Source organism: Salvelinus alpinus, chromosome 30, assembly GCF_045679555.1.
Source record: "Salvelinus alpinus chromosome 30, SLU_Salpinus.1, whole genome shotgun sequence".
NCBI lineage: Eukaryota > Metazoa > Chordata > Actinopteri > Salmoniformes > Salmonidae > Salvelinus > Salvelinus alpinus.
This window is the reverse complement of record NC_092115.1, coordinates 39,805,911-39,950,089: the sequence shown is the minus strand read 5'-3', so window position 1 is coordinate 39,950,089 and position 144,179 is coordinate 39,805,911. Positions and strand designations below refer to the sequence as shown.

Sequence of the window (144,179 nt, the reverse complement as noted above, 5' to 3'; positions counted from 1 at the left end):
TCATGACTGCACGGCCAGGCACGACTCCAACACCATTAAATTTGCTGATGACACAACAGTGGTAGGTCTGAACAACGACGAGACCGCCTATAAGGAGGATGTCAGAGACCTGGCTGTGTGGTGCCAGGACAACAACCTCTCCCTCAACGTGATCAAGACAAAGGAGATGATTGTGGACTACAGGAAAAGGAGGGCCGAGCACGCACTCATTCTCATTGACGGGGCTGTAGTGGAGCAGGTTGAGAGATTCAAGTTCCTTGGTGTCCACATCACCAACAAACTAACATGGTCCAAGCACACCAAGACGGTCGTGAAGAGGGCACGACAAAACCTATTCCCCCTCAGGAGACTGAAAAGATTTGGCATGGGTCCTTAGATCCTCAAAAGGTTCTACAGCTGCACCATCGAGAGCATCCTGACTGGTTGCATCACTGCCTTGTATGGAAAAAAAGCCTTGTCTGGAAATCATTTTTGCAGGTCTCCTGTAAACCCAGATTCTGGTTAAGATTGTAAATTGACTTATTCAATCTTCCGCCCAAATGCAGGGTTCCAACGTTGGAGGTGTGGGGTTCAGTTGGAGGGGTGGCATTGGTGCACTGATCTTGGATTTATGTACCATATGTCAGCAGCAAATTCAAGGATGACTAGAGGTATTTTTTGTGTAGTTGAAGGTGAGTATCATTGTGCATGCTGCCAATCAGTAAGTGAATATGCTCTCTACCAAGAGGTCTGCTTGTCCTGTTTTGCAGGATGTTTGTACAGGCAGCGCAAACCCGATTTTGGGATTTCTGGTATATCATCAAAATCAATCAATCGCAGCACGTTTCTGGACTCATTCAGCATTTTTTTTTACCTGATTAAGTACAATAACATTGGAAATAAATGTTGAAAGTTATTTATATTCCCAAAACGTAAAATTGAATCTGGTTGTACATGCTTTCGAATTTAACATAACTAAAAAAACATATGTGAAAAGGGAGATATTTTTTACCTCACCTGGTTAGAGGACAACTTGCAGAAGACAGTCAACTACATTTCAGTGTTGGATTTTGATACGGGGGTCGTCAAAAGAAAAAAGCAACACTGTTGGGGGGGCCAAATTTCTTTTGCAGAATTTGGCCCGCGGGGTCACCAGTTGGGGAACCCTGCTATACATAGTTGGTTAGATGAGAATAAGTAGAAGGCTTCTATCTATATTTTGGAATGGCGGATGTTGATTTCAGGAGGCTGCCATCATGGAAATGGAATAAAGAAAATATCAAACGTATCATGACACACCATAGGATATCAACAGCGTCAACGGTTGGCTGCTATTTAAGTGATCGTTTGAAATCAGGTTGTAGAGTCGTGGCCAAAAGTTTTGAGAATGACAAATATTAATTTTCACAAAGTCTGCTGCCTCAGTTTGTATGATGGCAATTTGCATATACTGAATGTTATGAAGAGTGATCAGATGACTTGCAATTAATTGCAAAGTCCCTCTTTGCCATGCAAAGGAACTGAATCCCCAAAAACATTTCCACTGCATTTCAGCCCTGCCACAAAAGGACCAGCTGACATCATGTCAGTGATTATCTCGTTAACACAGGTGTGAGTGTTGATGAGGACAAGGCTGGAGATCACTCTGTCATGCTGATTGAGTTCGAATAACAGACTGGAAGCTTCAAAAAGGAGGGTGGTGCTTGGAATCATTGTTCTTCCTCTGTCAACCATGGTTACCTGCAAGGAAACACGTGCTGTCATCATTGCTTTGCACAAACAGGGCTTCACAGGCAAGGATATTGCTGCCAGTAAGATTGCACCTAAATCAATAATTTATCGGATCATCAAGAACTTCAAGGAGAGCGGTTCAATTGTTGTGAAGAAGGCTTCAGGGTGCCCAAGAAAGTCCAGCAAGCGCCAGAACCGTCTCCTAAAGTTGATTCAGCTGCGGGATCGGGGCACCACCAGTACAGAGCTTGCTCAGGAATGGTAGCAGGCAGGTGTGAGTGCATCTGCATGCACAGTGAGATGAAGACTTTTGGAGGATGGCCTGGTGTCAAGAAGGGCAGCAAAGAAGCCACTTTTCTCCAGGAAAAACATCAGGGACAGACTGATATTCTGCAAAAGGTAAGGGATTAGATGGCTGAGGACTGGGGTAAAGTCATTTTCTCTGATGAATGCCCTTTCTGATTGTTTGGGGCCTCCGGAAAAAAGCTTGTCCAGAGAAGACAAGGTGAGCGCTACCATCAGTCCTGTGTCATGCCAACAGTAAAGCATCCTGAGACCATTCATGTGTGGGGTTGCTTCTCAGCCAAGGGAGTGGGCTCACTCACAATTTTGCCTAAGAACACAGCCATGAATAAAAAATGGTAGCAACACATCCTCCGAGAGCAACTTCTCCCAACCATCCAGGAACAGTTTGGTGACGAACAATGCCTTTTCCAGCATGATGGAGTACCTTGCCATAAGGCAAAAGTGATAACTAAGTGGCTTGGGGAACAAAACATCGATATTTTGGGTCCATGGCCAGGAAACTTCCAAGATCTTAATCCCATTGAGAACTTGTGGCCAATCCTCAAGAGGCGGGTGGACAAACAAAACCACACAAATTCTGACAAACTCCAAGCATTGATTATGCAAGAATGGGCTGCCATCAATCAGGATGGGGCCCAGAAGTTAATTGACAGCATGCCAGGGCGGATTGCAGAGGTCTTGAAAAAGAAGGGTCAACACTGCAAATGTTGACTCTTTGCATCAACTTCATGTAATTGTCAATAAAAGCCTTTGACACTTATGAAATGCTTGTAATTATACTTCAGTATTCCATAGTAACATCTGACAAAAATATCTAAAGACACTGAAGCAGCAAACTGTGGAAATTAATATTTGTGTCATTCTCAACTTTTGGCTACGACTGTATGTGCTGTTGAAGCTAACAACTCAAAAAACACATGGAAACTAGAAATATTGTTTACATCACTCGTTAGAGGACAACCTGGTATCCTAGGAATCAATTTTGAGGAGTTGGCCAGGTAACTTTGGTCAACTCTGAGTTCAGTTCGAGATAACCAGTCATGTGAATGTGGCTCACCTGTTAAGTCAGGTAAATTTTTATGGCAACGAATCCTTCAGAACTAACCTGCTCCGGGGAAGGCTAACTCCATTTATCCTGAATGACGTGTGTGATAGTGATGGGTCGTTCGCGAACGAGTCGGCTTGTAGGTGAACGTTGGGAGCCGGCTCGCATATCAGAAGAGCCAAATCTATTTATAAAAAAAATAAAAAATAAAGATAAGAATAATCAAAAGATTGAAATGAATAGAATTAACTAATTCAAAGAACGTAAAAAATAAATAAAATAATATAGGCTTAAATGCTCAAGCGCACACACATTCGTTCTGACTGTCTGCTCAGACTAACAGTCTTTCCTGTTGTTCCTGTCAATCAGACACGCAGTGTCAACCAATGAACCAAAGATGCGTGAGGGAGGCCCGAGCCAACTCACACAGTCACGCACTTAGCAGCGGAGAAGAGAGAGGAAGGACAGCTGCGAAAACAACAGCTGGAAAATGAGTCAGAAGCACAGTAGCATTTGGATGCATTTTAATAATGTAGACTATGTTAGCGCACATTGTAGAATTTGCCAAAACAAAATATCATATAAAGCCGGTTCTACGCACAACCTACACCGGCATATGTGAACTGTGAGTTCAGCGACAGACACACCTGCGAGAACTTGGCAGAGGAACTGTTGAGTGGCCAGAGAATGGCAAGTAGATGGAAAAGTGGTATGTTGTGTTAGCGACAATGCAGCTAACATAACCAAAGCCATAAAAAAAATTAAATGGACCCATCATCCATATTTTGCCCACACAATCAACCTGACTGTAAGAGATGCTCTGAAGGTGATGAAGCCCACTGTGGACAAAGTGAAAGCAGCTGTGGAATATTTCCACAGGAGCACAGTAGGTGCTGAAAAACTACAGTCTACACAACGCCAGATGGGGATGCCTGAGCTGAGTCCTAAACAAGACTGCACTATAAAGTGGAATTCAACATTTTATATGTTGAAGTGGTTTCTTGAGTCAAATGATGCCATCGTCTCTACCCTGGCCATTGTCAATGCACGTGATGATGCTCTGACCCAAGAGGATTGGGAGGTGGTGGAGGAGGTGTGCAGTCCTGGAACCCTTTGAGCAGGTCACTATAGAGATCAGTGGAGAGAGGTACAGTCAGCAGTTATGACTACATAATTATTTAATCCAGAATTATATATGCATATGAGCAGTAGATGAGAATGTAGTGTCAGTAGACAAAACATGAACCTGAACTAATAAGTTGCTGTTCTCTATTTTCAGCTATGTGACAGCCTCAAAAATGCTACTCCTGTGTAAGGGTCTGCAGCGAATCAGAGCCAGCCGCCAGAGAAAAGCAAATGTAACCACAGGACACGTGACAGAGGGGTGACAGAAAAGAGGGACCAGTTTAATGTTTTAAGTGGGACGCTGCAGTTTTGCACATTGTTATTTATTTTTCTTTGATATGGTGCAATATTCTATTATGTTCAGATTGTATTCGTTTTGAATTGTTACATTTATATGCACTTTGTTTATATACATTAAAAAGTGATACTTTAAATGCAAATGTTTAATAGCATTATGTTTCATAACAAACCAATGCATTTTTAAATACATTGTGGTTCAGGTAGAGTATGATTTCATTTAATAATTTAATTAGAATTGTTGTAACACCAATCATAGTCAAACTACCGCAAACTGTGACTTGAAAAAATACAAAACATATATTTTTTAAAGAGCCGTTTGGGAGCCAAAAGAGACGGCTCTTTTTGGTGAGCTGAGCCGAACGAGCCGGCTCACCGAAAAGAGCCGGAATGCCCATCACTTATTAGTGTCTGAGCTGCCAGTTGAGGACCAATGAAATCAGATTCATTCCATTCATTTGAGGAAGAAGATTGATAAATATTTTATTAATCAATGTTTTTTGTGTAAAAAAATGTATAATTTTAAAGTACCTATCACATTATCATGTAAAGACAGAATGCATTTCAAACTTCACGCACAGTAGAACGTTTGTATGACATACAATTATTATTCTGATAATCATTTTATCGATAAGAGTGGGGGGAAAAGGTGCGCATGCATTGATAAGCACACCAAAGACGGCATTAACGATAAGTAATAAAATAAAGGTGGCACTTGTAAAAGCATATTTCGCGCCGTAGATAACTTTTTATCATGTTTTGATTTCGGTAAAAAATGAAAATATGGCACAGATTTGCACATGGATTAATGTTTCGGCATTGTCACAATGAAGAGTTCGACTAGCCATGTGCACAGGGACGGCCCTCCCATTCGGCAAGATTAGGTCTTCACCTATGGCGGCACGTGAATTTGAGGCTGCATTTTGACAATTGGCTGCCGCCCTCTAGCGCCCCTGATCCGCTACTACACCACCCGCGGCACCCCAGCCACCAGCTCATAGCTTTGCTACAGTTCCCGCCCCCACCCCATTCCCACTTCTCCCGAAGTTCACTCCCACTGTCCTTGGTAGCTATGGTGATGTGTGTGTTTATATGGGATTATCCAATTGTGAAACATTAATCAAAATGAATCTGCCAAATATATATATATATTTTTTTTTACGTTTGTGAGTTACGACGATGATTAGTGATTAAGGCAGTAGCCTAACCTAGCCTGTTAACGTTAGCTAGCTACTACTAGTGGATATAATTTTAGCTAAAAGTCATCTATAGAGATTTGAAACTATTTGCTACGATGTCTAAGAGACAAAAACTATCAGGAAGCGATTTTTTTTTTTCAAACAATGAGAAAAGAGTCACAATCTTTAAACCAAAGAGATTCGCTGGTGAAATGTATAAGTGTGCAGCAATGTCCATCAGCCGGTGTGGAGAATGACACGCTTACGTGGACAGGCCATTCATTCGCCGCGAACGACGAGCCCCTGTTCGCTGATTCTAGCAGCGAAGAGGGCAAAGCGGAGGAGTCCGAGCCATGCACTTCCACCGATGATGACAGCTCTCTGTCCTGACAAGAACAGGTGGTCGCACCAGGCCTAGCCACACCAGGCCTAGCCACACTTCTGACCCACTGGAATTGTGATACAGTGAAATAATCTGTCTGTCAACAATTGTTGGAAAAATTGTGTCATGCACAAAGTAGATGACCTAACTGACTTGCCAAAACTATAGTTTGTCAACAAGAAATGTGTGGAGTGGTTGAAAAACGAGTTTTAATGACTCCAACCTAAGTTTATGTAAACTTCCGACTTCAACTGTACATACCCCAACCAGAAGCCATGGATTACAGGCAACATTCACATTGAGCTAAAGGAGCGGGACTCTAACCCAGAAGCTTATAAGAAATCCCGCTATGCCCTCCGACGAACCATCAAACAGGCAAAGCATCAATACAGGACTAAGATCGAATCGTACTACACCGGCTCCAAAACTCGTTGGATGTGGCAGGGCTTGCAAACTATTACAGACCACAATGGGAAGCACAGCAGAGAGCTTCCCAGTGACACGAGCCTAACAGACGAGCTAAATCACTTCTATGCTCGCTTCGAAGCAAGTAACACTGAAACATGCATGAGAGCATCAGCTGTTCCAGACGACTGTGTGATCACGCTCTCCGCAGCCAATGTGAGTAAGAAATTTAAACAGGTCAACATTTCCAAGGCCGCTGGGCCAGACGGATTACCAGGACGTGTACTCCGAGCATGTGCTGACCAACTGGCAAGTGTCGTCACTGACATTTTCAACCTCTCCCTGACTGAGTATGTAATACCAACATGTTTCAAGCAGACCACCATAGTCCCTGTGCCCAAGAACACTAAGGTAACCTGCCTAAATGATTACCGACCCGTAGCACTCAAGTCTGTAGCCATGAAATGCTTTGAAAGGCTGGTCATGGCTCACATCGACACCATTATCCCAGAAACCCTAGACCTACTCCAATTTTAAATACCGTCCCAACAGATCCACAGATGAGGCAATCTCTATTGCACTCCACACTTCCCTTTCCCACCTGGACAAAAGGAACACCTATGTGAGAATGCTATTCATTGACTACAGCTCAGCGTTCAACACCATACTGCCCTCAAAGCTCATCACTAAGCTAAGGACCCTGGGACTAAACACTTCCCTCTGCAACTGGATCCTGGCCTTCCTGACGGGCCGCCCCCAGGTGGTAAGGGTAGGCAGCGACACATCCGCCACGCTGATCCTCAACACTGGGGCCCCTCAGGGGTGCGTGCTCAGTCCCCTCCTGTACTCCCTGTTCACTCATGACTGCACGGCCAGGCACGACTCCAACACCATTAAATTTGCTGATGACACAACAGTGGTAGGTCTGAACAACGACGAGACCGCCTATAAGGAGGATGTCAGAGACCTGGCTGTGTGGTGCCAGGACAACAACCTCTCCCTCAACGTGATCAAGACAAAGGAGATGATTGTGGACTACAGGAAAAGGAGGGCCGAGCACGCACTCATTCTCATTGACGGGGCTGTAGTGGAGCAGGTTGAGAGATTCAAGTTCCTTGGTGTCCACATCACCAACAAACTAACATGGTCCAAGCACATCAAGACGGTCGTGAAGAGGGCACGACAAAACCTATTCCCCCTCAGGAGACTGAAAAGATTTGGCATGGGTCCTTAGATCCTCAAAAGGTTCTACAGCTGCACCATCGAGAGCATCCTGACTGGTTGCATCACTGCCTTGTATGGAAAAAAAGCCTTGTCTGGAAATCATTTTTGCAGGTCTCCTGTAAACCCAGATTCTGGTTAAGATTGTAAATTGACTTATTCAATCTTCCGCCCAAATGCAGGGTTCCAACGTTGGAGGTGTGGGGTTCAGTTGGAGGGGTGGCATTGGTGCACTGATCTTGGATTTATGTACCATATGTCAGCAGCAAATTCAAGGATGACTAGAGGTATTTTTTGTGTAGTTGAAGGTGAGTATCATTGTGCATGCTGCCAATCAGTAAGTGAATATGCTCTCTACCAAGAGGTCTGCTTGTCCTGTTTTGCAGGATGTTTGTACAGGCAGCGCAAACACGATTTTGGGATTTCTGGTATATCATCAAAATCAATCAATCGCAGCACGTTTCTGGACTCATTCAGCATTTTTTTTTACCTGATTAAGTACAATAACATTGGAAATAAATGTTGAAAGTTATTTATATTCCCAAAACGTAAAATTGAATCTGGTTGTACATGCTTTCGAATTTAACATAACTAAAAAAACATATGTGAAAAGGGAGATATTTTTTACCTCACCTGGTTAGAGGACAACTTGCAGAAGACAGTCAACTACATTTCAGTGTTGGATTTTGATACGGGGGTCGTCAAAAGAAAAAAGCAACACTGTTGGGGGGGCCAAATTTCTTTTGCAGAATTTGGCCCGCGGGGTCACCAGTTGGGGAACCCTGCTATACATAGTTGGTTAGATGAGAATAAGTAGAAGGCTTCTATCTATATTTTGGAATGGCGGATGTTGATTTCAGGAGGCTGCCATCATGGAAATGGAATAAAGAAAATATCAAACGTATCATGACACACCATAGGATATCAACAGCGTCAACGGTTGGCTGCTATTTAAGTGATCGTTTGAAATCAGGTTGTAGAGTCGTGGCCAAAAGTTTTGAGAATGACAAATATTAATTTTCACAAAGTCTGCTGCCTCAGTTTGTATGATGGCAATTTGCATATACTGAATGTTATGAAGAGTGATCAGATGACTTGCAATTAATTGCAAAGTCCCTCTTTGCCATGCAAAGGAACTGAATCCCCAAAAACATTTCCACTGCATTTCAGCCCTGCCACAAAAGGACCAGCTGACATCATGTCAGTGATTATCTCGTTAACACAGGTGTGAGTGTTGATGAGGACAAGGCTGGAGATCACTCTGTCATGCTGATTGAGTTCGAATAACAGACTGGAAGCTTCAAAAAGGAGGGTGGTGCTTGGAATCATTGTTCTTCCTCTGTCAACCATGGTTACCTGCAAGGAAACACGTGCTGTCATCATTGCTTTGCACAAACAGGGCTTCACAGGCAAGGATATTGCTGCCAGTAAGATTGCACCTAAATCAATAATTTATCGGATCATCAAGAACTTCAAGGAGAGCGGTTCAATTGTTGTGAAGAAGGCTTCAGGGTGCCCAAGAAAGTCCAGCAAGCGCCAGAACCGTCTCCTAAAGTTGATTCAGCTGCGGGATCGGGGCACCACCAGTACAGAGCTTGCTCAGGAATGGTAGCAGGCAGGTGTGAGTGCATCTGCATGCACAGTGAGATGAAGACTTTTGGAGGATGGCCTGGTGTCAAGAAGGGCAGCAAAGAAGCCACTTTTCTCCAGGAAAAACATCAGGGACAGACTGATATTCTGCAAAAGGTAAGGGATTAGATGGCTGAGGACTGGGGTAAAGTCATTTTCTCTGATGAATGCCCTTTCTGATTGTTTGGGGCCTCCGGAAAAAAGCTTGTCCAGAGAAGACAAGGTGAGCGCTACCATCAGTCCTGTGTCATGCCAACAGTAAAGCATCCTGAGACCATTCATGTGTGGGGTTGCTTCTCAGCCAAGGGAGTGGGCTCACTCACAATTTTGCCTAAGAACACAGCCATGAATAAAAAATGGTAGCAACACATCCTCCGAGAGCAACTTCTCCCAACCATCCAGGAACAGTTTGGTGACGAACAATGCCTTTTCCAGCATGATGGAGTACCTTGCCATAAGGCAAAAGTGATAACTAAGTGGCTTGGGGAACAAAACATCGATATTTTGGGTCCATGGCCAGGAAACTTCCAAGATCTTAATCCCATTGAGAACTTGTGGCCAATCCTCAAGAGGCGGGTGGACAAACAAAACCACACAAATTCTGACAAACTCCAAGCATTGATTATGCAAGAATGGGCTGCCATCAATCAGGATGGGGCCCAGAAGTTAATTGACAGCATGCCAGGGCGGATTGCAGAGGTCTTGAAAAAGAAGGGTCAACACTGCAAATGTTGACTCTTTGCATCAACTTCATGTAATTGTCAATAAAAGCCTTTGACACTTATGAAATGCTTGTAATTATACTTCAGTATTCCATAGTAACATCTGACAAAAATATCTAAAGACACTGAAGCAGCAAACTGTGGAAATTAATATTTGTGTCATTCTCAACTTTTGGCTACGACTGTATGTGCTGTTGAAGCTAACAACTCAAAAAACACATGGAAACTAGAAATATTGTTTACATCACTCGTTAGAGGACAACCTGGTATCCTAGGAATCAATTTTGAGGAGTTGGCCAGGTAACTTTGGTCAACTCTGAGTTCAGTTCGAGATAACCAGTCATGTGAATGTGGCTCACCTGTTAAGTCAGGTAAATTTTTATGGCAACGAATCCTTCAGAACTAACCTGCTCCGGGGAAGGCTAACTCCATTTATCCTGAATGACGTGTGTGATAGTGATGGGTCGTTCGCGAACGAGTCGGCTTGTAGGTGAACGTTGGGAGCCGGCTCGCATATCAGAAGAGCCAAATCTATTTATAAAAAAAATAAAAAATAAAGATAAGAATAATCAAAAGATTGAAATGAATAGAATTAACTAATTCAAAGAACGTAAAAAATAAATAAAATAATATAGGCTTAAATGCTCAAGCGCACACACATTCGTTCTGACTGTCTGCTCAGACTAACAGTCTTTCCTGTTGTTCCTGTCAATCAGACACGCAGTGTCAACCAATGAACCAAAGATGCGTGAGGGAGGCCCGAGCCAACTCACACAGTCACGCACTTAGCAGCGGAGAAGAGAGAGGAAGGACAGCTGCGAAAACAACAGCTGGAAAATGAGTCAGAAGCACAGTAGCATTTGGATGCATTTTAATAATGTAGACTATGTTAGCGCACATTGTAGAATTTGCCAAAACAAAATATCATATAAAGCCGGTTCTACGCACAACCTACACCGGCATATGTGAACTGTGAGTTCAGCGACAGACACACCTGCGAGAACTTGGCAGAGGAACTGTTGAGTGGCCAGAGAATGGCAAGTAGATGGAAAAGTGGTATGTTGTGTTAGCGACAATGCAGCTAACATAACCAAAGCCATAAAAAAAATTAAATGGACCCATCATCCATATTTTGCCCACACAATCAACCTGACTGTAAGAGATGCTCTGAAGGTGATGAAGCCCACTGTGGACAAAGTGAAAGCAGCTGTGGAATATTTCCACAGGAGCACAGTAGGTGCTGAAAAACTACAGTCTACACAATGCCAGATGGGGATGCCTGAGCTGAGTCCTAAACAAGACTGCACTATAAAGTGGAATTCAACATTTTATATGTTGAAGTGGTTTCTTGAGTCAAATGATGCCATCGTCTCTACCCTGGCCATTGTCAATGCACCTGATGATGCTCTGACCCAAGAGGATTGGGAGGTGGTGGAGGAGGTGTGCAGTCCTGGAACCCTTTGAGCAGGTCACTATAGAGATCAGTGGAGAGAGGTACAGTCAGCAGTTATGACTACATAATTATTTAATCCAGAATTATATATGCATATGAGCAGTAGATGAGAATGTAGTGTCAGTAGACAAAACATGAACCTGAACTAATAAGTTGCTGTTCTCTATTTTCAGCTATGTGACAGCCTCAAAAATGCTACTCCTGTGTAAGGGTCTGCAGCGAATCAGAGCCAGCCGCCAGAGAAAAGCAAATGTAACCACAGGACACGTGACAGAGGGGTGACAGAAAAGAGGGACCAGTTTAATGTTTTAAGTGGGACGCTGCAGTTTTGCACATTGTTATTTATTTTTCTTTGATATGGTGCAATATTCTATTATGTTCAGATTGTATTCGTTTTGAATTGTTACATTTATATGCACTTTGTTTATATACATTAAAAAGTGATACTTTAAATGCAAATGTTTAATAGCATTATGTTTCATAACAAACCAATGCATTTTTAAATACATTGTGGTTCAGGTAGAGTATGATTTCATTTAATAATTTAATTAGAATTGTTGTAACACCAATCATAGTCAAACTACCGCAAACTGTGACTTGAAAAAATACAAAACATATATTTTTTAAAGAGCCGTTTGGGAGCCAAAAGAGACGGCTCTTTTTGGTGAGCTGAGCCGAACGAGCCGGCTCACCGAAAAGAGCCGGAATGCCCATCACTTATTAGTGTCTGAGCTGCCAGTTGAGGACCAATGAAATCAGATTCATTCCATTCATTTGAGGAAGAAGATTGATAAATATTTTATTAATCAATGTTTTTTGTGTAAAAAAATGTATAATTTTAAAGTACCTATCACATTATCATGTAAAGACAGAATGCATTTCAAACTTCACGCACAGTAGAACGTTTGTATGACATACAATTATTATTCTGATAATCATTTTATCGATAAGAGTGGGGGGAAAAGGTGCGCATGCATTGATAAGCACACCAAAGACGGCATTAACGATAAGTAATAAAATAAAGGTGGCACTTGTAAAAGCATATTTCGCGCCGTAGATAACTTTTTATCATGTTTTGATTTCGGTAAAAATGAAAATATGGCACAGATTTGCACATGCATTAATGTTTCGGCATTGTCACAATGAAGAGTTCGACTAGCCATGTGCACAGGGACGGCCCTCCCATTCGGCAAGATTAGGTCTTCACCTATGGCGGCACGTGAATTTGAGGCTGCATTTTGACAATTGGCTGCCGCCCTCTAGCGCCCCTGATCCGCTACTACACCACCCGCGGCACCCCAGCCACCAGCTCATAGCTTTGCTACAGTTCCCGCCACCACCCCATTCCCACTTCTCCCGAAGTTCACTCCCACTGTCCTTGGTAGCTATGGTGATGTGTGTGTTTATATGGGATTATCCAATTGTGAAACATTAATCAAAATGAATCTGCCAAATATATATATATATTTTTTTTTACGTTTGTGAGTTACGACGATGATTAGTGATTAAGGCAGTAGCCTAACCTAGCCTGTTAACGTTAGCTAGCTACTACTAGTGGATATAATTTTAGCTAAAAGTCATCTATAGAGATTTGAAACTATTTGCTACGATGTCTAAGAGACAAAAACTATCAGGAAGCGATTTTTTTTTTTTCAAACAATGAGAAAAGAGTCACAATCTTTAAACCAAAGAGATTCGCTGGTGAAATGTATAAGTGTGCAGCAATGTCCATCAGCCGGTGTGGAGAATGACACGCTTACGTGGACAGGCCATTCATTCGCCGCGAACGACGAGCCCCTGTTCGCTGATTCTAGCAGCGAAGAGGGCAAAGCGGAGGAGTCCGAGCCATGCACTTCCACCGATGATGACAGCTCTCTGTCCTGACAAGAACAGGTGGTCGCACCAGGCCTAGCCACACCAGGCCTAGCCACACTTCTGACCCACTGGAATTGTGATACAGTGAAATAATCTGTCTGTCAACAATTGTTGGAAAAATTGTGTCATGCACAAAGTAGATGACCTAACTGACTTGCCAAAACTATAGTTTGTCAACAAGAAATGTGTGGAGTGGTTGAAAAACGAGTTTTAATGACTCCAACCTAAGTTTATGTAAACTTCCGACTTCAACTGTACATACCCCAACCAGAAGCCATGGATTACAGGCAACATTCACATTGAGCTAAAGGAGCGGGACTCTAACCCAGAAGCTTATAAGAAATCCCGCTATGCCCTCCGACGAACCATCAAACAGGCAAAGCATCAATACAGGACTAAGATCGAATCGTACTACACCGGCTCCAAAACTCGTTGGATGTGGCAGGGCTTGCAAACTATTACAGACCACAATGGGAAGCACAGCAGAGAGCTTCCCAGTGACACGAGCCTAACAGACGAGCTAAATCACTTCTATGCTCGCTTCGAAGCAAGTAACACTGAAACATGCATGAGAGCATCAGCTGTTCCAGACGACTGTGTGATCACGCTCTCCGCAGCCAATGTGAGTAAGAAATTTAAACAGGTCAACATTTCCAAGGCCGCTGGGCCAGACGGATTACCAGGACGTGTACTCCGAGCATGTGCTGACCAACTGGCAAGTGTCGTCACTGACATTTTCAACCTCTCCCTGACTGAGTATGTAATACCAACATGTTTCAAGCAGACCACCATAGTCCCTGTGCCCAAGAACACTAAGGTAACCTGCCTAAATGATTACCGACCCGTAGCACTCAAGTCTGTAGCCATGAAATGCTTTGAAAGGCTGGTCATGGCTCACATCGACACCATTATCCCAGAAACCCTAGACCTACTCCAATTTTAAATACCGTCCCAACAGATCCACAGATGAGGCAATCTCTATTGCACTCCACACTTCCCTTTCCCACCTGGACAAAAGGAACACCTATGTGAGAATGCTATTCATTGACTACAGCTCAGCGTTCAACACCATACTGCCCTCAAAGCTCATCACTAAGCTAAGGACCCTGGGACTAAACACTTCCCTCTGCAACTGGATCCTGGCCTTCCTGACGGGCCGCCCCCAGGTGGTAAGGGTAGGCAGCGACACATCCGCCACGCTGATCCTCAACACTGGGGCCCCTCAGGGGTGCGTGCTCAGTCCCCTCCTGTACTCCCTGTTCACTCATGACTGCACGGCCAGGCACGACTCCAACACCATTAAATTTGCTGATGACACAACAGTGGTAGGTCTGAACAACGACGAGACCGCCTATAAGGAGGATGTCAGAGACCTGGCTGTGTGGTGCCAGGACAACAACCTCTCCCTCAACGTGATCAAGACAAAGGAGATGATTGTGGACTACAGGAAAAGGAGGGCCGAGCACGCACTCATTCTCATTGACGGGGCTGTAGTGGAGCAGGTTGAGAGATTCAAGTTCCTTGGTGTCCACATCACCAACAAACTAACATGGTCCAAGCACATCAAGACGGTCGTGAAGAGGGCACGACAAAACCTATTCCCCCTCAGGAGACTGAAAAGATTTGGCATGGGTCCTTAGATCCTCAAAAGGTTCTACAGCTGCACCATCGAGAGCATCCTGACTGGTTGCATCACTGCCTTGTATGGAAAAAAAGCCTTGTCTGGAAATCATTTTTGCAGGTCTCCTGTAAACCCAGATTCTGGTTAAGATTGTAAATTGACTTATTCAATCTTCCGCCCAAATGCAGGGTTCCAACGTTGGAGGTGTGGGGTTCAGTTGGAGGGGTGGCATTGGTGCACTGATCTTGGATTTATGTACCATATGTCAGCAGCAAATTCAAGGATGACTAGAGGTATTTTTTGTGTAGTTGAAGGTGAGTATCATTGTGCATGCTGCCAATCAGTAAGTGAATATGCTCTCTACCAAGAGGTCTGCTTGTCCTGTTTTGCAGGATGTTTGTACAGGCAGCGCAAACCCGATTTTGGGATTTCTGGTATATCATCAAAATCAATCAATCGCAGCACGTTTCTGGACTCATTCAGCATTTTTTTTTACCTGATTAAGTACAATAACATTGGAAATAAATGTTGAAAGTTATTTATATTCCCAAAACGTAAAATTGAATCTGGTTGTACATGCTTTCGAATTTAACATAACTAAAAAAACATATGTGAAAAGGGAGATATTTTTTACCTCACCTGGTTAGAGGACAACTTGCAGAAGACAGTCAACTACATTTCAGTGTTGGATTTTGATACGGGGGTCGTCAAAAGAAAAAAGCAACACTGTTGGGGGGGCCAAATTTCTTTTGCAGAATTTGGCCCGCGGGGTCACCAGTTGGGGAACCCTGCTATACATAGTTGGTTAGATGAGAATAAGTAGAAGGCTTCTATCTATATTTTGGAATGGCGGATGTTGATTTCAGGAGGCTGCCATCATGGAAATGGAATAAAGAAAATATCAAACGTATCATGACACACCATAGGATATCAACAGCGTCAACGGTTGGCTGCTATTTAAGTGATCGTTTGAAATCAGGTTGTAGAGTCGTGGCCAAAAGTTTTGAGAATGACAAATATTAATTTTCACAAAGTCTGCTGCCTCAGTTTGTATGATGGCAATTTGCATATACTGAATGTTATGAAGAGTGATCAGATGACTTGCAATTAATTGCAAAGTCCCTCTTTGCCATGCAAAGGAACTGAATCCCCAAAAACATTTCCACTGCATTTCAGCCCTGCCACAAAAGGACCAGCTGACATCATGTCAGTGATTATCTCGTTAACACAGGTGTGAGTGTTGATGAGGACAAGGCTGGAGATCACTCTGTCATGCTGATTGAGTTCGAATAACAGACTGGAAGCTTCAAAAAGGAGGGTGGTGCTTGGAATCATTGTTCTTCCTCTGTCAACCATGGTTACCTGCAAGGAAACACGTGCTGTCATCATTGCTTTGCACAAACAGGGCTTCACAGGCAAGGATATTGCTGCCAGTAAGATTGCACCTAAATCAATAATTTATCGGATCATCAAGAACTTCAAGGAGAGCGGTTCAATTGTTGTGAAGAAGGCTTCAGGGTGCCCAAGAAAGTCCAGCAAGCGCCAGAACCGTCTCCTAAAGTTGATTCAGCTGCGGGATCGGGGCACCACCAGTACAGAGCTTGCTCAGGAATGGTAGCAGGCAGGTGTGAGTGCATCTGCATGCACAGTGAGATGAAGACTTTTGGAGGATGGCCTGGTGTCAAGAAGGGCAGCAAAGAAGCCACTTTTCTCCAGGAAAAACATCAGGGACAGACTGATATTCTGCAAAAGGTAAGGGATTAGATGGCTGAGGACTGGGGTAAAGTCATTTTCTCTGATGAATGCCCTTTCTGATTGTTTGGGGCCTCCGGAAAAAAGCTTGTCCAGAGAAGACAAGGTGAGCGCTACCATCAGTCCTGTGTCATGCCAACAGTAAAGCATCCTGAGACCATTCATGTGTGGGGTTGCTTCTCAGCCAAGGGAGTGGGCTCACTCACAATTTTGCCTAAGAACACAGCCATGAATAAAAAATGGTAGCAACACATCCTCCGAGAGCAACTTCTCCCAACCATCCAGGAACAGTTTGGTGACGAACAATGCCTTTTCCAGCATGATGGAGTACCTTGCCATAAGGCAAAAGTGATAACTAAGTGGCTTGGGGAACAAAACATCGATATTTTGGGTCCATGGCCAGGAAACTTCCAAGATCTTAATCCCATTGAGAACTTGTGGCCAATCCTCAAGAGGCGGGTGGACAAACAAAACCACACAAATTCTGACAAACTCCAAGCATTGATTATGCAAGAATGGGCTGCCATCAATCAGGATGGGGCCCAGAAGTTAATTGACAGCATGCCAGGGCGGATTGCAGAGGTCTTGAAAAAGAAGGGTCAACACTGCAAATGTTGACTCTTTGCATCAACTTCATGTAATTGTCAATAAAAGCCTTTGACACTTATGAAATGCTTGTAATTATACTTCAGTATTCCATAGTAACATCTGACAAAAATATCTAAAGACACTGAAGCAGCAAACTGTGGAAATTAATATTTGTGTCATTCTCAACTTTTGGCTACGACTGTATGTGCTGTTGAAGCTAACAACTCAAAAAACACATGGAAACTAGAAATATTGTTTACATCACTCGTTAGAGGACAACCTGGTATCCTAGGAATCAATTTTGAGGAGTTGGCCAGGTAACTTTGGTCAACTCTGAGTTCAGTTCGAGATAACCAGTCATGTGAATGTGGCTCACCTGTTAAGTCAGGTAAATTTTTATGGCAACGAATCCTTCAGAACTAACCTGCTCCGGGGAAGGCTAACTCCATTTATCCTGAATGACGTGTGTGATAGTGATGGGTCGTTCGCGAACGAGTCGGCTTGTAGGTGAACGTTGGGAGCCGGCTCGCATATCAGAAGAGCCAAATCTATTTATAAAAAAAATAAAAAATAAAGATAAGAATAATCAAAAGATTGAAATGAATAGAATTAACTAATTCAAAGAACGTAAAAAATAAATAAAATAATATAGGCTTAAATGCTCAAGCGCACACACATTCGTTCTGACTGTCTGCTCAGACTAACAGTCTTTCCTGTTGTTCCTGTCAATCAGACACGCAGTGTCAACCAATGAACCAAAGATGCGTGAGGGAGGCCCGAGCCAACTCACACAGTCACGCACTTAGCAGCGGAGAAGAGAGAGGAAGGACAGCTGCGAAAACAACAGCTGGAAAATGAGTCAGAAGCACAGTAGCATTTGGATGCATTTTAATAATGTAGACTATGTTAGCGCACATTGTAGAATTTGCCAAAACAAAATATCATATAAAGCCGGTTCTACGCACAACCTACACCGGCATATGTGAACTGTGAGTTCAGCGACAGACACACCTGCGAGAACTTGGCAGAGGAACTGTTGAGTGGCCAGAGAATGGCAAGTAGATGGAAAAGTGGTATGTTGTGTTAGCGACAATGCAGCTAACATAACCAAAGCCATAAAAAAAATTAAATGGACCCATCATCCATATTTTGCCCACACAATCAACCTGACTGTAAGAGATGCTCTGAAGGTGATGAAGCCCACTGTGGACAAAGTGAAAGCAGCTGTGGAATATTTCCACAGGAGCACAGTAGGTGCTGAAAAACTACAGTCTACACAATGCCAGATGGGGATGCCTGAGCTGAGTCCTAAACAAGACTGCACTATAAAGTGGAATTCAACATTTTATATGTTGAAGTGGTTTCTTGAGTCAAATGATGCCATCGTCTCTACCCTGGCCATTGTCAATGCACCTGATGATGCTCTGACCCAAGAGGATTGGGAGGTGGTGGAGGAGGTGTGCAGTCCTGGAACCCTTTGAGCAGGTCACTATAGAGATCAGTGGAGAGAGGTACAGTCAGCAGTTATGACTACATAATTATTTAATCCAGAATTATATATGCATATGAGCAGTAGATGAGAATGTAGTGTCAGTAGACAAAACATGAACCTGAACTAATAAGTTGCTGTTCTCTATTTTCAGCTATGTGACAGCCTCAAAAATGCTACTCCTGTGTAAGGGTCTGCAGCGAATCAGAGCCAGCCGCCAGAGAAAAGCAAATGTAACCACAGGACACGTGACAGAGGGGTGACAGAAAAGAGGGACCAGTTTAATGTTTTAAGTGGGACGCTGCAGTTTTGCACATTGTTATTTATTTTTCTTTGATATGGTGCAATATTCTATTATGTTCAGATTGTATTCGTTTTGAATTGTTACATTTATATGCACTTTGTTTATATACATTAAAAAGTGATACTTTAAATGCAAATGTTTAATAGCATTATGTTTCATAACAAACCAATGCATTTTTAAATACATTGTGGTTCAGGTAGAGTATGATTTCATTTAATAATTTAATTAGAATTGTTGTAACACCAATCATAGTCAAACTACCGCAAACTGTGACTTGAAAAAATACAAAACATATATTTTTTAAAGAGCCGTTTGGGAGCCAAAAGAGACGGCTCTTTTTGGTGAGCTGAGCCGAACGAGCCGGCTCACCGAAAAGAGCCGGAATGCCCATCACTTATTAGTGTCTGAGCTGCCAGTTGAGGACCAATGAAATCAGATTCATTCCATTCATTTGAGGAAGAAGATTGATAAATATTTTATTAATCAATGTGTTTTGTGTAAAAAAATGTATAATTTTAAAGTACCTATCACATTATCATGTAAAGACAGAATGCATTTCAAACTTCACGCACAGTAGAACGTTTGTATGACATACAATTATTATTCTGATAATCATTTTATCGATAAGAGTGGGGGGAAAAGGTGCGCATGCATTGATAAGCACACCAAAGACGGCATTAACGATAAGTAATAAAATAAAGGTGGCACTTGTAAAAGCATATTTCGCGCCGTAGATAACTTTTTATCATGTTTTGATTTCGGTAAAAATGAAAATATGGCACAGATTTGCACATGGATTAATGTTTCGGCATTGTCACAATGAAGAGTTCGACTAGCCATGTGCACAGGGACGGCCCTCCCATTCGGCAAGATTAGGTCTTCACCTATGGCGGCACGTGAATTTGAGGCTGCATTTTGACAATTGGCTGCCGCCCTCTAGCGCCCCTGATCCGCTACTACACCACCCGCGGCACCCCAGCCACCAGCTCATAGCTTTGCTACAGTTCCCGCCCCCACCCCATTCCCACTTCTCCCGAAGTTCACTCCCACTGTCCTTGGTAGCTATGGTGATGTGTGTGTTTATATGGGATTATCCAATTGTGAAACATTAATCAAAATGAATCTGCCAAATATATATATATATTTTTTTTTACGTTTGTGAGTTACGACGATGATTAGTGATTAAGGCAGTAGCCTAACCTAGCCTGTTAACGTTAGCTAGCTACTACTAGTGGATATAATTTTAGCTAAAAGTCATCTATAGAGATTTGAAACTATTTGCTACGATGTCTAAGAGACAAAAACTATCAGGAAGCGATTTTTTTTTTTTCAAACAATGAGAAAAGAGTCACAATCTTTAAACCAAAGAGATTCGCTGGTGAAATGTATAAGTGTGCAGCAATGTCCATCAGCCGGTGTGGAGAATGACACGCTTACGTGGACAGGCCATTCATTCGCCGCGAACGACGAGCCCCTGTTCGCTGATTCTAGCAGCGAAGAGGGCAAAGCGGAGGAGTCCGAGCCATGCACTTCCACCGATGATGACAGCTCTCTGTCCTGACAAGAACAGGTGGTCGCACCAGGCCTAGCCACACCTCCAAACAATGCCAGCGAAGACCCTACTATCTTGAACCCAGACTCAGATTCGTCGCTCCCCGTCCCGGATGACAGTGGTGGTGCTGCTGCTAAATCCGACTCCCAGACAAAAAAAAAAAAACATATTTACGGGATATGTTAGAGCAGGCTGGGCCACATCAGGATAAGGAGGGAATTTCACAAGAGATGAGGGGCAACGAAAGTTTTCGGTGGCCCACTACAATAGGAGGATGGCGAACGGGGAGAGAGTGGAGAGACCAAGGCTTGTCTATTCCAAGCAAAAACGACGCAGCCTTCTGTTTTTGCTGCAAACTTTTTTCACACGAGTGTAAATCTGCGCTGGTCAGGGATGGAACCAGGGACTGGAAGAATCAGTGTCACCTCCTCAGCTCGCATGAGAAGTCACATGACCACCTAGATAGATTCCAGAGGTGGAAGGAGCTGGAGATCAGGCTGGTGTCTAAGCAAACTCAGATGATTTGATTTCAGGACCATGGACAGCTACCGAGCTACAAAAATCGCTGACTGCAACGCAGCACCACAGCAGAGGAAAGAGGCCACTCTAGGTGGAGACGAAATAAATAAATGCTGATTTTGGACATGTAAATAAACAAAATTCGTTAAGGCTGGGCCATAGGCATAAAGCTTATTTTACACTGCTCCAGCAAACGAGGCCCGCCATGCATTTATAAAAGCACTCCTTTCCAAAGCTCAAATGATCTTACACTGTTTTACAGTTATACAGGATATTAAAATATGTTAAATATGTTATATAAAAGTGTTATTTTTATTGTAATTGTAACAATTATGGGGTCGTGCCATGTTTGATAACAGGTGGGATATTATTAATAAGAAACTCGTTTTCCTACTCTAGATAGTAGGTTGCATAGTGATATCAACAATGTAACTCGATGATGCAGGGGTAAAATTCCCTTCTGCCTGGTAAGGGACCTCCTATATGTGCATACGTCCACCAAATTTTTTTATGGGCATAAACATAGAGTTACATAGATAATTTGAGCTTATTTCTTCATCCTCCAATAAATAAGTGGTGAGACTCCCTGTTTGACAGACACAATTATCCTCCATAGATGTCGGTATAGCCAAATACTCCAATATTGTCCCATGCACTGATTAAATACCTCCATGTCTGAGAACGGCTTGGTGTGTTTGACTAAAAACAGGGCTCGAATTGAGTGAGTGTATCACACCCTTTGAGAAAAGGGCAAAAGGGACATCTATTGTTTGCTTTATATTTTGAAATAAATACATAAAACGTATCCAGATTATATCAAGTGTTCTATAACAAAGCTTAACTCGGTGATGCCTTATGGTAGAAACAAGCTCTAAAATGCCCGCGAAAGACGTGACTCCGATGCATTGATTCCTCACTATGACAATCATGAAGTTAAACTGCAGCCAATAATATTCGATGAGATTTTTTATTTTTAAATGACTTGCTATTCTGTCCCTATTAATTGAGCTTTTCTCTTTCTGATAATATTTTTGTTTCGCCTAGGGCGGAAGAACGTCCAGGACCGGCCCTGCATGTGGAACATGCACCCTCAGTTACAGCCTGTCAGAGTTAGCCGCAGGCGGACGACAATATCCGTGGAAAGGTAAACGCAACACTATTTTGTTAATCACTCATGTCGATATCAAATTAAAATCAATAGAGCGGGAGCAAACGTTTGGGTTATAGGCACTGTTTAACTAACACTATTCAAAGGCTACACTGAATCTGATATAATTGTGATGTCACTGGCTTGAGGAGAATTAGCTGAAGACCGTCATCTAAATTCTAGAATGTCAGTTTGAAGCAATCGATTTTGTCATCGTGATTACTAAACTTTTATACTAACCACTAATCTGAGATAAAAGGATGTGTGATTGCCCTGAAGTCAATGTGGCTCTAGAAAGATCTCCCATAATGACTAAGCAGCAGCCCAGGCTCGCATTCGCTCTCTACTATTAACGAACACAGATTGTCAATGTGACTCAACAATAACCTGTTAGCCCACTGGACTAAAGACATGGCACTAGATCAGTCTGAGAGCTAACAAGTCTGCAGAGCATAGTTCACCGATCTACTTCTGTTTGGCAGTTACCTTCGAACGCAACATTGATGGTAATGATGAGATAATGGGAAATAATGTAGTCTCCCTGTATGATGGTAACACCGCCTTGTCCTCTGGAATGTTCACCTTATTGCTCATCGTCGGCACCTAACTAGGGTTGGGTGCTATCTAGCCCTGACGTTCTGATGTCCCTTGGAAAACATTGTTGTGTTCATTTGTATTGACGAAACCACATACGTCCCCTGCCTGTCTCAAATGGCGTGTTCCTTATACCTCTGGGAAATAGAGACAAAATATCCAAAGGAATGTGTTATTAAAACGGACTTTAAAAACGTGGGTCTGCTGCAGGTGCCTGACCTATCACTTGCTCTCTGCTTTACCTTATGTCAAAATAAGTCCTGCACGTGTGGCATATGTACAGAAGCAAGTGATCACTTGTAGGGGACTTTTATTTTGACGAATTTGGAAAGTCTGTTTAATAATATGTTCCTTTGGATATTTTGTCACAAATTCCGAGCGGTATAAGAAACAAACTCCCTAACAATCGGCAGAGTAATATCTCCAACACTGAATAGTGTCGGCAGTCAGTCTCTTTATTTTCACACAACAGTTTAATAATGGAACATTAGTCACTTTAATAATGTTTACATACTGCTTTAATCATCTCATATGTATATACTGTATTCTATTCCACTGTATTTAGTCAATGCCACTCCGACATTGCTCGTCATAATATTTATACATTAATTCCATTATTTTACTTTTAGATTTGTGTATTGTTGTGAATTGTTAGATAGTACTAAACTGTTGGCGCTAGGAACACAAGCATTTCGCTACACCCGTAATAACATCTGCAAAATATGTGTATGTGACCAATACAATTTGATTTGAACAGACCTTGAGGTTGTCAGACACGTAGCCATGTTAAAATACTCCAAACCAGAAGGTGTCAGTAGCAGTAGCGTTGCACGGCAATGCATGTTTAGTTCATGGTCTAGATTCCATTGTTCGCTAGCTCCGCTGTTGTTGTTATTTTGTAGAAAGCCGTTGTTGATACTATCCAGATGGCCACAGCTAGATAACTACATAGCAAGATGACGAAGAAGAAATTTAATTCGCTCTCCATAATCCCATACTGCCACTACCAGCCCATCGCTAGCTAGCTAACGTTAGCATATTCGCTAGCTAGCACAACATAGCTAGTTAGCTAAGGACAATGCTCCCGAGTGGCGCAGGCACTGCGTCTCAGTGCTAGAAGCGTCACTACAGACACCCTGGTTCGAATCCAGGCTGTATCACAACCAGCCGTGATTGGGAGTCCCATAAGGGCGGCGCACAATTGGCCCAGCGTCGCCCGGGTTTGGCCGGTGTAGGCCGTCATTGTAAATAAGAATTTGTTCTTAACTGACTTGCCTAGTTAAATAAAGGTACAATTTAAAAAATGCACCAACTCGGCAGCTGTTTCATGGAAAGTAATCCATTGTGATTTAATTATGTCAATACTAGCTACAGTGGGTAGCTTCCTTGGAAGTATTTAGTGTGCATTGCGTCTGTGCACTTAGCTAGTTACTATCTAGCTAGTTAGTTTATTAGCTAGTTACTATTGCATATGAAGTGTGACTGGCTCATGACATTTAACCGTCTATGTATGGATAAAATGTCATATTTTTTCAATTTTGTTGTCACTCCTGTTGGCTTCCCCACATGGGGGTTCATGCTCTCTGGTTGGCTCAAAGTCAAGTCATTGTCCACTGACGAGCATTGAGATTCTGACAAGTAGAAAAGACAGGATCGTCGCTATGGGATACTTATCCCACTGTGATAAGTATCAAGCAGCAGTCTATCGGTAGTGAGATTATCAGTGTGTTTCATGCTGAAATTAAAATGGAATTGTATTCAACATTCGTGAAACACAGTGCACGTGAAGCTAGCTGGAAGGTTTTCAGCAAAGGATTTCTGTGCGCGGATAATGTCCAAGAGGGATAGCATCTGTGCATCGTGACTAGGTGGTATCCCAAATGTTTCACTTTTATACCTTCATGATTTCATACCCGGATATGCGGTATTATCTCGGTATACTTTATACAATGTGAAATCGCCACAGTAAATTCTCAGATCTTCACAATATATTGGGTTTAGGGGTCGATTTGGGGACCAGTGTTTCCGCTGCAGTCATTTAGCCACGGCAAAATTATTGCCGCCACGCCCCAAAAATATGGACCCTGAAAAAATATTTCTGCCGAAGCGCACTTTGAAGATGCTATAACACTTCACATTTACTAATGAATAGAATAATCCGACAACCCCATAGTAGAATAGTTTATCTATTTACCTATTCGGCTTGTGTGTTGTATATGAGAAATATTCCTCTCAAGGCGCATTCATGTTGCAGAAACATCCAAGCAGTCAATGCACAACAATTCTTAATGCAATCTCGAGAAAACAGCAGTTTTAATGGCCTTTGTTAAAAAGAGGGGGATCTACACCATTTTAAATAGTTTTTTTTTAACAGTGTCATGGTTAGGCACATTTACAGCTCTGAAATTCTCAGTGAGTGAATAGGGGAGAGTGGGGCTAAATGTAACACGGTAACTTGGGGTAAAACGCCACCCTACCTACAAAATATTTCTGGGGGACTTAAAAAATGGTGAGACTGATTACATTTTTAGTTGAGCAAGAGTAGTGGCAACCAGGGAAAGTGTTGTGGAAAAGGGTGGTTTCTGTGAGAAGTACAGGCAGGGGACATGTTACCCTGGCTGGCGGCATACTCATTTACATTACATTTAAGTCATTTAGCAGACGCTCTTATCCAGAGCGACTTACAAATTGGGCTGGCGGCATACTCCAAGTTACCCTAACAGGTAGGCCTAAATTATATTCACTGTGTTTATGCAAGTTTTTTGGGACATAAAATATATCAATAGGATGCTAACAAGTTAAAATATCACATTTAGCTAATGATTGGCCCAATAGGGTAAATGCAGATGGGCAACCCCATACTTTAGCCTATTTATTTGTAGCCACTATGCTGCTGCATCATCAGTTGGGCTACCGGTGATAATGCTTCTTGCTAATAGCATACCTGATAATATGGACCATGCATAGGCTATATGCATTGTCCAATATGTTAAAAATATTTATGTTATTGGGCTTATTTTCTTTCATTTTGGGGTAGAATGTCCTTTTTAAAATGTCAGCAGAACTGAGCTTCTCAGTCCTTCTAAATATAAATTCTCACCTTGGACTCCCCTTCACTCGCCCACCCCCACTGTCTGAAATCAATTCTGTTGCCTGTAGGTCAGTCTGTGCTGTCAGAGGCAGGCCAAGATAAATGGGGACAGTGTGACCAAAGCTGCAGATGTCATCAGACACCAAGACACAACTCCACACCAGGGCAATGACACGAGAAACAACATGCTTTCACCTTTTTCAATAAACTTAACTGGACTTTTCACCCTGATCTTTGACATCTTTTTTAAAATAACTGTTGTGCATTTTATGTATTTTTGGGGGGGAATTGCTCAGCCAAGGAATCAGGTGGAGAAATGGGAAATGCAGGCATGAGAAATGAACATTTCTCTTATATTCTCCACATTGTTATTCCTTTGTTAGTTTGAAGTCTGATTTATTTTCTTTTTAAAGTAAAAAATGTCTCTGCTTTTCATGGTCCGTTTTCAATAATGGCTGCTGTGACTACTGCTAGCTAGCATGAGGACGAAAACGGCAGTTTTCTGGGGAAGCTAGTAGGGATGCACTGATATGACATTTTTGGCCGATATCCGATATTTTCCTTTCCAAAAAGAATCTGATACCGAAATGTAACATTTTAGCGGTCTTTTAAGCATTCTAGTACAGTTAAATAGTTAACACACACACATGGACGCAGCATTCTAAGGCACTGCATCTCAGTGCAAGAGGTGTCACTACAGTCCCTGGTTCGAATCCAGGCTGTATCACATCCTGCTGTGATTTGGAGTCCCATAGGGCGTCGTCCGGGTTTGGACAGGGTAGGCCGTCATTGTAAATAAGAATTTGTTCTTAACTGACTTGCCTAGTTAAATAAAGGCCACACACCACACTGACCAAAAAGTTATTTTGTTGGCATTTACGTATGTCCCCATTACCAGTAAAACATAATCAAAACCTATTTCCTTCACTTGCTGTGCTGTTTCATTGTTCATTTGTTCAGTTGTTTCATTCTCAACCAGGATTTCATCATACATGTCAAGCAGTGAAGTTTCAGCTCTGTCTGTGTCCTCTCTTCCTCGGTGCGCACTGTCACTGTTGGGCCGATGCAGGTATTTTTTTTGTAGTTAATATCGTCAGTTTCGATATGCTCACCGGTATATCGTGCATCCCTAGAAACAAGTAATATTTCAATCTTCTTGACGGAGCAGTGTGGATAAGGTACAATTTGGAGGACAGTGGCATATCCCATCCGTGCATTGAGGTATGTTTTCGACCCATGTGTCGCACCGGCTCAACAGTGTCTTATTGTAACCATGATTGCGTTCAGACTTCAGAGTAAACAAGCGCAACGGTAGGGTCAGTATCTTCTGGCAAACCTGACATGATGGATAGTTGTTTTCTGGAAAAAACTTGGTATTAGGTTATTTCATCCAGCTTGGTTGATTTTTATATTTTATTATTGTTTTAATTGTAATGTAAATTGTTCTTCCTGTTGTGAGAAAATGTTTGTACTCAGGTCTCCATTGGGAATGCGATCCTGGTCTCAATTGGGATACCCTGAATAAATGCAAGTTTTAAAGTGTTTAGTGTGAAATCGAAATAATTTTGTACAAACATACAGCTAAACTGATGAGAAAAAGACTAGAAAATGTAGCTAGATTAAACAACATTAAAACACTCAACTGATCCCAACAAAGACAGGACTTCAGTTGGGACTAGTTTGTGGACCAGCGGATGAATTGCTGTCCACTTTATGTAACAGTGGTCTAGCGTTGCGGAGTGATCTTATGAGTGTCTTGACAAGAGAAAGCAGGGAGGACAGCTGACATCGAAAAGGAAAGCAGATCCACAACAAAAAATTATAGCCAAATATTTAAAACCCATGCAGATTCCCGAATCAACAAAAATCGAGCGATCATAACCTGCAAGAAGCATGGAGAGGAAAAGGTGGGGTTGTACGACTTGCTCGAATGAGTTGTAAGGACAAGTAGCTAAGTAAAAAGACGGTAGCTAGCTAATGTTAGCTGGTCTGCAGTAGGGAAGCATGTCTCTAGCTAGCTAACGTTGTTTCTCGATGGAGTAGCCGAGACGTTAGCTAGCCACTAAAGTAAGACATCACCCACTTAGGTAACTACGTACCAAAAATGTAAATGATCAGTGTCTACAGATTGCGTCAAATTTGATGAGTAACCATTAGATAGCGAACGATAAGTCATTGATTGCTAACTTTAGCTTGCTAGCAAACGTCAGCTCCCCGCACATTTGACAACAAATTAGCAAGTAACGTTAGCATCAGTAGCTTTCTGTTACAAGTCTTTGTTTAGATTTGTGTAAATTGATTCCGATTATGTGGACTTTATACTACATTATCGTGGGTGCAGTGCTGCGGGTTACCCACGACAGTAGCTAGCTAACGTTCATTGTTTACTACTATGCAGGGGTGAAAGTAAGTTGGTCAGGTACGGCGTCCCGGCAAAATAAATAGTGGGGGTACGCCGTACCGGTAAAACGTGAGCCTATCACAAATAATACATGCCCAAACAACTATAGTGTATTACACCATTATTTAACAATTCTGCATGTCAGCCCCTTGAAGAATTTGCGAATTGACTGGAAACTGGGTGGTATACTGTCCCCATTGCGTTGTGGTTTGAGGAGAACGCGTACATTCAGTCAAGGCCGTGATGAGTGGCGGAGAGCTCGCGGACAAGGCTGAGATTAGTGACGGAGACCGAAGCGTGCGTGGACAACAGTGAATGCGTCAATTCAGGCTACAAGTGTAAGCCTAATGACAATCGCAGAATGGCATTACAATACACGTAGGTGTTTTGTAACAGATGTCTCTAACGTTGATCAAATTGCTGGTGCACTGTTGGTTTGGATGCTGAAATTATTTTGTGAGCGGACGAATGTGCGCGGGTAGCCTACAGGAGCGCATTTGTTAAGTGATTGTTTGACAATCAGATGAGAACATCTGGCTGGTTGTGTTTATGCCACATTAAAAGGCATAGGTGGCGTGACCATAAGGCTAGGGGAAGCTAAGCTTTCGCTAAAGTGAATTGAATTAAACTGGCAAAATTATATAGCCTAATTAGCTTCTATCTATACCGAAATAAATCAAATCATTCAAAATAGGCTACTACACCAGAAAGCATGATTTGGCCACAGAGGATCATTAGCGTCTTTCTCTCCAGGGATATGGCCGATGTTCTCAGCTGGTGCCAATAAAATAGGCTACTGTTCGCTCAATTCAGTTAAGAATTTTGACAAGTAAAAGACAGATTGGAGTCTTTCATTGGCATCTCTTTACAGCAATAGCCATTTGCTTTCCAAACGGTTTTTCCGCGATTGTGTTTTTTAATATTGCGATATGGCTGGATAGGTCTCCGCTTTTCACTGACAGTAGCAACTCAACAATCATCTATCCCGACTGTAGGCTATGCAATTTAAAACAATCCACTGGGTGAGTGCGTATTCACTGTCTTTGTCATTGGGTTTCTTTTGGATAGTAATTTCCTCCTCCAGGGTAGATGGATGTTGAATTGTATTTCGTAGGCCAATTATATGGATCAGACATCGTTTTTATTGATCTTTTTGGTAGTGTCAGCAGAGTAGGCTACCCTGTAAGGCACTTGGGTGTCCTATACCAGTAAGAAATGAAATCTACTCTCACCCCTGCTACTATGGTTGTTTTGCAGGCTGAGGCTCTTTGATATAACCCACTGCTAACACTTCAATACAAGGCTCTTGCTTGTCATTCTATGCAGCTCATATCATGTTTTGATATGCATAAATCATACATTTTCCGAATGTACACTGCAATCTAGAAAATAATCAAAACAAGAGTTTAGATGGACGTTATGGTTTGTGAATTAGGTCCATTTGTAGTCTTGTCAGTGCAACACCACTGACCTCATCAATAGGTTTGTGCCTCTTGTACCTGCAGGTTTGTGCCTCAATTCATTGCCTATGTTTTTTTTTCTCCCGATGGCCTGTTTTCCTGCCCCTTTAGTGACCCTGGAAAGAGATTCCTCAGCAAGCCCCAGCTAGCTCGTTACCTGGGCAACACCATGGAGGTGCACGCCATTGACCCCCGTGCAGGAAGGATGCTAACGAACAAACTGCACAGGAACAGGCACAAGCATCGCTATGACAACAACAACCATCAGATCAAGGTGAGGGAGTTTGAGTCCAGGATCATGTGTAATCTGTTTGACCATTGAGCTATGATCCCTGACCTGTTTTTCTCTGTGTTGAAGGTCAAGCCAGACCTGAACACGACACTACCAGTCCGACAGACAGCATCCATCTTTAAACAGCCTGTCACCAAGGTGACCAATCACCCTAGCAACAAAGTGAAGACAGACCCCCACAAGGCTGTCGACCAACCAAGACAGGTGAGTCCAACGATGCTCTGCGCTTATTGGTTGTGATGTAATGATACCGTGATGTTATTTATTTAATTGCTGCCAAGTGGTTGGTAGATTAAGTCATCTACTCTGGCCTAGTCTTTGAAAACGTATTATTGCAAATTGGGATGAGTCACTCGATTTATCAAGCTGACTTAAATGTCCAATGCAGCTGTTTTTATCTCAATATCAAATAATTTCTGGGTAACAATTAAGTACCTTACTGTGATTGTTTTCAATTAAAATAGTCAAAAAGAAACTAATAGCTTCTTAGCAAAGAGTAATTTCTCAAGAAAGAATTTTGCTAGGAGTGGTCTGAGTGAGAGGCCTAATTGGATGAGCATAATGGGAGGGCTATGTAACCTGAACTAGCTGTTAGAGGTTTTCCATAAATTATGAAGCACATCATGATGTGATGTGTTTAAAGTCAAATGGCGAGCTGTTTACCCGCTGTTTGTCCTCAGCTGTTTTGGGAGAGGAAGCTGAGTGGTCTGAGTGCATTTGACATTGCAGAGGAGCTGGTCAAGACCATGGACCTTCCCAAGGGCCTACAGGGTAAGTACACACAGCAGAGAGTACTTGAGACTCACATACACATAAAACCAATGTTTTGGGATTTGATGTGTGTGTTTTATATCTGACTCTGTGAATCTCCCCCCAGGTGTTGGGCCTGTGTGTTCAGACAAGACCCTGCTCTCTGCCATTGCCAGCGCCCTGCACACCAGCCCCACACCCGTCACTGGTCAGCTGACCGCAGCCGTGGAGAAGAACCCTGGGGTATGGCTCAACACCACCCAGCCACTCTGCAAGGCCTTCATGGTTACCGATGACGACATCAGGTAAAGTACACACACAACTCAGTGGTCTGGCTCAACAACACCCAGCTACTAGCTACTGTTGGGCCTTGTTGTTAAAGGGATAGTTTACCCAAATTACAAAATGACACATTGGTTTCCTTACCCTGTAAGTAGTCAATGGACAAGGTATAACAGCAATTCATGCTTTGGTTTAGTTTGCTGGCAACGTTTTAGCATTAATGACAAATCCCAGTCATGGGACCGATGTTAGCATTTTTTACGCATCATGTCCAAATCATCCGAAATAATCTAAATTTGATTGTGAAGCAATCACTTATAGATGATTTCCAAATGTGTGAAAAATGTGCCACGTATCATGTTCAAATCAACAATAAGTGACAATGTTGAGCTTCACAATACATTTTAGATTATTTTGGATAATTTGGACATGATGCGTAAAAAATGCTAATATCGGTCCCATGACTGGGATTTGTCACTAATGCTAAAACGTTAGCATGTGGAAACAGTTCCAGGCAAACTAAACCAAAGCATTGGATTGCTGTCATACCTTGTCCATAGACTGCTTACAGGTTAAGGAAACCAATATGCCATTTTGTCATTTGGGTAAGTATCCCTTTAAGCCTGCTCACGAGGACTGTCATCCATCCATTGCTCCCTAACCCCTCTCCTCTCTCTCTGGTGTATGTAGGAAGCAAGAGGACCTGGTCCACAGTGTGAGGAGGAGGCTGGAGGAAGCTCTGATGGCGGACATGTTGGCTCACATAGAGGCCTCCACCAACGAGGCAGAAACAGACGCTCTGAAGGAGGAGCAAGCCGAGCAGGATGACAAGGAGGACGTATAGCAGAGGTACAGCAGAGCAGCAGAACGTAGAAATGAAATGGCTAGTTACTTTGTCTTTAAGAAATGGCCTAGGTTCTGTTGTGTGGGTTTGTTAGTAATACTTTGTAGCGAGATAACCAGGGTAGCTAAAGTCCAGAATTTAAACGTTTACATAATTCTGTGATTGCCGGTAGTAACACGCGACAGACAAAAAAAACGATTGATTTACTTGCGATCATTTTTCTCTCTCCTACAGGGTTGGTGATTGCTACAGAGAGCTGCCTGGAGCACAGTATTCTACCCATACACACACCAATACACATACAGGACATTCACCAGGATCTGACTAGCATCTGTCAACATGAAGGACCCTCTCTTGTCTACGTCTCTCTGAATTGTTGTTGACCGTTTTCAAGACAATCTAAATATATTTTTGACCAATTTAAATGTAATTTTGAATAATTTTTTAAAGCCCTTAGGCGAGGCTTTGACGTTCAGAGTTCAATTCACTCATTTTTACCCTCACTAATTGTATGGAATGTGGAGAAGTATGTATGGTGCTTTAGGCAATATAGTCTTGCCCTCTTGTGAAGACAAGTTTAAGGTTAAAACAGAGTTAATGTGTGTTTGTCTGCGTGTGTGTGTTTGTGTGCGCGAGAGAGGAGAAGAGTGTGTTTTTGGGAGGGGGAGAGAGTATGTGTTTATGGGGCACCACTCGGCCCATTCCAATTTTCCATCTGGTACCACTCAGTATCCTTTGCCCAAGTGGATAATTAGTGGGTGTTTAGAGGGGTGCATATTGGGCAAGGGACCACCTGCTGTAAGATGACAGTTAGAGGCTCAAAACAGACTTTGCAAAAGACTACCTGTTTCAGAAATCAGTCATAGATAAGCATGCATCATATGATCTATTATGGCTCTTGTTATCTCTAACTAATAATTGGATTCTGTGTTCTCCAAACTGTCTTCTGGACGGTCATGAAGAGTGGTGCTCTACACAGAGGTTGAACAGGCTCTCATGTCTCAAACTCTCCCATAAGTTCAAAATGGTGCTAATTTAGTCTGTTCTCATCTTTCTAGATGTATTTGCTTTCATGTTACATTGATGATCTGTCAATAGGTGCGACGGCTGACGTAGACGGCTACTCTGAAATAGTTGCCTATTTGGGATTTTGTATTTTTTGTTGTTGAAATCGTTGCTGTGTGGCAAGTCAAAATTATGCCATAGTTATTTAACATTGGTTGTTTTTAGTAGGTTTTAAATGCTGACATTTTTCCCTAAACTTGTTCTTGATTTGAGTTCTGAATGGGAAGATTGTGGGAAGACTGTTAGAATGATCCCTCCATGAAATGTTATTGTTAAAATTATGCTTTCTAGTTAAAAAACCTTTGTTTCCATAGAGGGATTTGTTAAAATTTTCTCTTGAAATTTGAGGTCAAACATCAAGCAATTAATTCTGGATGATTCTTTTTTTTCATATTACTAAAATAAATGCTAACTCTTTTGTAATTTGTGTGTTTGTGTTCTTTTAGACCAGGGGTATTCAACTCTTACCCTATGAGGTCCAGAGCCTGCTGGATTGCTGTTCTACCTGATTATTAATTGCACCCACCTGATGTCCCAGGTCTAAATCAGTCTGTTATTTGGGGGGGAACAATGAAAAAAGCAGTGGGACTGGCTTTGATGTCCAGAGTTGAGTTTGAAGGTTTTAGACACTTGGTTTGTGAGAGCAGTGGACAACCTGTAGAAGATTCATCACTAGACTTGTCTGGTTTTGTAGGCCACCTAGCCAGTCTTGAAGTCAGGGATGGGCAACAACAAAACAAAATTTATTTTTATTTAGGAACTCTGTAGGGGTCTCAACTTACTGTTGAAAGTTAGAATAGTAGAATACGCCAGGTGAAATTTGGTTGCTCATCAGCAGTTTTTCTCTTCAATTGGTCACTGACAGTCACTCAGATAACATTTTTTAGATTGGTAAATTAGTCTAGCCAGCTATGTAAACTTGCATCAATCATGGTTAGTCACTCATTAAAAACTTCAAACATTTATCTCTGCCCCATGGCAAAATGAGTAGAATTAAATGAAGTTATACTGAACAAAAATATAAACGCAACAATTCTGTAGATTGTACTGAGTTATAGTTCATATAAGGAAATCGGTCAATGGAAATGCATGTATTAGGCCCCTAATCTATGGATTTCACTTGACTGGACAGGGGTGCAGCCTTGGAGGGCATAGGCCCACCCACTTGGCAGCCAGGTCTGCCAACTGGGGAGCCAAGCCCAGCCAATCAGAATGAGTTTTCCCCACAATAGGGCTACTACGCAGCCCCCCCCAGACGATCCCACTGGTGAAGAAGCTGGATGTGGAAGGCTGGTGTGGTCTGCGGTAGTAAGGCTGGTTGGACGTACTGACAAATTCTCTAAAACAACATTGGAGGCAGCTTATGGTGCAGAAATTAACATTGAATTCTCTGGCAACAGCTCTGGTGGACATTCCTGCAGTCAGCATGCCAATTGCACACTCCCTCAAAACATGAGAAAACATCTCTGGCATTGTGTTGTGTGAAAATAAAAGTGGCCTTTTATTGTCCCCAACACATTTTTATTTGATTTTTTCTCTTTAAAAATATATTTCACTGTGACCTGCTGCTGACTGTCAGGCAGTGAAGCAGGCTGTTGCTGAGTGAGTGAGTGGTGGGGAGAGCCAAAGGGGTGTGTATGTTGAGATAGCACAATAGTTATTGGCTGAGTCACTTGATTGAGAGGAGAGAGAGCAGCACGAATGCACTTTGTAGGTAGGCTATTTAGATTGTCATTATGGAGAACTATTTCCAACCCTTTTTCCATAAAACATATTTATACGCTAGAACTGATACACATCATTATAAACTGGGTGGTTTGAGCCCTGAATGCTAATTGGCTGACAGCCGTGCTATATCAGACCGTATACCACGGGTACGACAAAACGTATATTTTAACTGCTCTAATTACGTTGTTAACCAGTTTATAAGGCACCTCGGGGCTTTGTGATATATGGCCAATATACCACGGCTAAGGGCCGTATCCAGGCACTCTGCGTTGCATTGTGCATATATTCTAATTTTGACTGGGTAAAGAAAACGGTATCAAGCGAAGTGCTTTATGCATGCTCGTTATCATTTACACATGTGTCCTCCACTCCAATTTTATACAATTTCCTTTTTGATCCAGTTTTAGATATTACTGTTGTCCATTCAGAACATTCGTCTTCACCAAATTTACTTGACGCGGTGCTCAATTCGAACTCAGCATCCACTTCCGCCATCTTCTCCTAATCCCGCTCTGTTGTTCTCAACCGCTAACAGGTAAAAATAGTGCCAATCAGGGTTGCCAGGTCAAGCAAAATGTATAACCCTATGACCTCTCAAGAGAGGAGTTGCCATATTTATACAATAAACCATTTTTCAATGATGTTATCGAGCCAATTAGGAAGGAATATCTTAGTAACTTGTAATGACGTTGGAAGCTAAATTCGGGTTTCCTCAAAATAATAACAATTGCAAGCTATGACATTAAATAATTAAGGAATATGAATATGTGGCAAGAGAAAAGATCATTCACCCTTCACCCTTATTAAACACGCCAGATCATTTTCCATCAATGGATGTCGATTTAACTCGTTTGACTGCAATAAGGCACAAGGGGTATGACATAGGGCCAATATACCACAGCTAAGGGCTGTTCTTATGCGCAACGCAGAGTGCCTGGTTACAGCCGTGGTATATTGGCCATATTCCACGAACCCCCCGGGGTGCCTTATTGCTGGTTACTGGTTACCAACGTAATTAGAACAGTAAAAAGTTATGTTTTGTCATACCCGTGGTATATTATCTGATATACCATGGCTTTCAGCCAATCAGCATTCAGGGCTCGAACCAGGTTTATAATTGTAAATAAATTACATTTGCGCATGTACATAACTATAGATAAATCCGACAGGAGAGTTTGATAGGATCTCGAAATCTCTGAGCAAGAAACACTTAGATGAAAATAAAAAACTAATGTTAGGCTATTTTCTAGCAATTGTGCTGTTATTATGTGCCAGATGTTAAGACTACAAACCGTTATGAATGGCCCATTTGTGTGATTGACTTTCCATTTCAATAAGCATAGGCTACAGACTAAAATCTGGGTTTATGATTGTAATTACATTTTGCCATAGTTTGCTTAGCTAAAGGCAGGAGCCTATAGCCCCTGATAGGCCTACATCTAATTTCAGTGTACAGTAGCCTAGACAAGATGTAGGCAAGATGTAAACTGAACGATTTGGCATCTTGCTTAGTTCAAATTAACAGACTAATTTATTCAACATGAATAACGAGGCGATTTTGCAATAAGAAGTGCTTGTGTTTCTCAATAGCCTGCTGGAATAGGCTACTGAGGATGGGGTTATAATTTCAATCACTGAATTAAATATATATAATATGTCTATGAACTGAATATGCTTGTCAACCACAGCCAGTGAAGCTGGTTGAGAGAATGCACTAATCCATCACATTTTCTCACAGTAAAGTGTAACCTGTGTGTTTGCTTGTTTACGTCTGTCTTCTACCCTGTTCCCTTTAACTCTGCTCCTGTTCTCCAGGACCTAGGGGTTCTGCCCAACACCCAGACGTGGATCCACCTGATGTCCTCCATTACCAACCATCCTCCAACTTTTCATTACATCATCTACAGCTACTGTTATTGTCATGTTGTCATTATCTGTTAAAAAAGTGTTCTTGCTCTATTATACTGGGCACTTAATATGTGATATACACAGATTAACTAAAAACTCTAGCAGTGCAAACACTCAGAAGAAAGAGGGCAGCAGTGCCTGGATTTTGCAGTCTCCCTCTACAAGTCCTCCTTCTGAGATTGGCTGCCTGTTGAGAACAAGTGACAGGCAGGACCTCCCACCCACACAGCAACCACCTCTATATTACACACCATCATTCAGTATTTTAGTCTATGATTGCCATGTGAGTGTACAAAAAATCTGTGAAAAAAAATATTAAAGTTTATATATTAAAATCTTAAATATTGCCAGGTTGGTTTTCACAGCTGTTTCACAAGGTGTTAATTGTTCTTAAGTTATATTATTATTAAGTTGTAAGGTATCCTTTGATGGTATATATTAGTTCCACATTATTCGTTGTTGTATCCTAGGACCTACAATAGATAATTATATATATTCAACCACAAGGGTGTACTAATGAGCTATGTGAGATAGAAAAAAGTGAATCATAATAGAGGATTACTGAAATGATATTATTTCAGTGTAGATAAGGGAAGGGCAGATTAAAATAAAAACATGACAGCCAGACAAGCCACTGTATGAATCAAACGGACTTGCATATGAATGGAGTGGAAATTAGTTGACTTTGATCTGTAAGGTAAGTAACATTAATGTGTCATGCAGATTACAGGGTTTCTTTGCTATTTCTGAAACATAGCAACGTTTAAGACATGGATTTCATGTTTTAATGTTAACAAGGTACCCAAAAATGGGTTTGAAGTAAGGTTTTCATTTTATTAGCTAAACAAAACTTGTTTAAACAGCGAAATTGTAGCGGAAATCAGCCTTGTTTGAATAGCAGGGATGAAAAGAACGTCATTTTGGTTGTAATGATCTCCAAAATTCGAATCATTAGGTCATCACGCCGTTGATATAACAACGGACGCTAATAGTATATTGAATCCCATTGAGACGAAGGGGGGGACCCTTTTTGGCTGGGGGACATTATTTGGCACGACAGGCCCCCAAACAGCTAGGGCCGGCTCTGACTGCATGTGTGGGCATGGAAGTGGGTAGGCTGTGGCCCCTCATGATGAGCTAAGATTTTTCGTGGCCCCACCCCTATCAAAGTTGCCCATCCCTGCTCTAGGTCAATGTGAGAATCAGAAATGGATAGCAATCAATAATGGATAATAATTTCTTATTTCAGATTACATGTCTGGCATCTATTATTCAGTTATTGTCCCATTTGGTCAATGCCAAGAGGATGACAGGCACCCACACAATAAGTAACAGGGACATTGTTCCGTTCTAGACCTTTAAGCATAGTTGGTGATATTGAACTGTTTGCTACCCGTGAATAATTTTTTTGAGTTCTAGGTTTTGATAGATCCCAATAATCCAACCAACCTTGTGATACCACACCACCATAGCATCCAAAACTGCCAATTCCCCACCACTTTTCAAAAGATCTGACATGGAACCATCAAATTACTAATTTGCTTTATCAATTTCCGATTATAAAAATGTACCACCATAACAATAATATCGATCGTGATTGTGAGGCTAGCACGCTTGCGGTGAAGCGCTTCTGTGTTGCGTGGCCTTTGAACCCATTGTTGTGTCGCGACTGACGTCAGTTCTGTGTGCGAGACAGGCAGAGCGGCGTGCGCCTGGCGAGACAAAGGCGGCGGACCAGGGAACAGCCGGGATAAATATCCAGATACAATTGTCGGGAGTATTCTGCATGGGAATATAATGATAGACTACGAATCGATGCAAAGATTGACGGGCCGCTAAATGACCTCGACAGTCGTCTGGAATAGAATTGTATCAACAGCCTGTCCCTTCTCTTTCGTTTTTAAACATTTTCTCCAACGCCCCCAATTTAGCGAGCTAGCTACTAGCTAGCATTAGAGCATTGGTAGCCACTCATCATTCCCTCAAGAATCAAAAGAGAGGAACTCCATACAATTGGGAGGTAGCCAAAAGGTAAAGTAACTGTGATATTTTATTCAAATATAAAATACACGTATTTGGCTTAGACGTATTATTTGAACTTAAGTATTTTTGCTCGGCTATCCAACTAGCCAGCTAGCTGTGGTACTCCCAAACAAAGGGGACGACAACGTGACAGACTCAACTGTGTGGAGCTAGTTTGCTAGCAGATTACCGGTTTTCCAAATGTGATGCTCCCTTTTCGGGATGAGACGGTCTGAATAGACAAAAGAAAATGCTCTAGTGTTGGTCAGTGTTAGTGAATATTGTATGATGCATATTTCAACAAGAACCAAGCTTTATTTTCGCCACACAGTGAGACAGAATGCAACAACACACAGACAAAGCAGGATAGGAGAAGGGTTGAAGGAGACGTCGCCCAAGTGGAGCAACACACTAACCTATTTATGAAACTAGCGAACTATGACATCGGATATGTTTTATAACTTTTAGTGTATTTAATTTGTGTGTTTTCTAAAACGTATCTTGGCCCGACACGTTTTGTGCTGAAACTCCCTTTGTTGTGTCAATTTCCTAGAAAAGAGCGCTTTGCACACAGACGCCCCAAGATCTGATGCTCATCCTCGTGGACTATGCCTAGCCCCTTATTCCACCCCGAGATTATGGACCACGACATGGTAGTGAGCAGCCAGCACAACGGGGTCAGCCTGCCGCGAGAGACTGACCAGGAGTCCCGGGACGAGGACCATCAGGATGCGCTCCGCTTCGCCCTGGACCAGCTGTCATTTATGGCCCTGGAGAAGGTGGACTGTGGTGGTGGGGGGCTCGTTGACACGCTCGACGGTAACCAGGGACCGTGCTCCGGGAATTCCAACGGCGGTTATGTCGACCTGCAGATGCTGGAGCACCAAGGAGGCTCCCGGGACTCCCCGACATCCTGCTCCCCGTCTCCAGAGTACTATGGATCGGGCGGGTACCACATGACTGGCCCGCACTCTCACCCCATGCTCGGTGAACAAAGCTCTGTTCTCTGCAATCGCAAGAGGAGTGTCAACATGACCGAATGCGTACCTGTGCCCAGCTCAGAACACGTTGCTGAAATAGTGGGAAGACAGGGTAAGAATTCTATATGTTTTCCACTTTTGTTTATCAATGTGGTTTGGCCGTAGCTAGCTAATTCATAAGGTATTATAGTTATAGATGTTCAGAGTCTAGCCATTACCAACTACCTCGCTCATAACCACATGAATGCATAGGACTGCCTTCCTTTGTTTGGATGGTGAGATATCTCATACGTTTATCAGCGCCGGCTGGTGTTATTGAGAGTTGGCCTTGATGTGTACAGTGGATGTTGTTTATGCGCTTCATAATACATGTAGATCAAGAATGATTTACTAGCCTAATCTGCATGTCCTGACAAGTGTTGAGACAACTCAAGATGTGTGTAGGGGGAGGGGTGGGACAGGGTCAGACAAAGCAGCAGATTGTCGGGAGTCCGGACATGTCTAGCAGCCGGCACCAAACAAAAGAAACCTGTCGAATAATTTTGATTTAGATATATGTAGGCCTCAAGTCACAAATGTAAACAATAGGCCTGGCGTTTACATTGAGGTCAACGTTAAAGTAGATTTTTAGTAATTTGTATATAGTTTTGCTCAACCCCAATGCGAGGCTTTTGGGAGGTCCGATGCACAGAACACGGGATTGGGCGGTGTTTTCGCCCCGCATCCAGCGCGGTCGACCGCTCTCAACTGGTTTCAAAATCCACCCATATTTTATCTCCGCACACTTAGCTCAATATTCACTACTAGTTTGCATACACACAGTGTCTATGCTTGGCGCAGTTGTGGCAACGTTATTGCATTGTTCTCTTTGTTTGAAAATGCCATGCTTTCTGCCTCCCAGAATGACATCACACACTCACCACCCCATTGGTGGGTGAGAGTAAACCGTCCATATTTAAAGGAACAGTGCAGCGGTTCTTGAGTTAGCATCATTAATACTACTGGGCTAACAAGCTATAGGCTTTATATTCTGGAAATATATTTTAATCTGTTTGTCAACCAGTGAATGCAGTGTGGCCAGAATTTTTTGCCAGTTTTGTAAATTGTTTTGTATCCCCAACAAATTCCTTGTCTTTCAATAAATTAAAGCAGCAAGCAGGGGTTGTAACAATAACAAAGCTGTTCCTGTCCCTGTTTTGGTAAAAACCTCAGGAGAGGTTGGAGAAATGTAACCACTCTCAAATTCATAGACAGGGCTATAGATGCAAGGACAGGCCATCCATGATATAAACATTTTACTTTTAACGATGTTTGTTTTCATGTAATTTGTTTAAACATTGGAGTAAAATACGCGTATATTTTGGGTTCTCCTTGAGTGTGACAGTTGGAACTAAGCTCACGAGGCATTTATAAGTTCTATTCATCAGGATTCAATGGGTATATACATAAATTCAAATATGGAAGTTGCATGCCCCTTAAAGTTAGTCACTGTATATATTATTTAAATTATATAATTCATTTTCACATAGTTTATGCACAACCAATACTTTCCACTTAAATTCCCATTATGAGAATAATGAATACCTTAGAGGCTGCTGCCCTATATACTGTACATAGACTTGAAATCACTGGCCACTTTAATAATTGGAACACTAGTCACTTTAATAATGTTGACATTTTTCATCACTCATCTCGTGTATATACTGTATTCTATTCTACTGTATTTTAGTCTATGTCGCTCCGACATTGCTCGTCCAAATATTTATATATTCTTAATTCCATTCCTTTAGTTTAAATTTTGTCTGTATTGTTAGATATTACTGTTGGAGCTAGAAACACACGTATTAACATCTGTTAAATGCGTATGTGACCAATAAAATAGTATTTTATTTGAATGATTCATTCTCAACTCCCCCAAACAAAACGGGCAACAAAGAAATGTATATATGCAATCTTTCTCACCCTTCCACCCCTCTGTCCCAGGCTGTAAGATCAAGGCACTGCGTGCGAAGACCAACACCTACATAAAGACCCCAGTGAGAGGCGAGGAGCCCGTGTTCATAGTTACAGGGCGCAGGGAGGACGTGGAGATGGCCAAGCGGGAGATCGTCTCTGCGGCCGAGCACTTCTCCATGATCCGGGCATCCCGCTGCAAGGCTGGGGCCACGGGCACAGGAGCACACGGGACAGGGGGAGCGCTCCCTGGACCCCCCCACCTGCCTGGACAGACCACTATACAGGTATGACAATCACAGTAGGAGATACAGCAGCTTAAAATGTTTTATTATTTATTCAACCAGTTCTGTTGAGATGGCCATCTTTATTTTACGACAAGGGAGCCGTGGCCAGTAGTCAGCATCACAAGCACCTGTGGAGATATACAAATATCTGTTGGCTAAAATGTCCCTTCTTTGAATAGATAAAATAGAGGTCATGATAACGTCTAACGTCTACTTTCATACACTTACTGCATGACCATTCAATTCCATTTAAATGCCAGTTATTGCCAATTGCTTTATTGCTCTGCCAGTAAATGGCATGGTTCATCACCAGTTTTTATAGTTATGTAATTCCTCCTTGACAGTTTTTCCTGGCCAGGTCAGGTGGTCTGAAACTCTCACTGTTAAGTATTTCCTTCCCTGGTGCAGGTGCGGGTACCGTATCGTGTGGTGGGGTTAGTGGTGGGGCCCAAGGGGGCGACCATCAAGCGCATCCAGCAGCAGACGCACACCTACATCGTGACGCCCAGCAGGGAGAAGGACCCCGTGTTTGAGGTGACAGGCATGCCTGAGAATGTGGACCGAGCCCGGGAGGAGATTGAGACGCACATCACCCTGCGGACCGGGGCCTTTGTGGACCTCCAGGGAGACAACGACTTCCACACTAACGGGACTGACGTCAGCCTAGAGGGCCTGGGCTCGCTGGCTGGGGGGCTGGGCGCTGCTCTCTGGGCTCGGGCCAACAACCCCCACCCTGCCCCTCCACCCCCGCCGCCGCCTCCACCACCCCCGCTCCCCATGGCCATGCACCAATCTTCTGGGAGGAAGCTGTCCTCCTCGGCCTCCTACCACCAACACAACGGAGGGATGGGCTCTGAGTGCTACAGCGCCCCCAGGAGGGCCACCGAGGGAGGTAGCCCCACCAGCCCATTCAGCACTAGCTCCAGCAATGCTGGCGGAGGAGGGGGGTTCACCTTCGGGGGTGACTCCACCCCAGGCCTCCCCTCTGAGGAGCTGGGCTTTGAGTTCAGCGCCTCCAACATCTGGGCCCCTTTCGTCAACGGAGGAGGAGGGAAGATCCCAGGCACCTCTCAGAAGCAGCCTCTCCGCAGAAACAGCAGCGGCCTGAGCGGCGGTGCCGTCACCCCCCGGCTGTCCCCCACCCTGCCCCCCGACGCAGTGGTGGGACCCCTGGATCATCAACTGGCCCGTCGGGCCCAGAGTGACCCACTCAGCACCCTCTCCTGGCTGCAGTCGGGCGGTGCCGGTGCAGGGTCCTTCTCTGGAGCGTCTAGCTCCAGCTCCGGAGGGTCATCCACCGGTTACTCCTCCTGCTCAGCTTCCTCCCTGCCCGGAGGCTCTCCCACCGATTCAGAGGGCGGGGGTAGCTGCGTTGGCCTGGGCTCTGGCATGCTGGGCCGGCTGAAGGCCGCGGCTGGTGCTGGAGGTCTGGTTGGCATGGGGCCAGGGGGCGTGAGCAGGGACTGCTTTGTGTGCTTTGAGAGCGAGGTGACAGCGGCTCTGGTGCCATGCGGACACAATCTGTTCTGCATGGACTGCGCCGGACAGATCTGCCAGTCCGCTGAGCCTGAGTGCCCTGTCTGCCATACCACTGCCACACAGTGCATCCGTATCTTCTCCTAATAGCCCCCCTCCCTCACCCACCCGAAGACGAGGGATGGTATGGGGACTGAGGAGGGGGCGAGAGGGGTAGGGGTGTCATCTTAAAAAAACTGTACTTTACGGTCTTACTATCCGAGAGAACTGCAGTGGACCATCAACTGTGGCGGGACGGACGGACACCAACGACCTTCTCTGCACATATGATGGACCACAATGATTACAATATTAGAAATATGACACTATACGGATGTTGATTTAATGATAACTATGACAATAATAATAATGAAAATATTTCCAGACTGACTGATTTTGATTTGGTTCTGCGGACTGCAGAAACAGTATGGTGGGATCAAGAGGTTTCATGGTGGACTTGTGTGGAAGGAAACCAGTGTCTTATCTTCTGGCTTTCGTTCTGACCTGGGCCAGCCTTCAGGCCTGAACTAGCTCTGAACTAGGTTGCCAGGCTGTTTGAATAGTTTCATTCTCTCGCTTTTTTTCCTTCTTCAGATATCTCTGCCTGCTTCTCTCACAAGCCTTTTCCTTTGACACTTTTGTACTTAATAGCAGATATTTTTCGACGGAGCTGCCTAGGCCTGCACTTTTCTACTCAGTTTCCTTTTCGATGTTCTTTGACAGGATGCAAAACGCAGTTTTTTGGTCTTCTGAGTTCGCTCCTGTTCTTTCTTTTCAGCTCTCTCTCGCCATCTGTCCTCTCTCTGATTCAGAGGGGTTGGGTTAAATGCGGAAGACACATTTCGGTACAACTGACTAGGTCTCTCTTGCTAGCTAGTATAGTGACATAAAGGAAATGCTTTGGTATGAGCCTGGAACTGACTTTAAAACAGGCACAGAGACACCTATCAGACAAAAACAAGCCAGAAGGCCCTACTAGATCTTATGAAGACTGAAACACGTAAGGTATTTATACTGTTCAAAAACCGATATCCAATGTTGTGGTTTTAATGACTAGTATAGGAATAATACAATGGTAATAAGTTATTTAAGGAATATCAGAACTAATGCCAGAGGTCAGTTACTCAGTACCCCTTGGTCCTTCTTTCTCTCAACCGCTCTCTCCCTCTCCACCCAATCTCCTTCAATAGATCCAGTTTAGTTTTTGGCCCCATTCTTCCACTCTCTCTCTTCCCCCTGTGGAGCTCAGTGTAGACACCGAGCCATCCATAGCCCAGTCCACTCAGATCCTCTGTTACAGTTTGCTTTGGAGAGCTAATGTATTTTTTTTAATGGGTCTTTGGCTTTTGACTGTAAAGTATGTTGCCCCTGACTCCCTACTCTCTGAACTGCATTGACGTCGAGTAGGATAAGATGGGTCTTGATGTCACACACACACAGGAATGTCTCGTCCAATAGGGGTCTTGGTTAAGGGGAGGTGGCCCACCCCCAGTATTGGGGGCATTCGAATGAGCTGTCTCTGTGCCCTGAGCGACACATTGTAATGTTATTAGACCCCCCCTCCCCCCTCGGGTTCCTCGATTTGAGTGATTTTTGGTCTTCCGCTCCCCCAGCAAAGCTCTTTATCTCCTAGTCCAACCTGGATCACCCCTCCCAAGTGACATTGTCACCCTGGGAGATCTATTTTGTGTTTGTATTTTCACATCAACTGCCTGTCTGACTGTGTTTTTAAGTATGACATGGTTGGTTTTGGTGTGACGGTACATGGTTGTTATATGCAGCCCTCTGAACGTACATGCGGATCTACTCCTAGAGCCAGACAAGCCATGACAAACAGAATCAAAACAATGAATGGGAGAGGAAAAAGGGCTTCCTTGCACACACACACACACACTACATTTTCAGATGTTAACCTTCTCATCAGTGACAACAGCGAGAATAATCAACTTATCCAATATGGCAGCTAGTAGCTAGTTCATCCAGGGCTTCCAGACACTCTGTGTTCAAACCCCAACAGCTGCAGAATGTGTTGCTTGTTCTTTTCTCTCTGGTCTACATCTATAGAACACTGGTCAACCCTGTCAGCACCAGTCCTTCTCAGTCATGTCCATCGCCTGTGAACAGAAGGCTCTGTTCCAATACTTTTCAAATGCAGCATCCCTTTCTACCCTCACACCTTCAGGTACTATCCACTGATCTACCATGTGTGGACAGGTGAAAGCAGGTTCTCTACTGGATTTTTCTCAATAATGTCACTTCAGATCAGTGACTACCTTCAGGGAGGGAGAAGGAAAGGATGCAGGAGATAGCCTAGCAGTGAGAGCGTTGGGCCAGTAACTGTAAGGTTGCTGGTTCGAATACCCGAGCCAACAAGGTGGAAAAAAATCTCTGTGCAAGGCACTTAACCCTCATGTGCTCCATGGACAACATACTACTATGGCTGACCCTGTAAAACAACACATTTCATTGCACCTATCTGGTGTGTGACAATTAAACAGAGAATTATTATTATTATTTTTTTAAGAGAATGAACAGGCAATTCACAGAGCTCAAGTATAGTCTCTGCTTGAGGGTCAAGCCGGGCTACTTTTTAACAAACAACTTCTGTGTCTGAGATGCCTGACTAAATGAGCTTGAGCTTGTCAAGTGAAGGGGACAGCGGCTTGACGTCTTAGTCTGTAATCTAGTAATCGACCCTCCACATTTAACTACACCGCAATGCTCACTACTTGAATGGCCCTTTCATGTCCACAGATGTGGAGCTAGTAGCTGGCTGACTGATGAGTCATATTTCACTGAAGACTATAATGGTGCTTTGGTGCAACTCACTACTGACATAGATACTGTTTTCTACGGCAGCACCTCTCTCCCCCTCTTCTTTTAGGAGTCAACTGTATAACTGGCAACCCTGACCCCGCTCTCTCTCCCCTCAACGTGGGAGGGATCTGTGTAAACTGGCAACCCGTCCCTGCTGGGTCTGACTTTAAATGTTTTTAGTATAGTTTTTCTTTGCTCCTGCAGACTCAAGTTGGGTGCAGGGAAGGATGTGACCATGTCTTTTAAAGGAACAGATAAACTATGACTGTTGTGTCAATCTTAAAGGCCCTTTTCCAGAACTGCCCATGACTTCTCAGTCACTAAAATGTCCAGAGTTGGATTTGCCAGGTGGTTCTGGTCTGGTTGTTTCACCAGGTCATGTACAGTAGCATGAACAGTTAAAGGGTACAGAATATTCTCATATTGACTGCCGATTATTTTAGCTGAATTTAACCCCTGACCCCCACCCCATTAAGGTTTGAAAACAGGGTTTATAGAGGCTCCTTAAGGAGTGACGTCTGACCTTTTTGTGACACAGGGGGAGCCACGCCCATCCGGGAACTTCGCCTTCCTATTTTGCTTTAATCCTTTAACACAGAACCAAAATGTTATGTTAGCAAACAAGGTTTCAGGCCTGACTTGTGTATATACCCTGAGTACAATCAATGGGATCTCATTTTCAAAAAGTTACCAGACTTAAGTAAGGAAGTTGTAGTTTTTAAAAACATGTAACATTATTTGTAGGTTAACCATGTGCATGTCTTCAAGCCATCAGGCATTAGCAAATAATTTTTCAGAGGAAAATAAAAACTTTTTACACTTTATTTTTACAATTTATTTGCTTACCTAAATATCCCAGACAATAATGTGACCCTTTTTATTACTTCAAAATATTTTATTTTCAATATTTTTTTATTTTATTTCCTGTGTACAACATGTAGGCAATTTATAACAAAATTAGAAAAAAATTATTGAAGAAATTTTAAAATTGAAATATATTTTATTTGAAAGTTTATGGACCTTTTAACCGTGAGCCGGAACAATATATGCATATAATTTGAGCTGTCTTGACGGTTGAGAAATGTATCAAGAGTTTTATTTTTTATGCTTCTTTAATAAAATCTTGTTTTTGGTTTCATTTTTTTACTGTAAAACAATAACCCTATTGTGATTTTGTTTTTTCTCTTCACTTTTTATGGTAGGAATACTGCATGGCTGTGTGCTTACCTTGCATTCCAAACTTCCAACCAAATCAGTGAGCTACTAGTCTCATGGACAGGCTATGTAAACATATCTGAACAAATTACGCAAGGTTTTTGTTCTGGGTTAACTGAGATTAGTGAGCGACACCACTCCTTTGAGACTGGATAGGAATGCTAATTTGTTGAGGTTCGAAAATGCTACATTTATCGGTTGACTGGCTTGGTTAACAAAACCGAAGCATGGATGTCCATAGACTGCTTTCAGGGCAAAGTAACTTTTTAAAATATGTGTGAACTATCCCTTACAGTAGGTGCCTTATTGTTCTCATTCCACCACATGGTGGCAGTAGATACTCATTGGCTAGATGCTATGAACGATGGGTGTGCATACAGCGGCCTAACAAAGCTCTCCCATTCAGAGGGGAGGCATTGCAGTTCAGTTGGCAGCTTGTAGATAGGTTTAGGATGGACAGTGTCTTTTTACATGTGGTCATTGAGTATAACAGAATAAAGAATAGGCAGTTTGTGACAAATGCCTTTTTAATAGGAAGCAGTTCACAACCAAGCTGCATTCCAACCCACCTTAATCCTTGACAAAGAACAATCAATCATAATGATAAACAAATTAGAAACATCCTCAAAAAATAATTCTCATGCGAATTCTGTGTATAGGCTACATTCATATTGGTTAAATATTTTGTCTTCATAAGCCTTTTGAAAAATGTTCACAATTCATTATCATGAATTAGTTATTCAGATAATAAAAACAAGATTCCCATAACTGGTAACATCAAAGAGGTGTGTGCTGGCATGATGAAGTTAATTCTCCTTTCATGCACTGGTGTTTTGTTTTTATTCACGGGGGTCGGCATCGCTTGGTCTCCATGGAGATGTGTTGGCATGCATGCGTGTTCATCTCACATGTGCCCTTTTGTGCTTGAGCATACGTCAGTGTGTGTATATATGTGTGTAGTAGAAGACAATAGGTTATTGTAGTTAAAGTAATACATTCTCACTATCAGTGGCACACTCGGCTCTCATGATCCTGTGATGTGAAATGACGTTCAGAAGCCTTGCATTTGGTTAAACAGGTCCAATGCAAAAGATGAAAACAGAACATTAATGCATTAGCTCTCCCTCCACAGTGCAACATAACACAGGCCATGTTGCTCTCTAGCAGTGGAAATAGTAGCAGAAGCTCTAGAGTTGATTTTAAACTCATTTACAATAAGCAGAAACATCACAATATAAGCGCTTTGTGCTAACACCCATCATTTTGCATTGTAAATGTAGAACTGTTCAAAAACGGACAGACAGGTGTGTGTAACATGGGGTGTTTTCTGTATAGTAAGATCAGCTGTGACATGCTAAGTGATTGATTGATATATATAGAGGGGTTGTGTTGATTATTACCCCTGTCGTATTATTAAACTACTACATTGTCATCTACAATGGCTTGGGGGTTGACACTTCTCCTAGCCAACATTGGTCTTTGAAAAACATTAATTGGTCCGTTTGAGTTGGCCCATTCACCGCAATCCCCGCAAAGTCATCCAGTGGAAAAGTCTGACCAGGAGCTGACTGAACAGCAGATAGGTCTTAATGTAAGCCGGACTGCTCTCCCGCTCCAATGTCCAGTATTCCTAAAGTATTCCCAGTCTTACAAGAAACACACACTTCCTATGAGGAGGGGATTGAGATGAGTCCATTACAACAGGGAATTCCCCATTCAGTTATCCAATGAAAAGTTGGGATTTGGCATCCCGCTCCTTGAATCTGGGTATTGCAGTTGGAACTCCTGGGCGTGCCACAGGTTTCCAGTGATTATGTTGGGGTTATATTGCTTGCAACCACATTACAGTTTTCTCAATTGCTAAAACACTAAAACCCATTGGCTGAACAAAGTTCTCAGTTGCCTGGACTCATTTAGCTAATTATGCAGTCTGTTGTCAATAACTTAAACCATTTCACATGGTAAAACACAATTTGCAGATCTCACTTAGACTTTTCAGCAAAACCCTAAACACATTCTCATTCTCAAAACACATTCTGCACTCTAATGCACATGTCATCCATACTGGTAAACACAAGTGGCAACAATCAAATACAAATAGAGAACACATGTCATTGATTGAACACAACCACTTAAAATTGATTTAACCTGTTTCAAATGATGCGACACAACCAATATAAGCCAGTTCAGAGAGCAAACAGGTTGTTGAAGGTGGGAAGGAGAAAGTCTGAGAATGGATAGAAGAAACAATGTGAGAGGACGAGGACGAGTGCGTATGCGAGGTGGGCGACGAGGAGGAGGGCAAGAAAGAGGAAGACAGAGTGGAAATATCTGATGAAATTCGAGCAACAGTTATCGACCATGTTCTTGTCCATGGACTGACAATGAGGGAAGTAGGACTTAGAGTGCAACCCAATTTGAGCCGATTTTCTGTGTCCACCCTAGTAAGGACATTCAGAGAAGAGAACAGGTACAGTATACTACTGTATTTATTGTAATTGCAAATTTACTGTACTACACTATATGCAGCTGTTTCAATAGACATTTGTAAAGTTAATCACTGTATGTATTGTACTGCATGAATATGTTTTGTAACTGCACAACTACTTTTTGTAGAATTGCAAGGCTGCCACATGCAGGTGGAAGGACAGCTATATTCACTCGGGAGCAAGAGGCCGTTATAGTTGGCATGGTCCTTCAAGATAATGCAATACGACTCAGAGAAATCCAGGAACGAGTGATACAAGACAACATACATTCCAGGGAATTGACAGTGTGAGCATTTCCACAATTGACCGTGTCCTCCATCGTAACAGGATGAAACAAGTATACAGAGTACCTTTTGAGCGCAACTCACCAAGGGTGAAAGAACTGCGAGCTCAGTATGTGCAAGTAAGTGTACATTCAGAAACATTTACTGTAATCCAGATTGTCTACAGTACTAACACATACTATGTGAAAGACATTACTCTTCAGTACATACAATGTATGTGAATCAGAAGCCTAATTGTACTCTACAGTATAGCACTGTCTCTGTACGACTTACAAAATCCTACATACAGTATATTGTATTTCTACACAGACAATATTTGACTTGGAATCCTTGGACAGACCCCATGAGTTCATCTTTGTCAATGAAGCAGGAGATAAGATATATTTTATTTGAGCAGCAGGTTCAAGAGCAGCAGGGTCAAGAGCTAAATGAGAATCCCATTCCCACCTATGTGATTGTCCCACACTATGTCAGTTTCCTCCGAGCTGCTCATGTAAGGGAATGGTTTAACATCAATGGGCAGTTTATGAACTTGTACCTCCCTCCATACTCGCCTTTCCTGAATCCGATTGAGGAGTTTTTCTCCTCTTGGAGATGGAAAGTGTATGATAGACAACCCTACACCAGAGTAAATCTGCTGCAAGCCATGGATTTAGCCTGTGGTGATATACAGTGGGGCAAAAAAGTATTTAGTCAGCCACCAATTGTGCAAGTTCTCCCACTTAAAAAGATGAGAGGCCTGTAATTTTCATCATAGGTACACTTCAACTATGACAGACAAAATGAGGGGGGAAAAATCCAGAAAATCACATTGTAGGATTTTTAATGAATTTATTTGCAAATTATGGTGGAAAATAAGTATTTGGTCACCTACAAACAAGCAAGATTTCTGGCTCTCACAGACCTGTAACTTCTTCTTTAAGAGGCTCCTCTGTCCTCCACTCGTTACCTGTATTAATGGCACCTGTTTGAACTTGTTATCAGTATAAAAGACACCTGTCCACAACCTCAAACAGTCACACTCCAAACTCCACTATGGCCAAGACCAAAGAGCTGTCAAAGGACACCAGAAACAAAATTGTAGACCTGCGCCAGGCTGGAAAGACTGAATCTGCAATAGGTAAGCAGCTTGGTTTGAAGAAATCAACTGTGGGAGCAATTATTAGGAAATGGAAGACATACAAGACCACTGATAATCTCCCTCGATCTGGGGCTCCACGCAAGATCTCACCCCGTGGGGTCAAAATGATCACAAGAACGGTGAGCAAAAATCCCAGAACCACACGGGGGGACCTAGTGAATGACCTGCAGAGAGCTGGGACCAAAGTAACAAAGCCTACCATCAGTAACACACTACGCCGCCAGAGACTCAAATCCTGCAGTGCCAGACATGTCCCCCTGCTTAAGCCAGTACATGTCCAGGCCCGTCTGAAGTTTGCTAGAGAGCATTTGGATGATCCAGAAGAAGATTGGGAGAATGTCATATGGTCAGATGAAACCAAAATATAACTTTTTGGTAAAAACTCAACTCGTCGTGTTTGGAGGACAAAGAATGCTGAGTTGCATCCAAAGAACACCATACCTACTGTGAAGCATGGGGGTGGAAACATCATGCTTTGGGGCTGTTTTTCTGCAAAGGGACCAGGACGACTGATCCGTGTAAAGGAAAGAATGAATGGGGCCATGTATCGTGAGATTTTGAGTGAAAACCTCCTTCCATCAGCAAGGGCATTGAAGATGAAACGTGGCTGGGTCTTTCAGCATGACAATGATCCCAAACACACCGCCCGGGCAACGAAGGAGTGAATTCGTAAGAAGCATTTCAAGGTCCTGGAGTGGCCTAGCCAGTCTCCAGATCTCAACCCCATAGAAAATCTTTGGAGGGAGTTGAAAGTCCGTCTTGCCCAGCAACAGCCCCAAAACATCACTGCTCTAGAGGAGATCTGCATGGAGGAATGGGCCAAAATACCAGCAACAGTGTGTGAAAACCTTGTGAAGACTTACAGAAAACGTTTGACCTCTGTCATTGCCAACAAAGGGTATATAACAAAGTATTGAGATAAACTTTTGTTATTGACCAAATACTTATTTTCCACCATAATTTGCAAATAAATTCATTAAAAATCCTACAATGTGATTTTCTGGATTTTTTTTTTCTCATTTTGTCTGTCATAGTTGAAGTGTACTACCTATGATGTAAATTACAGGCCTCTCTCATCTTTGTAAGTGGGAGAACTTGCACAATTGGTGGCTGACTAAATACTTTTTTGCCCCACTGTAGGTGAGGAATCATGTCAGGGCTGGATACGGCACACAAGAGGCTTCTTCCCCCGTTGCCTCAGGAGGGACAATATTGCTTGTGATGTCGACGAAGTGCTCTGGCCTGACCCAGCCCAAAGACAAGAAGAAGCACATTGATCACATGTTTACTCCTTTGATTTTTGTCCCTTTTAGTATTGTATACTGTAGTACAGTGCATTGTAGGCTGTATACTGTACAATGGACAAATTGTATGGCCCTGAACATTGTGCTTTCCATTTATTAACAGTACTGACTGCTCAATAGATTTTGACTGGTTGCAGGTTCATATCAACAAAGAACAAGAATTACAGTATCACAGAGACAAAGGACAAGTTTGTGAGATGCAGGGTACAGTACTGTAAAAATAGGGGTACAAGGAGGTGGAAGAACAAAAAACCAAAGCAGAGTAGTAATTTCTGATCAATTTTGAGCTACTATGATAGAATATGTTTTCGTTCATCAAAAGACAATGATGGAAAAATATGAATATTTTTTTAGATTAAAAATGTACTTCTCCCTGAGAATTGTATGTTTTGAACAATGTGTTTTCCATTTTTCGGGGTATTGTTTACTGACTGCTTGAGAGTGTATATCATCTTGATCACTTTGTTTATGATTTGAGAGCAGTGTTTGATTTTGAACACAGGTAAAACTGTTTTGAGGCGAATGTTTAATTTTGCGAGAGGAGTCAGAGGTTATGTAAATAGTGCTTGAAGATGAGGTTTTGTTTAATGTTTTCAGGAAATGGTTTCAGAAATTGTGTTTTAGCAATTGAGAAAAACTGTAAACAGATGAACTCTTAGCCCAGAAGTCAGGTAGGACAGAAAACACGCAGACAGACGCACAAACACACTCCAAAATGCACTGAAAACTTTTGACAGAAAAATGCAGGGACAAATTGACCAAAACGACAACTACTGTAGATATTGTCTTAAAATACAGAATCAGATTATCATGAAGGCAGTCAGAGAGACCATGCAGTTGCTCTGCAGTTTCCTGTATGGTATATAGTGGCCTATGGGTTGGTAATTGTATGGCCCATAGCATAGAAAACATATTTCTAACATTTTCACAAATGCAGACGTATGGACTGACTAGGCAGTGTCTTTTTCTGTGTCTGATGGTCATGTAGCCCTTTGCAGTATTTGTGCACTTTCAGGGGAACATAGAAGAGGGTTTGTTTGTGAGAAGTTGACGCAACCATCTTGGCTATTATTACTCCTTTATAGTGTTGTGAAACGAGCGCCATTGCTCGAGTAGGTGAGTATGTAAAAAGAGCAGACCATCTACAAAACGTGCAATTTCAAATAAAAAACAGAAATACCTTATTTACATAAGTATTCAGACCTTTTGCTATGAGACTTGAAATTCAGCTCAGGTGCATCCTGTTTCCATTGATCATCCTTTAGATGTTTCTACAACTTGATTGGAGTCCACCTATGGTCAATTAAATTGACTGGACATGATTTGGAAAGGCACACACCTGTCTATATACGGTCCCACAGTTGACAGCTCCAGATTTCCTCTGTGGAGATGGGAGAACCTTCCAGGAGGACAACCATATCTGCAGCACTCCACCAATCAGGCCTTTATGGCAGAGTGGACAGACGGAAGCCACTCCTCAGTAAACGGTACATGACAAGGTACGTGAACAAGATTCTCTGGTCTGATGAAACCAAGATTGAACTCTTTGGCCTGAATGCCAAGCGTCACGTCTAGAGGAAACCTGGCACCATCCCTACGGTGAAGCATGGTGGTAGCAGCATCATGCTGTGGGGATGTTTTTCAGCGGTAGGGACTGGGAAACGTGTCAGGATCGAGGCAAAGATGAGCGGAGCAAAGTACAGAGAGATCCTTGATGAAAACCTGCTCCAGAGCGCTCAGGACCTCAGACTAGGTCAAAGGTTCACCTTCCAACAGGACAATGACCCTATGGTCAAAACACAAGACATTCATGAAGAGGGCACGACAAAGCCCATTCCTCCTCAGGAGACTGAAAAGATTTGGCATGAGTCCTCAGATCCTCAAACAGTTCCAGTTCCACAGCTAAACCATCGAGAGCGTCCTGACTGGTTGCATCACTGCCTGGTATGGCAACTGCTCAGTCTCTGACTGCAAGGCACTATAGAGATTAGTGCGTACGGCCCAGTACATCACTGTGACCAAGCTTCCTGCCATCCAGGACCTCTATACCAGGCGGTGTCAGAGGAAGGCCCTAAAAATTGTCAAAGACCAACCACCCTAGTCATAGACTGTTCTCTCTGCTACCGCATGTCAAGTGGTACCGGAGCGCCAAGTCTAGGTCCAAAAGGCTTCTTAAAGCTTCTACCCCCAAGCCATAAGACTCCTGAACAACTAATCAAATGGCTACCCAGACTATTTGCATTGTCCCTCCCCCCCTCTTTTAGGCGGCTGCTACTCTCTGTTTATTATCTATGCATAGTCACTTTTACTCTACATGTACATATTACCTTGACTAACCTGTGCCCCAGCACATTGACTCTATACCAGTACCCCCTGTATATAGCCTCTCTGCTGTATTTTACTGCTGCTCTTTAATTATTTTGTTATTTTAATTTTATACTTATCTATTTTTACTCATCACGTATTTTTCTTAAAACTGCATTGTTGGTTAAGGGCTTGTAAGTAAGCATTTTACTGTAAGGTCTACACCTGTTGTATTCGGTGCATGTGACAAATCAGATTTGATTTGAAAGCACACAGCCAAGACAACGCAGGAGTGGCTTCGGGACAAGTTTCTGAATGTCCTCGAGTGGCCCAGCCAGAGCCCGGACTTGAACCCGATCGAACATCTCTGGAGAGACCTGAAAATAGCTGTGCAGCAACGCTCCCCATCCAACCTGACAGAGCTCGAGAGGATTTGAAGAGAAGAATGGGAGAAACTCCCCAAATACAGGTGTGCCAAGCTTGTAGCGTCATACGCAAGGAGACTCAGTGCTATAATCGCTGCCAAAGGTGCTTCAACAAAAGTACTGAGTAAAGGGTCTGAATACTTACTTAAATGTGATATTTTTTATAAATTAGAAAAAAAGTAGTTTTTTTCTTTTTTTTGCATTGTCATTATGGGGTATTGTGTGTGTGGATTGATGAGTAAAAAAAACATTTAATACATTTTAGAACAAGGCTGTAACGTAACAAAAGGTGGAAAAAGTCAAGGGTTTTGAATACTTTCCGAAGGCGCTGTAAGATCAGAGTTAAATTTCCCCCTCCCTAACAGGCAAAATGAGGACAAGGGGATTGTAAGCCGATCCTAGATCTGTGCCTGATGGCATCTTCTACCCAGAACACGTCACACAGCAGGAAGACAGCACAACAGTAAAAAAACAGAGAGAGAACAGACTTATATTGACAGACAGACATACAGAAACAGACAGAGGAGTAAGAGTTGGGGTTAGGGCTGCTCTCCTGAACATGCAGAGAGGTCAAAGTGCAAAGTCATCCATAACTCCTCAGGTGATATTTTTTTCACTCTCTCATATTTCTGCATTAAATGTATAGAAAAATTTGATGTAATATGCAAGAGTGAAAGAGAGCAGCAGAAATTGATAGATAGGTGTCCAAAATCTATCTATGGCTGAAGGAACCATTGGCCAGTGTTTGTACACGTGCTAATCATTGTGATCGAGATTATTAGTCTGTTTATGACCATGTTTTGTATAACATATGCATATGTTGTGTGGGTTCACGCATGTGTTTTCCTGTATTGTTTGTGTGTATGTACAGTGCACGTTTGTGTACGGTGTATGAATCCATGTGTACCCCTGTGTGTGTCTGCAGCAGTATCTCTAGACCTGTTCTCTCTCAGCTCCCCTGTCCCTCTTCGGCAGAGCGCTGGTCTGACTTCAGCTTGACGAACTCTTTGGCCACCTCATCGTTGTTGCGTTGGGATAGGATCCTCAGTACTGTCAGGCCCGTCTCGTCCATGTGGACCCTCTTCCCCAGGGGGAGCCAGCACGTCACGCTGCCCCTAGAGGCCATGTCCTTCAACTGCATCAGGGCCATGCCCACCGTACGGTCCTCCCTGGCGAAGCAGTAGTCCTTCACACACAGCTGCAGCTCATAGCCCTCAGGACCCAACTCACTGCCCAGGGAACTGGAGAGGAGACGGAGAAGAGGTGGGTTGGATAGTGCACACATATTGACATGCAAGCACACACACCCTAACCAGAAATAGGCCTGATATACTCACTACTGAAAGGTCTCGTTAAACTTGGGCGACCAGCTGTTGTTCTTGGACTTGGTGGCGTGCTTCCTCTTCTTGTCACTGAGGTGGGGACCGATGATGTAGACCTCCACGAAGGGACGGAAGATCCCCTGGGTCTGCCACTTAATGTCATTGGCAGCCACCACTGGGAGAGAGAAAGGGTTGTGTGTTTTTGCAGTGCATTTCAGAGAAGCTCAAGTCTAGTGCAATTATGTATGTAAAGCCTATCATTACCCCTACCTTATGCCCTCCCTTTCCCCATAACCCCCTCCATCTCCTTCCCCCTCACCCCCTCCCTCCATCTCTCACCTCTCACAGTGATCTTGTGTTCTCCAGTGTTGGGGTGGGTGAAGATCTCCACATGCATGACCACCTCTCCGATTGGCTCCTCCACTCCCGACCCTACCAGAGGTCAAGTGTTAACCGTGACATAAGACACAGCGTTGAGATCACTTCTGTTGACCAGAACACTCTGTGACCCCCGAAGTGTTGCAGTTGGTAGCAAGCAAGTTTAATGCACAATAAAGCAAAGGCAGGCTGATAAATCTGTCTCCACAATGCATGCTGTGTCGGTGTGTGTGTGTGTGTGTGTGTGTGTCTGGCTATGTCTAGACGTTGGGATCATTCCACCACTGGAATCCTCTCCTCCATTATCCATTCCCTGATTAAAACCTTTCATCCAAGTTTTATCGTCATGTGCACAAGTATGTGTCTGTGTGGCCTACAAGGGCTGGACAGATATCGGTTTAATCCGGTTAGTGTAAGGGTGCAGCAGTGCTTGGGCTGGCTGGCCCATAGCTACAGTAGGTTCAGAGCCAGGGTTAAAGCCTGCAGCTGGTTAGCACCAGACTGTAATTCTCCTGAAACACGCTGTTTACATTGAATGAGTATGGAGAGGGGGAGGGTCGAGGGGTGAGGCACTGGCAAAGGCACTTACCCTTCTCTGGAAATGTGTCTTCATTGAGGGTATACCTGACCCCCTTCCCTCCATGGACTAGCAGGGAGAGAGAAAAACGTTCAGCAGGATATCCCAGCTCACATGTATCGTTGTACCAAATCTCACGACCAGAGTTACCATTCACAGAGGCAGGCAGAGAGAGAGAGAAGTGAAGAGCCGGAGAGAGCCAGCCATCCAGACAGACAGAGAGAGTGTCGTACCCTGAGCGTTTTGGGAGAGGACAAACTTCCTGATGAGCTTGTCAGTGTGTTGTGTGTAGAGGGACAGGGCGTAGTGCAGAGACTTCAGGTCAGGACTCTTCTCCAGGAACGTCTTCTTCAGGCCCACCCCGCCCGCATGGAAGTATTGCTGCAGGGGGAGAGGCCAACAGGCATTGTTATTTATCCATAGAGACATAACATATTATACATTATGTAGGTTCATAGATGCTTATAACAAGTTATGAAGCTTTATACCTGGATGCTTTAAGTAAAGTGCATTTTATTTCAATGTACTACATAGTACTTAACACATACTACACATGTTATCCATCCTACAAAGTGTACATAATGTATACTGTACCTTAATAGTGTCCAATGCGAGCTCTATGACGGCACACTGTTTAGGAGTGAGAGCCTTGGCCTCCTCTCGCACCATGTGCTCCTGCGGGGCAGGGAAACAGAGACCGAGTTAGATAATGCGACAATGTAGTTAATACGACGCGCTACATGACAGGACTGCATTGTGTCTGAAATGTGCTGTAGAAAGGAAGTCATCCTAACGTGGCATCATTACCTTGAGCTTGGAGAGCTGGCCCAACTCCTTAGCTGCGTTCAGGATCAACTGAGTGCCCTGTGGAGGGGAGAGAGAAAGAGAGGTTGAGAGAGAGAGAGAGAGAGAGAGAGAAAAAGAAAAGAAAGAATGCGGTTGAGAGAGAGAGAGAAGAGTGTGATGACAGAAGAGGGAGTAGGATGTCGAGGGGAGAGTTTATACGTCGCTAAACGTAACATGTCACAATAAAGACAAAATCGGGGGGAAAAGGCATGTGCAGGAGAGATTTCAAATCCAGTACCGGGTTGTGCGGAAACCCCCAATCCATTCCACGCACAGGCAACACTTTAGCGGGAAGGACAAAAGATAAGACAGGAGGTAAGGGAGGAGAGTAAGGAGAAGAGTAAGGAGGGGTACGGCGCTGTATTGCAGTGGCACCGGGTCAGGTAACCCATCTGTCAGTCGTGCACCATGCGCCAATCTAAAATACAGGGGACGATCCTGACACTATTCAACTCACTCAAATCCACCCCTCGCCCCTACCTACTAGTCAATCGTGTAGATCTGGTGGGAGTGGACAGGTGCAAGCCTTATGGCCTTACTGCTTACACCAACCACATTTTTCTAGAGTTATACAAGTGGTGGGTAGGGTCTTGGGCTCAATCTGAGAAGGAGAGGTGGGTACATAGAGTAGCATGGGGGACAAGAAGAGTGATGCTGTGCTGTCGCAGGTAGCAGAGGAGCCTGTGTGTCCGGGCTGACACAGCAGACAGGGCGAAACACACACACACTACTTACTATCGCCTAAGGAGGAGAGAAAGAGAGGGTGGGGCGATGGCGAGAGAGAGGGGGGTCAATCTGAAGGCCCTTCTCAACCGATCAACAACCAGCAGGGAGTGGAAGTAACCATTCAATCGTCTACCTCTCATTCTAGCCAATGGGTATGTTCGCAACCTCGTATTCTAACCAGAACCTTAGATTTATGAACGAACGGTAGATTCAGTATTATACCAGAGAGAACGTACTGAAGAGTTCTGTGCAGGTTTGTAGACGTAGGAAAAAGTGTGTGTTACACTCACTGACTGGTCTGTGAATGGTGGGAGCACAATGCTTTTCTCCATAGTGTTGATAACCAGTTTCCACAGTTCCTTCAGCACTCTCTTCAGTACGGTCTTCTCGCAGATCTTAGCAAACAGCGACAGGCTAGGGAGGAGAGAATACACACATTTTAACACACAGAACAGAGAGTGTGTGAGTGTGAGTGTGAGTGTGTGTGTGTATCTGTGAGTGCATCTCTGGCCCTTTGTCTCACTTGGTGTCGAGGAAGTCCATGATGGGCTGCAGGACGTTGTCTGCGTCCCCGGCCACGCTGTTGTTGTCAGTAACAGTCTGTCCCTTCACCTGGCCCAGGATGTCGCCCATCTGCTTCACGTTCTCCTCAATATGGGGCTGGAAACTACACACCGACACAGCCATAAAAACCCACAACTCAGGGTCAAATTCATTACGCACCAAGGCGGAAGAAAACAGATTGAAAGAGGGAGTTCTGTTACATGTCCTAATGAATACTACCCTGGAAGCACCAATGCTTCAACTAAACAACTCCACACACACACACACACCTGACGGCAAATATCCTACTAAGGTCGTCCATGACGTTGTTGAGCTTTAATTGCAGGTCCTTCAGGAAGTCACTGGCCCCCACGTTAAGCTGGGGGCAGGAAGTAAGTGTCCTTAATACATGTATTTACATAGCAGGAAGTAAGTGCCCTTAATAATACATGTTTTTACATAGAAAATGACACTGTGGGCACAGCGCAATCATTACATTGTAGGTACACATTTTTACAATGATGTTGAGGTTGACAAACTCACATTTTTGCCTCCCATGGCCTCAAACATCTTCTCCAGCTGCACTCTCAGCTGCTGGATGTTATTGATGATGATACAAGGCTGAGGGGAAAGGAAGACACATAATTAGAGATCATCCCTTGCAACTTTGCAGAAGCTGTATGTCGCTGATACAAGCAGGCAGATAGATACAGCTTCTCTTTATCTTGATGATATGAGAGAGAGAGAGAGAGAGAGACAAAACTGTATCTTGCTGATCCAAGCAGAGGCAGAGCAGACAGACAGAGGCTCTAGGCTCAGTGTTGACTATAGATGAATCAGTCCACTGGGAGACTTGGTTTTCTGGGAGCCAGTCCAGCTTCTCCCTCTAAACCACAATCAGTTCTCATTCACTTACAGTACACATGCACGTGACGTTTCCCTAACCTACCACTTTCTCTTTCTCCTTGTTCCCGCACTGTTTGGGGAACTCTTTGGAAATGATCTCAGCATAGGACAGCAGGACATTGCCGATGGTCTGACAGAGAGAGGGAGAGACAGAAAGAAAGAAAGAGAGAGAGAGGGGGGGGTAGAGAGAGGGGTAGAGATAATGAGCATCTTCTGTATCGTTTAACCATGTTAGTGTTCAATCACAGCAGACCTCCACATTATATCATATTCATAAAGGCTTTTTGCAGTTACACATCATAGACCAACACAGTCTGAAATGTCAGCCATATTGGTAAGGTCAACAGGGAGAGTGGTACCTTGGCGAATCTCTTCATGTAGCTGCCTACGATCTGGGGGTCGGGACACTCTAGCTTGCGTATGATCTCAAAGCTCTGGTTGAGCTGGGAGAACACGTCCACCACCGAGCATGAGAACAGAGCATGCTCAGACGTTACCTGGAACTGTAGGGGGGGAGAAGAGGGGAGAGACCAGCGAAGGGGATGAGGAGTGTGGGGGATGAGAGGGAGAGAGGTGCCATGGCAGAGAAGAGAGGAACGGGGTAGAGGGAGATGGGAGAATGGACGAGAGGGGGGATTATATCAAGCACTTTGATATCTAACAAAAGTCACAAGTAATAGTGATCTGTAGTCTGTAGCGATCAAGACTGGGATCCCCACACTTCATAGAACAGGAGAGGGATGCCCCCTTTTTCGAGGCCATACATTTCATGTTATAAGCTAAAGATAGATGGCAAGGGCTGTTGAATTCTCTATGAATGAACAGTACGTGGCTGGTTCCTCTCTCCACACGAATGGTGTGGTGATTAGGGATATGATGGGGAGCAGAGCCCTCATTAACACCTCCTGTCATTAGCGGGGCATTGAGCGGTGTCGTGAAGGGGAGGGTGGCGGTGGGACTGGATTCCCGCTGACACAGGAAACAAGAAGATGCTGTGGGCGACAAACATTGGACCCCAAGGACCACAGGCGAATGAGGGGAGGGAACCTGCTCATCTGCGTCGACCAGTTCCTCGAGGGCTGCAGTGTGTGTTAGGTCTCATGTCTGTGTGTTATTGGCCATATATTCATTGTGCGGAGCCTCTAACCTGTCTCTTCCTCTCTCCCGGACCACTAGGTGCTGAGTAAAGGGAAGTACAGATGGGAGTGTGGTGGGAAGGACAGGGGAGTCATTTCTCTGTTGGGTGTTTACAGCATTCACAGTGAAATCACAGAGTAGACCTACATCAGTAGGATCTTTAGTACCTTGGACTTTATTTGAATCAATCCATCACTGTTCATTTGTAAAGGTACTTACGTTGAAGAGTTTTAAATCATTTCAATGAATCTCAAATGAGTAATAAACCTACAGTATCGATGATCGAGAAATGACTACGCAGTTACAATGACGATGTATGGTCGGGGCAAATAACAAAAAAAGGTAAATAGAAGCCTGTAATACAAAACATAGCCAATTTATTTTTGATATCTCAAGAGAGGAAACGGATGTGAATTTACCCCGTCCTTTGTGTCCCTCACTAGGGCACCGTGCAGGAAGTCTCTGGACACTTCCTCGTTCTCGTCCAACCACTGGATGACAAATGGCTCAAACCACCTATGAGATGGCAGAGAAAGGGTCCACAAAATCATCTCATTATGTGATAACAAGCACCCAAAATATATATTTTTATGGATTTTCCGTAAAAAAAGGAGCTGAATTAGATGAGATAAAGGACACTCACGCTGGATACTCAGGTACACGTTTCTGGAAGGTGGGCAGCTCTTTACAGTATTCGTTGTAGAGCCACTTAACCTTGAAGTGCAGGTTCATGTAATCAGCACTCTTACACAGCCGGTTCTTCTCATGCTCTGGGAAGCAGAGACAGGTTGGTAGCATTAGTTTAGGGACTTATTGATTGATACAACACACATATGAACACTCGCAAACACACACATACCCTCCATGGCATATCTCATGTCTTGAGCAAACATGTTCCACATGACCTCAGCACTGATGATGCCCACGTTCAGTTCCTGAGGAAACCTACAGGGGGCAGAAGAACAGTGTTCAGAGAGGGGGAGAGGGAGGGAGAGAGAGAGAGAGGAGAGAGAGACACACTCACTGGTTGAGACAGGGTGTGTAGGAGTTCTTGTCCTCTTCTATGATGGAGACGATGAGGGTGATGAGTTTGGACCAGAAATCCAAGTTCTTGATGCTGGGACCCTGCTCTTCTGGAACGTCAGCCTTAGCCTGGCGAGAGAGAGGGTCAGACACACACACAGAGATATGCATGCATACACATCACACAAACACCCAACCACACTCACAGGGTCTGTCTGGTACTCTCTGCCATAGAGTTCGTGGCAGTTGTTGAAGATGTATTCGTAGGTGGAGTTGAGACAGGCTTTGACACAGTCCTTCACCACCTGACTGGCCCTGGGGGGGCTCTGCAGCTCCTGGACCTGATCACACAGGAAGTTCAAAGGTCAGTTAGCTTAGCATTAGCATGCAGTGCATTTGGAAAGTATTCAGACCCCTTGACTTTTTCCACATTTTGTTACATTACAGCCTTATTCTAAAATTGATGAAATAGTTTTCCCCCTCAATCTACACACAATACCCCATAATGACAAAGCAAAAACAGGTATTTAGAAAAGTTGGCAAATTTGAAATATCACTTTTACACAAGTATTCAGACCCTTTACTCAGTACTTTGTTGAAGCACCCTTTGCAGCAATTACAGCCTCTAGTCTTCTTGGGTATGACACGACAAGCTTGGCACACCTGTATTTGGAGCTTCTCCCATTCTTCTCTGCAGATCCTCAAGCTCTGTCAGGTTGGATGGAGAGCATTGCTGCACAGCTATTTTCAGTTATCTCCAGACGTTAGATCGGGTTCAAGTCCGGGCTCTGGCTGAGCCACTCAAGGACATTCAGAGACTTGTCCCGAAGCCACTCCTGCATTGTCTTGGCTGTGTGCTTAGAGTCGTTGTCCTGTTGGAAGGTGAACCGTCGCTCAAGTCTGAGGTCCTGAGCACTCTGGATCAGGTTATCATCAAGGATCTCTCTGTACTTTGCTCCGTTCATCTTTCCCTCGATCCTGTCTAGTCTCCCAGTCCCTGCCACAGAAAAACATCCCCACAGCATGATACTACCACCATAATGCATCACCGTAGGGATGGTATTGGCCAGGTAATGCTTTCCTCCAAACGTGACACTTGGCATTCTGGCCAAAGAGTTCAAACTTTGTTTGGTCAGACCAGAGAATAGTGTTTCTCATGTTCTAAAAGAGTCTTTTATGTGCCTTTTGGCAAACTCCAAGCGGGCTGTCATGTGCCTTTTACTGAGGAGTGGCTTCCATCTGGCCACTCTACCATAAAGGCCTGATTGGTAGAGTGCTGCAGTGATGGTTGTCCTTCTGGAAGGTTCTTCCATCTCCACAGAGGAACTCTAGAGCTCTGTCAGAGTCACCATCGGGTTCTTGGTCACCTCCCTGACCAAGGACCTTCTACCCCGATTGCTCAGTTTGGCTGGGAGGCCAGCTCTAGGAAGAGTCTTGGTGGTTCCAAACTTCTTCCATTTAAGAATGATGGAGGCCACTGTGTTCTTGGGGACATTCGATGCTGCAGACATTTTTTGGTTCCCTTCCCCAGATCAGTTCCTCGACAAAATCCTCTCTCGGCTCTACGGACAATTCCTTCGACCTCATGGCTTGGTTTTTCCTCTGACATGCACTGTCAACTATGGGACCTTATATAGATAGGTGTGTGCCTTTCCAAATCATGTCCAATCAACTGAATTTACCACAGGTGGACTGCAATCAAGTTGTAGAAACAGCTCAAGGATGATCAATGGAAACAGGATGCACCTGAGCTCGATTTCGAGTCTCATAGCAAAGGGTCTGAATACCTCTGTAAATAAGGCATTTGTTTTTTTATACATTTGCAACATTTTCTAAAAACCTATTTTCGCTTTGTCATTATGGGGTATTGTGTAGATTTGAGGAAAACATTTTATTTAATACATTTTAGACGAAGGCTATAATGCTACAAATGCACTGTATATGGCTCATACACCTTAACTGGTGCTAAATGTTGCCTAACCCTCAAGAGCTAGCCTGATCAAACCATCCTGACCGCTGTGCTCTGGTTTTGTTTTACTGAATCCGTGTAGTGAAACAGAATGTAAGCTCGGGAGACCAGGGTGGTCTTCAGTGCCTACTCAAGAGCTAGCTTAGCAAGTAAGTCTATTTATGAATCCACATAATATATTGCTTCTTTCCTGGAATAAAATGTTAGCTGGTACAGGCCGGCTCTAGGACTTGAGGAAACAGATACGAAGAAGAAGAAGATGAATAGAGTTTTGTTCACCTTCATTCTGAAGAAGGTGATGCTGGTCAGTAGGTCTACAGTGGACTTGAGGTCCTGCAGCCTCTCAGGGCTACTAGCCGGGAAGTTATTCTACAAACACAAACACACTGATATATACTTGAAAACAGTGTAGAAACACAAACACTGTTACGAACAGTGATGTGTTCTTGAAAAACAGGATCAGATATCACAAGACTGGTAGAATAAACATGGCTAGTTGAAGGCCTATCTAACTTAGAATGTAATGTTTATTTTGCTAGAATAGACTACTATAAAATTATACTATCTCCTCCATCATGCCCTTCAACTTCTGGTCGAATAAAAGTAAAATATAAATATAATAATGTCAACTGCAAGAAAAGTATATCTAATGGCCTGTATACAGTGTCTTACAGATGGAACTGGAAGAATAAATCCAATTACACAAAACACAAAATATTCACAAAGAAAAACAACTAAAATAGAAAATGCCTATAATGGAATAGAGGACTAATCTAAAACAGTGACTTTCATACATAACACAATATAAACCAGTGTTTGTGTACAACACTTTTAAAAGTCTCTCAAAACACTGAACACACAATAGAAAACAGTGAAAGAAAAAAAGTTGACATTACCCTGTACATGGAAAGGTCAATCCTCAGGGAGTTGTGGAGTTGGTCTAGAAGTTTCACAAACCTGTCCTTCTACCCACACAGGACAAGATAAAACAGGATAAAAAATTGTAACATCATCTCAGCTGACAGTATATATATATATATACGTGTATATTTTGCTTATGTCAACCCAGGACAGGATCTAGCTTAGTTTGGTGTATCTGATTGGGCAGTTGGGGATGTAGGTTGGGCCACTGTTTGAAAATGGGGGTTGGAGGCTGTATTAGGGCAGAGGGCCCTCAGGACAGTGTTCCGGTTTTGAAACAACTTTCCTTTCTACTTTACCTGCACAGTTCAACATGTCATCTCTATCATATCCTTTAATCTCGAAGAAGACATTTCCATTCACAATTAATCAACACAGTTAATACGATTTTAAATGAAATAGCTTTTAATAAAATGTCAACCTAAAACAATAATGGTTGGTTTCCGGGACAGATTAAGTGTAGTCCTGGACTAAAGAGAATCTCCATTGAAATAGCTTTTAGATCCAAGACTAGGCTTAATCTATGTCTGGGAAACCACCCCTAAAAGTATACACTAATGAACTCACTCCAAAGTTGGATGCGGCGAAGCGGTCTGATGCTGAGACATTATTGGTGGACTGGGTGGTGTGAGCATAGTACGCATTGATGTTGGCCAGAAGGGTACTCATCACCGCGGGTACACCAGGGCACATGTACTTAGACGACAGGCATGCAAAATGGCTGTGGACACACACAATTTCATAATTATATTCATATTAACTGGGATTTTTAGGTATGAAACATGTTGTCGTTTGTCTGTCCAGTGTAGGTTGTAGCCCACAGTAGTCTCAAGTGTGTTGTATTCTGTATTGTTACATGTTATCACAGTCAAAAACAGAACGTCTGGGTTGACACACTGGTAGATGGTACATAATACTTGTTCTCTTAATGTAAGGTTAAAACCAGAGACATATATTTATTTAAGGGATAACCAACAAGGCGTTGTATGGAAAAATACTTTGCTAGAAATGTGTTCATTTGCAGGTAGAAATGTGTTCAGCATCCACCGAAGTAGCTCAGGAAATAATGCACGCTCTAGAATGCCCTTCAAACCAATCAGAAAAGGAGTATTCAACAGTAGTAGTTGTGGAATTGTTAGGTTATTTTACTCGTTGGTTATTACTGCACTGTCGGAACTAGAAGCACAAGCATTTCGCTACACTCGCATTAACATCTGCTAACCATGTGTATGTGACCAATACAATTAGATTTTAGCTCGATTTTCATAATAGCAAACTAGGATTGATGGGTTGGTTAGCTAAACTAGCAAGTCTGTTTGGTTACCAAAGCAACTACAGTAGCTATCTAGTAAACTTGCTAGATACTTCAGTGGATGTTGAATACATTTCTAGCGGCAAATGTGTTAAATTATAGCAATGGTCTGAAAGGGATAATCAACTCGGGGCTCTATGCGTTCTCTGGAAAATAATGCAAAGCCGTAGAGTGTCAGTTCCACTTTTATACAACTGGTTACCAACATATTCAAATAATAATTTACATATTTTCAATAAAAACGTTATTTTTATTAATTTATTCATACTATTTCATCCTTCCACAAGATATAGTCCTGACACAAATCTAGGGTTGCTACCCAAGCCGGCTGGTCATTTGTTCTATCGGTTTGGTTGCCAGAGACGCGACCCAGTCGTTCAGCCTTTTTGTTCTGTATCTATGGACGCGACCCAGTCGTTCGTTCTAAATGTTCCATTGCAATACTGGCTGGCAGCGTTCTTATCCCTTGCTCGCTAGTTAGCCAACTACGACTAACTTACAGTCACGTCAAACAGTGCAGCCAGAATAACAACAAAGTAGCTGCAGTTGCATTTGTTTAAACTGTTTTCTAGTGACATTTATTTGGATACATCCATAGCTAATGCTGCACGATTTCACCTGGTGTAGAAAATGTACTCTCTCATTAGGACACTGTTGTTCAGAAGAGCTAGCCAACAACACAGCTAACACAATCACTTCCAACTGAAGCTGGAAAGACTGCAAACTAGCTGCACTTCATTTTGCTTGACCTTTTTTCAATTGACATTTCTTTCTATATGTCAATACAAATGATGCCAGGTGATTCATGATTTTGACTGGCTGAGAAACACTGCCTGCCTGCCTGTCTGTCTGGACACTGGCTGGAATGCGGTTTTAACCAATCAGCATTCAGGGTTAGAACCACCCATTGTATAAATGTATTTATGTATAGCAATGTCTCTGGTTGAAACCAACTTCCAAACTCTCCGTATGTGTTCTGTATGGTGATGGTACTGACGTCATAGCCTGGTAGATGGACTCCACTCCGTAACGCATGGCAAACTCATCCACGATCTCCTGAGGAGTCTCCTCGAAGTACACCTTCCACGCGTCGTCTCCTTTGGCATCAGGTATCTTCACCACACCACTGTTCTGCTCCTCGGTAGTGTACTGGAACAGGTGCTTCACACACAGCCGGGAAAAACTGTTAGTGGTGTGTGTGTGTGTGTGTGTGAGGGGGTGGGGTTAGAGCGAGAGTGTGTGTGTGTGTGTGTGTGGTAGGTAAGGTAAGGTAGGTCTTACTTCGTGTAGACAGGTGTACTGGACATGGTAGGGAGCCACAGTCTCCTCTCCTTTGATCTCTACACTGATGTGCATCCGGATGGCTCCAGACACAGCCGACTTGTCTGTTCTCTTGTCTGCCAGAGGACACCAACACACTCACGTCAAGACATTCTATTGGGTTGACTTCTAATGCCCTCTTCTCTTCTGATCATTCTTTCCTTCTTCGTCTGTCCATTTCCTTCATCTCTCTCTCTCCTCTCCCACCCCTCTCTTTCCCCAAAACTCCCTCTCTATCACTCACCCAGGTTGTACCATACGTCCATCTCGCCGCTGAGTGTGCGGACCTCGATGATGGTCTGACCCAGGAAGTCATCGGACTCCCGTTTGAACTTCTGCTTCACCCTGGACTTGATGTCATCGTCTTCATCCCACACGCGTACCTTGATCCGGTCCGACGAGTTGTGGCATTCGCTACGAGATGACGAAATGATGTCAGACTTAACCACACATAGCCACACAGACCGACAGACACACACTCGCTGTACTCACAAGTGGAAGTTCTCATCCCAGACAGGGTTGAGGTTACCATAGATGGTCTTGGTCCTCTTCTTGGTCTTGCCCACCTGAACTGTGACGTAGGGATCACTGGAGCCGGTCTTGTCCTTGGCCTGAAGGCCCTGTGCACACTGCACTGAGAGACAGACACAGGTCACACCATTAGACTCTGGGCATACACCACGCAGAGTGTAGTAGCTAAATGGTTGTTTCAGTCTCCTTACTTAAATACACACCAAAAACACTTTGGATAAGAGCATATGCTAAAGAAAGTACTCAAAAGCAAACATGTAAAATATAATTTATTCTCTGTTTGGCAAAGGCAAGTCTACTGATGCACTGTTCCTACTGCCAGTCAGTAACCAACACCCCCTCATATTATACATTTAATCCCAACACCTACCAAATCTAATCTCAATCTCAATCTCAGTCCTTGTTTTACCAGTCATGCTGATCATGGCCGACCACTTGGACGTCCCATCGAGCACGCTCTGTTTGATCTGCTTCATCTGCGTGGCGTGCGTCGCCTTGACGACACTAAACACTTCCTGGATGAGCTCGAAGATTTCCGGTTTGTTCCTCTCTCTGATCTTCATCCTGTCCTTTAAAACCATGATGATGTTCTGGGTTCGGTCCTCTGCCCCATGCTTAGAACTCTTCTCCGCTGCCCCTGGGAGACGAGAGAGAGGGAGGGGGAGGATAGGGGTTAGCATATAGGAAAAGAGCCGAAAGAAAGGAGAGGAAAAAAGAGAGAAGAGAGAGAAGGGAGAGTGAGGCAATAAAAGTTAAAGGGCATGAAGGAGGGAGAAAGACAAGCAGAGAAAGATGGAGGGGGGGGAAATGAGGGAGAGAGAAAAGGGTATAGATCAATTCCCCCCCACTGCCACTGTGGCTCTTCATGATGAGTTCAGATTTTTTGTGGCCCCCAATCAAAGTTGCCCATCCCTGGTATAGATGGAGAATAGGAGATGGAGTGAGAAAAGAGGCAGTGAGGGTCATTTGGGTAAACCTTCAGAGTAAAGGCTCCTGAGGAATAGTGGGGAGAGGGGACAAGTGAGTAATAGGAGATAAAAGAGACAGTAGCGAATTGAGCTAAAAATCTAATCTTGGGGAATGTGAATTAGAGAAGTAATAAGGATGGAGGGACTGAGTCCAGGAGTGAGAGAGGAGAGAAACAGAAGGGATAACAGCCCATTACACAGGAGATAAATTGAAAAGGAAGAGGGGGGGAGAAAGAGAGAGAGGAGAGTAATGGGTATGTATTTCTCTCTGTATGTAGAGAGTGTAAGGAGAAAATATAGTGCGTGTGTAATGTAAAAATTAGATACAGTAGTTAGGACACACCTGCTCATTCAAGGGTCTTTATTTTTACTATTTTCTACTTTGTAGAATAATAGTGAAGACATCAAAACTATGAAATAACACATATGGAATCATGTAATAACCCAAAAAGTGTTAAACAAATCAAAATATATTTTATATTTGAGATTCTTCAAAGTAGTCACCCTTTGCCTTGATGACAGCTTTGCACACTTGGAATTCTCTCAACTAGCTTCATGAGGAATGCTTTTCCAACAGTCTTGAAGGAGTTCCAACATATGCTGAGCACTTGTTGGCTGCTTTTCCTTCACTCTGCGGTCCAACTCATCCCAAACCATCTCAATTGGGTTGAGGTCGGGTGATGGTGGAGGCCAGGTCATCTGATGCAGCACTCCATCACTCTCTTTCTTGGTCTAATAGCCCTTACACAGCCTGGAGGTGTGTTGGGTCATTGTCCTGTTGCAAAACAAATGATAGTCCCACTAAGCGCAAACCAGATGGGATGGCGTATCGCTGCTGAATGCTGTGGTAGCCATGCTGGTTAAGTGTGCCTTGAATTCTAAATAAATCAGACAGTGTCGCCAGTAAAGCACCTCCAAACCATCACACCTCCTTCCACGGTGGGAACCACACATGCGGAGATTATCCGTTCACCTACTCTGCATCTCACAAAGACCAGGCGGTTGGAACCAAAAATCACAAATTGGGACTCAACAAACCAAAGGACAGATTTCCACCAGTCTAATGTCCATTGCTCGTGTTTCTTGGCCCAAGCAAGTCTCTTCTTATTATTGATGTCCTTTAGTAGTGGTTTCTTTGCAGCAATTCAACCCTGAAGGCCTGATTCACGCAGTCTCCTCTGAACAGTTGATGTTGAAATTTGTCTGATACTTGAACTCTGTGAAGTATTTATTTGGGCTGCAATTTCTGAGGCTGGTAACTCTAATGAACTTATCCTCTGCAGCAGAGGTAACTCTGGGTTTTGCTTTCCTGTGGCGGTCCTCATGAGAGCCAGTTTCATCATAGCGCTTGATGTTCATCATAGCGCTTGATGGTTTTTGCGACTGCACTTGAAGAAACTTTCAAAGTTCTTGACATTTTCCAGATTGACTGACCTTCATGTCTTAAAGTAATGATGGACTGTCTTTCTCTTTGCTTACTTGAGCTGTTCTTGCCATAATATGGACTTGGTCTTTTACCAAATCAGGCTATCTTCTGTATACCACCCCTACCTTGTCATAACACAACCGATTGGCTCAAACGCATTAAAAGTAAAGAAATTCCACAAATTCACTTTTAAGAAGGCACACCTGTTAATTGAAATGCATTCCAGGTGACTACCTCATGAAGCTGGTTGAGAGAATACCAAGAGTGTGCAAAGCGGTCATCAAGGCAAAGGGTGGCTACTTTGAAGAATTTCAAATATAAAATAAATGTTCATTTGTTTAACACTTTTTTGGTTACTACATGATTCCACATGTGCTATTTCATAGGTTTGATGTCTTCAGTAGTATTCTACAATGTAGAAAATAGTAAAAATAAAGAAAAACCCTGGAATGAGTAGGTGTGTCCAGACTTTTGACTGGTACTGTATGTCAAATATATATATTTTTGCTCACATACACATGGTTAGCCGTTGTTAATGCGAGTGTAGCGAAATGCTTGTGCATGTGTTCGTGTGTGTGCACATGTGTGTTCCTTACTCTGCAGGCAGTCGGCATTGAGAAGGTCCTGGCACTTGTCGTGACATTTGACCCCGCACTCGGAGCACCTCATGCCCTGGCGGGCGATGCCCCACAGCAGTCCCTCACACTCGTAGCAGTAGGTGGGTGTGGTGGCCGTCCACACCTCAAAGTTATGGGGCGTGGTGCAGGAGATGGGGTAGATCAGAGCCTGTAGGGTCTTCTTGTACACATGACTCTTCTGCAGAAGGGATGGAAGGAGAGGGGGGAGAGAGAGAGCAAAAAAGAGAGGGAGAGAAAAAAGGCAGAGAGAGAAAGAGGCAGAGAGAGAGAGTGGCAGAGGGAGGAATATGGTATTAATTATACATGCACACTGCCTGATGAAGGCAGCTAGCTGCCAAAAACCTTGGTTGTTTAATAAATCAATTGCATTTCAGCACTAAATAGTGTGGTCGGCTACATATTATTTTCAAAGTGTTATGTTCCGCAGGTGAAAATTGCCCCTTGGGGATGATAATAATAAAGTTGATTGAAATGAGAATTAAACTGAATGGATATTCTTTAGCTGTGCTGAGGTCATAAGTTGTGTGACCCACCAGGTCCTCATTGCCAAGGGTGCTGCAGGCCATCGCCGTGGTGATCCCAGCCTTCCGAGCGTTCTGAGAGGCCATAGACTGGAGGGGGGGGGGGAATAGAGATCAAGAAAGGGAGGGAGGGAGAGAGAGAGTAAATGATACATTTAATTTGAGTCTTGAACCTACATGACCAAAAGTATGTGAAAATCTCATTCCAAAATCATGGGCATTAATATGGAGTTGCTCCAGCCTCGACTCTTCTGGGAAGGCTTTCCTCTAGATGTTGGGACATTTCTGCATGGACTTTCTTCCATTCATTCACAAGAGCATCAGTGAGGTTGGGCATTAATGTTGGGCGATTAGGCTTGGCTCGCAGTCAGCGTTCCAATTCATCCCAAAGGTGTTCGATGGGGTTGAGGTCAAGGCTCTGTGCAGGCCAGTCAAGTTCATCCACACCGATCTCGACAAACCATTTCTGTTTGGACCTCGCTTTGTGCACGAGGGCATATTCATGCTGAAACAGGAAAGGGCGTTCCACAAACTGTTGAAACAAAGTTGGAAGCACAGAATTGTCTAGAATGTCATTGTATGCTGTAGCGTTAAGATTTTCCTCACTGGAACTAAGAGGCCTAGCCCGTACCATGAAAACAGCCCCAGACCATTATTCCTTCTCCACCAAACTTTACAGTTGGCATTATGCATTCGGGCAGATAGCGTTCTCCTGGCAGCCGCCAAACCCAGATTCGTCGGTCGGACTGCCAGATGGTGAAGCGTGATTCATCACTTCAGAGAACGTGTTTCCACTGCTCCAGAGTCCAATGGCGGCAAGCTTTACACCACTCCAACAGACGCTTGGCATTGCACATGATGATCTTAGGCTTGTGTGCTTCTGCTCGGCCATGGAAATCTATTTCATGAAGCTCCCGACGAACAGTTCTTGTGCTGACGTTGCTTCCTGAGGTAGTTTGGAACTCAGTATTGCAACCGAGGACAGACGATTTTTACGCGCTATGCGCTTCAGCACTTGGCGGTCCCATTCTGTGAGTTTGTGGCCTACCACTTCGTGGCAGAGCCTTTGTTGCTCCTAGACGTTTCCACTTCACAATAACATCACTTAAAGTTGACTGGTGCAGCTCTAGCAGGGCAGGAATTTGACAAACTGACTTGTTTGAAAGGTGGTATCCTATGATGGTGCCACTTTGAAAGTCACTGAGCTCTTCAGTAAGGCCATTTTACGGCCAATGTTTGTCTATGGAGATTGCATGGCGGCGTTGCCCAATTTTATACACCTGTCAGCAACGGGTGTGGCTGAAATAGCCAAATCCACTCTTTTGAAGGGGTGTCCACCTACTTTTGTATATATAGTGTAATTAAAGTATGGATATTATGTTTACAAGGGTTTTTGAGTGGTACTGTATATGTGTTGGTACAGGTACTCACCATGGCCTGTAACTGCATGACAGAAGTAGAGATGCAAGGGAAGGGGGAGAGGGAACACATGTCAGCAAACAAACACCATATCAGAATTGTATATAGCATATTGATTTATACTCATGTCTCGTTGAGTGGCATGTGATAGATGTTGATATACAATGTATAAGAAAGGGGAAGGAGGCAGAGGGTGTGTATGTAAATGAGTGTGTGTGTCTGTTTTGTGTGTGTTAAACAGCTTTTGGCTTTTAATATATTCTGCCCTCTTCCTCCTTTTACGTACGTAGGCATCTTATTCGCTGCCTGACAGCTATATGACTCAGGCGGAGGATGCCACAGTTAGAGTCATGGCTATAGACTTCCTGTCACACCATCCCCTGCAAAATGGTAATCCCTCATTTTGTGCCATGGTTTCACAATTTCCCAGGACATAAGGCTGGCTAAAGAGTGAGCGGGTGTGATGTCTGTGGGGGGGAGCTAGGTCCCCAGAGTGCTGCAGAGGAAACTGAACAGACAGAAAGGCCAATAATGGCAGTAATGATTCCAAAAGGGGGAGGCGGGGTGGCATATGCCAAGGTAAAGTTGATGTGGTGTGTGTGGTCTCTTACGAGGTCTCTGACCAGGGTGGGGCCTTTCTTCTTGCGTAGGTCAGGCATGCTGTCGATGCTGTACAGAACCTCTCCTACCCTGAGCAGGTAAAACAACCTTACTGTTATACACCAGCCAACAAATATACTGTATACCCCTCAGACCTATATCCGCTGCTACGGATAAGTTTAGACGATTTTGTTGAAGTGAAATGATGATGACAAGGTGCTCCAGATGTTTTTTTATTATTGCTATTTACTTTTAAAACCGGACGATAATGTATGACTAATCTAATAATGATCCTATTCTATACATGAAGCCCTTGAGAGGGTGGTCACTTCCTGGCCATACACATTTGAACAGTGAAACCAAGGTGACCAAGGAGTCCCAAATGTCTATATGCAAGAAATACTCCACCTGAATGAATGAGCAGCCAGATGTGTATTTGGCTAACTGAGTGTGCATATATTGGGCTGGTTACTTTCAATGCAGCCGCGGTCACACTCTAAAATAAGGTCTGCCATTTACAAATGAGCTGCCAGTCCACTCAGGGCACCCAGCCCATCGGTCAATATACACTGGACTGGAGCCAGTGGATGAAACTATCCTCTATTTTAAGAGGAAAATCTGAAAATGTACACTTTACAGTATTACATACCTCACAGTAGTGGCAATCATTTATTTATTGATCGTTGTACTACGCTAGTTAGTATAGCATTTACTGTAAGTATGTAAATCTCATTGTGGTAACTGCACTGAGCTGCCGTGGTACAGTGGTAGTTACTGTATGTGATCTTTTATTTTGAGCAGTGATGGGTAACTCACCCTCCTTTACCAAACCACAAGGAATTGGATGTCTCTCCTCGTGCCTGGAGAAAGAGGGGGAAGAGGGAGAGAGAAAGAAGACCGGGAGGAGGGTGGGAAGAGTACAGTTATATCTGGGTGATGAAAATCTTTCACTAAACGTTTGATATCAATTTCCTCCATATGCAGAGCATGTCCAGAGTGCACCAGAGGACAGCATTTAGCTGGTAAATTCAAAAAAAAATGTGTGGGGGAAGATGCCCCCGAGCCCCCTAACAGAGAAATCAAGACCATCTCCACCACTGATGACTACCTCCGACAACATTCTCAAAGCTGCACTATCTATTCATCTTCCTCTCTCAATGTCTTTCTTTTTCTCCATCCTTCTCTTTCTCTCTCCCTCCCACTCTCTCCAGCTCTTTCCTTCTGTCATAGAGCTAAATTAGACCTAATAAACTGTGAAATCACTTCTATAGAGACCTTCTACTAAAGAACCCATTCAGAACTCAGAACTCCAGGTGAGTGAACTCTGTCCAATCAATGACATAAATTGATCAATCAACCACAAAGGAGAAAAGAAAACCAGCCTTTCTTTGTCCCTCAAAGCCTGGAATTGAGCAGCTCTGCCATAGATCTATGTGTGTTATTAAAGCGACAGTCTATGATTCTGAAAACCCCCCCCAGCTATATACTTCAAGGATCAATGGCTATACATCACTAATTCAAAAGTCAAAACACAGATCTACCAGTTCCAGACTGTAGCATTAACCGAACAGACCATCACAGCAATCAAATGTACTTTTCCCTCGTCACACACTCAGACTCCCATCCTCCAGCTCAGGGTCAGAGAAATACCATAGAGAAAGAGAGAGTTGTTACTCATTCAACCTTGGGATTCTGCCTCCCACATCCTCACGCTGTTTGTCTGGTTTTATTGAAAGCCAGATTGAATCTGCACAGGCCCTTCTTAAACCCATAGATTTGAAGAAAAAATATAATGAATAAATACTGAAAGGAAAATTAATTCCAACTGCATACTGCTTAAAAGCAAACGGGTATAAAAAAGTTAAATGTTATTGATTGATTTTGCAAGCGTTCACTACAAAAGGTATTGATGGAAAAGTTTCTTGCCAAGTTCACCTGACTGTAGTTAACGCCTACGAGCTTGGAGATTGTTGAGAGATTGTTACAGTTATAAAATCATAATAATGAATGTGCAGAGTATTCAAACCATGAAATTCAAACAAATTAAACATTGTACAAGACAGCATAGTTGTTATGAAGTGAAATTGAAGATTGAAGTGAAAATGTATGTGTGCACCGCAGGACATTAATGAAAAATCACTGGCCAACAAGTCCACCATTCTCTTGAGCAACCAATCATTGTACCCACCTGTCAATCTGCTCCAATCATGGCCGACCAGAGTGCATGTGAGTATCGCTATGGCAATGACATGAAACTGGAAAGAAAACAAAGTAGTGGGACAAACGAAAAGGGGGGGGAAAAGCAAAGTGACAAAACCCACATAAAACATCAAAGCAAGTGTTTATTCATTCAATTAAAACAGAATGATTAGCAAAATGATATGTGAATAAATGTGAGCAAACTGATAAATCAATCAAACGAAACGTTCAAATCAAATGTTTTAGCAGTCCCGTGAGACTGAAAGAGAGTTGACTGAGTTCTTTTCCATACTAAGGGAAAATGTGCACCACCATCTATAGAAAATGTATTTTCAGATCATTTAAAATATTGATTGCATGCTGTGAGACACATTAGGTCTGCACTGCGGTATCTAAATGTACTTTCAAAATACTCTCGGGAACCCATTCACTCTAGCGTTTGGAGTAAATAATGCATATCACATTCATTTTTCAAAGCTGTGCAGAAAGTACTTAGAGACTTTTAGAATGTTTCTGCTACTGTCCCCTCTCTTCTTCTCCACACCTGGATGAAGCACTTTGGATGGGACTGGGGCTGGAAACAAGGCTGGTAGGATTGGAAACAAGGCTGGTAGGATTGGAAACAAGGCTGGTAGGAGTGGGTTGGTAGACTAGATAGGGCCGGGGCTGAATTTAGGGCTGGCGTGTTAGGCAAGGGTTAGGGGATGGGGCTGGGGGATAGGACAAGAGGACCGGGGATAGGGCTGGGGTTGAAGTTGAGGTTAGGCTTAGGGATGTGGATATGACTGGGGCTGGATCAGGCGTAGGGACAGTAGTACACAGGGCTTGGGCCAGTAGTATAGGACTGGGACATGGGAACAAGGTTTGAGTGTGATACCTTACCTCTCGAAGCTGCTGTTGGACCTTGTCGATGATTCGTCGCCAGTTCTCCCTAGCCCTTACGGACGGGTCCACCGGCTCCTTGGGCTCCTCATCTACAGGAGGACTACAAGGATAAGAGCAGGTCTGAGAACAACTCTATATCTGGGGCCGAAATTGCCCCCTTGCCCCTATATAGTGCATTACTTTTGAACATTTGTACATTTCTCTACATTTTAGTCAGGTACACTATATATACAAATGTACGTGGACATCCCATAAAGTTAGTGGATTTGGCTCTTTCAGCCACACCGTTGTTGACAGGTGTGTATAATCGAGCACACAGCCAAGCAATCTCCATAGACAAACATTGGCAGAGCCTTACTGAAGAGCTCAGTGAATTTCAATGTGGCATCATCATAGGATGCCACCTATCCAACAAGTCAGTTCATCACATTTCTGCACTGATAGAGCTGACCCAGTCAACTGTAATTGCTGTTATTGTGAAGGGAAACGTCTAGGAGCAACAACGGCTCAGCCGCAAAGTGGTAGGCCACACAAACTCACAGAATGGAAACGCAGAGTGCTGTAGCGCGTAGTGCGTAGTGCGTAAAAATCGTCTGTCCTTGGGTGCAACACTCACTACCAAGTTCCAAACTGCCAATGGGAGCAACGTCTGCACAATAACTGTTTGTTGGGAGCTTCATGAAATGGGTTTCCATGGCCGATCAGCCGTACACAAGCCTAAGATCACCATGTGCAATGTCAAGAGTCGGCTGGAGTGGTGTAACGCCCGACGCCATTGGACTCTGGAGCAGTGGAGTGATTAATCACGCTTCATCATCTGGCAGTCCGACGGACGAATCTGGTTTTGGCGGATATCAGGAGAATGCTATCTGCCCGAATGCATAGTGCCAACTGTAAAGTTTGGTGGAGGAGGAATAATGGTCTGGGGCTGTTTTTCATGGTTCAGGCCTCTTAGTTCCAGTGAAGGGAAATCTTAACGCTACAGCATACAATGACATTCTTGACGATTCTATGCTTCCAACTTTGTGGCAACAGTTTGGAGAAGGCCCTTCCTGTTTCAGCATGGCAATGCCCTCATGCACAAAGCGAGGTCCATACATAAATGGTTTTTCAAGATCGGTGTGGAAGAACATGACTGGCCTGCACAGAGCCCTGACCTCAACCCCATCGAACACCTTTGGGATTAATTGGAATGCCGACTGCGAGCCAGGCCTAATCACCGAACATCAGTGCCTGACCTCACTAATACCGCAGCAATGTTCCAACATCTAGTAGAAAGCCTTCCCAAAAGAGTGGAGGCTGTTATAGCAGCAAAGGGGGGGACCAACTCCATATTAATACCTATGATTTTGGAATGACATGTTTGACGAGCAGGTGTCCACATACTTTTAGTTATGTAGTGTAGTTAGGTGAGACAACCACATCTCACAGTCAAAGTAAGTACATTTTATCCTCAATAAAGCAGCTATCAGCAGTCAGTGATAGTAGGAAAAGACAAGCTCAAGTGTTATTTCAGGAAAGGCAAATGTTATTTTTTATGTGTTTTTAAGGGGGAAGGAGGGGGGTTCTGTGGGGTTAATCAAGACACTTCGTTAAAACGTCCCTGGTCAAAAGTAGTGCACTGGAAGGGAATAGGGGGCCATTTCAGACGCACCCTTATGTGCTTTTTCACAGTCCACCCTATATGGTGGCCCAATAAACAAAGCCCCTTCTGCGCATGGAGAACAGAAAAAGATTTGAGATGGGGGTTTACCTCTCTGGGAGGGGCTCCTCCTCCTCTACGGGGGTGGGGGGGCGACTCTCGTCATACCGTTGGTCCTCATCTTCCATGGGGTGCTCCTCCTCTGTCGGGGTGGGGGTCCTAATTTTGGGGGGAAGGGGTTTGTCTTCCTCTAGGAGGAGTTGGTCCTCCGGCAGGGGGGGTTCGGCATCAGGGCCCTCTGATTGGGTGGTTGTAGGGGCAAGGGGCTGGGCCTGAGAGGGAGAGGCAGTGGAGGAGTTCAGCTGAGAGGGGGGGCCAGTGGTTGTGGACTGGGGCCCATGGGAGGCAGTGGCGGGGTGAGATGGGGGGATGGAGGAGGCAGACTGGGGCTGGGGTTGTGAAGCTGGGAGGTGAGCCTGAGCAGGTTGGGCAGTAGGGACTCCAGAAGACAGGAAAGAGGAGGCCAGGCCTGTTACTGCTGCTGAGAAGGGTTTGGCCATGGAGAAGAAGGACTGGGCTGGGGCAGGAGCTGGCTGGGGATGAGACTGGGCTTGAGGGGCCTGGGTGGGTGGCTGTCCCGAGGGCTGTCCTCCTGGATCCATGCCCGGAGGGTGGGCCTGATTTGAGGCATGGCTGGGCGGTTGGCTGGGTGGAGCCTGCTGTTGATGCAGAGAGGGCTGTTTCTGCAGGGGGGGTCTAGAAGCACCTGGGACGTCCAGTGTGGGGGGTGCCGTGCTGGTGGGGGTAGGGGTGTAGGGGACCTCTATATCCTCACTGAGGGTCCCATCCAGAAGGTAATCCTCATCGTCATATATGTGCCCCTCCTCTCCTTCATACGCCACCTCTTCCTCATACAGACCCCTGTCATTCTCCTCATAGATGGCCCCCTCCTCGCCCCCGTCCTTACTGTAGCCCCCCTCGTCGCTGTACGCCCCCTGGGTCTCATCGGGGTCCCAGTCGGGAGAACCTTTGCTGTAGCTGACAGAGGAGTGGCAGGAGTGGTAGGAGTCATTCTCATCATAAGGGTCTCTCTCTCTGTATTCCGGCTCGTACTCCTCCTCACTCAGCTGGCTGCTGCAGTGACTCAACTCTGCCGACGACGCATAGCTTCCCGTCGGACTGGAGAGGAAGGGGGAGCAAGACAGGGAAACGAAGATAAATGGGGAGAGAGAGAGAGAGAGAGAGAAGAGAGAAGGAATGGAAGTGAGAATGTGGAGAGAGGATGAGAGACAGGGTGGAGGAACACGGAAGAGGGAAGGAAGGAAAAAAGAAGAAGAAGCAGTAACCAACATGGAGAGACTTTCCTAATGTACACAATGTCCAGAGCATCCCTGAGCAATAGTAAAACACTCTGCTATAACGCCTGACCGTGAAGGTAAAACTGATGGTTAATCAATGAGAGTTAATTGCGACAGCAGTATCAGACAGAGAGATAAATAAAATAAGGGAAATAGAGAGAGAGAAATAAATAAATAGAGCAGAATGGTGAGGGGCCTCCAGAAAGCTGACAAATTAAAAAGAACAAGCATCCTCACAGGGAACAAACACAGGAGTATTTACAGTATACTGTACATTAAATTAAGCTATTAAAAAAATTATTGAGAGAGGGAGAGAGAGAGGGAGAAGGTGCAGGAAAGGGGGTGAGCAGAGAAGAGAGAAATGTAAAGGAAAGGATACAGACACACTCATAAACACTCACTGGCCATGTCCGAATACCCATACTTGCATTTTAAATAGTAGGCTTTTTGGGTATCCGAAAATAGAACGTTTTATAGTTCAATCCAATACAGGGTTGACTGAATGAACAACAAAGACAGAATGCAATATGACATTTTATTAAATAGTTTGGGGAATGGCCTCGTCTCCGAGGGAAGATCCTTGGAGCCAGATATGATGGCAGGTAGCCCTACACTCCGAGTCAATATTCACGTAAAAATAAGGAATTCTCCTCTCCCAAAATTTGGGGAAAAAAACATTCTTTCCAATTGACCTCCACTGTAAAAGAGCCAACTTCGTCGTCGAGTTCTTGTTATGCAAAAATAACAAAACATACCGAAAAGCTGCTCTGTTGTTCAATGTAAAGTACCAGTCAAAAGTTTGGACACACCTACTCATTCAAGGGTTTTTCTTTATTTTTACTATTGTAGAATAACAGTGAAGACATCAAAACTATGAAACAACACATATGGAATCATGTAGAAACCAAAAAAGTGTTAAACAAATCAAAATATACTTTATATTTGAGATTCTTCAAAGTATCCACCCCTATTTGGTAAAAGACCAAGTCCATATTATGGCAAGAACAGCTCAAATAAGCAAAAGAGAAACAGTCCATCATTACTTTAAGACATGAAGGTCAGTCAATCTGGAAAATTTCAAGAACTTTGATAGTTTTTTGAAGTGCAGTCGCAAAACCATCAAGCGCTATGATGAAACTGGCTCTCATGAGGACCACCACAAGAAAGGAAGACCCAGAGTTACCTCTGCTGCACAGGAAATGTTCATTAGAGTTACCAGCCTCAGAAATTGCAGCCCAAATAAATGTTTCACAGAGTTCAAGTAACACACATCTCAACATCAACTGTTCAGAGGAGACTATTTGACTATTGGTCGAATTGCTGCAAAGAAACCACTATTAAAAGGACACCAATAATAAGAAGAAGACTTGCTTGCGCCAAGAGTCACGAGCAATGGACAGGATTAGAAAGGATTAGAAATCTGTCCTTTGGTCTGATGAGTCCAAATTTGAGATTTTTTATTCCAACCGCTGTGTCTTTGTGAAACGCAGAGTAGGTGAACGGATGATCTCTGCATGTATGGTTCCCACCGTGAAGCATGGAGGTGGTGTGATGGTGTGGGGGTGCTTTGCTGGTGACACTGATTTATTTAGAATTCAAGGCACACTTAACCAGCATGGCTACCGCAGCATTCTGCAACGATACGCCATCCCATCTGGTTTGTGCTTAGTGGGACTATCATTTGTTTTTCAACAGGACAATGAACCAACACACCTCGTGCAGGCAATACACTGGACCACTGCTACTCTTTCCGCGATGCGGAAAATCCGACCACGACTCCATCTTGCTCCTACCGTTCTATAGGCAGAAACTCAAACAGGATCTACCCGTGACTAGAACCATTCAACGCTGGTCTGACCAATCGGAATCCAAGCTTCAAGATTGTTTTGATCACGCGGACTGGGAAATGTTCTGGGCAGCCTCAGACAATAACCTTGATCTATACGCTGACTCAGTGAGTTAATAAGGAAGTGCATTGGAGATGTTGTACCCACTGTGACTATTAAAACCTACCCTAACAAAACACCATGGATGGATGGCGGCATTCGAGCAAAACTGAAAGAGTGAACCACCGCATTTAACCATTGAAAGAGGACTGGGAATATGGCCGAATATAAACAGTGTAGTTATTCCCTCCGCAAGGCAATCAAACAAGCAAAATGTTGGTATAGGGACAAAGTGGAGTCGCAATTCAACGGCTCAGACACGAGACGTATGTGGCAGGGTCTACAGGCAATTACGGACTACAAAAAGAAAACCAGCCACGTCACGGACACCGAAGTCTTGCTTCCAGACAAACTAAACACCTTCTATTATCCGCTTTGAGGATAATACAGTGCCACCGACGCAGCCCGCTAACAAGGACTGCGGGCCCCCCGTCTCCTTCTCTGCGGCTGACGTGAGTAAGACATTTAAACGTGTTAACCCTCACAAGGCTGCTGGCACAGACGGCATCCCTAGCCGCGTCCTCAGAGCATGCGCAGACCAGCTGGCTGGTGTGTTCACATCAAAAAACCCAAAATAACGGGCCCTAAAGTTATTATAGCTAGTGGGGAGGTGGATGGTTGGCGAAAACAGCAATTGAGAGAACGAGGGTAAGTTGACATATAAATACATCCAAAGATTTACGCCCATTGGTTGAGAGGGAGGAATGTGATAATTGCAAAAGTGAGCCCATAGGTTAAACAGCAAGCCTGAGGAATGTATATTATTGTTCCATGCTTATAGACTATAAGGTAAATAAGTGAATGCCATTCCTCACATGGCTAATAGGAAAGAGCAGAAGAAAAAATATGCTATGGTGATGATGATTTGTTTGTATTCATTCGCACTATGCCCGTAGAATAGGAAATAATGTGAATGATGTTACGCTAACTGGATGAAGTTAAACTTTCGTGAACTATATTATGTGTATGCTTTAAATTCCACGATGTCATACTACTCCATACTGAGAAGGCGAAATTAGTATGTTGATATTTGTTGCTTACTGCCTACGTTTGTACTAAACAGTACGTTCTAAATAGTATGTAGTACGATTAGTACACAGTATTTAGTTTAGGAAAGTAGTAGGCAAGCCACATTTCGGACATGGCTGGCCACACACACACACACACACACACACACACACACACACACACACACACACACACACACACACACACACACACACACACACACACACACACACACACACACACACACACACACACACACACACACACACACACACACACACACACACACACACACACACACACACACACACACACACACACACACACACACACACACACACACACACACACACACACACACACACACACACACTATTGACCATGAGATTGTTTGTTGAATAATGCATGAAGAAGCAGCAAGAGAGAGAGAGACAGGCCAGGGAACTCAGTCAAAGAACCAAGTCAGGGAACCTAGGCAGGGAAGTGTGTCTTTTCCTCAGCCCGAGGGGAACAGGCCTGCATGACAAGCACTGAGCTGGAGCAGGAGATCAGGCAGCAAACAAATAGAGGGGAGTAGGACAACACACACCTGATGGCCCTCTGGTGGTAGTCGAGGGGGTCACAGCTGTTAGAGGGGGGGTAGGAGGAGGGGCGGTTCTGCTGGTCTCTGATGGGGTACTGGTGGACGGAGGCATTGGGCTGGGACGTGGTGTAGTAAGGAGGAGGAATGCCGTTACTGGTCTCACTGCGATAGTCACTGTCTCTGTCATCCACAGCACTGTCTGGGTCCTCATCTGGAGGGGAGGGGGGAACACATTCAATCAATTATTATTCAATTAAATCAGGGCCTTGATTATCCTAGAGGAACAGTGACAAGGGAGGGAGGGACAACTCCCTTGGGGCAGGAAGAAACCTTGAGAGGAACCAGACATATGAGAATAACTGGTCAATGAACAGAATGGAGGTCTGCAACACTGATTCTTTCTATTCTCTCCCTCTAATCAGGGACTAACTTAGACCTGAAAGTGAAAGTGAAGCTGTCCCTCCTGAGAGAGTGGGTATAGGAGAGAGTGGGTGAGAGTGAGACTAAAGCTACATTTACATTGTGGAGATCCGGGACTGTCGTTCACACGGACAGTCTAGACTCAGCTCATTTGGGCTGGTTCAGATTTTGTCTGTTGTGTTCAGATTTTAAAACATTGGAACCTGTTCACATAGGAATCTGACAAAATCTTGCCACGGTCATACTGCCAGACTGTTGGAATCCAGTTTTTATTTATTTAACCTTCATTTTAACAGGGAAATCCCATTTAGACCAAGGCCTCTTTTGCAAGGGAGCCGTGTATGTACATAAATTATACAACATTTACAAAAACAAAAGTAACAAAAAACATGCAATATTTACAAGAAATTTAAGCAATCACATTCCTCAAGATGGATGTTCTCCATCAACAACTTGAACTGGCCTAGAGGTAAAAGAGCATCAAGGTGCAGAGAGCTCTGCAGATCATTCCATACACGGGGCGCAAAAAAAACTGAATGCAGATTTACCTAACTCCGTAGAGATCAATGGGATCTCTAGAGTTAGCCATCCCTGTGTTCTGATGACTCATATGTTTTCAATTTAACAAAGAAGGTATGTCGGAAGTTTATGCAAGAGGGCTTTATAAACAAAAATAGAGCAGTGTATCGATCTACGAGACTTAACAGGGCCAGCCTACTTTCTGATATAGGATCCGATAATATGTACTGAACCTGTGGCCCGTAATAAAGCGAAGTGGGCTGTGGTAAACTGTCTCTTATCGTTTCAGTGTAGTGGGAGCTGCATTCATATATATTGTGTCACCGTAGTCTAGCACTGGCAGGAAAGTTGACTGAATTATCTGATTTCGGCTGTGATGATCTAGTATTATCTAGTTCTAGAAAATAAGCCTATTTTTATTCTCAACTGCTTAACTAACTCATCCATATGCTTATAAAAATATAACTTTTCATCAATCCAGATGCCCAGATATTTATAAGAGGAGACATGATCAATGTGTGCACCATACAATGTACATATACGTAAAACCTCAGATATATTTTTGAGTGAATTGGAATACATCATGTACTTTGTTTTACCTGTATTAAGTACCCATTTCAGTTTAACAAAGGCTTTCTGCAAAGCAACAATAGGCAGATTGCAGCTCGGAAAAAGCCCGGGAAACCTTGCGGGCAATAGCACAACAGTGTCATCGACATACAAGTGTATGTTATTTTTTTGTTGCAGATTGACCAATATTATTTATATTGACAGTAAAAAGTAGAGGACCTAAAATATACCCGTGGGACATCTTTCGTAATGTCAAGGAAACTTGACTTAACACCATCAAAAACTACACAGTGTCCTGTTTGTCAGGTAGTGTTTAAACCGTTACATGATGCCTGACCCAGGCCAATTACAGACAACGTTTGAATTAGTAAAGAGTGGATGACACTTTTGAATGTTTTAGACCAGTCAATGAATACAGCAGCACAGTGTTTCTTCCTAGCCAAACAATTTACGACATCATGTAAAACCAGTGATGCTGCTGTGATGGTACTATGCCCTGGTCTGAAGTTCCCCTGATGTACATTTAGAATAGATTTGGAAGTTAAGAAATACTGTATCAAGAATTCAAACATGTTAGCTAGGCAAGAAAGTTTACAAATAGGGCAATACTTATTAAGGTCACAAGGGTCACCACCTTTGTAAAGGGGGTGAACATGGGCCACTTTCCAGACCTTAGGGATAGCACCAGAGACAATCATCAAGTAGAAAATGTGCCAATGATTGCGCAATAAGAGGGGCAGAAAGCTGCACTAAGAAGTTGCCAAGCGAATCATCCCCAATGGATTTTTTTTACATCAAATTTAGCAAAGCGTTTAGTACATCAAAAACAGAAAATGTATGAAATGATTTTATTGTAGTTGACAGGGGTTTCCATTAAGCCAACTAATGGTTGGGAGAGGGGAAGACAGTGGTCTGACTAAACTAAACTAACTAAAGGGTCAGTTAAACCACTATTTCTTTTAAATAAGAAGCCTGCAGAGATAAAATGCTAATTAAATGTATCACTTATCTAACTTTGTTCAGTAATGATGCCAGTGCCAGAAAGAACTTGATTAGGTAGGAAATTGGTGGAATTTCCACGGTTCAGTGCATTAACTATTTCCCTAAATGTAGCTGGATCATTAGCCGTGTCTGAAATAGAATTTAGAAAGTAGCTCGACTTCGCTTTCTTAATTGAGGAAGTGCATTTATTTCTCATTTGCCTGAGAAGCTGACAGTCAGATATCGAGTCAGTTTTTCTAGCCCAGGCCTGATTTCTCATTATAATGAAGTCAGAAAGCTTTGAAGAGAACAAAGGATTTCTTCCTTTTTTTAACTCCAAGGCATTTAAAAGGGGGCATGTCTATCCGCCAGAGAGACAAAGATAAATGAGAAGAATTCCAAGGTGAATTCAGGGTCAGGTATGCAACTGACAAAGGAAAGCTCAGAGCAATACTCTACCCTTGGGGAAAGACAATTTTCATATGTATTTTCATAATTACACGAGGATCCGTATTTTTCTGCTTTGTATCTCTAATACAGGCAATAGGAGAGTGATCGCTAATTGCATTAGCACCATTTGACAAGTACTTGTGCAGTTTCTCAGAATAAGATCACAGGGTTTTTTTCTGGATCAAAAAGGGGTTTAGGCAATGGCCATGATTGGGCCATCGGCATGGCTAAATTGTAGAGAATTTTTGTTGTTGCATTTTAAAGCCAATTTCCTGCAATTCTACAAATTTCTCCATGGAGCTGAGAGAAACGTTTGCAGTTTTAAAGCAAATTTCCTATTATTCTATACATTTTGCCATGGAGCTGAGAGAAAATGTTTAACTTTTTCTATGACATTTTGCCATGGCTAATGCTGCATTATTTTGCACAAACATAATAACAAAAGCCATACTGCTAAATTCACTGTTTTGGGAATTTCAATTCTCCCTGACCGTTTTATTTTGATGATTGTTAATTCTCAAAGATTATATTACATACAGTTGAAGTTTACATACACTTATGTTGGAGTCATTAAAACTCGTTTTTCAACCACACTAACTATAGTTTGTTTTGGCAAGTCGGTTAGGACACCTACTTTGTGCATGACACAAGTAATTTTTCCAACAATTGTTTACAGACAGATTATTTCACTGTATCTCAATTCCAGTGGGTCAGAAGTTAACATACACTAAGTAGACTGTGCCTTTCAACAGCTTGGAAAATTCCAGAAAATGATGCCATGGCGTTAGAAGATTCTGTTAGTTGACATCATTTGAGTCAATTGGAGGTGTACCTGTGGATGTATTTCCAGGCCTACCTTCAAACTCAGTGCCTCTTTGCTTGACATGTGAAGATGCTGGAGGAAACATGTACAAAAATATCTATATCCACAGTAAAACGAGTCCTATATCGAAATAACCTGAAAGTCCACTCAGCAAGGAAGAAGCCACTGCTCAAAAACCGCCATAAAAAGCCAGACTACCGTTTGCAACTGCACATGGGGACAAAGATCGTACGTTTTGGAGAAATGTCCTCTGGTCTGATGAAACAAAAATAGAACTGTTTGGCAATAATGACCATCGTTATGTTTGGAGGAAAGGGGTGGATGCCTGCAAACCGAAAAACACCATCCTAACCGTGAAGCACGGGGGTGGCAGCATCATGTTGTGGAGGTGCTTTGCTGCAGGAGGGATTTGCTGCAGGAGGGACTGGTGCACTTCACAAAATAGATGGTATCATGAGGTGGATGTGGATATATTGAAGCAACATCTCAAGACATCAGTCAGGAAGTTAAAGCTTGGTCGCAAATGGGTCTTCCAAATGGACAATGACTCCAAGCATACTTCCAAAGTTGTGTCAAAATGGCTTAAGGACAACAAAGTCAAGGTATTGGAGTGGCCATCACAAAGCCCTGACCTCAATCCTATAGAACATTTGTGGGCAGAACTGAAAAAGAGTGTGCGAGCAAGGAGGCCTACAAACCTGGCTCAGTTACACCAGCTCTGTGAGGAGGAATGGGCCAAAATTCACCCGACTTATTGTGGGAAGCTTGTGGAAGGCTACCTGAAACATCTGACCCAAGTTAAACAATTTAAAGGCAATGCTACCAAATACTAATTGAGTGTATGTAAACTTCTGAACCACTGAGAATGTGATGAAAAAAAATAAGTTGAAATAAATCACTCTACTATTATTCTGACATTACACATTCTTAAAATAAAGTGGTGATCCTAACTGACCTAAGACAGGGAATTTTTACTAGGATTAAATGTCAGGAATTTTGAAAAACTGAGTTCAAATGTATTTGGCAAAGGTGTACGTAAAAACTTCCAACTTCAACTGTACTTTATATCTGGTTTAAGTTGTTTAAGTTTACACCGAAAGCATTTTTCCATCCCAAAATTATATATATATATTTTTTACACTGTTTGGACTTAGGCAACCTGAAAAAATGCTTAGCTGACCAACTCCAAAGAATTACAATGGCAGAAAAATCCCTGGATCAATGAGTGAGGAATTTGATAGGTGTCTTATATTAAAGATGCATTCTCAAACTTTTGTATCATTTCAGCCAGGAGTTTTGAAAGTGGTGCTCACGAGTAAAAAGTGGTCCCCGTTTTTTGTGTACTATGTCCTCCAATTGTGTACTACGTCATCCTTTTCATGTGACATGTTACACATTTAGCAATTTGTATAAAATCATATGAATTTTGCAATTCGTGCAAAAATCCAGGTGGGTTTGGAAATTAGTTGAGTCAGGTTAAAGTCAAGACAAATATTCTGTGTTGATTTCACATATATAGCCACCCCTTCCCCTTTTTTCCATCTATCACACCTGAAAATGTTGTAATCAGTTATTTCAAGGTCCTTATCCATAATCTAACAACTGAGCCAGGTCTCTGTGAGAACCAGAATATCAGGGCTCGTGTCACGCACCCAGACATCAAGAAGGTCCATATTTAACATCAAAGATGTCTGTCTGTTGAGATGAGTCTCAATTATGCCACATGGTCTGTGTGAACCCAGCTTTAAAGAACCATTGACACTAAGTGGACCGAAGATTGAAAAGAGAACTTCATTAGTTTATTGTACCACAGAGGAATATCTTTTTAAAATGCTGCAGAAGCATGACTTGCAGAAACCACTCATTCACAGTGCCCACTCAGCACAGGGGCTATCCCAGCTAATGTGGACCATCTTAACTCCAACCATAGAACTCCTATAGAGCTCATCTCTCCAGGTCACCCAGAGTGCTATCAGCGTTTTTAATCCTTCAATTTTCTGTGTTAACAGAAGAGGCATACTGAGCTTTTCCCACACAAGAGAGTGGGTTGGAGGTTATTCTGGAAGAGTTTTGCAATATGGTATTTTAGTCACAGTATATGTAATCAGGATACCAGTTCTCTTTCATAATTTCTTCATAATCCCATGTGGCACTCAAGGACATTCAGAGACTTGTCTCGAAGCCACTCCTGCGTTGTCTTCACTGTGTGCTTAGGGACGTTGTCCTGTTGGAAGGTGAACCTTCGCCCCAGTCTGAGGTCCTGAGTGCTCTGGAGCAGATATTCATCAAGGATCTCTCTATACTTCGCTCCATTCATCTTTCCCTCAATCCTGACTAGTCTCCCAGTCCCTGCCACTGAAAAACATCCCCATAGCATGTTGCTGCCACCACCATGATTCACCGTATGGATGGTGCCAGGTTTCCTCCAGATGTGACGTTTGGCATTCAGGCCAGTGTTTTCAATCTTGGTTTCATCAGACCAGAGAATCTTGTTTCTCATGGTCAGAGTCCTTAAGGTGCCTTTTGGCAAACTCCAAGCAGGCGGTCATGTACCTTTTACTGAGGAATGGCTTCCGTCTGGCCACTCTACCATAAAGGCTTGATTGGTGGAGTGCTGCAGAGATGGTTGCTCTTCTGGAAGGTTCTCTCATGTCCACAGAGGAACTCTGGAGCTCTGTCAGAGTGACCATCAGGTTCTTGGTCACCTCCCTGACCAAGGCCCTTCTCCCCCGGTCCAAAATCCCATTTAAGAATGGAGGCCACTGTGTTCTTGGGGACCTTCAATGCTGCACAGATCTGGTACCCTTCCCCAGATCGGTGCCTGGGCACAATCCTGTCTCGGAGCTCTAAGGACGATTCCTTCGACCTCATGGCTTGGTTTTGCACTGTAAACTATGGAACATTATATAGACAGGTGTGTGTGCCTTTCCAAATCATGTCGAATCAATTGAATTCACCACACGTGGACTCCAATCAAGTTGTAGAAACATGACAAGGATGATCAATGGAAACAGGATGCACCGGAGCTCAATTTCAAGTCTCATAGCAAAGGGTCTGAATACTTATGTAAATAAGGTATTTCTGTTTTGAAGGTTTTACAAATTTGCAAACATTTCTAAAAACCTGTTTTCGCTTTGTCATTATGGGTTATTGTGTGTAGATTGATGAGAAAAATGTTTTATTTAGTCAATTTTAGAATAAGGCTGTAAAGTAACAAAATGTGAAAAAAGGGAAGGGGTCTGAATACTTTCATAATTCACTGTATGTGAAAATGGTGCGTTTTTGTTTTGTAGTAAAAAAGATAGAGGAAGATAAGCGTTTCCAATGACATCAGTGTGCATCGTGTGATTATGACCAATTGTGAGTAGGCATTTCCTACTAATTGGTTGATGCGCCATTATCACATATATTGATGTTGGTGTGGTGCTGTAGATGATGAATATGAAGTTGAAAAATTGTGAAATGTCCCTTTATTAAGGGTACTCACTTTGTTGGTCTCCCCACAGACTCCAGTTACCTACAAAGAAACAGAACGTTTTGAGAAGGATTCTGTCTTAATTATGAAACATTAGGAATATGATTGTCACACCCTGGCCTGTTTCCCCTGTCTTTGTGATTGTCTCCACCCATCTGTTTTCCTCATTAGTTCCTGGGTACTTATTCCTGTGTTCCCTGCTTGTCTGTTCGTCAAGTCAACCAGCGTGTTTTTTTCTGTTCTCCTGCTTTTTCCTTCTCTCTGTTTTGCTAGTTCTCCCGGTTGTGACCCTTGCCTGTCTGGACTCTGAACCCGCCACCCTGACTATTCTGCCTGCCACTCTGTACCTCCTGGACTCTGACCTGGTTTTGATCTTTTGCCTGTCCACAACCCCTCTCTTGCCTACCCCTTGGATTATAATAAATATCAGAGACTCAAACCATCTGCCTCCCGTGTCTGATTCTGGGTCTCGCCTTGTGCCCTTATAATGATAATTTCATGGCTTTCAGAACACTTAATTTTTTTTAAATTTTATTTATCCGTTATTTTACCAGGTAACTTGAACACGTTCTCATTTACAGCAACGACCTGGGGAATAGTTACGGGGAAGAGGAGGGGGATGAATGAGCCAATTGTAAACTGGAGATTCTTAGGTGACTGTGATGTTTTGAGGGCCAGATTGAGGAATTTAGCCAGGACACCAGGGTTAACACCCAAACTCTTATAATAAGTGCCATGGGATCTTTAATGACCTCAGAGAGTCAGGACACCCGTTTATCGTCCCATCCAAAAGACGGCACCCTACACAGGGCAGTGTCCCCAATAACTGCCCTGGGGCATTGGGATATTTTTTAGACCAGAGGAAAGAGTGCCTCCTACTGGCCCTCCAACACCACTTCCAGCAGCATCTGGTCTCCCATCCAGGACCAACCCTGCTTAGGTTCAGAAGTAAACCAGCAGTGGTATGCAGGGTGGTATGCTGCTGGCTTAATTGAACCGTTTACACCAGAGGTCCCCAATTACATTCAGCTGTGGGCTTTTCCTTCAGCAGATGGTCGGGGGGCCGGAACATTGTTATAAATCATTTGTACACTGCAAATTGACAGCAAGAATCACAAATAGTATTTGACAAAAACAGAATAATTTCTAAACTTGATTACATTGGTATACGATCACATACGCAACTGTATTTATGCGTGGGAATACTTGGGAACAGATTGCCTAAATTAAAATCAATTTGAGCTTTTCTTGGTGAACAAATTGTAGGTGAACAAATTACAGGCCACCTATTGGGGATGGCTGGTTTACAATGTCTTACTACTGTTATTGTATGGTGTGCTGCAAGGGAACTTTTGGCTAAAGAGTGCCATGCATTGTTATGGAATATTTTGATGCCAACATGGAGGCTAGTTTGCTGAGCTCTGTGTGTGTGCGCAGCGTAGGAAGACTCAGTGGGGCTTGTCTGTATAAGACGAGTCATGGGCAGACAAGCAGAGCCATAGCCCCCCCCCCCCCCCCTGAGAGCTGTGTCACCACGCCCAGTAGACTTTGACACCACCAGAAACTCTGCATCCAGTGCCTCTGTATAACTAATAAATACTCATATTGACGTCGTTTCACTTGATCAATGTGGATACACACACAGACATGCAAACAAACACACAACACACACACAAAGACACACTAGTGCAATCCAAATACCTCGCACTGAACTGACAGGGTGACATTGAATAGTTGACTCTCCTTGGTTAATCGCTAACCCCTGTCTATCAGACAAGCCCAGGGATTGGTGGATTACTCACAGCACTGTGTCCCTGGAACAGGAAGTGGTCGCTCCTGGTCTTCTTGGTATGAGTACTGGTTAGTAATCTGAAATACATACACACGAAAGTCTCTAACCACATGTACTCCTCTCACACCTCATTCCAAATCTTCAAGCCATTTGTCCCACCTGCCTGTATCCCCCTCTGTCATTTTAAATCTGTCTCAATAAAGGGAAAATACATAGAGTGGGAAAACTCAGTCTACTGTATAATAGAGGGTGATCCATAAATGTGTGCGACAACAGCTTACATCCTGATCTCTCATGGCGTTGAGTTGCTCCAGTTTTTTGGCCCAATAGCGTGCCTCCTCCTCAGGGATATCTGAAAACAGGAGCCCCACCATTTAAAAAAAAGTATAAATCACACAGCTGACCAGCACACACACACAGGCTTGCACCCTCGCGACACGCATCTGTAATGCCGCTAAGATGTATATCAGCTGTAGATCAACACACACACACACACACACACACACACACACACACACACACACACACACACACACACACACACACACACACACACACACACACACACACACACACACACACACACACACACACACACACACACACACACACACACACACACACACACACACACACACACACACACAGCTAGCAGTTACCATTAAGCGTTCCACCAAGCTTTCACCTGGATAGGTATTGGTGGTTAGCCTATCACACCCATTCCCCTCAAAACTATTCTTGCCAAAGACATTGAGTGTGACTTTTCAGCCAGAACCCCACTTGACTGGTGCTCAGTCAGACAGTCAGACAGACAGGGTTAGTTTACCAGTATTGACCAGGGGATGGGAGGCAGTGTAAAATGACACCTAATCAATGCTTGGAGACCACAGCCTGAAGTTGAGGACACAAGCAGCCAGTCTAGCGACACAGATAAGTGTGTTTGTATGGGGACACATGGAATCTAATAAAACTGGTTAAGGGTGAGTTTCCCCCCAAAATTAGGTACATCTTTGATTATTGTTCATTCATAGCCTACAAGTGGGCTTTAGTGCTGAAAAAAATCTTTATGTTTTTGGGAAACTGACCCTAACCCAGTTAAAGATCAGAATGACAGTTCAGGTGTGATTATGTTTACTGTAAGATGCTTCTGTGGCATGACTGTGAATGTGGAAATTACTGTATTTCAAGACGTTTTTTGGGGTATAAATGGGGGTCAATTAAGTATATTCATTACTTAATTCATTAAGTTGTTCGTCTGTCCATTTATTCATTAATTTCTCTGTTAATGTGTCCATCCATCCATCCGTCTGTTCGTTAGTTTGTTAATTCTTTCATTGGTTCCCTCTCTTACTCACCCAGAGGCAGTTCAAAGCGTGTGTCCAGCAGCACCTGGTGTAAGGTGGGGTCTTTGGTTCCACAGATATCGTTGTCCGCCATGATGGCCTGGGAGTCCAGGGTCAGCCAGTCCCCCGGACTCTCCTACACAGAAATAGAATGCATAGACCTGATATACCATTCATTATCATTGTTCGTTTGTTATTTAGATCCCAATTGTTGTACTGCATACAAAAACATTAGTCAAGTCCCAGATCTGTTCGTGCAGTCTTACCAACTCTTCTACGGCCATTGTCACAAAGAGTTCGTAAAACAGCACAAACAGATCCGGGAACATGTCTGTCCCTGGAGCTTTCTGTGGGGACACATTCAGTGAGTCATTCTGATTTTTCATTCCACTAATTCTAATTCCATGGCTGGTATACTTCATTATCCCAAGGAGTTGCTTTGCCCTGGCTTAGGGAGACATGCTCACATAGTAGCTTACTGAGTAGTATGCTAGTATGAGTATTGGGGGGGTGTAGTGTACCACGTTTGATTGGCGGATGCTGTGCAGGGGGATCCATACAGTTCCCACCATGGTGTCCCATATTAACCCTTTATTCCACACCTCCACCGTCAGCCCCAGGTCCAGCCTGTTGATCTCACTAGAGAGAGAGAGAGAGAGAGAGAGAACAAAAGGAAATGAAAGAGAGAAAAGACAGTACAGAGGAGAGAATACAAAGGAGGAAAGACAGCAGGAGAGAGAATGGGGAGGAGAGAGAAACGCTTGTGTGTGTGTCAAGAGGACAGGAATAAACTGAGTGGAAGAAGAGAGGGAGGGGAAGAGGGGTGAAGGACGGGATGAGGAGAAACTAGATTGGACAGAGGCATAAACGGCCCAGAGTTGGACATCAAAATGTGCTGTGTGATTGTAAAGATTCATCTCACACACATGCACACGCACACACAGCTTTGTTAATACACCCCAGACCTGGCCCCAGGATAAAGTGACTAAGGGGGCAATTGAAATCGGTGAGGGGGCACAATTTTGGGGGGGTTCTTGCATTGAAATATATATTAAATTATTCTTATATCACACTATACCACAATAAACAAAGTTCAAATGCAGAGACCCCCGAAACCATTAATTGAGTGCTTTTGAAGTGGCAGGTTGGTGCGAAATCTGTAGCCTAGTCAATGGACAGCGCCCTACACACTAAACAAGGCCGTTCTGGCGATGAATATAGGCTAAAAGATAGATAGGCTGTTTATAATAGGTGAATTAACCTATGTGAATGCAGCCACCCACACAGCTGCCTTACCAAAATAATGCTAACTAAATGCTGAAAGTAGTAGCCTAGTTATTAATGCATGCAAAAACAAATACTGGATAGCAGCTTGCCTTAGAATACCGACAACTGCGACTGCGAGTGAATGAATGCTAACAGAACAAAACAGAGGTACCAAGTAGTAGTCCTAGTAAACTAAATATCAGCTGGATAAAGGCATGACACAATCTATATTTGAGCTAGTTACATTAACAGCAAACAAACGCAGTAAACAAAAGACAAATGGATATCCAAATAACCAAAACACAGCCTACTACAGCGAGATGCAGCCATGCACAGCTGTCTTGCCAAACAAATATGCCTAAAAGGCCCACTTCAAACATGGAAAACCAAGCCGCTAATGAACACAGCAACAGGTTGTGATATGGCACAATACACTTCTGTGGATCAAATTCGACCCATGTAATCAATTAAGCAATGCCAGCCTACCATAAACACGTTTCCAAAACATACAGTTCCATCTACAACCATGAAAACCATTGTGGAATGTATCCATTTCTATGATGAAACATACCTATATGTATTTATACCCAGGGGCGTCATTTCGGTTCTTGTATTGGAATTATATTGAATTATGCTTATACAGTATCACGCTATATACCACAAGAAACATAAAAGTTCAAATGCCAACATCATCAAGTGCTTTTGACCAAGTAACAGGTTGGCACGAAATCTCCTCTGCACTCTATCAGCACCATGTACAGCACCCTACACATTAAAGCAAGGCCGTTGAAAACCTATGCTGGCTAAGAAAGTACATTTTGCCATTCCATACCATAGATTTTTTTTTTTTTTATGACGCCAATGGCTATACCACCAAGATTCTGATTAAAACCAACCAGCTAGATTGTTTCTTACCTTCTCAGAAGAGTTGCAGCCTCCTTGATGCTCTGAGGAACTTCCTGAGTAATCAATCATTCCCTTCTCCCTTCGAAATCTTCTTGGAAGGTCCACCTCAAATAGCAATTGGATTAGTTGAGATGGCATGCTTCTTCTGTGCTGACTGAACACGTTTGTGGAAGTGGAAAATGAGTTTATGCATGTAGCTGTGGACGCCCCACTCATGAGCCCTACGATCGCATGTTGAATATCGTGTGACGTGTACGTGGCATTGTGGGGTAATGGTGCTAAACACTTTGGCAAGTTCCTTGTCTTTTCGGAGACTATAATCCATTAGACAGAAAAAGCCCACGGTCCCCCCCCCCCCTCGACTCTATCGAGTCCAATATCCCCGTCAGTGGTTACTGGTTTGAAACAAGGAACTCAATGATGTCCACAACTGCCAACAAACACATGTGATTTCTCTCCAGCTTCCCATCATTAACAAGTGTTAAAACTGATGTTCCCATAGCACTTCGAACTTGTTTTTTTTCCCACAGTGCAGTGCATTTCAAATGCTCTTTGCTTGATGTGTGCCTACCGAATCCTTTGGTACGATCAATAACATGCTTCAAGTTAGAATACCCAGCTTGGGTGAAGGCCTTGTCTGCGTTAGCATTGGACCCAACACAGAACTTTCTACATGGGGGGGGGGGGGGGGATGACAGATCTGCAGTAATTGAGTATTCCAGTCACTCTCTTCCTACGAACCAGTTGCTATTAAATGAAAGTTTTTGGACAGAACCTGCAGCTAGGGTATGATTCTATGCTAAACTGGGCAGGGTCCTCTGTTCCAGGATCGCCAGCAACAGTCGGAGGTGGAGGGGTTGTGGAGCCATTATCCGAGCGGCGCTTGTGGAAGGGTGGGTAGGCTCTGCACGCGGTGCTAGCTGGACCTCAGCAGTTTGATGCTGCTGCTGCTCATCGCTATCCATTTCGGATATCCATCATGGCAGTGGCAGATTTGCTGGTTCGGTGCGCTCTGTCCATTGTACTAACACAGCGCAGCGGAGATACAGATTTTGCGCTAATCTGTTACTCAATCATTTTAACTTTTTGGCAAATGTTATAATAGGGACACAAAACAAAAACTGAGCCCCTTTTTGCCCCCTCGTGGAGCCGGGCCAGACACAGACAGACACACCTGGTACACCGCTTTGTTCACACCAATTACTTATGGGTCTGATGGTAACAAAAATAAAACATGTCTCTATACGAGAGAGTCTGGGAGGAATCTAGCAAACAGCCTTTACAAGACAACAAGGAGTTATTAAACAGAGAAATATGGGGGGGGTGGGACAAGAAAGTGAGCGAGAACAAGAGAGGAGAGCAGGGAACGGGAGACAAAGCATGAAAGTGTGTGTAACTGTATATGTGTGTGTGTATGTAAGAGAGAGAAGTGCCATCTAGAGAGTAAAGGGAGGGAGGTGGACATTGTATTCAGCGCCTGGAGGGAAAGAGTGGGAACTTTAATTTTTTTTAAATTTAAAAAGAGTTTGGCGGGATTTCCAGTCTGGGTAGTGACTTTTAAGTGCCATTTTCATTAGTGTCCGTAACTGAGGGTAGGGACTGGGAGCCATTACAAAGGGATATGAGTCTTACATAACACTTTCCGTGGTGCAACCACACCACAACGGACGCTAATCTGCAGTCAGCCAGCACAATACACACCAGTCAAACTAACACACTTACTGGCACACTACACACCAGACAAACTACTACTCGTTGGTAGTGATGGGGTGGGGGGGATGTGTATACGGTTGCATATTGCAATATTATTTGGGCCGATATTATATCGATATTAGACTCCAAGTATTGATTTGTAAAATATTTGCTACTGTAGACAGCGTAAGTCAGCGCTAATTGGCTGTACATGTGCGAAAAGTCCAATATTTTTCATCCTATAGCTTGTTCTCCATCATTATTTTTAAATAGTGAGCCAACATGTTTCAGCCCTTTATTTAACCTGACTAATCAAAAAACATTTTCTCATGCTCTCACTTGTCTCTCTGCAGCAGACATATAGTGAGCAATATGTTTGGAACATCAAATCGCAACATCAATACTTAATACATATAGAATTCAGAGAATCGTAAGAACCGTAGCACATATCGTATCAGCACCTAAGTACCGTGATAATATCGTATCATATCGAGAGTTCCCTGGCAATTCCCAGCCCTACTCACTGGCACACTTCACATTAGTCAAACTAATGTAGTACACCTTTACTTACATAATGCACACCAGTCAAGCTAGTATACACTCATTAGCCGACTACACACCAGTCAAACTAGTGCAGCCCCTCTGGCTAGTGCACTACACACCATCCACACTCACTGACTAGTTCACTCCACACCGTCCATACTCGCTGACTAGTTCACTCCCCACCGTCCACACTCGCTGACTAGTTCACTCCCCACCGTCCACACTCGCTGACTAGTTCACTCCACACCATCCACACTCGCTGACTAGTTCACTCCACACCGTCCACACTCGCTGACTAGTTCACTCCACACCATCCACACTCGCTGACTAGTTCACTCCACACCGTCCACACTCGCTGACTAGTTCACTCCACACCGTCCACTCTCACTGACTAGTTCACTCCACACCGTCCACACTCGCTGACTAGTTCACTCCACACCGTCCACACTCGCTGACTAGTTCACTCCACACCATCCACACTCGCTGACTAGTTCACTCCACACCATCCACACTCGCTGACTAGTTCACTCCACACCATCCACACTCGCTGACTAGTTCACTCCACACCATCCACACTCGCTGACTAGTTCACTCCACACCGTCCACACTCGCTGACTAGTTCACTCCACACCGTCCACACTCGCTGACTAGTTCACTCCACACCGTCCACTCTCGCTGACTAGTTCACTCCACACCGTCCACACTCGCTGACTAGTTCACTCCACACCGTCCACACTCGCTGACTAGTTCACTCCCCACCGTCCACACTCGCTGACTAGTTCACTCCACACCGTCCACACTCGCTGACTAGTTCACTACACACCGTCCACACTCGCTGACTAGTTCACTCCACACCGTCCACACTCGCTGACTAGTTCACTCCACACCGTCCACACTCGCTGACTAGTTCACTCCACACCGTCCACACTCGCTGACTAGTTCACTCCACACCGTCCACACTCGCTGACTAGTTCACTCCACACCGTCCACACTCGCTGACTAGTTCACTCCACACCGTCCACACTCGCTGACTAGTTCACTCCACACCATCCACTCTCACTGACTAGTTCACTCCACACCGTCCACACTCGCTGACTAGTTCACTACACACCATCCACACTCGCTGACTAGTTCACTCCCCACCGTCCACACTCGCTGACTAGTTCACTCCACACCATCCACACTCGCTGACTAGTTCACTCCACACCGTCCACACTCGCTGACTAGTTCACTCCACACCGTCCACACTCGCTGACTAGTTCACTACACACCATCCACACTCACTGACTAGTTCACTCCACACCGTCCACACTCGCTGACTAGTTCACTCCACACCGTCCACACTCGCTGACTAGTTCACTCCACACCATCCACACTCACTGACTAGTTCACTCCACACTGTCCACACTCGCTGACTAGTTCACTCCACACCGTCCACACTCACTGACTAGTTCACTACACACCATCCACACTCACTGACTAGTTCACTCCACACCATCCACACTCACTGACTAGTTCACTCCACACCGTCCACACTCGCTGACTAGTTCACTCCACACCGTCCACACTCACTGACTAGTTCACTACACACCATCCACACTCACTGACTAGTTCACTACACACCATCCACACTCACTGACTAGTTCACTCCCCACCGTGCACACTCACTGACTAGCACACTGGCTGTTACTAAGTGCCCCGTTCAAGTCTGAAAATGGAAACGTCCCCAAAGAGAAGGTAATATGAAAGAAGAGGAAGAGAAAGACGAGCGAAGATGAGGGAACAGTAGGAGAAGAAAGTAAAAGGAAGTAAGTAAGAGATCAAGGTGCACTTTGGTAGGATGAGGACAAGGGGGAGTGGAGAGAGAGGGGCTGGGAGGAAGCCAATGTGGAGAGGGAGTGAGTGATAGAGGCACCAAGGGAGAAAGGATGGATGAGGGAGCAGAAGAAGGGAAAAGGAGGTAGATGGAGGATAAAGAGAGATGGATGGAGATGAAAGAGGAAATGTAATCAGAGGGGTGATGGAGTGACAAAGAAAATGAGAGACAGATGGAGAGAATGGTGACGAGAGGGTGATGGAGTGATAGAGAAGGAGAGGACTCACAACATGAAGTCCTGCTCCCAACTGGGCAGGCTGCCTCGGACAGCGATGGTGGTGCTCTTCACATTCTGCACCTTCAGGGTCAAGTACGTGTTGAACTTCTCTGAGGAAGAGAGAGAGAGAGAGAGAGAAAGAACTGAAATTCTATGTGAGGGAGAAAGAAAAAAAACACTTTCACAACCCCGGTTCTCTGATAATGAGTGAAATGTACAGTTCCAGTCAAAAGCTTTAACCCACCTACTCATTTTCTAAATGTTGTACTATTTTCTAAATTGTATAATAATAGTGAAGGCATCAAAACTATGAAATAACACATATGGAATCATGTGGTAACCAAAAATACATTATATTTTATATTAATATTTGAGACTCTTCAAAGTAGCCACCCTTTGCCTTGATGACAGCTTTGCATACTATTGGAATTCTCTCAACCAGCTTCATGAGGTAGTCACCTGGAATGCATTTCAATTAACAGGTGTGCCTTGTTAAAACTTAATTTGTGGAATTTCTTTCCTTCTTAATGCGTTTGAACCAATTAGTTGTGTTGAGACAAGGTAGGGGTGGTATACAGAAGATAGCCCTATTTGGTAAAAGACCAAGTCCATATAATGGAAAGAATAGCTCAAATAAGCAAAGGGAAATGACAGTCCATCATTACTTTTAGACATGAAGGTCAGTCAATCCAGAACATTTCAAGAACTTTTACAGTTTCTTCAAGTGCAGTCGCAAAAACCATCAAGCGCTGTGATGAAACTGGCTCTCATGAGGAATGCCACAGAAAAGGACCCAGACTTACCTCTAATGCAGAGGATACATTCATTAGAGAGTTACCAGCCTCAGAAATTGCATCCCAAATAAATGCTTCAGAGTTCGTCTGTCGGAGACAGACAGATCGAATGGCGAAAGAGGTGAGGCCTTTCCTCTTTGTAAGGTGCCACTTGCCAGTCCTCTGGTCATTCTCAAGCATGCCTCTATTCCTTGTGCTCTTGCGAGCAGGGAAATGCAGTGATACGTCGCACTCATATTATCAGAGAACCGGGCTAACAAAAGTAACCTTAAGTTCTCTTTCAAATAGTTTTTTTCCCGATGTATCACATATGGGGAAATGGCCAAGTCCCATATTGCAGACATGCTCTTCAAAACTAGGGTAGTCCCAACAGCATCACCCATCAGAGGCTCCGACACTGAGGACACTATGCGCCAACGAAGGTGCAGTGATGTCTAGTCTGTAAAACCTCAAATTTATGAGGAGTGGCCCAACATGCCGTCGCAAATCAAGATTAAAGTAGTGGATTTGTTTAACTGCATGTCGCCCTAGCTCCCTGTTGCTGTCTGTGCCATTGACCGTTGACCTGGTGAAACTAGAATTTTGAATTGTCTTTAGTAACAAGGAAATACTTTCTCTTTTTTAGCACATAATATTATATGTAGCCCTATTAGGACAAGAAAAATGTACCACAGATTATTTTCAGAAGGAGGAACCACACAGACTCGGATGAGGTGTTTCATCCAAGTTTGTGTGGTTACATACAGTGCATTTGGAAAGTATTCAGACCCCTTGACTTTTTCCACATTTTGTTACGTTACAGCCTTATTCAAAAATGTATTAAAATAGTTTTTCCCCTCAATCTACAATACCCCATAATGACAACGCAAAAATAGGTTTATAGTAATTTGTGCAAATTTATAAAATAAAAAAACTGAAATGTCACATTTACATAAGTATTCAGACCCTTTACTCAGTACTTTGTTGAAGCAACTTTGGCACTGATTAGAGCCTCAAGTCTTCTTGGGTATGACGCTACAAGGGGCAGCGTCGCTGCACAGCTATTTTCAGGTCTCTCCAGAGATGTTCGATCGGGTTCAAGTCCGGGCTCTGGCTGGGCCACTCAAGGACATTCAGATACTTGTCCCGATTGCCACTCCTGTGCTGTCTTGGCTGTGTGCTTAGAGTCGTTGTCCTGTTGGAAGGTGAACCTTCGCCCCAGTCTGAGGCCCTGAGAGCTCTGGAGCAGGTTTTCATCAAAGATCTCTGTACTTTGCTCCGTTCATCTTTCCCTCAAACCTGACTAGTGAGCTTCGTCACTTCCTGTTGTACGCGGAACGAGGAAGAGCTCGGTTTTGTTTGTTTGGAAAGTTTGTCGTTTAAAAGTATATTGGAAAGTTCTTGGTAGCTACCTAGCTTCTTATGTTGGATCCCGCGACGCAGTTGGCATCAGTTGCTGGGACTGCTTGTATCTTTCCAGTGATCCTGCCGACCAAGGACGGTTCTGAGGAGCTATTTGGCGTCGCAGCTAGCCTAGCTGCTAGCTAGCTGGACATAAAGCTAGCGAGGTGTTCTTGAACGCAGACCGCGACGCAGTTAGCCATTGTGGCTGGGACCGCGGATTGTCCCAGGTTTGTGGCTGTCTAGATCCCTGCTGTTTGTTGTTTTCAATTTTCCCCGTGACCTGCCCTGTCTGGAACTGTGAGGAGTAACAGGCTAAAATACGTTGCTAGCTACCATGACAAAGACCAAAGCCGGCTTAGAGGACAGTGCCAGTGGTGTCTCTATCACAAGTGAAGGATCTTTTAAACAAAGAAACCTATAAAGCAGTTGTTACAACAACAAGAAAATAGTTCCAAGTGTTTTGTCCAAATACTTGTGGATTCTACTAATAAAAGAATGGACGACCTGACCAGAGAGGTCCAGGTCCTGAAGAACAGTTTGCAGTTCTCCCAGGGTCAGCTCGACAAGTTGAAACAGGAGAAGGGCAAGATGACAGCAATCTGTAAGTCACTGAGAGAGGACATCAGTTCTGTGTGTGAGAATCCATGATAACAATGACAGATAAATCAGACTTTCTCGAGGGACAATCAAGGCAAAACAACATGGTTGTGGACGGAATTGCGGAATCTCCACGAGACCTGGATGGAGTCTGAGGACAAAGTGAGGGAAATGATCTCTGAGAAATTGAAGATGGACCACAGGAAGATTGAGGTGGAGCGCGCCCACAGGACTGGAAAACCCACCGCTGGCCCAGGTGATAGGCCCAGGCCAATAGTGGTCAAGTTCCTGAGGTTCAAGGACAAGGTAGCTGTTCTAGAAAGAGCCAAGAACTTGAGAGGAACGTACATCTTCCTCAATGAGGACTTTCCTGAAGCTGTGCTCCAAAAGAGGGAAAAACTGATCCCAGCCATGAAAGCTGCCAGAGCGCGTTGGGACATTGCGTACATCCGCTACGACAGGCTCATTGTCCACCCTCCCTCCCAGAAGCCTGGAAGGGATGAGAGAGCCAAACCAATGGGTTCGTAGCCTCAACCCCGCAGCACCACACACACCAATTGATTAATGGACTGCTGAATGTATATTTTTTTCTCCTGCTTTGTCTGATCTTTTCAATATATTATGTCTATCTCTGAAAAGCTACCCAGGAAATTAATAAAAAATAAATTAACAACAGACTTTCAGCATTCTTATAGAGAAGGGCACTCAACATGTACTGCACTGACACAAATGACTGATGATTAGTTTAAATAAATTGATAATAAGAAGATTGTGGGAGCTGTACTGTTAGATTTCACTGCAGCCTTTGATATTATTCATTATTATGTTGAAAAAACTTAAGCGCTATGGCTTTTCAACCTCTGCCATATTGTGGATTCAGAGCCATCTAATAGAAGTCATCGTTTTTTTTATAGTAGCGTCTCTAAAGTCAAACATGTAAAGTGTGGTGTACCGCAGGGCAGCTCTCTAGGCCCTCTGCTCTTTTCTATGTTTACCAATGACCTGCCACTGGCATTAAACAAAGCATGCGTGTCCATGTATGCTGATGATTCAACCATATACGCGTCAGTAACCACAGCTAATGAAGTCACTGAAACCGTTAACAAAGAGTTGCAGTCTGTTTTGGAATGGGTGGCCAGTAATAAACTGGTCCTGAACATCTCTAAAACTAAGAGCATTGTATTTGGTACAAATCATTCCTTAATTCAGGCTGCAAGCCCGACGCCGGCACACTTATGACAACATCCAGCTCAAGTGCAGGGCGCGAAATTCAAAATATATTTTTTAGAAATATTTAACTTTCACACATTAACAAGTCCAATACAGCATTTGAAAGATAAACATCTTGTGAATCCAGCCAACATGTCCGATTTTTAAAATGTTTTACAGCGAAAACACCACGTATATTTATGTTAGCTCACCACCAAATAGAAAACAGGACAGATATTTTTCACAGCACAGGTAGCATGCACAAAGCCAGCCTAACTAACCAAGATCCAACCAAACTAACCAAGAAACAACTTCATCAGATGACAGTCCTATAACATGTTACACAATAAATCTATGTTTTGTTCGAAAAATGTGCATATTTGAGGTATAAATCAGTTTTACATTGATGCTACCATCACAGCTACCGTCAGAAATAGCACCGAAGCAACCAGAGTAATTACAGACACCAACGTCAAATACCTAAATACTCATCATAAAACATTTCTGAAAAATATATGGTGTATAGCAAATGAAAGACAAAGATCTTGTGAATACAGCCAATATTTCAATTTTTTTAAGTGTTTTACAGCGAAAACACAATATAGCGTTATATTAGCTTACTACAATAGCTAACACACAACAACATTGATTCAATGCAAACGGTAGCGATAGCACAGTTCGACAGATATATGAAATAGCATCCCAAAATGGGTCCTACTTTTGGTGATCTTCCATCAGAATGTTGCACAAGGGGTCCTTTGTCCAGAACCGTCTTTGTTTGGGTTTAGAACGACCTCTTTCCCTCTTGAATTAGCAAGCACACTGGCCCAGTGGCGCGAAGCTCTCCTTCGTGAACAAAGTCAAACAACGCAACACGCCTAACGTCCCGAATAAATTTCAATAATCTAATAAAACTATATTGAAAAAACATACTTTACGATGATATTGTAACATGTATCAAATAAAATCAAAGCCGGAGATAGTATTCGCCTATAACGACGGCTTTCCAGAAGGCGATTCCAGGTTCATCTTCGCGCTTTCGAAAAAACAGGAAATGGCGGACAACTCATTCCAAGAGGATTTATTCCACTTCAGACCAAGATAATCCATTCATTTCTTCTCTCACTTCCTCTTGACATCTAGGGGAAGGTGTATGACGTGTATGTATACCAATACGTATCATGCCCATTTATAGGCAAGCCTTTGAACAGAGACCTCGATTTCAGAAATCTCACTTCCTGTCAGGAAGTGGGCTGCAGAAGGAGTTCTGTTTCACTCAGAGAAATAATTCAAACGGTTTTAGAAACTAGAGAGTGTTTTCTATCCAATAGTAATAATAATATGCATATTGTACGAGCAAGAATTGAGTACGAGGCCGTTTGAAATGGGCACCTTTTTCCAAGTTACTCAATACTGACCCTGCAGCCATAAGAAGTTTAAGTGCTAGACCTCAGCTGAATCTGGTAATGAATGCTGGGGCTGTTGAACAAGTTGAGGAGACTAAATTACTTGGTGTTACCTTAGATTGTAAACTGTCATGGTCAAAACATATAGATTCAATGGTTGCAAAGATGGGGAGAAGTCTAGCTGTAATAAAGAGATGCTCTGCTTTTTTGACACCACACTCCTAAAAGCAAGTTCTGCAGGCTCTAGTTTTGTCTAATCTTGATTATTGTTCAGTCGTGTGGTCCAGTGCTGCAAGGAAAGACCTAGTTAAGCTGCAGCTGGCCCAGAACAGAGTGGCACGTTTTGATCTTAATTGTAATCAGAGGGCTGATATAAATACTATGCATGCCAGTCTCTCTTGGCTAAGAGTTGAGGAGAGACTGACTGCATCACTTATTTTTATAAGAAACATTCTTGTGTTGAAAATCCCAAATTGTTTGCATAGTCAACTTACACACAGCTCTGACACACACACTTATCCCACCAGATATGCCACCAGGGGTCTTTTCATAGTCCCCAAATCCAGAACAAATTCAAGAAAATGTACAGTATTATATAGAGCGCTTATTGCATGGAACTTCCTTCCATCTCATATTGCTCAAATAAACAGCAAACCTGGTTTCAAAAAACAGATAAAGCAACACCTCGTGGCACAACGCCTCTCCCCTATTTGACCTAGATAGTTTGTGTGTATGAATTGATATGTAGGCTATGTGTGCCTTTTTAAAAATTTATGTAGTTTTGTCCTTGAGCTGTTCTTGTCTAATGATGTCCTGCATAATGTCATTCTGTATTATGTTTCATGTTTTGTGTGGACGCCAGGAAGAGTAGCTGCTGCTTTTGCAACAGCTAATGGGGATCCTAATAAAATACCAAATACCAAAATACCTGCTGCTGAAAAACATCCCCACAGCATGATGCTGCCACCACCATGCTTCACCGTAGGGAGGGTGCCAGGTTTCCCCCAGACGGGACGCTTGGCATTCAGGCCAAAGAGTTCGATATTGGTTTCATCAGACCAGAGATCATCAAATGATGATCAATGGAAACAGCATGCACCCGAGCTCAATTTTGAGTCTTATAGCAAAGGGTCTGAATACTTATGTATCTGTTTTTATCTTTAATAAATTAGCAAACAATTCTAAAAACCCGTTTTTCTTTGTCATTATGGGGTATTGTGTGTAGATTGATGAGGACATTTATTTATTTAATCCATTATAGAATAAGGCTGTAACATAACAAAATGTGGAAAAAGTGAAGGGGTCTGAATACTTTCCGAATGCACTGTAGGTAGAGACAGGTCGATTGTGTGTTTATGCAGGCGTGTGTGTGTGTGTGTGTGGGGGGGGGGGTCTAATACACTCGTTCAAACAGGCGTCACACACACACGGTATCCCCAAAATGTTTCCCTTGCTCCCCTTTTTTCCCTGTCTCTCTTGTTTCTAGTCCTCCTGGTTTCGACCCTTGCCTGTCCTGACTCCGAACCCACTTGCCTGACCACTCTGCCTGTTCCGTCTTCAAGCCTGCCTATCCCTTTATACTGTTTGGACTCGGATTTGGTTGCTGAACCCCTGCCTGGCCTGACCTCGAGACTGCCATTCGTCTGGAACTGTTTTAAGAACTACAGTCCGAAAAGTTTCTGAAATATACTACCGGCTTTTTTAAGTCTCAGGTTTTTTTTCCAAATATATGTTTTTTTAAATTTTATTTCCAAGAGCATTTAATTTCTGGATTTGACTGTTTTACTTTGACATGGCAGTTGTCTCACACCCTGACTTTTGAACTTCAGCTAAGTATTTCAACATTAAACATTTTGATAATTGTTACATATTTAATGTACCTGATAAGAAAAAAAGAGTCAAATATGTGCATAAGCACTAAATATATTATTTTCTACGGAATACAGTTCACAGTTTTGCTTCAGTACCATCACACTGAACAAAGTGATCCATTATAGTGCTTTTTCGACATTTTACACATCAAGTCACACAAGATCTGGGAAGTGACAGTGGAGAACAAGGATATGAGAAGTAGTAGTCTTCCTAGGTTTTGGCCTTTCTAGGGAGTTTTTCCTAGCCACCGTGCTTCTACACCTGCATTGCTTGCTGTTTGAGGTTTTAGGCTGGGTTTCTGTACAGCACTTTGAGATATCAACTGATGTAAGGGCTATATAAATAAATTTGATTTGATTTGAGTAGTGATGGTGGAAATCAATACAGTTACATATTGGGATATTATTTGACAATCGCAATATTATTTTAGACGATATTGAAAATATTATTTTACGCTAGTCGACTGTACCTGCACCAAAACTCCAGTATTTTTCCTTCATAGCTTGTTCTCTATCCTCCTTTTTAAATATTGAGCCAATGTAACGGCAGCCTTCCCTCTCTTCACGAGAAGAGAGGGTGTAACAGGGATCGGACCAACACGCAGCGTAGCCAGTGAACACGATACAAAATAACAAAATGTGGCAAACCGATACAGTCCTAGCTGGTGCAGAGAAAACACAAAGACAGGAGACAACCACCCACAAACCCCAACACAAAACAAGCCACCTATATATGATTCCCAATCAGAGACAACACAAAACACCTGCCTCTGATTGAGAACCATATTAGGCCAAACATAGAAACAGACAAACTAGACACACAACATAGAATGCCCACCCAGCTCACGTCCTGACCAACACTAAAACAAGCAAAACACAAAAGAACTATGGTCAGAACGTGACAGCCAATTTGTTTTCAGCACTTCCATGATTGACCAAAACTAATTTTCTCATGCCGCTCTTGTCCCTCTGCAGCAGACATATGAGTAATATGTTTGGAACATAGAATCACAACAAAATCACAGTATCGAATCGACATATATATCGCATTCGCACCTATGTGATAATATCGTATCATGAGGTCCCTGGCAATTCCCAGCCATACAAACTTTTGCCTGCTCAATACTGCTCATCACATAATATTTTACCGTCTTTATGGTATATTGTAAAAACCTATTTCCAAAGTTATTTTTAACATTTATGGCAATTTATCATTATCCTGTTATAACCACCACACAGTCATTACCACCACAATCTACACATATTTCTTAAAAAAATATATATTTACACATACAATATCACACTCCTGTCTTCTTCAAGTGTAAAGCACTTACATGTCCTCAATATAACTAGTTAAAAATGATAAATACAACCATTTCAACAAGTTATTGCATTGTTTATGGAAGCCTCAAAGTAGGTATTCAAGCACAGGCAGCAAATGGACATAGTTATGCAATATGGATATAAAAAATTATTATGCGGTAGTGCCAAATCCTATAGATAGATAAACCAAATAATCAAAATGTTATTTGTCACATGCGCCGAATACAACAAGTGTAGAATTTACAATGAAATGCTTACTTACGAGCCCCTTCCCAACAATGCAGTTAACAATAAAGAAAATTAACAAGTAGATAAGAAAAAAGTAAAACAATAAAATAACAATAATGAGGCTATATACAAGGAGTACCGGTAACGAGTCAGTGTACTGTACTGGGGTACGAGGTAGTTGGTGTGATTGATTGAGGTAAAATGTACATGTAGCGCAGCAGTCTAAGGCACTGCATCTCAGTGCTAGAGGCGTCACTACAGACACCTTGGTTCGAATCCAGGCTGTATGACAACCGGCCGTGATTTGGAGTCCCATAGGGTGGCGCACAATTGGCCCAGCATCGTCCAGGTTTGGCCGGTGTAGGCCGTCATTGTAAATAAGAATTTGTTCTTAACTGACTTGCCTAGTTAAATAAAGGTTAAATAAATAAATAAAATCACAACCCATTGTGGTTTTGATTCAGTTTTAAACAAAAATTGATGGTTGTATGATCTGATGGTAATGACAGAAGGGGGTTTGTTTGTTAAATATCATACTTTCATCAACAGAAATACTTTGTTCATTTAATCTGGAAACAAAAACTGATATTGGCTGGGATTATACAATGATTATAATAAAAATAAAAAAAATAATATTTAACTAAAATTTTTTTAAAGATAAGACAAGCCAAAAGTATCCTTAGTTGCAAAATCACCCACAGATGTAGGACCAGACTATGTATAGATAGGGCCAGGACGTTTTTCTGATCACATGACCTGACCAGGTCCTAGTTATAGCCTCAGTAGCCCAAATTTAGACACTTTTATGAATTATTTAATTTATTAATAAGATGTGGTCTAAGGGCATTCCATTGTGACAGCTTGTGAGATACTGTAAGTCATGGTCCAATGACTGTACTTGCTAAAAGCATATGTCCCACGTCCGAAACTACATCCATAATTTGTAGACGGTTCTGATTGGTGAGGAGCCATTTGCATTGCCGAGCAGTGAACAGGAAATTATGAAATCCGGTTTTTAGATGCTACTCCAGACTACTGAAATCAAAACCAAACATGGATTGCATGTTGTCTTCTCACTTCACGTGCACACCTGTTTGTTTCACACCCTTGTACACCTGTTTGTTCACACCTGTTTGTTTCACACCCTTGTACACCTGTTTGTTCACACAAGTTTGTCTAGCTAATCAGCCTCGCATTATGGGCACCATGCTTCCCCAGATGGGAAGTAGAGGAACCATGTGCTTGCGTGCAAAGCCAGAACAAAACATTGCCATTCATATTAATGTTCGATTTGGGTAGGGGGTTAGCATCTTAAAACTGGATTTCATAGCAATGCAAACAAGCACTTCTCCATTCAGAACTGTTTACAGTCATTGACCATGACTTCTCGTAAGCTTTCGCAATGGAATGCCCTTAGACCCTTTTTTATTAATAATTCATAAAATGTGTCTAAATTTGGGTTATAGCCTCACATGGTCAGGTAAACTCCTGTACCTATTGGACACAGCAAGCAAGTTTGATCGAATTTAGTCCTGTATGTTTTTTCCATTTTATTTCTAGGTTCTCAGCAGCACTTACCTTAGCTAGAAGATTTTAATGGCCTAATGTGATGCTCCATTAGCCGTTACAGGTTAGGTACTGTTTGGTATAGCAGAGAAAATGTTCAACCAACCTTAACGATACGGCCTCAATTCCCGACAATTCTAAACGTCCATGTCTAGTTTCAAGGGGTTCGTTGCATTTAGAAAATGCTCTGTTATTAAATAAAAATGCTCCATGAAATAATAAAAAAAATGTATACACCGTCATCTTGTCTATTTCAAATCTTCTCTCATTGATCAAGACAGGCGAGTGTCTTTTATGGTGGTCCAAAAAAACATTTGTTAGAGGTGCATGCTACCACCTACTGTTCGGGGTGAAAACTGGGGAACTTTAATCCAGAAAAACACAGGGAAATAGGGAAACATACCCCTTTAGTCAGATTCAAGTGTCTGCTCCAATCCCTGCAGGCTTTGGGGCTTGAGGGAAGTACATCTTCAGACAATATTCCCTGCAATGTTTCGGCAGTAAAGTCTTGGAGATCCAGAAACGTTTTTGCTGCATTCACAATTATCTTCAAATCTTCAATTTCTTTTTAGTTTTACTTATACAATTTATCACCAGTGCAATAAATGCAACAAAATTCAGCTTCTTCACATTCAGTAGCTCAGGATCCCTCAACAACACTTTCTGTAGGCTGCAGGGTATCCATTGCCATTTCTTCCTCATTTGAACTTGCTGGTTCCGCAATTTGCACTGTTTCTGCATAGGAGACATGGTGGACAACCTGGATTCTTGCTACTTTGACCTCCTTCGCCCTTAAAGGGCACTCCTGGACCTCGGGAACGTGGTTCCCACCACAATTGCGGCAGTGTATTTACTGACTCCTCCACAACATATTTATTCCGTCTACACACACTTGCCATGAGGACAAACTTTTTACATTTAAGACACTGCAACGGTCTGTTCACATAAGCTCTCACTGCGTATCTCATATACACCAGCTTTTCATGTGTCAGAGGATATTCTTCATCAAATAGCAATAGCACCGGTAGGCTTTCCTCATTCCTTCCATTCGCCATACGGTTCAATCAATGTGCCTCCACTATTCCTGGTACCTGGTGCTTTAGATTTTCAGCCTCCATTTCCACCGCGACGCCAGAGATGACACCTTTTACTGGTGGCCTGTTCTGAAAATCAAAGCGTTCTACTTCACACTCCAATAATTCCCAGAGACAATGCACTTTCCTTCTGTTCTTCTGGACATATAATACATCAACACCCAACCACTCCTGGTCACTTTAATTAAATTCACCTTTCGCAGTGCATCCTCCACCATCTCCTTGACTGCAAATGGATCTCCCAAAAACACATCCTTACCCATGAAATGTATTCCAACAAGGAATGAAGCATTATTAGACCGATGCCTGTCTTCATTAACAACTTTAGCCCGTTTTGCACCATTCTTCAATGTTAGTTTTCTACTCATGTCTATTTACTTTACTCAACGCACCATCCGATTCAAACAGTGCTTCCGCCATCATCACTTGTTCCTCGTCCGCAGGTGGGTCATCATGACATGCCTGTCTCAATCAATGAGAGGAGATTTGAAATAGACAAGATGGCAATGTACACATTGTTGGATTACTTCAAGGAGCAAAACATTTATTTTATTTAATAATGGAGCATGTTCTTAATTCCAACAAACCCCCGGCAACTAGACATGAACGTTTAGAAAACGATGATTATCTTCCACGTCAGGAATTGAGGAAGTATCGAAAAGGTAAAGGTTGGTCGAAGATTCTCTGTCCTACGCCAAACAGTACCTATCTAATAATACCTATCAGCCAGCTGGAACAGAGTAATGGTCTGACTAGGCAATATTTTGAATAGCTACACGTACCTTGGGGTCCATCCAGCTTGGCTTTCTTCACTGTGAAAACAGAGGAACAGAGTCACACAGGGCAACACCATCTCTTGACAGAACTCTTACACAAAGAACATAACATGCTGGATCCATTTTCCTCCAAAATGACCGTCAATTTCCTCTTTTGTGGGTAGTTCTGAGTCTCACTTTGGTTATTTTCTCTGGATCCCCATTAGCATCCACTCTTGGGGTAAACACAAACATTAAACGATTGTTGTGAATTCTCCAAGGAAATATCAAAACCAACTAATCAAAGTGGCCAAGTGCTCAATAGAAATGGGACACTTTCAGCATGCCTCATGGACGAAAGTGAGTTATTTACTTGTTTGTACCTTACTTTGTTTTCACTGCTCTTTTGCTTGGCATATGCTACTAGCATGTAGTCCATTTAAGTCTATATGTGATTATAGTATTGCCACTTTTTGTCGTCTAATAATTAGTCCTTTTCAACCCCATACCATTTCTAATAACAATCATACGCATCGACAGAAACAATAATATATACAGCAAGACACACCTTATATACCCACATGGAGGAATACTTTTGCCTTTGACTTAGAAGCTTAAAAAAATGAACTAAAACTCTGCTGAAAACAAATACAGATGAAGGCTTTCATATGTGTCACTGCTTGACATCTGGGGTGATTTTACACACAGTACACATTGTTGTGGGACAAAATGAGCCAGCAACCCTGTGGTTATAGGACAAATGCACTACCCCAGTGACAATTCCTGGCAGAGGCTTTAGCGCACCCACAGACTCCATCCTAAATGGCACCCAATTTCACTTTGTCCTAAATGGCACCCTATTTCACTTCAAAAGGGAACTACTTTTGACCAAAGCGTTGGTAAAATGTACTGCACTATATAGCGAATAGGGAGACATTTGGGACTCCGCCATAGGAGGTTACACTAGTATGACAGGCCTGTTGTGTTTTATCAGTGTGGTGTTGCAGTAGATACAGAAGGAGGTGGTTGGTGGAAATGCAGATTTTTTTTGAGTGCATAGGCTTTACTTGTCTTGTGTTACCATGCAGTCACTGCCTACACTGTGCAAAACAGATTTAGTCACAAGCCTAACTTTCAATAAAGTTTTCTTTATCAAAATATATTCGACATCAATCTCCAGGGACCTCATTTATCAACCGTGCATACGTTTCATAATACAAACTGGCGTGCGTGGGCCACATTATTAGGATTTATCAAAATGTCGCACACTACATATACGCATGTTTTCATTGATAAATCACAGCCATGTCATATTTGTGCGCTCGTGAACTAGCGCTACAACCCTGCCTGGAAAACCCCTTCTATTAACCTTTTATGGTAACAAAAATACCCCCATTTGCTGTATGATTTGGAGATGTTGCAACTGGGCCATAGCCATTTCTATAAGAAAGCAGAAAAGCAAATTTGATCACATTTCTGTATGAGTGTGGGCAGAATGTTTTCATCTTTTGCAGTGACTTAAAAAAAAAATGCATGTTGCCTATAGCGAGTGCCAAACGCTGGACTCATTCTGCAAGAATGATTGTCTATTGAACAAATATTGCACAACAATACTGTAGCCTACCCATACTGTCATAGGCTATACCGGTCTATTTCGTTTTGAGCATGGTTGACTATTGAATGAGCGATGAATAAATGGTAGCCTAATATTTGTTGTGGAGTTGGAATAAACCAGTCATGTCAGAAAAGGAGAGACATGCCCCGCAATATGATTAAGGTCTATATAATTAAAGTAAAATAAATATATTAGGCGACATTCTGCTATATGACCTCATCAACGGCAAATGCCGCTTTTTGTCATTAGGCCTACGTTTTAATGTTTTTATTAGCCTACCACTATTATAATTCCTGTGCATCAAACACCTCGATTTCCCCCCCAAAAATGTGGTTTCTAAACATTTTCCACTACAAGTTGTGTGTATGCATGGTCTGAGATTTGCGTGGAAACATGCACACTTTCCTGTCAATTTCAAAATGTATAAATACCAACCGTTGAGCGAAACTGGCACACGCAAGGTTTAGAGTATTTTTTTGTACCTTTTGATAAATGAGGTCCCAGGGTTGTTTAGATGAAAGCTATAATGCCAAATGTGTTTGTTTAAAAAAAATAAAGAAACAGGGAAGCACCGGTGACTCGGTCAATATTTTTTGGGGGTCAAATGAAGCAGATGCTAAACTACAGGACTGTTTTGCTACACAGACTGGAATATGTTCTGGGATTCTTCCGATGACATTGAGGAGTACATCACATCAGTCACTGGCTTCATCAATAAGTGTGTCGATGACGTCATCCCCACAGTGACTGTACGTACACACCCCAACCAGAAGCCATGGATTACAGGCAAAATCCGCACTGAGCTAAAGGGTCGAGCTTCCGCGTTTAAGGAGCGGGACTCTAACCTGAAAGCTTATAAGAAATCCTGCTATGCCCTCCGACGAACCATCAAACAGGCAAAGCGTCAATACAGGACCAAGATTGAGTCGCACTACACCGGCTACGATGCTCGTCGGATGTGGCAGGGCTTGCAAACTATTACAGACTACAAAGGGAAGCACAGCCGCGAGCTGCCCAGTGACACAAGCCTACCAGACGAGCTAAATCACTTCTATGCTCGCTTCGAGGTAAGCAACACTGAGGCACGCATGAGAGCATCAGCAGTTCTGGATGACTGTGTGATCACGCTCTCCATAGCTGATGTGAGTAAGACCTTTTAACAGGTCAACATTCACAAGGCCGCGGGGCCAGACGGATTACCAGGACTTGTACTCAGAGCATGCGCTGACCAACTGGCAAGTGTCTTCACTGGCATTTTCAACCTCTCTCTGACTGAGTCTGTAATACCTACATGTTTCAAGCAGACCACCATAGTTCCTGTGCCCAAGAACACTAAGGTAACCTGCCTAAATGACTACTGACCCATAGCACTCATGTCTGTAGCCATGAAGTGCTATTGAAAGAATGGTCATGGCTCACATCAACACCATTATCCCAGAAACCCTAGACCCACTCCAATTTGCATACCGTCCCAACAGATCCACAGATGATGCAATATCTATTGCACTCCACACTGCCCTTTCCCACCTGGACAAAAGAAAGACCTAAGTGAGAATGCTATTCATTGACTACAGCTCTGCGTTCAACACCATAGTACCCTCAAAGCTCATCACTAAGCTAAGGACCCTGGGACTAAACACCTCCCTCTGCAACTGGATCCTGTACTTCCTGACGGGCTGCCCCCAGGTGGTAAGAGTAGGTAACAACACATCCACCACACTGATCCTCAACAGGAGGGCCCCTCGGGGGTGCGTGCTCAGTCCCCTCCTGTACTCCCTGGTCACTCATGACTGCATGGCCAGGCATGACTCCAACACCATCATTAAGTTTGCAGATGACACAACAGTGGTAGGCCTGATCACCGACAACGATGAGACAGCCTATAGGAAGACCTGGTCATGTAGTGCCAGAACAACAACCTCTTCCTCAACGTGATCAAGACAAAGGAGATGATTGTGGACTACAGGAAAAGGAGGACCGAGCACTCCCCCATTCTCATCGACGGGGCTGTAGTGGAGCAGGTTGAGAACTTCAAGTTCCTTGGTGTCCACATCACCAACAAACTATCATGGTCCAAACACACCAAGACAGTCGTGAAGAGGGCATGACAAAGCCTATTCTCCCTCAGGAGACTGAAAAGATTTAGCATGGGTCCTCAGATCCTCAAAAAGTTCTACAGCTGCACCATTGAGAGCATACTGACTGGTTGCATCACTACCTGGTATGGCAACTGCTCGGCCTCCGACCACAAGGTACTACAGAGGGTAGTGCGTACAGCCTAGTACATCACTGGGGCCAAGCTTCCTGCCATCCAGGACCTCTATACCAGGCAGTGTCAGAGGAAGGCATAAAAATCAAAGACTCCAGCCACCCTAGTCATAGACTGTTCTCTCTGCTACCGCACGGCAAGCGGTACCGAAGCGCCATGTCTAGGTCCAAAAGGCTTCTTAACAGCTTCTACCCCAATCCATAAGACTCCTGAACAGCTAATCAAATGGCTACCGAAACGATCTTCACCCCCCCCACCCCCTTTTACACTACTGCTACTCCCTGTTTATTATCTATGCATAGTCACTAACTCTACCTACATGTACATATTACCGCGACTAACCGGTGCCCCCGCACATTGACTCTGTACTGGTATCCCCTGTATATAGCCTCTCTATTGTTATTTACTACTGCTCTTTAATTACTTGTTACTTAAACTTTTTACTTATCTATTTTTAGTTAAAGAAATTGAACCAACTTGTGCTGAAGGATACCTCTGTCATTCAGCCAGTTCAGGAACAAACAACAATAATTTGAAAGATTGCCTAATAGGCCTATGACTACGTGGTTAAGCTATTTGTAGGCTATAGCCTAATGTAAATACAAATACATATAGCTTAATATCATTGCACTGTTTGTGATGAGAGCTTTAGTTTCATTGTATTGTGTAGTTTACAATACGCTGTATCATAAATAAACATTGATTTGATTAGCTTGAATACATGGTTACAATACACCTTATTACAGAATAAAAGAAAACAGAGGAACTATCAATTAATTTAATTGCACAGATTAAACATGCTATCAAATCGATTGACCAAGTACTGAAATCATAGTCACACACCTCACACCACACCTCAGCCTAGCCCATAGGCTTATATGTTTTGATAAGGATTGTATCACAACTGAAGTGGCCAAATAACTTCTTAAAATGAAGCACATGAATCCGCTTTATAACCGGTGTAGAGCCTAACTCCTAACTGGTATACGTAGGCGGTGCGTGAGTTTCAAGTTTGGGTTAGATCATTTTCACCATAAAAATGTTTACCTTTTAGAATAAAGCATTACATGCATTTTCGCATTTGCGGGTGTTTTCCCGATAATTGATTGCATTTTGGAACATTCGCGCTTATAGCCTACTGCTGTGTGCGCATTGCAGCGCTTATAATGTCAAGAAATAACCTAATAGTTGATCAACATTTTAAGCTTAACATTCTGTCCTGTTGCATCAGCCTCATTGTTAAAAAAAAAAAATGTATGCGAGTGGTTGTATTAATTTGGTATCGATCGCATCCCACAACTGTCCCAGAGTAGGTTTGGAATATGTATTTCTTGCACAGAAGGACAAGTTGACCAATACAATAGGTCAACTTTTGTACTAGGGATGATAGTAGAATGGCAGGCTAGTGCTTTTGTTGTTCGTTAGGCCTACTCATCTTGTTGGCTGATGAAAAGTAGGCTAAATGTGGACAGCTCTTCTAACATCTTCAATAGGCGCCTCAGAATTTGATAAGAGGGACTCGCGCAGTTGCGTCCCCGATATCCGTCTTCGCTTGGAGCCTACTTCTTAGCGGAGATGCCTGTGAGAAGGACCCGATAACGTGACATGCATTGGCTAATAAGAATTGAAATATCTGAGAGAGCCATGTGAGTGAGAGGTGTTTCGGAGCACAGCAGCCGGGATAAGGGAATCATTATTATATTCAGCCCAAGGGCACAATGGCCACTTTGGCATGGATTTTTGAGGAGGCATTACGGCCACACAAGGAGGATGCCGCCGGGAAATTCGAGACCTGGTGCTGCAAATATCAAGTTCTTTTCAAATTGTGAATGACAGACTGCTTAAGGGCGCGCAGCCTGCACAAACCAGAGCTCATGCCTTTCATGCAACTTTTTTCAAATCCTCATTAGTCGTATCATGCAGGCTTAGAATGTATTAAAAAACAAAACATATAGCCCAACGTTTGTAGAACAACTAAAGGTGCATAAATAACTCTAAATTAAGCATATAGGAGTTTCTATTTCTTTGTTAACCGCTCAACACAGAATAGCTGCATGCGCGCACTTCCTATGGAAATCGTTTAGAGAAAATATCCTTTATATAATTAAGCTATGTTCAATTGTGTTCTTCATAATATAAAATAATGCCACAAAATTATAAAATGAACTAGTGTAGCCCACAGCCATTAGGGCCTAACAAGGACAACTCAGAGTATGCTGTTCTGTTCTTCTGAATTAGACTACATTTTCTTCATATCATGTTTCTTTAGACCTGTCTAAAATAAAACATGGATTGATTGTGATGGTGTAGGCTATATTACAGGGATTTAGACTTTTTAAAATGTAGATGTTCCAAAGGTCTGCATCAGTGGCTTGTAGACTATGCGTGGAAGACAGAAGATGCTCAGAGTGTTAATTTTAATTAGACCGGTGCGTGGAGTTTTATGAACATCAAGGCAGACACATGGTGAATTTGTATCCTATATCTTGTTGGTGTGATAAGGTACATGTGGCTAAACCCCCACTCACACTCCGCCGAGCTGCAGGGAATGAGACATGTACAGTTAAGCAGTGGTCTCAGCTCACGTGGAACCTGTTCTCCCCTACTGTCAACAAAGTCCCTAAAGCCATTGATGGTGGAGGAGCACGGGAGGGAGAAGCGTTGGCACCGGATGTGAATTCCTTCTTCCCCGAATCCCAGAGGGAAAGGCTCTAGCCAACTCTCTCGCTCCAGGATGTTTGCCTGACGTACCAGGTGTGTGTACTCGGGACTGTGCTGCAGCCTTTATTTTCACTGAGGGAGTTTTACCCCTCTTCCAGCCACTGCACTTCCAGAGTTTTTGTACCTGGCCTTTCTTTTAGTCCCTCTAAAGAGCGAATGAGTTTGTCAAAGTGGTCAAGCCTCCGATGGGCCACCGCCAGAAAGAAGACAGGGAAGAAACCACTATCAACCTACCTCTAGGCTGCTATACATATTTATTTAGTTTGTCATTCTAGCGTTTTTCATGGAACTTGTGGTAATTAAAATGTAATTGACAGAAATAGTTTAACCAGCTCTGTGTATTCTCAAATTCAAAAAAGTGAGGGAGCGCTGCTCCCCCGTGCTCCGGCAGCATTACACCCGACAGTACAGTACAATATAGTACAGCACAGTACAGTAGTGTTCAGTACAGTAGAGATTAGTACAGTAAAATAGAGTTCTGTACCGTAGAGTATACTTCAGTACCACAGGAGGTTGGTGGCACCTTAATTAGGTTGTGGTAATGGTTTTGAGTGAAATAAGTGAAATGGTATCAAATACTCCAAACACATGGTGTATTTGATACCATTTCACGCCATTCCATTTGCTCCATTCCAGCCATTATTATCAGCCGTCCTCCCCTCAGCAGCCTCCACTGTTCAGTACAGTACTGACCTATTCTCTACTTGTATTTACTGTACTGTGCTGTCTGAGGGAGAGAGAGGGAGGGCTTGTCCAGACTGTTTTCACACTCTTGCTTCGACCACCACGTGACAGAAAGGGAAAGAAAACAATTATTAGCTGAATATAACAGTATGCCAGTGGAAGGGAGGAAAGTAGCAAGTGACCTCCTATGAATCCCCATTGTAGACAATTGTTGCAGTCATTCTGTTACAGATTTTTTGGGTCATTCTGTTACCAACTTGGTAAAATCACTTAATAAATCATAAACCAAATTGTTATCAGTAAAAACAGTAAATAATTGGTAGGTCTACCTTAACTTGTTAATTCTGTGAACTTCCATTATCCTCCCTCCTCATGAGGGAGCGAAATTTGAAAATACATTTTTGGTAACAGAACGACAAGACACCAGGCAATACTTCTTAAACTAACAGAAGGCAAATTTCTGGTAAAGTAAATATAAGTGTTGATATTAGTTGGCAGGGGTGTTTACTTCCACATGATTGTGTTTTGATGTATTTTTAATACTTACGTTACAGCCTTATTCTAAAATGGATTAAATAAAAAATGTTCCTCATCAATCTACACACAATACCCCATAATGACAAAGTGAAAACAGGTTTTTATAAATGTTTGCACATTTCTAAAAAATTTAAACAGAAATACCTTACTTACATAAGTATTCAGACCCTTTGCTATGAGACTCGAAATTGAGCTCAGGTGCATCCTGTTTCCATTGATCATCCTTGAGATGTTTCTACAACTTGTAGTCCACTTGTGGTAAATTCAATTGATTGGACATGATTTGGAAAGGCACACACCTGTCTACATAAGGTTCCACAGGTGACGGTGCATGTCAGAGCAAAAACCAAGGAAGAGCTCCGAGACAGGATTGTGTCGAAGCACAGATCTGGGGAACGGCACCAAAACATTTCAGCAGCATTGAAGGTCCCGAAGTGGCCTCCATCATTCTTTAATGGAAGAAGTTTGGAACCACCAAAACACTTCCTATAGCTGGCCGGCCGGACAAAATGAGCAATCAGGGGAGAAAGGCCTTGGTCAGGGAGGTGACCAAGAACCCGATGGTCACCCTGAAAGAGCTCCAGAGTTCCTCTGTGGAGTTGTGAGAACCTTCCAGAAGGACAACCATCTCTGCAGCACTCCACCAATCAAGCCTTTATGGTAGAGTGGCCAGGCGGAAGCCACTCCTCAGTAAAAGGCACATGGCAGCCTGCTTGGAGTTTGCAAAAAGACACCTAAAGGACTCTCAGAGCATGAGAAACAAGATTCTCTGGTCTGATGAAACCAAGATTGAACTCTTTGACCTGAATGCCAAGAGTGGAGACTGTTATAGCAGCAAAGAGGGGACCAACTCCATACTAATGCCCATGATTTTGGAATGAGATGTTCAACAAGCAAGTGTCCACATACTTTTGGTCATGTATTGTACATGGAAATCCTCAACTGTACACTATAAATTCCTGTTGTTCTATTCTGAGAGTGCGGGTTGAATATCTTTTGTGGCTCTGTCTCTATAAAGCCCACTCTCTCCCTCTGCAGTACTTTTTAAACAGCTCTGATGTAACTGAAGCCTTAGTTAATGCCCCACACTCTCACTACACACACACACACACACACACACACTACACTCTCTCTCTATGGCAGGGCCTGTGTAGCCTACAAACACACACTCAATAACAGTGCATCCCACCGAGAGTTTTAAAATTCAACAACCCTCACCTGCACAGCTGATAATATTCAATACAGGCCTGCTTGGACAAAGTCTCCATGACAACGGACAAAAGGAGACGATGTGTGAAATTCCCTGACTAAGCGAGAGAAGAGGCATTACACGCTGAACTAGTGATGAGAGTCTTACTGGAATACCAATGAAGTTACTGTATTATTAGATTGCACAGAGGCTGAAGCATCTGTGCCTGCCGGTAGTTACAAACAGAGAAAATCCTATGTTGTGTTGGTGAAGAACTATTCTGTATCTCCTTCAACGCTTTGTTGGCTGAACATCTGAAATAGATCCAGTTCATTTTCAAACCCTAAATGAATATCCAAATTCTATACCCATTGTAACTCTGCCAGGCAGCACTGCAAATTAAACCGTTCAATATTGGACTGAAAGTGGAGAATCAAATAAAATTGCCTTTTCATCACTGGAAACACACAAGTCTAAATGTAGCAGCAGATGAGAACAGACCACCAGCTGATTGTGTTCCAGCAGGACTAGAAACGGCTCAGGCAATATATCAGTACGTGAGAAGGATCAATGGGAAATAGATTTAATTGCAGAAAGGCATGGAGCTAATGCTTAATAATAGTTCTGAATCATGCCCATGTAAATTATTCAGGGAGGAACCTACGCTCACAAACAATATACGTTCACGCACATTTACACACACAGATACACACATACATACATGCATGCATGCCTAATGACACACACATACATTACACACACACAATACACTAATCAATACAGTAAGAATATCGGTTCAACAGGTACAGCAAGCTCCACAAGTAGATTTGGAAAATATCAGGGAGTGAGTTTTCCGGAACAAACTTGTTTTAAACACCAAGTAAACCAAGGTTATGTTGGTCTGTTCCACCAGGGAAAGTCCAACACAGCATGGGATACAATTAAGTATGGGGGGAGTACAACTTCAGGAAGTGGCAGAAACCAAACTACTAGGAGTGCAGCTAGACAACTGCTTACCATGGTCGTCTCAAATAACTCATCTATGTAAAAAAAATTATTAAAACTGCATGCATGATCAGAAGGATAGCTAAATATTAACCCGGGAAAGATTCTTAAGCAAATAACCCAAGCATTAATTGGGAGTCAGGTGAACTACTGTTCTGTGGTCTAGGGAAATGCATCAGCATGTCACACCCTGGCCTTAGTTATCTTTGTTTTCATTATTATTTTAGTTAGGTCAGGGTGTGACATGGGGAAGTATGTGTTTTGGGTTGTCTAGGGGTTTGTAGGTTTAATGGGGAAATGTCTTGTCTAGGTGTTTGTATGTCGATGGCTGCCTGGATTGGTTCTCAATTAGAGACAGCTGTGGTTTATTGTCTCTAATTGGGAGCCATATTTAAGGCAGCCATGGGCATCATGTGTTTGTGGGTAATTGTCTATGTTGAACGTTTGTTGCTTGTCCATGCACTTACGTCATTTAGCTTCACGGTCGTTTGTTGTTTGGTTTGTTTTGTGTATAGTGTTCGTTTTCGTGTTTTTCCTATCTTCTAATAAAAGAAGATGTATTTTGCACACGCTGCGCCTTGGTCATCTCTCTCTCCCTTTGACGATTGTGACACAGCAATTGAAATTAGGAGGCTGCAGATTGCACAGAGCAAAGCAGCAAGGATTGTTTAAGGTGGAGATATGGTTCTTCTGTTGTAGTCATGTTCAATGCTCTTGGTTGGTCATCAATCAACAAGATCATTGAAAAAAAACACGCTTATTTTATTTCATAATATACACCATTTAAAACAGCCAAACTCTATTCACAATGGTATTCAGTTGGTAAGAGACATTCAGTAAATACTAGGAATAGACTGTCCACCATCTATGTGTTATCCAGACAGAAAAGAGTAATAGCAAAATAACATTTTGATTTAGAGCAACAAAGAAACGTAATAATTTATCTGAGCAAACCAGAAACCTTCCAATATATAAATTCAAAACAATACTTTAAAACAATTTAAATAGAATACATAGGAAAGTTGTGCTGGACTATGGCAGATGAATAATCAAGCCATCTTTTTAGACTGTTAGAGTTTTTAATCTGGTCAATATGTCAGTGTATTATGTCTGTTTGTAACAGTGTGTTATGTGAAAATGTGATCATATTAGAAATTGTATTTTAATGTTGAAGGACTCTTGGAAGATTAGTCCAAATGAGGACTAAAATAGATCCTGATGAATCAAATAAAGTCAATCAATGACTATTTTCAAAGTGTTGCAATGGATGGGTGCATTCAAACAAAACAGTTTATAGCCGTGGTTTACCAAAACGTTTTGTTCTGTTACCCATAAGTTTTCCAAATATACACCAAGTAACACAACTCTTTTTAAGACGGAAAACGATGCCTATTGTCACGATCGTCTTGCGGTGAGAGAGAGGACCAAAACGCAGCGTGTGAAAAATACATTCTCTTTATTTAGAGAAGAGTGAAACACGAAACGAACACTTATAACAAAACTAAACAAAACAACAAACGACCGTGAAGCTACAAACGTAAGTGCAATACAAAAGCTACAAACGTTATACATAGACAATTACCCACAAAACCCAATGCCTATGGCTGCCTTAAATATGGCTCTCAATCAGAGACAATGAACCACAGCTGCCTCTAATTGAGAACCAATCTAGGCAGCCATAGACATACAAAACCCTAGACAAGACACTGACCCATTCAACATACAAACCCCATGACAATCCAAAAACACATACATTCCCCATGTCACACCCTGACCTAACTAAAATAATAAAGAAAACAAAGAATACTAAGGCCAGGGCGTGACACCTATGTCTACCCAGAATCGAACCCAGAACGACAGCATAATTTGGCCTGACATCCCTGGTCTGTACTATCACCAGCTTTTATGTACTTACACTAATTACGCTAGCGGAATTGCATTATGGGTCCCTGATCTGTACTACACAGAAATGCATAATAATGGATGTGAATCCCAAAATATAGACTCTTAGCTTTTGTTTGACACACATTTTGATATGCTCCTATGAACTTTCCATGTTGGTGCTCATGGGTATTTTTACATGGAAATGACCCTAGTTAACTAGTTTTTTTTAAATGCATACACATAAAGTAAATCTTGAAATACAGCTTGCTTTCATGCAATTATTCATGTAACTTACTCTTTCTCCTATGCCAGTATCTATCTGCATCATGCGTCCAAAACATAATCAGTATTCATGGTATTCTTATGGCAGGATAAAAATGTATTGACTGTAAAACAGAACGACTGAAAAGGCTACACAGATTGATTTGGTTGAATCCCATTAAAAAAACGTTACTTAGAAATCTACTTCATATGCAGCACATACGCTTGACATTCTACATATTGCTCTTGTAGCCGCGATGGTCCAGTGAACTACGCTTGTGTGATGAGTAATGTTGCCTTAGGCTTAAAAACCCTTACTATAACTTCCATTAGCTCATTAGGTTACCACAGTCTTGGAGTCTGGTAGATCTGAAGACACAGGTTCGACACCCGGTCGTTTGCCACTCTCTTAGTGCAACAACACTTTTTCCCGCATTAACTCAGACATTGAGTGGGGAAGACGGACGCGTAGAGTCAGAGATTCAACAGCAATCTTATCTGGACAGGCCTATGTTTGATAACTGTCTTTGATTTATTGGGGAGTTAAAAGGATTGCCAGAGGACCTTAGAGAGGATCCCAGCGGGATAAACCATTCCACTTCAACTGTCAGATGTGAAATACGGCGCCCAGCCACCACCAGACCCCAATGACGAAGTAAAGGGTGACTGCACTTCCTGATTTGGCCTCGTTTTGAAGATTGCTCATTAAGAAATGCCATGACTGAAGCCAAACGTGAGTTGTCTTGGGGGTGTGGTTTGATGTAGGTGCGTTATGTTCGCATATCGTACCCTGGCAGGTACTGTTGTTTGGCTCTCCTGAGTCAAAATAGCCATTTCCTCAACTTAGTCACTTCCTCAAATAGTCAGAATTAAATCGAAGATAAATCAAAACATCTGTAATTATTTTAGATGTTTTGCCAAGGAGGTCTTAGTCACACAATTCTACATCTAACTAAGGTGTTTTGGTGCAGTATTTCTCAAGTAGAAAATGTGGATGAAAAATTTGTCGGTGCACTGCATACAGTCTGTCGAGTCAGGAAAGTCTGGCTGCATGCTCATGACTGATTTACATTTTAGTCATTTAGCAGACGCTCTTATCCAGAGCAACTTATATGAGTAATTAGGGTTAAGTGCCTTGCTCAATGTCACATCGACAGATTTGTTTTTTTCACCTAGCCAGCTCTGGGATTCAAACCAGTAACATTTTGGTTACTGGCCCAACGCTCTTAACCGTTAGGCTACTTCCCGACCCGATTTCTGAGAATAATAACATGTCTGCAACTTCATCATCTGCAAGCTGTCAAACTATTGTAAATAAAGCACAAGCTACACCAGGTGATGGCAACAGTTGGGATACAAGTGTGCTCCCATTGAAGACCGTGCTACAATTAACCCTGCAGCCTGTTATAATTAACCCGTGAGAAATGCAAGAGGGACATTTAACTTCCACCACTTTCGGTTGAATTTTAAACAACTGGTATGTCCTAGAAAGTTCGCTACAGTGTATAATGGTAGCTAAGATGCACCTGCTCATCAAACATCCCATTCTAAAATCATGGGCATTAATATGGAGTTGGTGCTTTGCTGCTATAACAGCTTCCACTCTTCTGGGAAGGCTTTTCACTAGATGTTGGAACATTTCTGTGGGGACTAACATTCAGCCATAAGAGCATTAGTGAGGTCGGGCACAGATGTTGGGCGATTAGGTCTGGCTCGCAATTGGCATTCCAATTCTTCCCAAAGGTGTTCAATGTGGTTGAGATCAGGGGTCTGTGCAGGACAGGCAAGTTCTTCCACAACGATCTCGATAAACCATTTCTGTATGGACCTCGCTTTGTGCACAGGGGCATTGTCATGCTGAAACAGGAAAGGGCCTTACCCAAACTGTTGACACAAAGTTGGAAGCACAGAATCGTCTATAATATCATTGTATGCTGTAGCGTTAAGATTTCCCTTCACTGGAACTAAGGGGCCTAGCCTGAACCATGAAAAACAGTGCCAGACCATTTTTCCTCCTCCACCAAACAGTTGGCACGTAGCGTTCTCCTGGCATCCGCCAAACCCAGATTCATCCGTCAGACTGCCAGATGGTGAAGCGTGATTCATCACTCCAGAGAACGTGTTTCCACTGTTCCAGAGTCCAATGGCAGCGAGCTTTACACCACTCCAGCCGACGCTTAGCATTGCACATAGTGATCTTAAGCTTGTGTGCATCTGCTCGGCCATGGAAACCCATTTCATGAGTTCTTGTGCTGAAGTTGCTTCCAGAGGCAGTTTGGAACTCGGTAGTGAGTGTTGCAATCGAGGACAGACTATTTTTACGTGGTACATGCTTCAGCACTTGGCGGTCCCGTTCTATGAGCTTGTGTGGCCTACAACTTCGCGGCTGTTACTCCTAGACGTTTCCACTTCATAATAACAGCAATTACAGTTGACTGGGGCAGCTCTAGCAGGGCAGAAATTTGACGCACTGACTTGTTGGAAAGGTGGCATCCTATGATGCTGAAAGTGTTGAAAGTCACTGAGCTCCTCGGTACGGGCCATTCTACTGCCAATGTTTGGTAGCTAGCTAGTTAAAATGGGCTGGTTCCTAAATTAGCCATGGATGGAGATAGGGATTTGGACTTGTGGTTTTACTTAATTCTTTGTACTGGCCGGTGACGTACATCAGGGATTTCAGGAATTCACTTCTTCAGGGTCTGAAACAGCACTGCTGGTTTCTTTTTTTCTTCCTGGTTGTTAATTAATGGTTTATGTCACTGATTTTCCAGACTTACATCTCAGTCACCAGGTAGTGTCCCAGGTTTGAATCATCCCTGAGTAGAGGGGAATGATGAAAACCAGCAGTGCTGCAGACCTACGGTACACATATGCAGTGGTGTAAAGTACTTTCGTAAAAAAAATACTTTAAAGTACTACTTAAGTAGTTTTTTGGGGTATCTGTACTTTACTATTTATATTTTTGATTACTTTTACTTCACTATATTCCTTGAGAAAATTATGTACTTTTTACTCCTTACAATTTTTCCTGAGTTACAACTTGAATGCTTAGCAGTACAGGAAAAAGGACAAATTCACACACTTATTAAGAGAGCGTCCCGGGTCATTCCTACTGCCTGCTCTGGTGGACTCACTAAACATAAATGCTTCCTTTGTAAATGTGTTGAGGTGTGCCCTGGCTGTCAAAAAAATTAATAAAAAAGGAAATTGTGCAGTCTGATTTGCTAAATATAAATGAATGATGATGTATAGCATTTACTTTGCACTTTTAGTATGACAATTGAGTACTTTTTTCACCACTGTACTTAAGTACATTTAAAATCTGATAGTTTTACTCAAGTAGTATTTTACTGGGTTACTTTCACTTGAGTAATTTTATATTAAAGGTATCCAGTGGTGTAAAGTACTTAAGTAAAAATACTTTAAAGTACTACTTAAGTAGTTTTTTGGGGTATGTGTACTTTACTATTTATATTTTTGACAACTTATTTTTACTTCACTACATTCCTTAAGACAATATTGTACTTTTTACTCCATACATTTTCCTTGACACACAAAAGTACTCGTAACATTTTCAATGCTTAGCAGAACAGGACAATAGTCCAATTCATGCACTTATCAACAAAACAACTCTGGTCATCCCTACTGCCTCTGATCTTGTGGATTCACTAAGCACATATGCTTCGTTTGTTGAATGCTGTCTGAATGAGTGTGCCCCTGGCAATATGTAAATTTCAAAAACAAGAAAATGGTGTCTGGTTTGCTTAATATAAGGAATTTGATATGATTTATACTTTTACTTTTGATACTTAAGTAGATTTTAGCAATTACATTTACTTTTGATACTTAAGTATATTTTAAACCAAATACTTTAAAACTTTTACTCAGGTATAATTTTACTGGGAGACTTTAACTTGAGTCATGTTGTATTAAGCCATCTTTACTTTTACTCAAGTACAACATTTGAGTACTTTTCCCACCTCTGCACATATGAATGCTGTGCACCATATCATGCATGTAATGCAACGCTAGATGAGATGATCTGAGGTCACGCGGTTCGACAGGGAAATGTTGTTACATTTCAGCCCACGGGTGGCACGACCTGACGCGAACACCCACCATAGGATTCCCTCACGACCGCGGGAGGCTCGCTTCCACGCAGCAGCGGAGCGGCAGGGGCTATCCTTTCCTTGCTACACCGGCCGCCCACACATGAACTGGCATGGCACGCAACACACATTTTGATATTTTGATCATTACATGTTTAAATGTCCAAGATAAGGTTACACACAGGCACAGCAGCTCCTCAGTCCGTTGTGAATAAGACAATCATTGATAGCCTACTTATAACTTAATACAATATAGCCTAAGCTTTTGGGATACTATTAGGCTTCTTCAATCTGAGCTGTGACTTTTGGCATCATTTTATTGCACCTCAAGCATACATAGCCAAATCATATCTTTCCATAGAAAGCTGCCAGACACCCTTAAAAAAAACAGGGACCTCTGTCATCAGAAAAACGTATTTCACCTGAGAGAAATCATCTCAAGGAGCCTATAGCTAGTTCTCTGCAAAGGACCGTGTTCTTAAAATAACTGTCACCCAAATGTACAGGTGTGAATACATTTTTCCACAGGTAAAACAGTAAGGTGATAACTAAGTCTGGCTATGTAACGTTATGCCATTTCCAATTTTTAGGCTACTCCAACATTAAAGGCTACCATGGTAATTGCTTATTGGTCAAACACTGAATCGGCTATAGCTCCTTGCGAGTAGCCTACAATATATAACAATCAAATAAATATGAAATGTAACATTAATAGTATAAACATAATGTGTATGTCTTCTACCTCTGACACAGAGAAGGGACATCTCTGAAAGTAGCTGTAAGAGTCCCCGGCTGTCCTCTACTGGCCGCCTGTTCTTCACTGTTTCGCTTGGCTACAGTTACCTCCCCGGTGTAGGCTACATATGTAGACTGCATCAAAACATAGGCTAAATATCGCAGCAACGTTTCGAGGACATATTACATGACCCCGTCCGTTTTTCAGGGATATAGCTATTTGTCTTGCTGTTGAAGTGCTCCCCTCACTAAGCTGCATCTCTCGCGCTCACTGCATTGCTCTCCTCCACTGCTCTCGCGAGGACAGCTCCGTGATGTCAGTTAATGTGACGCGAGGCAGCAGGTAGTGAGGGGGCCACGAAGTTTTTTATTTAAAAAAATATTTTTTATATATTTTTTAATCTTTTTTATATCTTTTTTTTAATTAACAACAAATCAATACAGAAAGTACATAAGGGAACACAAGTATATATATATGATATATAATGGACAATCGAGCTAGGGGGTACAATATCACATTACAATTACACAAGGACCTTAAGGGACATACATACACTTACAATTCTAACAGCTTTTTTGTTAGTAGAGTGTTTAACTGTCTTAAAATACAGTTCAATTTATTTTTGTAGGGTAAGAAAATGTGTTTTTTTGTTAGTAAATTTACATTTGTGTATATGAAATTTGGCCAAAAGAATAATGAAATTAATTACATAAAAATGTTTATTTTTAGCTTCTTTTTATCGTATGTAAAGAATCCAAGCAGTACATCTCTCCACAATAGTGTAAAATCTTCATAAATGTGTTCAATTATAAATCTACTGATGTCTTGCCACAGTTTTCTTACATGTATACAATGCCAAAAAAGATGCAACACTGTTTCTGGGTGGTCATTACAAAAGGAGCAATTTGAGTTGATGTTTTCCTTAAACTTCTTCATATAGTGGTTGGCAGGATAATATTTATGAATAATTTTAAAGGAAACTTCCTTAATTTTGTTAACAAGTAGGTATGTGTGTGGCAACATCCAAACTTTTTCCCAACAGATATTATCAATAAATCCATTCCAATAAGGCATGACATAAGGTATAGATACAACATCCTGCTGAAACAAGGTTCGTATCGCTCTGTTGTTGAATGGACCAAAAGAGAAACAAATCTTTCCTACTGATGAGTCAACAGGGTCAATAGAAGGTAGGTTCTGAGGGTCAGGTCTGAATAACAGAGCAACACCTGAGGGAATGGCAAAATCTTGCAAAATCTTTAGGTGTTACACGGACCTTGTAAAGTGATAAGAATTCCTTAGAACTGAGTAAAAGACCCTCTGCATTTACCAGTTGGCTCACCAATAGGATATTATTTCGGAACCAATATTCTAAAAACAAAGAAGTATTTTTATACAATACATCCCAATTATTCCATATATAATATCTGTGTGGAGAAAATGTTTGTTTATAAATTAAGGACCATGACAAGAAAACCTGCTGATGAAAAGCAGAAAGTGTCACGTTTCTGACCTTATTTCCTTTGTTTAGTCTTTATTTAGTTGGTCAGGACGTGAGCTGGGTGGGTATTATCTATGTTGTCTGTTTCTATGTGGGGTTTCTTGTTTGGCCTGATATGGTTCTCAATCAGAGGCAGGTGTTAGTCATTGTCTCTGATTGGGAACCATATTTAGGTAGCCTGTTTTTGTAGTGTGTTTTGTGGGTGATTGTTCATGTTCGTGTGTTCATCTGTTCACTAGTTCAGGACTGTAGCGTCTTCGGTTCTTTCTGTCAGTTTGTTGTTTTTGTTCGTTGTTTAAGTAGCCTATTAAAATATGGATTATCATCACCCTGCATTTTGGTCCTCCTCTCTTTCACCCGAAGACGATCGTTACAGAATCACCCACCAAAACCGGATCAAGCAGCGTGGTAACGGGCAGGAGCAGGAGAGACAGCGAGGTCAGGATTTCTGGACATGGGAGGAAATACTGGACGGAAAGGGACCATGGAAACAGGCTGGGGAATATCGCCGCCCCAAAGCTGAGCTGGAGGCAGCGAAAGCGGAGAGGCGGCGTTATGAGGAGGCTGCACGAAAGCGTGATCTGGACTGTGTTAATACTTGGGAAGAGATAGACAGGTGGGCGGTCGACCCAGGGAGAGTGCCGGAGCCCACCTGGCATTCTATGGAGCAATGTGAGGAGGGATACCGGCGAATGGAGGCAGCACGGCGACGCGGTAGGAAACCCGAGAGACAGCCCCAAAAATTGAGGTGAGGTGCCATATTTCAATTTGATAGAGCTGTTACCATTTGCATAGTCTTAATAGCCTTACAGAAAAAATCCACAAAGCCAAGTCTCTCAAGGGAGTGGAAGAGAAACTGATGCTCTACTGTGTCAAATGCTTTATAAAAATCTAAAAATAATATGAAGCTATCCTCAGTTATTAGGTCTGAGTGGTCAAGTATGTCTAATACTAGTCTGACATTGTTAGAAATATGTCTGTTCCTCATGAAGCCAGACTGTGTTTCATCAATGATTGCATCCAGGACTTTAATTATTTTTGCAAGTAGTAAGGCTAATATCTTATAGTCATTAAGACAAATTGGACGGCAGTTATCGATGAGCAGCACTTCTTTTTTAGGCTTAGGTATCAGTGTTATTAATCCCTGACTGATTGTAGGAGGGAGAACATTGTTTTTAATACTCTCTAAAAATACTTCAAATTGGAAGGGAGCTATTTGTTCAGAAAATAATGTGTAAAATTCTGATGTAATTCCATCAACACCTGGTGATTTATTGTTCTTTAGATGTTTGATAGACTCTATAATCTCTTCAACTTTGATGGGTTGATCACACTGTTTAGATTCTATATCACTGATAGAGTGAACATTATTCAGTGAGTTAAAAAACATATCTGTGGATTCCCGACAGTACGTAGAGATATACAATTTTCTGTAAAAATTGCTACAGTATTTAGCGATTCATTTTAGGTCATCTGTAATAACACCAATGTTAAATTTTTGGATAGTGTTATTTTTAGAGTGAAATTTCTCAAGTCTAAAGAAATAAGATGAATTCTGTTCTCCCTCAATCCATTTTTTCCTAGATCTAATAAAGGCTCCTTCTGCTTTTAATCTATATATATTATCCAGTTTATTTTGTAACTCAATTAGTTCCTCCTTCTGCTCCCCCGAGAGGCCGGCTGGGGACCTCTGAGAAAGGGAAGTTATCTTAACGATCACCTTTTCCTCCTCAGCTCTTCTGGTCTTAGCAAGATTACTACCATATTTTATGAGGTATTTGGACACCTCAGATTTAAAGAGCTCCCAGTTCTTGCAATAAGATTTTTCTTCACAAGCCCTTTCCCAAAAGTGTGAGAGCAGATCTTTATCCTCAAATTTAACTATATCATTATTTAATAATGAGCTATTTAGCTTCCAGTAGGATGCTCTGCCAAGGTTAGTATCAGGGGTAAATATTTTGATATCAATGTAAATGGCTCTATGGTCTGTGAGGGGAGTAGTACAGATATTTGTAGTAACACACTCACTATCAATATATTTGGATATAAGCCAAAAATCTATTCTGGATTGTCTGGAACCTGTTTTGTTACTCCAAGTGAATAATCTGTCGTCCGGAAACCTCTCTCTCCATATATCAGTAAGATCAAACTTTTCCATAAAAAGTATTAAACCCAAATTCTGATTGGTTGGTCTACCTGGGGGCCATCTATCAGTTGAATTATCTATTGTATTGTTTTAGTCCCCTCCTATCAATAATAATGAATTGGGAAATTTAGATAACCAATGAAGTATGTTTCTCTATAGATTCAAGCAATTCATCATTCTCATGTTTGGTGTTGTACCCGTAGAAGTTTACAGTAATGAGCGTAATGTCATTGTAACTGATCACAAGACAAATAAAGTGACCAAAGGGGTCACATTCCGAGTGTAGAATATTACCACCAAAGGTATTTTTCATTGTAGTGACACCAGCGGAGCGTTCAGATCCATGGGAAAGCCAAATATCGTTGCCCCACTGTGACCTCCAGAAGTTGGCATCAGCAGAAATTGAGTGAGACTCTTGAAGAAAGCAAAAATCTGTTCGAAATTGTTTAGCAAATAAAAATAAGGCCTTGCGCTTCACATTGTTTCGTAACCCCCTAGCATTAAGAGAAACTAAAAGACAAAACAACAAAGATTATATACAAGTATGAACTGTAGTAGGATGAGTCAAAGACGTAGGAGCAGTGAACGTAAACGATAAGGAACCGAGATCTGCACCATTTAAGTCAATTTAAAGTGAAAATAGCTTATTCCATAAACTCTGAGCTAGACGTTATCCGGCTTTGAAATTCAACTCAACTGAAAATGATGTTCAAGACCAAACCAAGGGTTCTTGTAGTAAGAGAGACTTAAAAACCCTCTTTAGTGTAATCAGGAACTATTCTGAGAAATAAAATACAAAATAATAATTTAAATAAAAGGGTACCTACTATTTTAAGTGCATATGAAAACTGATCATAAAATAATTGAATAAAAAATGTTTTACATACACACGTTCCTAAGATCTTTTTTGGGAAATAAGTATTAATAACTAAATGGAACAATAACCGTGTAAAGTCAGAGCAGACCTGTATGCCCTTTAAAACAGTATCTTAGTTACTGTATACATAAAAAATAAATACAGCTTTCAATCTTCTTCGCAAGTTCGTAAACAAAATAGGTCTTCTGGTCATACAAGAACAAACTAATAAATTGAAGTACCTGAGCATTCCTGAAAAATAGTCACCTGATGCTTGTTAGGTAAACAACATAAGGAAAATGAGAATACCATGGCTGAAACCATCAACCTGTTCCTTCTGGTGAGATTTTAGGGAGGAATATGGATTTCTGAACCGTTGATGAAGCCTCGTCCTCCGACAAAGTAAGCAGCCTTTCCCTCATTTCGTGCTATCTTGATCGTTGGCCACAACTTGTTCCTTCTTTCTAAGTCCTCCGGGCTGAGATGCTCGGCGAAACGCATACCATGGCTCTGAATGAAGGCGTTCTTCCTAGCAGCTTTCCAGACAGCATCCCTGTAGAATCTGGCAGTGAAGAGGATGATGATACCCCTTGGTCTTGAATCGTTTTGCTGTTGCTTCTTGCCGAGGCGATGCACAACGTCGATGGTATCACCAACGTTGTTCTTCTCTGCAGGCATAACTTCTTGGCAGATGCGGATGGCCTCTCCTCGCACATCTTCATTCTCCACCGCTGGCAAGCCGTAGAGTCTCAGGTTCCATCTTCTTGTGTATTGTTCCAGATCAGTGAGACGTCTATGGTAGACATTGTTATTCTTTTCCACCTTTTCCACACTTTTTTTTTACTTTTGCCACTCGTTTTCACATCCTTGATTTCACCACATGCAAACTCCAGTCTTTTTCAAGCCTTCGATAACCATGGTGTTCGCGCCAACCATTTTCTCAATGGCGTCAGGCCTGGAGTTTATGAGTAAGGAGAGAGTAGCCAAGATGTCAGAGTTCATGTTGGGGTTTTTGGAGGGTGGAGGTTTGCACGGAGTAACCGGTAAAGTGGGGAATTCGTCATCTTCAACAGCATTCGAAAGCATGATATTATCCATAGGGCAAGCGTAGTTATGGCAGTTGTCTATTAGCACGTTCCTCTCTTGTTGATTAGCAATAGAACGGCTAACTTCTTCCTTTCATTTTTTGTCACGACTTTGCTTGGACATGCCGAAATAAATTATCCAATTATTATTCCAGGAACAGGAAAGGTCTTATATCTTGAACAAATAAAAATAGTAATGACTGTAAACTTGTTTTTTTCCCACAATCTTTCTGAAGTTTGGTACGGAGCTCGGTAAAAAAGCATCTGTTCAAGCCGCTTGTGTTCACTATCACGCGGTAAAATGCAGCGTGCCGCTTAGGCCGCTCAGAGTGGCTCGCTTGCTGCCAGCAAGTTCGATTGCGTGTCAAGAATTCAGCATACCAAGTTTGTATGAAGGGCTGGTTATTAAATGGGTAAATAGTCACATGATTTAAAACGCTCTGGTGACAAACAAACTTTGCTGCCCTGTTTCCAATCGTCCACATGGCTGGGAGAACCTATTCAAGTAAGTAAATACACCAGCTACCTAACTTCACATTAGCTAGCTATCTTGATGTATTTATCGCTGTATTTAAAAAAAACTCCAAATGCATTTGTAGGTAGCTAGCTAACGGCCATGGATGAGGGTGAAAAGATTGCTGCCCCAACTGTCAAAGTGAGAGAGTAGGCTATTCTGGATAGGGCAGGTATTTCCGTGTAGTTCCAATCTCTAGAAGTGAGGATGGATAGAATAGTAACATAATATTCAGTGTGGTCTAATTTGAGTATAATGAAGTCTGTTTCTTGTGAGATGTTCTGTCCTCAGATACAGAGAGCTGTGAAAGCCTGTCTGCAGAAGAAGAGGTCCAAATGAAGAGCAGTGGTTCTCAGTCCTGGTCCTGGGGACTCAAAGGGGTGCACATTTTTGTTTTTACCTTAGCACTGCACAGCTGATTCAAATGATCAACTCATCATCAAGCTTCAAGTGGTATTTATGTATTCATTTATGATGCTATCCTTGATATGATCCTGCTGTTGTCACATGCTACACATGCACATGTATCTATCATTCCAATGTATTCATGATTTGTTATAAGGGATATTATACTTTAGTAATCCACAATGATCTGGGTGATGTAAAAGTCTAAATGACATTATCTTCCATATTCCTACAGATACCTTGTCACTGGAGATTTCCTTCAAAACGATTGTCTACAGTTACCATTTAGGGCACTGCAAGGTTGGGTTACCAACCTGGGACTGCCTCCTGGAGGAATTCAGGCATATGAAGGCTACCTGTTTCCTGAAAAACTTCATGAGGATGGACACGAGGATCAGGAGGGGATCTGCAGCTCGCCGCCGTGTGCCAGAGGAGAAGCCTGCTGCTCTGCAGGATGTTTCAAGGATGGGGTCCAACAACGCAGCAAGAGAGGCAATCCGTGTGCGGGAGATCTTCACCTCCTACTTCATCAAAGAGGGTGCTGTTCCCTGGCAACACCATAGACTACACTATGCACAACCAAAGCCTCTTTTAAGAGCCATCCACATTACAATAAGAATATTCTTCAAGCTATGTCAACTGCAGTTATTCAATTCCCAGTTTCTCTTCTCAGTAGAGGGTGCTGTTTAGGTAAGGGTGTGGTGTCTGTACAAAAACAAAACAGGCTATTTTAAGTCACCCATATAGATTTTTTTTTAAACAATTAGACACCCTATAACCCACACTTACACACTCATGTATCAATCTGATTGATGGATTGTGTTGTTCAGTAAGCAGGCTCAGGTGTATAACTGTGGCTCCTTCCACCTTCAAAGAATAGGCAAGAAGGCCAACCATGGAGAATAGTAAGACACTTCATTATTTCTATAACTACGCTATATTGTTTGTCCTTGTGTGTCTGCATGTTTTTCAGCATAAAGTACTCTGCAGCCACTTAGTGTGGACACCAGGTGAGGCCACACACACAGATTCCTGTTGAACACTGTCTCTTTAACTACCTTATTTTCTCAATATGTCTCCTTCACTTCATCCCTCTCTCCCCTTCTCCCTAAATCCTCTAGAATATATCAGCTCTGTCGGTGGAACCCTCCCGCATTTAAACTGGGTACATAGAGTGCACAGCATGATCAGAGGTGAGAGGTCACTTGGTCGGGTCAACAGGAAGTATTATTAACGAGATGCTTTACATTGAAATACACAGATGCAGTAGTCCCAGAGTTAATGATCCAATGTCATTTTTTGCATTTCATCTCCTGATGATTGATGACTGACAGTGTTAGAATGAAGAAAAAACACAAGGTTTTAACATGCTCTCTCTTTCTCCATCTGTCTCTCGTCTGCATGTATGTTTTGATGTGAGAGAGGATGCCAAACCCCAGTCCCGTCATTGCCACCTCACCCGCTCTTAAGATAACCATCGGGCCGACTAGGAGCCCAAGGCTGGTTAAGAGACACCACTAGAGACACTATTATGTAATGAACTGAGAGAATATTAGAGTAGCACTGGGATTCATTAATCATATGCTACCTTCCCTGCTCCTATGTTCTTACCTCTTTCCCTTTCTGTCTTTTACACCTCCTCTTTCTTCCTCTGCTTTTATAATGCACAACAGATTGAACTTGTATTTATAATATTACAATTGTAATATTTATAATGCGTGTATTATGTGTTTATAACACTTGGATAATGAACTTCTTTCAATAAAGCATTTCACATTCTCTACTGGTTGAAATTAAGTCTCTCATTTGATGAAATATTACACCTATCCTGTGTTTATCAGATCAATGCAGATAAAGGAAATTAGATATTGAGATGAACCGGTTTTAGAGTATTTACATGATGCATAGGAAGTGTAGTGTACTGTTTTTTAAAATTCTATTTCTGTATATATGAATTACAAATCAGCCTTTAACTAGTTAAATAATGTTTCTAGTCTATTGCATAATTACAATGTGTAATCATTGATGTCCCATGACCAAGATTGTTAAACACTGTTGAAGTGTATAATTGTAATGCATACATGCAGACTCGGCATCATTCAAAGACTGGAATTTGATACTCCTGGTATTGGATATGACTGAAAAACAATCTCAAAGACATTCATATCTGAACTGCACCTCTATTTGCCAAGTAGAGTACATGATCAGGTCTCGAATCCTCGACCCCCTAGCCCGAGGTCCGGCGCGCTATCGACTGTGCCGCAAAAGCATGCTCGTGCGGCAGAGTCGATTTCCGCGCTTATAAACCCAGGGTCGTTACACTACCTCCTTTCAAAGAGCGCGTCCTCGCGCTAGCTTGCGACTCTACGTCTTACAGGAACGCGCTCAACGGCCAAGCACACGCACTGTCGTGGATGCAAGGTCCGATCACTTCTGACACCAATGTAATGACCTGACTAGATCATAAAGGAACAATTGTCCAGACAGTGGTTTGAGTTTACGAAATGACGGTTTAACCCAACTTTACACAGGCTACTGTTTGGCCGTAGCCCAAGCCAAATAAACGAAAGATACCCCACAAGCCAACCGTGACCTTCTCTTGTGAAGCCCAGACGTAAGAGAGAACAATGGCTAAACCTGGTCTTAACTTCCAAGGCTCCATCCCCCTGCCCAACCCCCCTCCACGCCACTCCGCCAACCGCCAGGATGCCCGGCATCAGAACATTCCAGGCATCCCCGTGATTGGCAGATAGCAGGTTGATTGGCATGTCGGACCCCGCGAACACTGGTAAGTACAGCACAACCCACCACATAACCAGCCTACCACATAACACACCGCTGTGTGTGCGGGTCGCTACAATATATTAAATGTACAGGCTACAATGTGGGGATCTCATGCATGGTAATAACTACATGTATATACGACTAGCATCCTTGCCACAGAGTTATATTTTTTTCTACTCAATCCATAGGCTTCATTAATGTCATTCAGGCTGTTCTGAAGTTGACACAACTGGCCATGGCAGCTGAGGTTCATAGCTAGGTTCTGAACTAATATGTATACCAAACGCTTAAGACACAGATCGGCTACATAGCTAGCTACACATCCATAGACATACAGGTATTTTTATTCTGCACTGCACAATAAGCAATAACATAGTTAGCTAGCTACGTTACTTCATCTATCTGCATTGCATGGCAAATATCAGCAAGGCAAGCTTACAAAATTGTACATTCAATTTGCAGTAAATTATTTACCAAGCTAGATTCTTTACATCCACTGTTTCACAAGATGACAGCCTAGTTTGCTGGTTTGCTGGTTGTTTCAGGAGTCCCTAAAACATTAAACAACCAGAATTACAATTTCATACTCATGTCACAACACCCATAAAGCTAGCCAGCTAACGTTAGCTGGCTAATGTTAGTTAGTCAGCTAGCTTGCTAAATCGCGATTTTCGTAAATTAACTTTATGACAAAAAAATATGCATAATTGTTTGTCTCTACATTAACTAACAAACTAACATTTGTCCTCTCAACTGTACATTTTTTTTGCATGATTCGTTATGACGTTATAATCACATTTGCTTTCATCCTAGTATTTTTGTCAGCCACCTTTGCTGAAGAAAATCTCCAGCCTTGGGTCGCATAGCGTCAAATTCGTCATGGGAACCACTCGATATGATTGGTCTCCGCTGGTGATTTGCATAAAGCCGGGAAAGTTTCTATTTTTCACCGCCTCCCACGCCATATTCGCATCACCAAAAGGATCCCTGCCCTCTCCGCTTCTCACAACTTCCCTTCCATTGAAAATTAATAGGAAGCGGTGTTTACTACGCGGCACCTCGTGCTACTGAACACCGGGCGTTGGCGAAGCGGAAACCACCGCAGCCTCCGCGAAGCGGGAAGTGAGGTCTGGGTGCCCATGTGCCCTTCATCTCTCACCTACAGTACCAGTCAAAAGTTTGGACACACCTGCTCATTCAAGGGTTTTTCCTTATTTTTACTATTTTTCTACATTGTAGAATAATAGTGAAGACATCAAAACTATGAAATAACACATATGGAATCATGTAGTAACCCAAAAAGTGTTAAACAAATCAAAATATATTTTCGATTCTGCAAAGTAGCCACCCTTTTTCGTGATGACAGCTTTGTACACTCTTGGCATTCTCTCAACCAGCTTCATGACGTAGTCACCTGGAATGCATTTAAGTCATTAGACCCTAATCTATGGATTTCACATGACTGGGAATAGAGATATGCATCTGTTGGTCACAAATACCTTAAAAAAAGGTAGGGACGAGGATCAGAAAACCAGTCAGTATCTGGTGTGACCATCATTTGCCTCATGCAGCATGACACATCTCCTTCGCAGAGAGTTGATCAGACTTGATTGTGGCCTGTGGAATGTTGTCCCACTCCTCTTCAATGGCTGTGCGAAGTTGCTGGATATTGGTGGGAACTGGAACACGCTGTTGTACATATCAATCCACAGCATCCTAAACATGCTCAATGGGTGACATGTCTGGTGAGTATGTAGGCCATGGAAGACCTGGGACATTTTCAGCTTACAGGAATTGTGTACAGATCCTTTTGACATGGGGCTGTGCATTACCATGCCGAAACATGAGGTGATGGCGGCGGATGAATTGCACAACAATGGACCTCAGGATCTCGTAACTGTATCTCTGTGCATTCAAATTGCCATCAATAAAATGCAATTGTGTTCGTTGTCCGTAGCTTATGCCTGCCCATACCACAACTCCACCGCCACCATGAGGCACTCTGTTCACAACAGTGACATCAGCAAACCGCTCGCACACATGACGCCATACCCGGACACCATACCATCTGCCCAGTACAGTTGAAGAGCACACTTCTCAGCGTGCTATTGGCCATCGAAGGTGAACATTTGCCCACTGAAGTCGGTTACGACGCCAAACTGCAGTCAGGTCAAGACCCTGGCGAGGACGACGATCACGCAGATGAGATTCCTGAGACGGTTTCTGACAGTTTGTGCAGAAATTCTTCAGTTGTGCAAACCAACAGTTTCATCAGCTGTCCGATGGCTGGTCTCAGACGATCCCGCATGTGAAGAAGACGGATGTGGAGGTCCTGGGCTGGCGTGGTTACACATGGTCTGCGGTTGTGAGGCTGGTTGGATGTACTGCCAAATTCTCTGAAACAACGTTGGAGTCAGCTTGTGGTAGAGAAATGAACATTCAAATCTCTGGCAACCCCTCTGGTGGACATTCCTGCAGTCAGCATGCCAATTGCACGCTCCCGAAAAACTTTTGACATCATTGCCATTGTGTGACATTGCACATTGTAAAGTGACCTTTTTTTGTCCTAGGCACAGATGTGGAATGATCATGCTGTTTAATCAGCTTCTTGATACTCCACACCTGTCAGGTGGATGGACTATCTTGGCAAAGGAGATATGCTCACTAACAGGGATGTAAACAAATTTGTGCACAAAATTTGAGCGAAATAATAAGCTTTTTGTGCATATGGAAAATTTCTGGGATCTTTAATTTCAGCTCATGGAATATGGGACCAACACTTTACATGTTGCATTTATATTTTTGTTCAGTATATATTTCCACACAATGAGGTTGGAATAATATTATGAAATTGTGAAAATTATTATAATGACCCTTTTAGTGTAAGAGCTGTTTGAAAAGACCGCCTGAAATATCAGCCTGTTTTGGTGGGAGTTTTGGCCTTCCTTGGTGACATCACCCATCGGACCTTCTCTTTGAATCAGGGACTGACTCTTTAGTCAATCAATCATGGTCACACTAACCATATCTGGGGCCCTGCATGGGCAAGAACCTTTCATTGTCATCAATATCTAACTGAGTTTTGATCACTTATTGACTACTTATCCTTACTGACTCCTTAATAATATTAAAAGTAATTTAGTATTTCGACATGTCTATGTTATAGATCGAACACAAAAAAAAAAGACAAATTACTCTCTCCTTCTTTCCTTCTTGTCTGGTCCCACCTTATAATACAGCAATGCCTCTAATGCCGGTCTTTTACATGGTAGTGGCAAACTAGTAGCCACTAGGCAGGTAAAGTGTAAGCTTGAACACACAATGGCACAGACACTGTCAGAAGGGGATGCTATTTACATGGATCATGACCTCCCAAGCTCTGAACAACAAAGGATCAAACAAACAATACCGCTATAGAGCAGGCTTGAATACCCTTCCCACGGATTCTATTTTACAGCTAAGAGTGACTTCGACAATCTTCTATAGCCACATCTTCTATCTAGATCACATTTGTATTTGAGTAATTTGTTAACATACACATTTAACATATCATCCTTTGACATATAATCAAATTTGTACACTGATTCTTCATATCCTTCATACTACTAGGTTTATGCGTTTTTGGACCAAAATAAATGATCCTATCTTTACATGGTAAACAACTTTTATTTATATTATTGACCACCTTTGCAAAAGAGGCAACTTCGCAGTCTATTTTTTGGTTATACAGAATAACAAAACGTGCCGAAAGCTGATGTGTTCACTGTACATGTAGCCAGGTCAAAAATCCCTACCTACGGTTTGCGATACTCCCACGGTGGGCTCTTCAGGCTATTCGGTGTGGGAAAGGGGGGTAGTTATATGTGTGGAAAACATTTACTTACATGTAAGACATTTAACTTGTTTAGTACAGTCAGTTTGTAACGCCACTCACTAACTCAAGTCGCTGCTAGCATAGTCATGAAAAGAGGCATCAGAGAAGCCCTGCAATCAGGGGCACAACTTTCACTGGGGACAGGGGACATATCCCCCCCCACATTCTGAAATTGCATTTTTGTCCCCTCCAGTTTCATCATTGGAATGTGATGCAAAACGAGGCAATGATGTGCTTTAGGATCATGCTATTCGGAGTGTTTAAAAAATAATTATGTCCCCCCCACTTGTAAAACCAAAGTTGCGCCCCTGCCAACAATATGACGTTTTTCTAAGTAGTGAGAACTCTAGGGAGCAGGAAATGTTGAAAGACATTTTGTACTTTTCTTAAATTTAGTTTTGTAATTTGATAATACAAGCAGACAACAAGAAAATTGCATTTGAAAAATGTAACGTTTTTGCTGTGATACAATGGGGTAACCTAGGTAGGCCTAACCATAGGATGTTTTACCCCACAGACGGGCAGGCCCGGGATGTTCTACAGTATCTAAGTCTATAGAACTACAGTATAGGTTAGGGATTCTGAAACTAGGGTCAGGGGACACCTGGGGGTTCACAACGGGGTCCCAGGCAATCCTTTTACAGGGCCTATATGATCAAAACAGGATAAATCAAAATCATTTTTAAACCACTACAAACTTCACCTTCATTTTCTCTCCTCAGTTCCTCCA

General features: G+C 42.8%; 3 protein-coding genes across 3 annotated transcripts; 2 read left to right on the top strand and 1 right to left on the bottom strand.

The window, feature by feature from the left end:
• Positions 1–27,687: 27,687 nt before the first annotated feature.
• On the top strand, positions 27,688–33,522 carry LOC139559611 (methyl-CpG-binding domain protein 3-like). The gene is made up of 7 exons (XM_071375757.1): positions 27,688–27,912; positions 29,978–30,140; positions 30,225–30,362; positions 30,839–30,929; positions 31,036–31,213; positions 31,881–32,039; positions 32,269–33,522. Exons 1-6 carry the CDS (start codon positions 27,899–27,901, stop codon positions 32,032–32,034), a joined length of 738 nt encoding a protein of 245 aa, XP_071231858.1. The 5' UTR covers positions 27,688–27,898; the 3' UTR covers positions 32,035–32,039; positions 32,269–33,522.
• A 4,853-nt stretch (positions 33,523–38,375) lies between these two features.
• On the top strand, positions 38,376–47,469 carry LOC139560330 (RNA-binding protein MEX3B-like). Its single transcript, XM_071376994.1, has 4 exons — positions 38,376–38,766; positions 39,311–39,849; positions 41,721–41,977; positions 42,386–47,469. The coding sequence occupies exons 2-4, from the start codon at positions 39,366–39,368 to the stop codon at positions 43,598–43,600; spliced, it is 1,956 nt and encodes a 651-aa protein (XP_071233095.1). The 5' UTR covers positions 38,376–38,766; positions 39,311–39,365; the 3' UTR covers positions 43,601–47,469.
• On the bottom strand, positions 46,868–130,559 carry LOC139560331 (protein unc-13 homolog A-like). The gene is made up of 42 exons (XM_071376995.1): positions 130,291–130,559; positions 113,302–113,331; positions 101,059–101,158; positions 95,070–95,187; positions 94,561–94,684; positions 93,487–93,557; positions 93,216–93,282; positions 91,426–91,455; positions 84,182–84,386; positions 79,392–80,459; positions 77,636–77,738; positions 75,371–75,414; positions 74,566–74,644; positions 73,967–73,978; positions 72,548–72,625; positions 71,973–72,192; positions 69,392–69,619; positions 68,944–69,085; positions 68,696–68,865; positions 68,413–68,528; positions 68,129–68,292; positions 66,387–66,540; positions 65,795–65,863; positions 65,178–65,267; positions 63,136–63,270; positions 62,931–63,058; positions 62,766–62,851; positions 62,550–62,676; positions 62,326–62,422; positions 61,129–61,272; positions 60,813–60,899; positions 60,407–60,484; positions 60,154–60,242; positions 59,844–59,987; positions 59,611–59,734; positions 58,556–58,612; positions 58,343–58,423; positions 57,982–58,129; positions 57,761–57,817; positions 57,133–57,225; positions 56,809–56,968; positions 46,868–56,712 (listed from the first exon to the last, which is right to left on the bottom strand). Exons 1-42 carry the CDS (start codon positions 130,310–130,312, stop codon positions 56,421–56,423), a joined length of 5,631 nt encoding a protein of 1,876 aa, XP_071233096.1. The 5' UTR covers positions 130,313–130,559; the 3' UTR covers positions 46,868–56,420.
• Positions 130,560–144,179: the final 13,620 nt, after the last annotated feature.

Excerpts from the sequence above, each read along its gene's own strand:
- LOC139559611 (XM_071375757.1), top strand. Across the intron at positions 30,141-30,224 it reads ACAACAACCATCAGATCAAG|GTCAAGCCAGACCTGAACAC; the intron begins GTGAGGGAGTTT and ends TCTGTGTTGAAG. Across the intron at positions 30,930-31,035 it reads CCTTCCCAAGGGCCTACAGG|GTGTTGGGCCTGTGTGTTCA; the intron begins GTAAGTACACAC and ends ATCTCCCCCCAG.
- LOC139560330 (XM_071376994.1), top strand. The coding sequence starts at position 39,366 with ATGCCTAGCCCCTTATTCCACCCCGAGATTATGGACCACGACATGGTA. Across the intron at positions 39,850-41,720 it reads TGAAATAGTGGGAAGACAGG|GCTGTAAGATCAAGGCACTG; the intron begins GTAAGAATTCTA and ends CCTCTGTCCCAG. Across the intron at positions 41,978-42,385 it reads CTGGACAGACCACTATACAG|GTGCGGGTACCGTATCGTGT; the intron begins GTATGACAATCA and ends TCCCTGGTGCAG.
- LOC139560331 (XM_071376995.1), bottom strand. The coding sequence starts at position 130,312 with ATGTCCCTTCTCTGTGTCAGAG. Across the intron at positions 95,188-101,058 it reads TGGGAGCAGGACTTCATGTT|TGAGATCAACAGGCTGGACC; the intron begins GTGAGTCCTCTC and ends CTCTCTCTCTAG. Across the intron at positions 69,620-71,972 it reads CAATGCCGACTGCCTGCAGA|GGGCAGCGGAGAAGAGTTCT; the intron begins GTAAGGAACACA and ends CTCGTCTCCCAG.